The sequence below is a fragment of the Marmota flaviventris genome, chromosome 7 (genome assembly GCF_047511675.1).
Source record: "Marmota flaviventris isolate mMarFla1 chromosome 7, mMarFla1.hap1, whole genome shotgun sequence".
Taxonomy (NCBI): Eukaryota; Metazoa; Chordata; class Mammalia; order Rodentia; family Sciuridae; genus Marmota; species Marmota flaviventris.
Window position 1 is genome coordinate 129,716,519 of NC_092504.1, and position 144,179 is coordinate 129,860,697.

The following is a 144,179-nucleotide window of genomic DNA, read 5'->3' on the forward strand; positions in this document are numbered from 1 at the left end:
TCAGATACCATGCTTTAGGGAGGAATGGCAATTTGTAAGACTTGGGCCACTCTTATATAGATAGGGTCTCCTTCTTTCTTTAAGATTGAGGTTGAATTTAAAAAAAATCAATTCCAGAGTCAGTGTTTGAGAATTATTCTCTAGACATTCTTCTTTAACAAGAACTCCCTAGAGACTGCAAAGGAATCAGCATTCTCAACATACTGTGTCAAAGCTGCTGTGGTAAGATTCCCACTTGAACTTCTAGCCAAGCACTTTATGTCTAAGTAGAAGCTTTGAAGAAGCAGCTGGAGAATCCTCACTTCTAGCATTTTCTCAGACTCTGGCATTTCCCCAACCTGCACTGATCTTCGATAACCTAAGTAAAAACTTTCACATCCGTCCTCAAAAATGCCATGGTTATTATTACAAAACACACATTGCATCTATTTGTAGGTGCAATTAATGACAGATTAGAATTAATGACAGTCTATAGTTGAATTTGGTTATCAATCTTTGAACTTTTCACTGACTTATTGAGAAAACCTGAAACTGGTGAAAAACAAAATCTTGCAATTTTTTTTTTTAAATTTTCTTCCCTGTTACCTTTTAATGAGATTTTAACAGATCTAGAATTTCCTGTCACTTTTTTTATGGGGAAAAAAAAAATTCAGTCTGTTCTAGACCAGTTTAGAATTTCGGTTTTCTTTCTGATTTAAATTCTTTTCTTCTCCCCTCACTAAGCCTTAAGTAGGGAAAACTCTAATCCTGAGATAGTATCTCCTTTCTCTCAGAAAGTAAAAAGACAAAAAAAAAAAAAAAAAAAAATTCAAAACAGCAAAAGTTGCCCAACAAAATTTGAATTTCAGATAAACAGCAAATATTTTAAATGTAAGTGAATTCCAAATATTGCACATGACATGTTTAGACTAAATTTTCTTTTTGTTTATTTGGAATTCAAATGTAAGTGGGCATCTTGTATTTTATCTGACACCCTGTTCTTAACAGCCTCCGGATCCCCCTGGGTGTTGGAGCTAGGAAAAAGGAAAAAAAGAAGAAATAAATGTCTTGCATAACTGAGCAAATGAGTACAAACAATTTCCTCTTGCTTGCTTCTCTGAGTTCTGCTTTGTTGCCCTAAGTTACAGAAGCTCAAATGGGGGCTTTCTCCTGGGGGTGCATATAAAGTCTTGGGAGGCTCTGCAGAGGCTTTCCAGTGCCCAGTTTCTTTCCCAGGGAATGTGTGACTTCTGTTGAGTCCTCTCAGCTTCTTCTCTAGAAGGAACATAGAGGGCAGTTCAGCAAGTCTACTGCATAAGAATAAGCAGAAGTTCAAGTGCATTTGTGAACCTTGTCTCCACTTTTGGTTGACAGCCACCACTATCTCTTTGAATAGTTTCGTTGATGACTTCCCTTAACACCCACTTGGTTTGGGTGGATATCAGTTTGGGTGAAAATAAAAGACAGATATTACATTTAAAAATGAGTCAATATGAGGAAAGGTTTAAAAACTTTTAAAAGAAAATTATCTAAAAAGGTGTGGGAAGGATATAGAAATAATGTAATTCCCCAGATCTCTTAACAGCAGAGTGCAGTGATTATCACTAAGACTGAAATGGTAGGGGGCAGTGGTTACTAGAGATGGAGATGGAGAGAGCTGTGTGGAAAGGTCCACCCAGCAGAAGCTGTGTCCTCAACCTGATAGGTACTGCTCTCTCTTAGTGACGCTGGAACTCTCTCCTGCCTCCATCTACTGCCAGTTTACCCAACAAGTGGCACCCAAAAGGAGCCAGAAGGCAAGAGAACCCACCGATGCAGTCGAGATGGGCCAACTTCTGGGGAGAAGAGCACATAACATTCCCTCCTATATCACGACTCTGCGTTCTTATGCATTCTCCCTGAATTTTTTTTTTAGTCTGTTTACATGAGGCTGAGAAGTTGGGGTAAGGAGTACAATGTTTAGGGTCTTGTGTGGATGTGTTTGCTGGCATTCGCTGGAATGTGAGTGATGTTTAGCATCTATCACAGACAACTTTGGAAGCCTTGTAGCAATATCAAAAGTATTGGAACACTCCCATTCAGCATCTTGATTTAGGTATCAGTGACAGAAAATTATTAGTGATATATCAAGAGGCGATAGAGGTTTTGTGGAGCCTGAAGCTTATACAGTTTTGTAAAACCTCTTTGAGGAAAATGATGCAGAAGTATGAACACAAATTTACATATGAAAGAGTCCATGATAAGGAAATAGAAAACCACAACCAATTGTAAAGCATTGCTAATTTAAAAAAAAAAAATCACAAAATCTCCCTAACACGAAGATACCTCTTTTGTCTGCATATTCTCTGAACACCTCTTTCTATGAGCAAGATTATATAATGTTTTCTATAAAATAACATTGGTGTTCTCCTCCATCCCATCTAAATATCTGTTAGAATAGTATGGCCTGAACTTGATCCTCCTGCCTCTGGAATGGCTCATTGAAATTTGCTTTGATCTATATATAGTTTCACTACTTATTAATCCTATCAACTTTTAGCATTGCTATAAAATTTACAAAAATCTCTACACTACGATTACTGTATACATACTTATTTGTCAAGTATACTCAGTTCCTTTTGACTAGGTATCCATTTGAATCGATTCTCTGACGATTTTTGGCTCTGGGCAGTTCACATTTTGTTTCCTTGCTACCCATCAATGCTTTTACAGAATTTGCTCACACTGTGATCTGACCCTTGGGCCCATCTGATGGTGTCATGATGCTGGTGCATCCACGTGGTCGTATATCCTCAGAGGCCTGGTCCAGGTGGCCATAATGTAGTTGCACAGAAAAATGTTGAAAAACCATAGAAATATATTTTACTAAGCCCAATATAAACATATCTCCTATTCAGTTTCCACTTTGCTAGATCCTTAACTGCCCACTTACTACTTCAACACCAAAGCAGAGATTGGGTTGGAGAGAGTTGATGGTCTCTAGTGGTTGGAGTTAAAATATCATCTTTGCTAAATTTTCAAAAATTCCCGGAAACGCTTCTTTAGACCCTCTTAGCACGCTGAGTGTCCCTGAAGCTCAAGCTTCATTTGCTTCATGAGAAACACATCTCTGCTTCCCAACACCGTTTATCTTGACACACACTAAATGCTTGCCCTGAGAATAGATACGGGCAGTGTCTTGGAGGCTCAGGTCTTCTGGTGATCTCCCAGGGTCTCCACCTCTGTAACTGTTGAGTCCTTTGGCTCCTTCTCCCCCAGCTTGAGGAAATATTTAGAAACCCAAAATTGTAAGTTTCCCTTTCCCTCCAGGAAACTTTATCCCCCAGGGAAATCAACATGTGCAACCAGATATTGGGATATACTACAAATATGGGAGCTGCAGCCTTCGGCTGATCAGAAAGCCAGATACATAACAAACCAGAGAAACTTCAGAATGACTGGGATTGAGATGCCTGGGACAGTCTCTCTGCTCACTTGAAAACCTTCAGGAATGTCAGAAATACATTGGCAGAAATTGTTCAGAAAACTCTGCATGCACGTGTTAATATTCATTTCATTTTTAATCATCTAGATGAAGAATTAAGTCTTGAAATTACTTTTGAACAACTGACAATTTTATTGTGAAGGCACTTGAATGAGCTGATCATGCTCGTAATTTTAAATGAAGCCGGAATTGGATGAACTTCAGATTAATACTCCTGTTTTTTCAATCTGGTAAATTATGGGTAGAATACCAAACTCAAAAAGACCTCTTTTTGGAATAAGAAAATAAAATATTCCTCATAACATTGAATTCTGCTGCTGCTTATTTTGTACTTTTGGTTGGCATTTTAAATAAAGATCACATATATACCTATGAGCTGTGTGCTGCATATGTGAAATGCATGTGAAGTCTTCTATTTTTTAGATGTTTTAACAAAAAACAATATCACATCTCTGCCAGAAGTGAGTGGTCTTTCCCTGGAACCAGACATATTAGTGTGTTCAAATATTTATGACAGGGATTGAAGTTAGATTGCTAGTACTTTAACTATGATTTGGGACAGATGCATATAAAATGAACTCTTTATGACCTGCCTACCAGGTTAAGCTCAGGTGATTTTTTGCTGTTATAGGAAAAGTACAAAACACAGTGCTCAGTTGAATGCTAGGAGAGAAACCGGGAGGCAGGAAGTGCTTAGGGTTTATAAGAGCTAAGTTACCTACGATATAGGTAAGTCCAAAGGAAGTGGAGTTCATTCAAACACCTTGGAGAATGGAAACTATGGCGTCCATGCATAGTTTTGTTGTGTTTTACAATTTTGTTTCTCCGTATTTAAATTTAGTGACTCAATGATCTCCGCAGGCTAGGAAGAGTTCCTATTTTACACATTCACAGAGATATGAGGGAATTTTCTAAAAAAATTTGGGAGCCTTATCATTCTAATTATGCTCATTGAGTAGAATACAGTTTTCTAAAAGTAGTTTTCTTTAGCGCAATGCAGACTTCAGCAAATAATATCTTTGAAGACTTTTTATTGAGAAAAAACAAAGGCAAACAAAGATATATACATTGGCAGTCTTGAATAAATCCATAGCAATAAAATGCAAGATGAAGATCTGCCCAAATGCAGGGCTCCTGTGTTTCCTGTCTTCTCCCTATTCTTTTCTACCTGAGTGTTATAATACTGACAAAGCTCACAGATGTTAGTAGTTACTGGCTCCCTTTTTTCTCCAAAGTTCACTTTGATTTTCTGAGTGAATTCCACACAGTTAATATCAGAGAAAAAAAGGAATAAGAGATCTCCCTTTCTGGTCATTGTATTTACTTGCTTGTGATTTGTAACCCTATGAAATGTCCAAATTTGTGTTCAGTTTATAGACGTGAATAAAAATTTAAAATCGCATACAACATTAATTTTAGCTGTGTGACTTTAATTATCCACTCCAATATAGCATATATATAAACATATAATTAAGTATAACCATTATGTATATAAACTGACATTATTTTACCATATAACCATAAAATATTGGATTTCCATCTTACTGCTTTATGATGTGATATCCAAGTGGTAATAATAAGATTATGGACTAAATATTTACTTTATTGGATTATTTGAATTTTAAAGAAAAAAATCCTTTTGCTTAAAAGGACTGTGGTCTTAACCTGTAAATACTTTTAAACCATAAAAAAAGCAACACCCAAAGTTTCTCTGACAGCCGAAGATCAAGAGTGCATATCAAACTAAAAAAACAGACATAACATCTGAGTTTTCATTCTAACGAGTCATAGCCCATACTTCAGTTTATGTCTTTTCTAATCGATTCAGCACACCTGACTTTGAACAGCACATAATATAACCAGTTTGATGAAGTGTGACCTGTCCTAAGGTCACAGGATAAGTTTAAAAAGCTTGTACATGTGTCCCTAAGTCTAGGGTTTCAAACTTGGACACTGTTACTAGCAAACATATTTAAGAATAAAGTATCCAATTGCTGTGCAGTTTTAAGGTTTACTTGGCTGAAAATTTTGTTTGGGGAATAAATGGTAATACTAGAGGCAGAATCAAGGCATATTCGTGATAGGAAAGAGTGTATTTTTGTAGGGCAGCAATGATTTTTGCATTTTGTTAATGAAACCCAAACCCTTTACTTTGAGATCTGGAGGTAAGTGGGAGAGTTGTGTTATTTCCTTTCTAGCTCTGAAAGTGTGTAAGTAAATAGTAAAGATCAATATCCTGAGAAGAAAAGCAACACAGTAGCACGGAGGTTTTCTCCTTATACTCCATTACTTGGATCTTTGGCTTCTCCTTTTAAGTGATGTTTTCCTTTAATATATCCTAACAGGAATTATCAAACTTATGTCAAACCAAGCACTGAGTGATGAGATAAAGCAGGACAGTTCCAGAAAGCACTGATGAGTTTACAAGCATACCATCCTTGATCGTTTGACTTAGGAAATGAATTATTTGCATATTGCTAGCAAATTCCTGAGCAAGACGACCTCTGCATCTGTTCTGAAGTGCTCAGGAGGGAGGAGCAAAACATAATTTGATTTACACTCTCCCTGACACTTTCCTTTCCATTACAAAAATCCATCTGAAAGAAAAAAAAAATATATATATATATATTTAAAAGTTCTTGTTTGTGGCAGCGACTGCAGACACAGTGCCCATCTCCTCGCTGCATCCCACACAGTCGTCAGGCACCAGACCCAGGGGCATCCACTTGAATCAATCTTTAGTATTATTTGAAATAAATGATTTTAATAAGTACATTATTTGTCCCTGGCACCTTGGTCTTCAGTGCTAAATCTCTCCCCTGTCTGAATTCATTTTCTACAACCACTGATGATCAGAGTTGATGTGGGAGGAGGTCGCGGTAAAGAAACATGCTTCATAAAAAGTGTGCCAGCATCCAGGCTTGGAAAACAAGTGTGATTTACTAAGATGGTATATTTACTTTTGTCTTCTAACATGTCTCCTTATTCACATAGCATTTCAAGTTGGGAGTAGATAGACAAAGATCAGGAAGAAAAGAGGAGAGGGAAAATTTGGCAGAAGTATTTATATCCTAATGATGGGACCAACAACCCAAAGTAACACCATCCTTGATCCTGCCTCGATGAGAAGATGCTTACTTTTTCAAAATGACTTTAAAGAACTAGCTCAATTTTAAGGGCACCTGATTGAAAACTTATATGCAAAATTTTTATATTATCAATTTTTCCTTTCTTAATAGAGATTGTGTTTATATACAGATTAAGGACATATTTATTAAGAAACATTCTAAGTGGGATAAATTCTAACTTCTCTGAGTAGTATAGCTTAAAAGTCTTAAAAGCGATAGAGCACTAATCTCCAGGATATATAAAGAACTCAAAAAACTTAACACCAAAAACAAAACAAAACAATAACCCACTCAATAAGTGGGCTAAGGAGCTGAACAGACACTTCACAGAAGAAGAAATACAATCAATGAACAAACATATGAACAAATGTTCATCATCTCTAGTAATTAGAGAAATGCAAATCAAAACTACTCTAAGATTTCGTCTCACCCTGGTCAGAATGACCATTATCAAGAAAACAAGAAATAATAAGTGTTGGCAGGATGTGGGGAAAAAGGTACACTCATACATTGCTGGTGGAGCTGCAAATTGGTACAATCAGTATGGAGATACCTCAGAAAATTTGGAATGGATCCACCATTTGACCCAGCTATCCCACTCCTTGGTTTATACCCAAAGGACTTAAAATCAGCATACTACAGTGACACAGCCACATCAATGTTTATTACAGCTCAATTCACAACAGGTAAACTGTGGAACCAATCTAGATACCCTTCAGTAGATGAATGGATAGAGAAACTGTGGTAAATATACACAATGGAATATTACTCAGCCTTAAAGAAAAATGAAATTATGGCATTTGCAGGTAAACAGATGGAACTAGAAAACATCATGCTAAGTGAAATAAAATAATCCCCCAAAACCCCAAAGCTGAATGTTTTCTTTGACAAGTGGATGCTGATCCATACTGGGGCAGGGGGATAGGGAAGAATGAAGAAACTTTGGATTGTGTAGCGGAGAGGAAGGGGAGGGGTGGGGCTGTGGGGATGGGAAAGACGGTAGAATAAGACAGACATTATTACCCTATATACATGTAGGATTATACTACTTGATTATACTATTAATTTGGGATTAATAAGTGTTGTGCTCTGAATCAATACCTTTATGAGAACCATGAGATATTTTATTTATGTTACATCAGAGATTTTCAATGTGAAGTTATATAAAATTTTCCTGACACTGGATTTTTTAAAAATGATTTTTACTTTTTTTTACACAAATGGAGTACGACTTTTCATTTCTCTGGTTGTACATGATGTAGAGTCACACCATTTGTGCAAGGTGACTCTTCACCTTGTACAACCAGAATTAGAAGTTGTGCCCCATTTGTGTACAATATGTCAAAATGCATTATTTTGTTAAAAAAAATAGTGCTGTAGATTTGATTTTCAATTACAAAGAATGGATGCCACAGGTTTTTGATATAGAATGTGGTGATGAAATTGAATAATTTTCTTATAAATAATATTTTCCCAATCTTTAAAAAAAACATGGAATATTTAGGAATTTTTGATAAAAATTTCAACCAAGTTAATACATATCAACCCCTGCACTTTGCAGCTGAGAAAATTGTGACCTAGACAAGATTAATCATTTGCCTAATATCCCATTAACAATTCATTACCAAATGAGCACAAGGGCTATTCTTAACCTAACATATTCACTCTCTTGGATAGGAATCCTTCTAGAAAGCAAGACTCATATATTAATATGTATGCAATCAAAATCCAGTGTCAGCTTTGATAAATGGATGCTGATTCATAAAGGGCAGAGGGCACCCTTTATGAAAGGGAGGAACTATGGATTGAGCGGGGGGGGGAGGGGAAGGGTAGTGTGCGAGGGGAAGATGGTAGAATGATATGGACGTTATTACCTTATGTATGAATGCACAAATGGTGTGACTCTACATCATGTACAACCAGAGAAATGAAAAGTCATACTCCATTTGTGTAAAAAAAAATAAAATCATTTTTAAAAAATCCAGTGTCAGGAAAATTTTATATAACTTCACATTGAAAATCTCTGATGTAACATAAATAAAATATCTCATGGTTCTCATAAAGGTATTGATTCAGAGCACAACACTTATTAATCCCAAAGTGGTTTATTATTCAAACAACATGGACTCCTTGTGTAACTATACACTCTATTTTGGTTCTCAGGCACACAGTGTACAATTTATTAAGGGACAGAAGGCATATGTTCACTCTTGAACTTCAGAGTTTTTATATGGAGGAAAAGAAATATGTTTCACACTTAGGCAATAATTATTATACTTAGGAATTTGCATCTGTAGTCATGTAGTTTTTATAATTTTGTCTGGTAAAGATTAATTATTCTTTATACACTGGGGTAAGTTCCAATGGCAAAGATGTGGTCTGCTTGATGCAGGCAATCTTAAAAGCATACAATTTACCATAAATTGAGGCACTGTTTACCAAGAATCCAATAGAGAGAATAACAGATGTTCTGAAGCATACTTCCCAATACAAGGGGGAAAAAAATATCAAGAGGTCAGGGATTTTATAGATAGGTCAGAGATTGAAAAGAGATGGAATAAACCCAAGGAAGCTTCAGAAAATAGGTAGACCTTGAAATAAACAATTAGACATCAGATTCAATATGCTTTCAGGAAATTGTTTCAGAAGACATATTTTCACTGAGACTCATGGTCACTAGGAAGCAAAGAAGCATCCTGGCTAAGGGCATGAGATGGAGATTGGTGAGAAATGAGACCAGGGAATAGCACTTTATGGGAAGAGGATAGAACATTAAATATGTATACTCTATCTCTTCTGCATGGTTCCTCACTTCATAAGTTCTAAACAAAATACAAAACTGTGGACAGGAACATGATTATGGAATCTCCATAATTTAAAGAGTCTAACTGTAAAGTACAGATTATTTTAGTCATCCAAAGTTTTGTCATTATTAAATTCTTACTATATGCCAGAAACCAAGCACTGTACACATACAAACTCATTAAACACGATGATAATTCACTGGGGTAAGTTCCAATGCTCTTGTTGGGAGGACTAAAAGGACCAAGGAATGCTGAGCACTTACGTGGACATAGCAGGGCCTCCCAAATGTCAGCAATAGTCGTCATTGTAATGAGATGCTCTGCAAATTAAAATGAGAATAAATTCATTCAAGATCTAATTACATCATTGTTGGAAGTGATATCACCACACTGAAAGAGTACATGAGTAGTCACAGCTGGAGTTATTTCTGAATCAAGCCTTATGTTAGCATCTGAAGATCAGAATAAGTCATTCTATAAATGTTGTAATGTTTTGTATTTGTGGGTTGTCTGTTCTCATTTGTTCATTGTCTTTGATGAGGTGCCTGTTATTACTGAACCTACATATATGCTATGAGTTTGGGTCTGGAGTGTTCCCTAAAGGTCGATTGAGGTCAAGTGTAAGACATTAAGTCATGGAGGGTATGCTCTCAAAGAAGATGACAGGATGCAATTCCTTTTCTCTTTTTCATCCTGGCCGTGAGGCGAATGGGCATCCTACTCTGTTACATGTTCACACCATGATGTAGAGTGCAGTCACAGGTTCTGAGCAACAGGTTGTAGACTAAAATCTCTAAATTATAAACCAAAATAAACCTTTTGTTTTTTCAGTTTGTTTATTTCAGGCATTCGTTAACAGTAGTGGAAAGCTGACTAACACAATATGTCTTGAGAATTGATTTGTAATGAACATGTTTTTTTTTTTTGCCACCTGATTTTGTTTAAAATAAATGTAATATAAAATGTAGTATAAAAATCCATTGAATATAGTAAATTTTCAGATTCTGGTTGAATTTAGTTGATTCTTTTAAGAATTTTCACCCCTTGTCCACAGTAATGTTGAATGTTTTTCACTTTGCCAAGGGCTGAAACACTTCACCAAGCACTTCATTCTTCTAAACAGATTTTCAGAAATAGCTAGACCCAAGGTTCTCCAATATGTTGCAACAGGTGATGATTCTAAGAGGCTGACAGTTAATGACTTTAGTTAAAACTGAAACTTGCTTCCACATTCCCCTGGTCTGTGATAAAAAGCAATTAGTGTAAAGTAAAATTGTTGTACTGACACTGATATCATATATGTAACTTGGTGCCTGTATCAGACGTAACTACTGAAGAAAAGGGCAAAAAATTAAGTCCTTGTGAATATTCACCCTAAGCAATCAGGAATAGAATTATAATTTGTATTAAATTCTGTGGGTTTTGATTAAAGTATAATTGTTACCTTAAAATTTTTAATTTTTTCTGGGCTTTAAAATACTGTATTTACATATTGCAATTTAGTCCATTAAAAGAATTATTAATCAATAAGAGTAGCATGAAGCGATTTGCCAAATAAGCATAGAATTACTATTCTCCAGAAACCTGTAATTGGACAAATATAGGGATGTATTTTATGTGTATTTTTTTTAAATAGGAGAATGACACTAGTTTCTAACAAAAAAAATATTCTGAGAGACCACTGAAAGTTATTTTTGCAATGCATTCGACTCAACATGGTGCTGTATTTTTCTGTGAGGATTAGGCTGCAACTTTTACAGATAATTGTTGAAGATATATGTTAAACTGAAAAGTGTCATAAAAGTGGAGGAGTCTAGCTCTGATATTTTTCATATTACCCCTCCCCCCAAAAAAAGAAGAAAAAAAAGGGAAGAAAGAAAGAAAAGAGTTTGAAATAGATTTTGAAAAATATTTATGAGGCTAAAATAATGATCTCAATAAAAATGCAGGAATAACATATAGCTGTGCTGCTATAAACTGATAAACCTCCTTGGCCAGGCTCCAAGTGATACTCTTTCTGTGTAAGTTTTTTTTTTTTTTTTTTTTTTGCTTAGGAAGATGCAATGTGCAATGTGCACATTGATATGTCAGGAAAATGAGCCCCTCCAGGATACTCTAACTTGGAGAGCATTATATGTGATCTACAAGATTGCATTTATTTATTTATTTGCTTATTTATTTATTTTGGCTTACTTAGGCCAAAATCACTGTTTTTTAGAACATACAGTCCAAAAACACTCCCCAAGTAACATTACTTATTTCTCCATTTTTATTTTAATTTCTTTCTTAGCAGAGAACTTGACTCAGATACTGTTGTTGTCACCCCTTCTTTTGACTTCCAGGGCTTAAGTTCTTTGGAAAGTGGCTCTTTGTTCTAGTGGCTCTTAGTTCTTGGGTCTGACTTAAACCCTGCATGGATAACCTGGGGATTCTTCAGCCCTCCCCTTAACAACAGAGGTGAAAATATACTTTTACAGTACACAGAGGACGTTTTGCTGCAATGATGTATGTAAAGTTTACATATAAGACACATAAAAATAAAGCATTTGCTTTTATTGGAGTTTGTACAGGAGAAGCATTGTTATATATAATTTAACTTCTAATTTTTCTGTAGGGATCTAAGAAAGAAGGTGGTTTTTAGATATCAGAGCCCTTTGAAATCAATGTCAGATTCTCTACAGTTGAAGAGGCAATAATACAGCAGAGTACTGGGGGCCTGGAATTTGGAGAGAAGTATCTCTAAGTTTAAATCATTTTTCGTGGGACTTAAACTCTTTGAGACTCTGTTCCTTCATCTGTAAAATAGGGATCATATTATATACCCGATAGGGTTATCATGAGCATTAAATGGTATAACGTGTGATCAGGAGAGTAAAACATCAATAGCAGAGATGACTATCATAATGGGGAAGAAAATTTTGTGGAATTGTAATGAGGATTTCAGAGCTGTTTCCATGATAGGATATTTTCGAGTCATATTTGGTCTTCCCCTTTGAAAATTGAGAAGTCAAGTATGAGTCTGGGGTGTGTAAAAATAATTAGAAGGAAAGCCCCATTAACTACTTATTTCTGACAACAAAGAATAATAGCGAGAAACATACTATCCAAACGACGGTAGGAAGGTGGGCAATGGATGATGGACCACGGTCTGGATCCCCCGCATTAGAAATAAAATGAAAGCATCAATTTCAAAAGGGGACTTGTTGAATATCTTGTATTTCAGTGACACTGTTCCAGGCAGAGGGGAGAGGGTAATAAAAGAGGCAAAATGTCCTGATTTCTTAGAGTTTGCCTATGGGTAGGAAAGACAGATAATTGATACAATAAATGGATAATTTATAACATATAATGGAAAGGAAATAAGTATTTTAAAGAAAACTCAAGCAGAAAGAGATTGAGAATGCTCTAAGGGGTAAAGGACTAATTTTTCTAAGGGGATCAGGTTTTGTTGCTCATGACTTGAAAGTGGTTAGTGAGCAGCAGATATCTGAGGCTAAAGTACTCCAGGCAGAGAAAAGAGCAGGGCAAATACCCTGAGCCAGAAGGAAGGTGACATTTCCCAAGGACAACATGAAAGGGAATATATGCAGTGGAGAGGGTTAGCAGGAGCAATGCTGTCATAGACGTACCAGGGGACCTTTTAGCCACTGTAAGGGCTTCTGCTTGGTATGACAGAGAAGAGACCTGGTAGCATTTCATATCTTAGAACAAAAATCCCTCTGGCTTACACGGTGTGAGTTCTCTGTGATCTATGAAGAAATAGGGAAGGTGAATTTTTCTAATTGTTAAAACATGAAATTGAAGAGTAAATGATAAGAATAGTTTCTTAGTCCATTTTGTGCTGCTGTAATAGAATGCCTGAGACTAGGTAATTTATAAAGAGAAGAGAGTTATTTCTCACAGTTTGGGAGACTGGGAAGTCCCAACGTCCAGGGCTCAAATCTGTCAAAGGCCTTCTTGCTCATTCATCCCATGGCAGAAGTCAGAAGGGCAAGAGAACAAAATTCACAGACTCCAGCCTCTTAAAATAGGCAGGCAAGGATCCATTCATGAGGATTAACGTCGCGTTAAGCCCCCATCTCCCATCACTTGGGTTGGGGATTAAGTTTCCGACACATGCTTTTTGGGAGACACATTCTAACCCTAGCTTTCCGTCCCTGTTCCCCCACCCCCAAATTAAAGTCCTTCTCACATAAAAAAAAATACACTGACTGCATTCCAAGAATCCCAAATCATAGCTCATTCCACCACAAACTTGAATGTCCACTGTCCAAAATGTCTTTCAACTAAGATGTGGGGGAGACTAAGGGCACGATGGATGCTGAGCCTGATTTTTTCCAGCCGTGAGCCTATAACTAAAACAAGCATCTACTTCTAAAATACAATGGAAGTTCAGACATGGGATAGACGTTCCCATTCCAAAAGGAAGGAAGAGGTCAGAAGAGAAGAGTCGCTGGGTGTGCTAGGAAGCTTTCTGAGGCTGTGAACAAAACACCTGACAAAGAACAACTTAGGAGGAGGAAAGTTTATTTGGGGTTCATGGTTTTAGAGATTCAGTTCGTGGCTGGCTGACTCCTTTGCTCTGCTCCAGACAGGAGGCAGGACTTCATGGCGGAAGGTCATGGAGAAGGAAAGTTGCTCAGCTCAAGCAGCCAAAAAAGCAGAAATAAAGAGTGAGGAGCCTGGGACGAGGGCACGTCCCTAGTGACCTACTTCCGCCAGGCACACCCCACTGCCTACAGTTACTGAGAAGTCCATTCAAATTATTAGTCCATCAAATAGATTAATCCTCTGATGAGGTCACCTTTCTCATGAAAGTCCCACCCTCAAATATCCCTAACTGGGGATTATGCTTTCAAAGCAGGAGAGTTTTGAGGTCTAGATCCAAACTATAACACTGACTCAGTAAGTTTAAAGCCCAGCAGGAAAGACAAAATTAAATCCTAAAGTTCTAGAATAATCTTTATGGACTCCGTGTTCTATCTTCTGGTTACACAGGGGTGGAGGCTGGGTCTCCAAGGCCTCAGACAGCTCTGCCTCCATGACTTTGCTGAGCACTGACACTTCAGAGCTCTCACACTTCGGAGCATTGTCTTCAGTTGAGGTGAAGGGAACCAGGCCTTGTAGCTCTTGTATTTTGCAGCCTGTTGAATTAGTACCGATGGAGGCCATGGGTGTTTATGGCTTGTACCTCCCAGGGCAGTGGCCTGAGCTGCACCTGGGACAGATCCTCAAGCCACAGTGTGGCCCAGGGGAACTGTGTGAGGAGGCAGGGAATGGAGGCAGGGCAGAGAAGTTAACGATGGAGTCCAGTGGGCTCCTCTCTGTAAATGCCCTGAAGTTCCTCGGTTGCCTCCATGATCTCTGAAAAGCCTTTAGGATGGTTCCTTCATTGCCTGGACGGTAGGGCCTGGCTTCCTTTCTTCATATTAATCTCCTCAGTGAATGGTCCCTTGGTCCCACCTTTAGTATTCTCTCCTGAACATGTTTTCTCATTTTATACCTAACTAGGCAGAGGTTTGACCAAATATTTCCATTCTGATTTCCCTTTAATTAAAAACCCCAGAAAGTCAAGTGTTGAATATTTTCTCACATATGCAGGAGACAGATCAAAATAAGGGGGGGGGGGAGTGGTGGAAGCCTAGGAAAACAGAAGAAAGGCCAGTGTAGTAGAGGAAGGGGATTGAGGGGAGGAGGAGGAGGGACAGGAAAGGGGAGAACTATGGAGTGAAATCAACCAAACCACCCTAGGTGCAAATATGAATATACCACAGTGAATTTCACCTTCATGTGTATCTATAAAGCACTAATTTAAAACACTATAAATAAATCAAAGAAGGACCGGTAAAGGAAAAAGAATTGGGGGTGGGGTGAAGTACTGCGTACTGAAGTGGAGCAAATTAAATTCCATTATTGTGTAATTATGTCAAAATGAACCCTAATATTATGTTTTTATATATATATATATATATATATATATATATATATATATATATATATATATATATAAAATATGATACTATAATGAACCAATAAAAAGTGTTTTTAGATTTCTGTCTTTAAGTCATTTCTCTTCCCTAAGTTAACTATAAATGGCCAAAAGGTGGCCTGGGTACTTCGAGGCTTAGTGTTTCCTTTGCCGGATACCTGGTTCATAACACACAAGTTCTACTTCCACGAAGTCCTAGAACATGGACACAGTTCCACCTAGTTCCTTTGCAACTGTACAAATTGCAGGGCGCGTTGGCACACGCCTATAATCCCAGTGGCTTGGGAGGCTGAAACAGGGGGATTGCGAGTTCAAAGCCAGCCTCAGCAATGGCGAGGCACTAAGTAACTCAGTGAGACCCTGTCTCTAAATAAAATACAAAATAGGGCTGGGGATGTGGCTCAGTGGTTGAGTTCCCCTGAGTTCAATCCCTGGTACTCCCGCCCCCCCCCCCAAAAAAAAATAAATAAAGCAAATGCAACTGTACAAGTTGCAAATGTTTTCTCCAGTTTCTACCACCTGTTCTTCTTTTCTATGTGTTCCATATTTCTACTACCATTCTAATCATGGCCACTTTAGCAATCTCTAAGAAAATTTAAGCTCCACTTGCAGCTCCTGTTTTCTGAGCCCTCACCAAAATTGCCCTTAATTTTCCATTTAAAGCAAATGAGGTTTTTATAGGCTCCTTATCCAAATTCTTTTAGCCTCTGTTCATTACACAGTTCCAAAATGGCTTCCACATTTTTTAGATATTTGTTATAGCAATAACCCCACTCCCAGTACCAATTTTATGTCAGCCTATTTTGTGCTTCTATAGAAGAATAGCTAAGCCTGAGTAATTTATAAAGAATAGAGATTTATTTCTTATAGTATTGGATGCTAGAAAACCTAAGGTCTAATGAGCTGCAACTGGGTAGGGTCTTATTACTGCATTATCCCATGGTATGGGTGGAATTAAAAGAAAACACATACACAAGATAGAGTCAGAGATACACATTGCAGCCTTCAGACCTTTTATAATTGTCATGAATGGACTAATTCATGAGGGTGGAGACTTCATGACCTTAATGCTTCTGATTAGAACCCATCTTCCAACATGTTGCATCATGGATTAAATTTCTAACCATGCTTTTGGTGGGACACATCCAAAGTTGCAAGTAATGACATGTATTAATTGAAAATTTTAATATTTGCTAAGCCTACATACCTTTAACATTCCATAATATTATTTCATCTTCACAGCTTATATAAGTGGTAGTACCTATATTACCCCAATTTTATCAAAGGGAGAAAATAAGTTTACAGAATTTATGTAACTTTTCTAAGATCACAGGGCTAGTGAGTCACATAGAATAAATCTGATTCTAGAGTCCAGACTCCAGTATGTTTTCTCCCTTGAGACATTAGATTAGATTTTAAAATTTCATACATTTTTGTATAGAGAGTTTCATTTCAGTTATTTCCTGAGATAGGCTAAATAATATCTCTCTAAAGATGTTCACATCCCTAATCCCTGAAATCTGCAAATATGTCAATTTATGCAGATGTGTCTTGATTTACAATGGGGTTATATTCCAACAAATTCATAGTAAATTGAAATTGTCAGGGGTCGAATGTATTTAGCATGCACATGTTCCCTACCAAAGGTTATAGCTTAGGAACAGTATGCTCAGAGTGTCAGTTGTTTTCCCTTGCGATCTTGTAGCCAACTGGGAACTGCCGCTCAGACTACTGCCCAGCATTGAGAGCATCGTAGGCATGTTGCTAGCCTGGGAATGGATCAAAATTCAAAGTACAACTTCACCTGACAGCATGTGGCTTTCACGCTATCAGAAAGTCAGAACATCGGAAGTGTACCTATTATACGTTGGGAACCATCTGTATTTGCAGATGTAGTTAAATTAAGGATCTTAAGATGTGGAGATTATCTTTGGACATCTGGATGGGCCCAATATCATCACAAGGATTTCTCACAGAGAGAGACAAGAGATCAGATAGAGAGAGATAGGAGGTCCATGCTTCTGCTGCCCCTTCCTGCAACAATTTTCCAAGCAGAAGAGAATCTGTGAAGAAACTGAAGCAGAGATGTAATCACATGGACGGGGCCAGTGTGTTGTGAGTTTGAAACAGTGGTAACAACGTGGGTGAGCAGAGGTACCTAAAACTATGACCTTGGAGGAAATGAAGACAGGTCCTTCTGAGCTAATCTCCTGGTCTAGTGAGGCTGATCATTCACTCAAAGTCCCCTGCCTGAGGACTTGAGAGAAATGAATCCTTGGATGATGGGAAACATAAAAATAGAAGCAGGAATTCCATGGGGAAATCAGAAATGGGGAAGAGAGCCTTGGCTACAAGACGATGCCACTGTTCTCCAAACGGAATCATAAATGGTCAGTGTCTAGCAAGGGTGGGCAACTTACTGGTCTATTAGGTGGTAGTATAATTACTCTAAAAACACATGGAATAAAAGACGGCTCTATCAGAATAAGCAATGTGTATTTTCAATGTTTCCATGCCTAAACAATTCAAAACAAACAAACAAAAACCTTCCGACTTAAGCCCCTAATTGATTTTCAGTAGAAAACCAGTCTTTGGGGTTAAGGTTGAATCCACCATTAACACTCACCATGAACTTCTCCAATAAATTTGCTTTCTTATTGTTGTAGGTAAAGTTAAAAATGTTTTCATTGAAGAAAGAATTAATTTGTGTGATACAGCATTTAGTGAGACATGGATTCAGTTGGGAAACTTGAATAATCCAGAACATAACAAAAATATTCAGCTGAAAAGGAGAGAAAAGGATGATCTAAGGATGTTAACAATAAATTATTCCTAATTTGAACTTTCCTAAATATGCCACTGAAAATTTTCTCCTTGGAAGACTTTGCATGCCATGGATAGCCCATACTTCATGTTTTAAAACAGCAAAAAAAATCTTTTAGTCATGTCAAAACCATAAAAATTGTTGGCTGTAATTTCTTCCTCTTGTATTTAAAAAATGTGTCATACAAATATGAGTTATTGTAATCAGATGCTTTTCTAATGGTTCTCTGCTTTAGTCCGTTTGGGCTGAAGTAACAAAGTACCATAGACCCAGTGTCTTATACACAGCCAAAATTTAAATCAGATTGATCTGGTGACAGGAAAGTCCAAGATCAAGGAATAAGCTGAATCTGGTGACAGCTATTTCCTGCTACGTAGATGGCACCTTCTCTCTGTGTCCTCACATTAATCCCATTCATGAGGCTCTGCCTCCTCAAAACCCCACCTCCTAACACTCTAACATTGATGATTAGAGTTCTTTTAGTCAGCTTTCTTGCCCTTGTGACCATGGATACAATGAGAACGATTTGGGAGAAGTAAAACTTTATTTGGGGGATCACAGTTTCAGAGGCTCAGTCCATAGATGGCCAACTCCATCCTTTGGGATTCAAGGTGAGACCCAACATCAAGGTGGAAGAGTGTGGTGTGGAGGAATGTAGCTGGGTATATGGCACCAGGAAGTAGAGAGAGTTCTGCTCAACAAAAACAAACTATTGACTCCTGAAGGCATGGTCCCAGGAACCTACCTCCTCCAGTTATGCCCCACCTGCCTGCAGTTACGACCGTTAATCACTATCAGAGGACTAATGCACTGGTTAGATTCAGGTTCTCATAACCCAATCATCTCACCTCTAAGCTTTCTTGCCTTGTTTCACACATGAGCTTTTGGGAGACCCCTCAAAATTAACCATAGCTGTTTTCAACATAACGAATCTTAGGGGAACTCAAACATCGACTATAGTACACTCTTAAAAGACCACAAAATAACCAACCATCTACATATTTTTGAAGAATGACTCCCTTTTCTTTTCCCCTTCCTTTCTTCCTCATTTCCTTTCCTTAAAATGCAAACCAATGTCCACTCTGTTTGCTGGGAAAAGACTTGAGGCGATGATAGCTGATGACTACACGCCTTGACATTAGGGGAAGGAGAAGGTCTCTCCCAAAGAAGGAACTTCCTTCTAAGTTAGAGGTTTGCAAATTTTAAGCTACTGTCAATTAGGCTGGACTTGAGTATGCTCCTGCCAACCAGAGCCTAACTGCCTGCTGCGCTTCAGAAGTTTGCTGAGTCAGCTTTACTTGTCATCTTCCCTTCCTCCTCAGCCTTCCCAAGGACAACTGTCAGATGTGTTTCCTTTAATGTCTTCTTTCCAAAAAGTGTTGGCTCCATATTCATTGACACTTTCCCTGCACAGGATATATGCTGTGGGTTAGCTCCAGCCTGGCTTTCCTTTTTTTAGTTCTTTCCCAGGCTGTTGTGCATCTGGTTGTTGTGGGGTTGCACAGGGCAGACGCTGGTTTCCAGTTTGCTCATTTCCTTTGCAGATTGATCAGAGTTTTGGTTGAAGGCTGAACAAATGGACCACACTGATGGGTTTTGCTGTTTGCAGGGCTCCTTCAGACGCTCTCCTCTTTGCCCCCACATTCACGGGTCCTGCCTTTTCACCTCAATCAGCCTCCAAGCCCTGAGACGTGAACAACATACTTGGCTTTGAGGGGACATCACTGTCCTGAATTTCTGAGGTTTCTGTTCTCATTTGCCCGTTAGCCAAAGTCTTAACATTCTTTTTCTTTGTTCCTATGTACTATTAGAATTTTTTTAAGGTGCACACATTAAAAAAAAACTGAACAAAAACTATTTATTGGATAGAATCCTATTATAATAACTTCAATAAAGCATGATTACTACAAGGCACTAGTCAGGACTTTTAAACCCTTTATTTTAGCATATTTTACCTTTCAACATTATTGAATTTTTTGTGTTTGCTTTTGCTTTATTTTTATTTTACAATTATGCTCTTGAAATTGTAATAAAGAGGGGAAAAGACAGTGTGAGTTTGAGACCTGGGTGAAACAAACCTGTTTCTTGAGTCAAGGGACAAGGACAGTCTGCTTGATTTCAGGAGGACACCTCAGTGTCGGGCTGGGCTGGCTAGGAGAGAGGCGAAAACAGCAAATTGCTCTGTGTGGTAAATTAGAAGAATTCTGGGCTTCTAGGGGCAGTCTGAGAACGAGGGAGAAGATGAAAGTAGGAGAGGAAAGTCAGACTAGAAATTTAGGCAACGGTTGACATTCTGTATGGACTGCACACGACACACTAAGGGCTTCAGAGAGGCTGAGACCTTTCACAAACAGATGCTGAGGTTTAGATATGGTCCTCTCCCAAAGGTGGGAGATGATTGGGTCCTGGGGGCGCCACCCTCACAAGGGATTAATGCAGATCTGGCAGGAATGGGCCAGGTCCCAAGAGGGCAGGCTTGTGAAAGAGTCAGTCCAGCCCTTCTTACTCTCTTTTTGTCTTTCTGGACCTTGTGTCTCTTCATGCAGCGGGTTCTGTTCTGCTTCTCTGCTGTGTTCTGATGCAGTCAGGGTCCCCTCCAGGATGCGGGTACCATGCTCTTTGGAACTCTAGCTGTCACAGAGCTGGGGCCTTCTGAGAAACTGAAGCACCACGAAGACTCCCTCTTCAAACCTCGAATCTTGCGACCAAGTCAGAAAAACTTCAGACGTGTCGCTTAGAGTAATGGGAATGATTTTATTGAAGGAGTAAGAAAAGGGGAAGGGGACACGCAAGGGAAAGAGCAGCAGGTCCTCTCAGAGAGGTGAGGGACCATGTGCCTCTCCTGCACTCCACTTTTATGGGGGAATTCCAGAAAAGTTTCCAGAGAGTTCCACCCAGGTTCACCTTTTGACTTTTGACTGACAGAAAGGTGACATCAGACTTTCAAGTCCCCATTGTGGTGTCAAGTCAAGGTCCCTTGGCCCATGCTGACTGGTTCTAATTGGATTCTTAATGTACATCCTTACAGATTTTATGGTTAGAAGGAATTATCCTTATCTCCCAGAGTTTCAGGATCTGGTCACAAAAATCTCCTCCTTGAGGGTTACTTCAGGGTAATTATCCTCTTAACAACATTATTTTGGGCCTGCACTTCTCTTGCAGTTAACAGGTAGTTTGTAGAGGAATGTGACATATCCTGTCCACTGTGGCCAGACAGGGTTGCAGATAAATTGCTTCTTGGAATAGAAACCATGAGGGGGTCAGCACAGTGAGCCCACTTAATAGAATTATTCTCTTAACTTCTTGTGCCTACCATTCACATCTCTCGGTCCCCTAACACAGCCATCAGAATCCTGAGCCAAATAAATCTCTTTACTTTCTAAGGTACCTGGCCCTGGGTGTTTTATAGAGTAAGTCAACACGTATACCTAATTTTTGAAGTTGTTTGCTATGTGACTCTGATATGTGAACTACCCTCTCTAACTCCTATGGCACAAATACACCACCGAGGTCTTCCAGACACATGTAAATAAACAGCTTCAATTGGTTGCTGTTTGAATATGTGTGATAAGGTCAGTGTCCAGGTGGGTATGCAGAGGTGAGGAATATTAGAGTGTGGGCAACAGCAAAGGCAGGGTAGGATTTAAAATTTAGTCAAAGTAAAAAAACTCAGTGTCACTGGTGGCTGGCAGAATTGTAAGTGCTGTCCTCTCTTCTCCAAATTTGTACTATAAACAAGTGAGTTTGTCAGATTTACTTAACATGACCTGAGTACTGGTAGCATCCAGTGGGTCTCTGCACATTCAGGGAGTTTATTTACCTGAATATGGAGGACAAGTGTGGGTTCCTAAGTTAAGATCAGGCCAGGACGTGGACGAGAAGGGAAGACAGGAAGGAAAAGGTACCTTATTCTTAAGGTACTTCAGGATACAGCATTGGTTTTCAGAGAAAAGAAGTGTTGGGCAACTGGGGCAACGTAGGGAGATTGGTGGAAAGTGGCCACACTCTTGAGCTCTCTCAGGGACAATAGCCCTGTCTTTTAGATCAACTCCCTACTATTTGGACTCCCATTGGTTTCCTTTTTGGAATTTATTGCAATTACAATCGGCTTATTAATGCTTCTTGCTTACTAGATTGTAAATCATGAAGGCAGGGTCTGTAAGTTCTAACCTAACGCTGGGCACATAACACGCACTCTATTGTCATACACCAGTATGTGTTCCCACCTGATATAATGCCTGGTACGTGGTGAATACTCATTGAATGGTTGCCAGAGAAGAATAAATGGACTGATGCAAAGAGCAGAATCATAGGCTGAAGAGGCCAATGGACTTTATAGACTGTTCCAAAGTGAATGCCCATCCATGGTGAGCTGTCAGTCAAGTGGATAGTACTTGCCTAATTCACAGGGTGTTGGAGTGGAAGCGGAACTGGCTTAGTAAAAGTTGGTCAAATACTTATTACCATAAACAGATTCTTAAAATAATTCAATCTTAGCAAAATAATTTTGTATGTTTTTGATTTTAGAATTTATTTCCAGTTCCTAGAGAAACCTGCCATAGTGCCTTAGTTATTTTAATAGATATTATTTTAGTGATTCTGATGCTGAATTTCTCATTGTGATTTTTATAATTATTTTTATAGCTTATAGTTTATTATTTTTTGTTTAATATATAAAATGTATTTATTTATGTCAGAAACTATACATCTTCATCTCTTTCCCTTTCAGTAATACTTTTATTTTATTTGTAACTATTTCCTCTGGTAAATATCTTCAATAAGTGCTCTACCAGTGCGAAGCATCAAGTACAAGGCCTCTAAGAAATTATTCCAGTGAATGTTGGCATTAGTCATATTGCACATATGCTGTTAGTATTAATGAAGGGAGTGTCCCTTTCAGAGATTATAAGATTTCCTGCTTCTCAAAAGAGCAAGGAATGCAAATCCAAGTTGAGACTTGTTTGTGATTATATGTGATGAGTCAATATTGTGATTGAAATAGAGCCCCACAATTCTTTAATCATTTGCATTTTTGAAATGGAAACACCAAGGGAACTATGGTACTTCAGATATCTGTAGGACCCATATTTATACTTGCATTCAAAAATTGTTTATGTTGCTTCTACATATTTTCAATGGAGTTCACACATCTATTAAAAGAATCAGAGTAGAAAAAAGTCAAGATCTTAATTACCGTATTTACTCCAGATGTTTTGAAAATGTCCATTTAAGAGTGATTGGAGTCTGTTTAATACAACCTCAACAATCTGTTTCAAAAGAACACTTGCTGGATTCCCTGATGAGTTATAAAAATTTATATTACAGGAGACTAAGTACTCACCCCCAAATCTTCTTCCTCTTTCACATAGAAATTAGGCTTAGTTGAGTGAAATGATTACAGGCAAGATCAGACACATCTAATGATTCTACAAATTCTGAAGATTCCCTGCTGGTGTGTGCTGGTGTGTGCTTACCACCCCTCCCAGTAAGGGAGGGGACAAGGCCTTACTGGAAGGAATGGTGCTCAGTAGGACTAGCAGAGTTTGAGATATCAGACTAATTGGTCAAATAATTAAATTTCATTCCATTTACTGATAAAATAATTCCACCCCACAGGAAAAAAAAATTACAAAATAATATAACAAATCCAGGATGCCAATTTGGATTTAGCAGATGTTATTTTGCCACATTTTCTTGAGCTTACCAATTATTTTTATCTTAAAGAAATAAAACTAAGGATCTCAGCAAAACTTTGTACAGGTAACTCTCTTCTCTCTTGTCTCCTGTTCAGGATTTGGTAATTTCCCATGAGTGTTTCCCCCCACCCACCCCCTTTACTACTTGTAGAAAGAATTCCATAAACAAGATGGTGTACTTTTAAACTTTAGGTAAATGGCATCAAACTGTGCACATCCTACCGCAACTGGCTTCTTTCACTTAACCTAATGTTTTTGAGACGTTAATACATGCAAATTTAGTTCAGACACTACCTTAGGAATAAACCACAGCTTATCTACCCCCCATGATGTTTTCAAGTTTTTTTTTTCCTGTTAGAAACAGAACTGCAGTGAAAGATCCTTTTGTTTGTCTTCTGAGCACTTATTTGGGAATTTCCTTAAAGGAAATTCCTAATTCCTAATATTAATTCTAGATGTTTCTTGGTTAACCTCTAAAGTCCTTTAATGAGTTTACACTCCAGGTTCAACATTTAGGTTATCCTTTTCTACTTTACAGGTAGCCATCTTTAATATGTTTCATGTTGAAAGAGTAAAATGTTTACTTTTCCTTCTTCTCTCCGATAAAATAGCTGCTTAAGATTTGTTACTAGGAAACCCGAAGGTACTTTTCACTTCCTGTAGGACCTCTGGCACAAGGAAGTTAATTTATATTTAGGGTCATGACACAGAATCATGGTTAGCTTATGGGTGGCCATATTTTTTTACACTTGGGTTTGTTTATAAATCATGTCATGGTGCTGATGAACTCTCAAATCCTCTCCCTTTGCATCTCGCCACCCTCAATTCAAAGTGTTTATTATATCCGTACCTTTGGGGAATTGTGTGTGTGTGTGTGTGTGTGTGATTGTGATTGTGAGTGTGTGTGGATTGCTTTTGCTTGTTTCATGAAGAGTTTTGTGTAGAATGGTTTTGGGACTTTATTCTACTGATATTGTGTTAAGAGTCACCCATGGTTTTTCATGCAACTGGAGTTTATTATCACACTTCATTGTGTGAATAAAACTCAGTTCACTTAACCTCCAATTGAAGAGAATGTGGACTGCTTCTAATTTTTTTCTTTTTGATTGTTTCTGTCAACATTTCCTGGTGCATATGAATAAGGATTTCTCTTACTTAAATCACTACTTGTAGAATTGGTAGGTTTAAGGCATGCAAATTTCCACTGTACTGATCTTTGAAAATTTTTGTAAGATCCGTGGATGAAAGCCCTTTGGATCTTCTGTCAATTTTGTGTGAAGATTTTAACAACTCTTCAGGTTCTTTAACAGTTACCGTGCCGTATGGGTGTTCAGTGTCCTCACAGTTTTGTTTGGTTAAGTTCAACAGTTTGTCCATTCATCATTCTCCTAGGTTTTTGATCTAATTTGAACCAGTTTTTGATATGGACTTGTTATCTTTCAATTGACTCATTATTATTTTACCCCTTTCATTATTCATAATCTGATACATCTCTTTTTGGTTAACATTACTAGAGATTTGCTTTTATTTTGTCACTCTGACGAACTCTAGTTCTTTGTAAACTTCCAATTTCATTTTCATTTTTATTTCACTATCTTAATTACCGTCTTTTTACTTCCAGCTTATTATCTGTTTTTGATTCTTCCATTGGATGTTCTTTCATTTTTAGTCTTTCTTGTTGTCTAATGGAGCCGTTAAGGCTGTAAATCCTTCTCAGTGTGGCCTTAATTATTATTCACAAATTTAGATATAATATTATATTTTATTCATCACTAAGAATTTTAAATTTTTTTATCATTTACTTTTAGATTCATGGAGTTTTTATTGGGTATTCCAATTCTATTATTTCCAGCTTCTAAATTGTACTGTGGTTGGAAATCATGATGTCCCTCTCCAAGTCCTTGAGATGGTTCCTGTGGTCCTCTGTGCTGTTACATGTGTGTCTGAGAAGAATGTGGTTTTCCTTCTAGTTCCATCTTGGATAAGGGTTACCTTGGCCTGAAGAAGCTGGGGAGAATGGATGGGAATCTTTGTTCACATCTGGGTGTGATGTAGTGTCATTTGTAATCAAACTGTGATTGTGTACTTCTGAGATAGATGAGATAAGCCTGACCCAGATGAGGCGGTTCTGGCCTGTGCCCAGATCAGTTTGCCTGCAGATTGTTTCACATCATGATGACAGGCTGGGTCTGGAGAGGAGATGCAGAAAGCCCAGAAGAGCTCACTGTTCTCACTCACAGGTTGTATTCCACCACGGGTGAACTTGAACTGCCCTCCGTACTGGGGACAAGCTGAGATCTGCGGTATCCTAACTGCACTGGCCTCCTCCTCTATGCTTTGGGTAGGTAAACCCATTGGATTTTCATACGCAATACTGTTTGCTTCAGCCAAGATTTATTATTGACAAAATCCAATATAGTGATCATGTATCTATTAGGGTCATTTTATCTACTAAGGTCATTATTTTCTCTCTGGTGAATAATCTGATTAAATCCTCCTGCCTTTTCTTTCTTAAATTGTTTGTTTCTTTTTTTTTTTTTACATTTGCATATATATCTTTATAAATACTGTTTTATTGTTTTCCCTAATATACAAAGCTACAAAGCTGAGATGATCTTTCAGAAATGGCTTATTCTTATCTTTGTAGTGATTTTCAGTGTATAGAAAAAAATTTAATTTTATAAATGATTTTTTTTTTAAGAGTTTAACTACTGGGGGGTGGGGGGGCAGGAGTGAATTCTTTTCAAATGCAGTTCAGGAATTATCATGCCAGGTAGTAGGTCCTGGGGTTGCTTCAGCAAACACAATAGACAAAGACTACTCCCATCTTGGCAGTGATAATTATTGCTATAAAGAACAGTAAGACAGTGTGATGATGGAAATTGTAATAAGCAGTAAGTGGGGAGGCTGGTATTTCATATCTGGGTGGCCGAAAGAAAGCTTTTGTGACGAGGGGGCATTAGAGCAAGGGAGCAGCCGTGTAGATGTCTGTCTTAGATATTTTTTCACTATTCTAATGATATAAATGTACTCCTACACAAATATTTTTTAAAATTACCTTTTCATACTTAGGCCTTTAATATTCCTAAATTCTTTGTGTGTGTAGTAGAAGCTAAAGATCTACTCTCGACATTTTCTCCATGGACAGCCAGTTATTCTAATGTCATATATTAAATAAGCCACCCTGTCTCTACTCTCTGAAATGTGGTCAGTCATACTCCATTGATTCCATATTTAATTGAACGGGTTTTGTTGTTGTTAACTTTTTATTCTGTTCCATTGGTCTGTTTGGTTCTGTTCCAATACCACACTGGTTTAACTACTGTGTTTTTGCAATAAGTCCTGATTTCCAGTTGGTGGAGGGAGTCTTCCTCTTACTAAGTTTGTTTGTTTCCTAATTTGTCCTGGCTGTTCTTGAATTTTTACCTTCACATGTAGATCTGAAGATGACCTTGTCTAGTTTTATCAAATGTTAAATTATTATTTTAGTTTGAAGAATCAATTTATTTAATGAGAACTGCCATCTTAAAGTAAGATACTGAGACTTGTCATCCAAGAAAAGGGTGTATAGCTATCTCTACTAACTTAAGCCTTCTTATAAGTCTTTCAGTTAAGATGATAATTTTCATTAAACTTTTTTAGGTACTCCATATTTCCTTCAATTACCATAGATACTTTTATAAAAATTATACTTTATGATTTTTATGTTTTTAGAAATTTATTTTTTATAAGGATCTGATATTCAGCAACCTATTGAATATCCTCATTATTTTTGGTAACTTGGAGTTTCCACTAAGACAATAATCTTTTCTGTGAATAACAAAAATTGTTTACCTTTTTTTGTGATTCTTATCTTTTTTTTTCCCTTGTCCTTTTGTCTAATAAAATGTTGACTGGCATATGAGTATATATTTTATTATATATGCATATGTAAAATAGTATAAAATGGTTATAAAATTACATGAAAATATTTATAATTTTAACATCTTTTCATTATGTAATTATACATTTTAAGAATTTTTAAAAATGTAAATCTCATATCTTGTAAAATCCAGTGTATAAATTTCAAATAATGTAGTTACAAACAATACATAATTAAAAGGTTATGTTGAATGGCTATTGTTTAATTGTCTTTTTATTCTGAGATATGCCTGATTAGATTATTATGGGTCATTAAATACTTTGAATAATTTGTTAATACTTTTAGGACTTTTCTTAACACTTTAGCATGCATTTATCTAAGTTTTATGTAAAATTGGATTCTCATTGTCCTTGTTTTTACTTCTTTTCTACTGATCTTCTCCTTCCTGATCTCTCCTCCCTAATCTCATTTTCTCTAAATCATCTCTAAAAAAGCCCCTGGTCCTGCTGATGGGCAGAATCACAGCCTCTGGGACAGGAGTCTCCGGTGTTTCTCCTTGGCTAGGAAAGCAGTAAACTGTCTTTTTCCTTTTTCTCAAAACCCTGTCATTGCAATTGGATTGGCATCCAGGACAAGGCTTTCGGCAACAATACTACTAGATAGAGGCTGCAGAGCTACACAGGAGTCCAGAATACTTTTTACACTTTTAAAAGGTCTAACACACACACACACACACACACACACACACCCCACACAGAACACTGAATAGAAACCGTGTGGCCATAAAGCCTAAAATATTTGCTGCCTGGCTTTTTACAGAAAATGTTTGCTAACTTCGGCACTAGATTCACAAAAACAAATTGATCAATTTTTTTCTCTATTCTTTGAAATAAATTCTCTAGGAAAGGGATATATCAAGGATCCCCTTGACTCAAACAAAACAAAACTTGATCCCATTTGTTTTGTTGATAACACCTACCAACTTTTTATAAAAATAATCCCTTTCTTAAAGAAGTTATTTCATAGAGTTTCACATTCTAACCACATTTTAAGTGCCAGTAACCACATGCAGCTAATGGCTATCATATGGAACTTACCTACTTCTAAAAGCGCTAATAATGTGCCATTCACATTCCACTCTGCCATCATGTGTAATTGATTTCCGTGTAGTAGGAGACAGCATATGTAAACAAGGAAACTAAGTACTTTATAAAATCCGAGGGAGATTTTTCAGACCACAGAGCCAATCGGGCTTTCTTAGGAACGAAAACAGCTTGATCAGACTAAGACTTTATAAATGTCTCTCATTTCTGTATATTCCCTTTTATTGCATGAGGATTTGGGGACATGTCTGCCAGTTGTTCTAGGGTCACATCTTTCCTACTTCCAACAGATGAGAGTAGGTAGTTGTACTTCTCTTCAGAAATATTCCAGCTCAGGTCATATTCCAATATATTGCAGTCAGAGAGATGGATATTTTTGGCCAAGCCTGGATTCTATGCCCATATTTATAACCATGGAACAGAAATTGTTCTCACAAAATGGTAGCTACCACGGTATTGCTTGTCCACTTCATCCATGAGTTGCTTTTAGGGAACTGGAACTACTCCTTAACCACTAAATAAGTATAGGTGAATAGTCTCTTAATTTGACAGGAATGTTTAAAATAAAGCCAAAAGCAGGAGTAAGAACATACATTTACTTGCTTTGAATTCATTTTTATGGTAGATATTTGAAAACCATCCAAATTCTTAGTTTACAAGCTTAGAATTGATGATTACAAGAGCTTGCTAACATTAACAATAATTCAACATTTTCTTTGTAACTTGCATTTTTTTTTTCCAAATTTCTGGGTGGTTAGAAGAGACAGGATGGCAGGATGGTGTCTTTGATAGCTATGAACAGGTTTGAAGAAATTTTGAGTGTGACTCTCTGGAATGATTACACAGTCTTTTCTGCCCTGAGTTTACCTTAAACAATTTTCTTCACAAATATTTTTAAAATAATGCAAAAAAATGGTATTTAATACTGAAGGAACATTTTTCCTCCATTCAAATTTATCTAACTTCATGTCTGAGGGAGCCTTAGTCTCAATTTATTAGGCTCATCATTTATAACAAAATTTCAAATTGAAGTGTGGCTCTGTGTTAGAGACAGAAGGGTTCCCCCAGGGTCTTGGTGTTCCAATTTTAATTCCTATTTCTTCAGGGCTAATATGTTCCCTTTTTGGGGGGAAATGAAAGCCTTTTTTATTCCCCCCCCCAGGATCATTAATCAAGAGAATTGTGTAAGTGGAAAGAAGAATAAGGAGTTGGAGGAGAAGTGGAAGGAGGAGTATCTTTCTTTAGTTTCTGTGTTTAGGAGTTGACATGATTCAATAAGAGAAACTTCCCACTTTTATTTTTTGGAGGACATACAGCTGAGAAAAAGTATTAATTTTGACTTTTATTACCCTGACTTGGCATATCCAAAGCAAATTATGTAGACTTCAGATAGATTAAAAAAAGGATTATGTAGCCCCAATTATTTGCATGGTGAAACACTGATGTGGGGTGATTTTCTCAGGTGCTTACCTAACAGAGCAGGGCTCTGGGATTCCGCAGTACTTTTCCAGTAGCTATGTCTTTCTGGTATTATCCTGGCACCCCTCTGCCCACTCCTACCCCACCCAACCTTCCTCTCACACACAGGTTTTTTGTTTATTGTTTTGGTTCAGAAGTTCAGAAACATTTAATGGCGCGTGTAAATGTAACTCCAAGATAATGACGTCTAATGCTTCTTGTTAAATTCAAAACCACATACAACCCCAGCCAAAAATAAGAACTAGGACTTCTTTTCTTTTTGTATTTGTTTTTTTGTAGACACTTGGTTGGGAAAGTCAGAAGTTTAAAAGTGTTTGCCTTTTGGACTTTTTAAATAGAAACATTTTAATCTTAGCTTACAAGTCTAATATACTTTATTTTTATTACTATAATCTTTTAATAATTCATTTTGATACATAAAAATTATACATATTAATTGGGTACGACATAATATTTCAATCCACCTGTACATTGTGAAATGTTTAAGTTAGTTTAAACATATTTATCCTTTCAAACACGTTATCATTTCTATATGGTAAAAACTTACAAAATTATAACTTTTTAAAATGTACAGTCTCTTATTGCTATTTATAGTTATCCTGCTGTGCAGTAGCACACCAGACTTTGCTTCTATTTGACTGTAGGTAACTTTGCACTCATTAATTTTAATACATTTTAAAATTATAATCATAACAAGGCTGGGGTTGTAGCTCAGCAGTAGCGCACTTGCCTGGCATGTGTAAGGCATTGAGTTTGATCTTAGCACCACATACAAATAAATAAAGATATTGTGTCTCCATCTCTAACTAAAAAAATGAAAAATAAAAAATAATCATAACAATCCACACATCCAAAAAAATTAGATACCATATCATTACCTTCATCATCTATTGATATCATTACCTTCATCGACTATTATTTGTATATCGCTTTTCAGGGTTTTGCTCTATGCAATGCTTTTAGGTAATCATAACTATTGGTTAATTTTGAAAGTAGAAATTTTTTGTTAACTTGAAATGTTGCTGAAACTTCAGTCCTTATTCCCAATACTAATCCAATTGTGAGACATGGTTTTGAGAAAAAGGAAAAAGAAGTTTTATTGCTTTGCTAGCAAAGGAGAAACACAGGGGACTTCTGTCCCCAAGGCTGTGATTCAGCCCATCAGCTTCTTGGGGGCTATAAAAGAGGTGATTCAAAGATTTCATTCCATGCATTGTCTGTTGGAGTTTTAATTCACTTGTTAATTTGGGATAATAATTTCTGAGATCTTCTGATACCATCCCCAAAGTCTGGATTACTTTGTTCCTATGGTGGGCGTGTGCTCAAGGACATAACTCTGCCTAGGATGGGAACAATGAGGTTATATTCAAAGCATGGACACTGTCACAGAAGGAACAACATGCAAATGAAAATCTGTATCTTCTACTTTAGGATATCACCTAGTGCTGATGAGAATCAGAAAATGACTATTTTCTGAAGTCGCTGTGATTTTTAAATTTGTGACACTCAGATGATAATTTTAAATACTGTTTTAGTATGAAGAGTAAGAAATAAAATGATTTTGTCTTTTAATGTTGGTTAAGACTTACACTTGTTATGCGTGTACAGGCAGAATTTACAGAGTATAGACTCTTTCTAACTCTGTAAATACATAGAATTAATTGTGTTGCTAGGATACACAAAATAAAAAAAAAATCAGTAAGATATATATTACGAAATCTAAATTTTGTTTCTATAAACAATGCAGCTTCTAGGTGCTTTCGATTAACAAGTTGTGTGTGAAACATGTTTTATATGTGAGTTAGAGAAAAAAAAACTCTTTAAAAAACTAAGTCATCATTTCCTGTTTCATTTTTCATTTTCTTTTGGCTCGCAGGGCTTTCCTCTCTCAACAGGAGTTACTTTAAGTTTGTGAGAAGATCTGTTCTGAGTTGACTTCTTCTGGATTGGTTAAGATCTCTTTTAAGGGTGTGCTTTGTTCTCGGAAAAGCTTAGGTCGGTGAAGCAACACGCTGCTACCGTTTGAAAAAAAAAAAAAAAAAGCTGAGTAATGCTGGAGGCTTCTCCGGTGGCTGATGCAAACCTGGAGAATTTGCATCATCATGTAGCTGGAGTAAATTGATGTGACAGGCGGGAGCTTAAATACAAGCCCATGAGGAAGCTGGGCTGGTTCATAAGGCTAGGGCGGCGGAGCCCGGGCGGCAGCCACGGTGCTGGGACCAGGAGCAGGGACCGAGAGCCCCGGGAACACACAGGTGCCCGAGAGTCATTCGAGCGCTTTGAAGGATAAAATAACACCTTTGAGTTTTTCACCTGTGAACACAATAGCGCTGAGACACTCTGAAAGCAAAGAGGAGGAGACCGATCAGTCACCCCAAGAGACACTAAAAGTTGAAAGTTTTGCTTTTTCTTCCCCTATTTGATTTTTGCCCCGTGTGTCACTACTATGGTCAGAAAGCCCGTGGTGGCCACCATCTCCAAAGGAGGCTACCTGCAGGGAAATGGGAAGGGGGCGCTGCCCTCCGCGGGGGGCAGCGAGCCCCCGGAGCCGGAGAAAGTGGTGCTGAAGAAGAAGATCACCTTGCTGAGGGGCATCTCCATCATCACGGGCACCATCATCGGAGCCGGGATCTTCATCTCCCCCAAGGGCGTGCTGCAGAACACAGGCAGCGTGGGACTGTCGCTCGTCATCTGGACCGCCTGTGGGGTCCTGTCCCTTTTTGGTGAGTGCACCTCCTTCTCTGGGATGTGTGTGGGCGTGGGGCTGGAAAGTTCTGGTCTCCGGGAAAGCCAAGAGTAAATGAATGGCAAGAGCTACAAGGATTTTTTCCTTCGTGTTGGGGTATGTGCACTAGGCACACACCGTGCTCCTGGTTGGCGTGATCCTGAATGCTCTCGAACGGCTTCCTGCAGGCTATCCTCTTCTCTTTCTGACCCAAACAGACTCTTTCCTGACTTTCCCTGTGCTGAGGAAAGCAAAAAGTTAACTTTGACGACCCAGAAAATACACGCGGACTTTCTGTGCCGGGCAGTGGTGCTCGGCTGTGTCGGTTTGGGGGCGTTCTGGCAGCTGGATGGCTACAAGAAACACCTGTGAGGTGAAACCTGGCGTGGCCTTCAGAGGCAGGACTCAGTGTTCACAGAAGTCTTCCTGACTTTTTATTAGCGGAACAAATGCGTGGCAGTCTTTTCCTTCCGAATTTTTTTTAGGTTCGTGTGCTTGTCAATTCCAAACTTTCAAATAGCTGGACATGGAAAGATGTGTGATGGACAGAACTCGATTCAATCACAAATCGAGAATGTTGCAATGGCCTCAACATATTTCAAGGCATTTAAAAAAAAATCATAACATCTGTAAACACTTGCAATATAAGTTTAAAAACTGCAGTTGGATGTTAGTTTTCTGTACTTGCCAAGATCTGTTTTTCTCATCTAATTTATTTCACTTGGTCTCCAGGGACATAGATAATTTGTCCACCTGTTCACTGAATTGATCTGAAGAGAACTGGTACAAGAAGTATACTTATTATTTTTTTTTCCAAAATATATTTCTCTTATATTGATTTGAGAATTAAAATTAAAGAGAAAATAAATGCCTTCTCATCAGGTGAGCGAATTACTACAAAGCTACCTGAATTAATTATAAAGGTGACAAAAGCTGGCGAATTGTTAAAAAAAAATTGATTTATGACATGGGGTAGATGTCTAAGATATATTTGCTCTCTTTGGAACATACTGTGCTTAGATTTCAAAAGATACTACAGTTTATAGTTACTAACTCTTTGTTCTAACACTAAGACCAAGTGCTAACTCTTGGTTGGTCCTCTGTGTACCAATCCATTCATTCCTTCTGCTCAGGTCCTGTGATGGCTGGGGCAGTCATCTAGAAGACTCAGGTTTCCATTTTTAGGAAGAAGGTGTTTTAAGTAAAGTCTGTTAAAGCAAAGTCTTAGTATAGAAATATCCTTAGAGGAATTATTTTTGTTGGTCTTAAGAGTTTGTGGTATTATTTATGTGAATGAATTGTACTTCTTACACTATTTATTTCATATCACAGTTGTATATCATTATTTTCCCATTGTTACTTTTCATCCTTGCCAAATACTTTGGAGTCATATGATGATGAAAAACCCTGATAGACCCCTTAGCTACTATTAATATTAAATGGTTCTGGCAAATGCGGTGTATAGGTAAACTAAGAGAAACCCAACTGCGGATCATCTTTAACATGACTTTGTGCACCCCCAGCCTTTGCTCTTTCTATAGCACCTGAGGTATTTAGAATAAATCAATATGTAATCAGAATGACAACCCTCTCCTGGTCTTTGCAAACTCATGCACTTGCAGTCCCCACTACATGACTCAGTTTTTGCACACAATAAAAGTTTATTCATATGTAATAAAAAAAACCACTGAGTACTAAACTGGTAAAAGGGATGTTGACTTTTATGGTGAAAATATGCTGATTCATAATATCTTGTGCAGAAGCTTAAACAAAAAAAAACTCTAAGGGGAGTGTAGCATAGCTAAGGTTACACTGGACCTGATACCTGATATTTTTGATTAGTAATTGCAGGAAGTGTGCTCTTGTGTTAATCAACTTGTTCATATTTGCATTGCATTTTCCACTTAAACTCTTAGTATCTCTCAGGAATGCCTCCCTAATAGGAAGCAAAGCAAAACTAGGACTAAGAGTCAAGAATTGGTAGGTATAAGGCTGGGGCTGGGGCTCAGCAGTAGTGCACTTGCCTGTCACGTGTGAGGCACTGGATTTGATGCTCAACGCCACATATAAATAAAATAAAGATATATCAACAACTAAAAAAAGAAAAAAAAAGAATTCGTAGGTATATAGATGGTCTCCTACTTATAATGGTTCAACTTATTATTTTTAACCTTACAATAGTGTAAAATAATAATAAATTTTTTGTTAGATGATTTTGCCCAACTGTAGGCAAATGTAAGTATCCTGATTACCTTTAAGGTAAGCTAGTCAAAGCTATGGTGTTCAGTATTTTCAACTTAAGATGGGTTTGGGGATATAACCCCTCTGCAAGTGAAGAAGCATCTATATTTGATTTACAACTTTTTTTTTTTAATGCCAGGGTCAATACATGGATTTTTTTTTTAATCCTGTTTTGAACCTTTTTCATCTGGGCAAAATGGTTATGGAACTTGAGACCTTTAAATGAAAATCTCATTTCCCCAGAATTCAATTTAAACCTAGGGCAACCATGCTAGAGTTTCAGCAAAGCATAGCAAGGTCCAGGTATTGATTCTCTAACAATAAATTCCGAGGTACTTAAGGCTGTTTCCAATAACATTTTATATTGGATGCTTTTCTAGACCGCTGACAAACATGGTAGCTTTTCCCAATAGAAGGTGAATTGCAGCTGGTATAATTAGTTACAAATAGACAACACCTATCAGTGATCCCTGAATATTTATCTGCAGACTAGTTATGTAAGAATGATCCATGGGAATTTTTGAATCCCTCTTTTGGTGAGTCTGGACTCTCTTGCTTAGAGGCTACATCTAGAGTATCATCCTATAGTCTGCTTTTCATTTGATTGTTTTTGCATTAAAAAAAGAATTTCCACAAGAGTTTTTGGACTGATGAGCATTAGAAATCGTTTGGAATGGAAATACTGTATTAAAGAGAAGGATCAGATCAGGGGTGATTGGCACATGTTTCATAACTACCTCTGAACAAAGAAAAATTTATTATGAATTTCACTGGTTTAAGGATGTGTAGCGCACAATCTACAGACTACAATAAAATTTATAATACTCTTTACTGTAAATTCCATAAAGCAAATTAATTCTCAAAAAAAAAAAAAAAAAAAAAACACCAGAATTTCCTAGGTGATTCTGGTAAATGAGGTTCAGGAATCAGATAAGTGATACTAAGATTTCACTGAATATCCAAATTATATTTATGTTGGACGGTTCTGTATGAAGTACTCCTGATAAGTGGTAACTTTCTGCATGAATAGCTTCTGAAGACACTCAGGCAAACTTAGCAGTATAGATAGAACTTTTCACATGACATTAAGATCTATTTTTCATTTTCTTGATAATTAGTTGTTCAAATTGATAAGTACAGCTGTATTTCACGTGTGGTTTGCTGTGTTTCAGGCCCAGTGCTCTGTCTGGCAACCATTGTCACATACACACAGCATTCTTGGGAGGTAAAAATGGAGATTTCCATTCCATAGGGAATGAAACTGAGCCTTGGGGAGGTAACATAACTTGCCCAATTCCATGGGAATTGTATTACTAAATGTTACTATTTAGTTTATACTTACTTTCACCTATATTAATGTACATGACAGCATCTCTTTTTTTAAAAAGTATATATACTTTCAACCATCCAGAGTGTACACTTCAAAAATGTCCAGGATGACCTTTCCCACAAACAGAATACCGCAGAATTTGTTGTGTTGACAAACTATATCATGCAAATTAAATTAAGTCTTGCAAGGGTTATAGTCCACATTTTGCTGAAGAACAGATAACTCTTACTTACATTAATTTGCCACAGAAACATCATTTGTTAAAAGAGCTCTCCACATAATGAGGTCAGTTTGGGATAATTACTTGTCTTGTATACGGTTATGCTTTTCAAAAAAACAGGTCAGTACTACTGGCATCTATCTTCTCTTTTTCCTTTTGCTCCCAGGTTTTTCCAACTCCAAATTCTGAATCATATGATATTGTTTAGAAGTTCATGTTTACCATTTTAAGTAAAATGACATTGTTTAAATAGAATGAAGTAGGTCTCCAATGTGAGGAAGTTAGAAGAGGAACTTGCTAAGTCTCAGCAATTAGATGATGTCATTTCAGACTCAAGTAGTTACTTTGCACGCAACATTAGCGTCAGTAAGAATTCTACCACTAGGTGGCCTGATTATGTATTAAATTTGTACCTTTTTATTATAACCGTTTCACAGGAGCCTTGTCCTATGCTGAATTGGGAACAAGCATAAAGAAATCTGGAGGTCATTATACATATATTCTGGAAGTGTTTGGCCCATTACTAGCTTTTGTGCGAGTCTGGGTGGAACTGCTCATAATACGGTAAGAATATAAGAAAAAAATAAGGAAAAATAAACCTTAGTCATCCTATTCTTCTGAGTGACTTGATTATTTTTAACTCATCAGAAATATGTATTTCATGTGCCTATGTTGTAAATGTGTATACTCAGCAGAGAACCTGTGATACATTACCTTTCTGGATTAACATTGTTAGTGTAGTTCTATCATTGGCAGTGGTTCAACAACAACACCAGACTTTTAAAGTACTGCTTACCTTTAATCTTTGATTATTCTCTTTTACTTTTCTAGGATAGATGCTTATTTGAAAAGATATGAAGCATCAAAATCCATCTTGATAAGTCTTACCTTTTGATTGACCAGGCACAATCAAATAGGACAGGAATTGGAATTGTAGATTATGTCATGAAGTTATTTAACTTTACCCTATTTTTATGACTAAGAAACATCTGTGCCTGAAAACAGTATTATCAAATCTTATTCTTTAAAAAATTAAGTTTACATACCATAAATGACTCACTTCCTCACATAAATAGACCAGTGAACTGTAGTTGCGAAAATCTTTTGATTTTATTGTTGTAGGAATGTGTTCCCTTTCCTGATCTTCTTGGCACCAAATAATGCTAAGTCACTCTGAATAGCAGGTTTCCTTCAGCTTTGTGGGAGACTTATGATGTCATAAGAGTGTCACAGTCCCTTAAAGCTACTGCCTCATAGGATGTGACTTGCACTTTCTGATTACAAAGCTTAATAGAAATAAGGAGGGAAACTTGATCTTACTGTATACTTATCAGACATACATAGCTGAGAGCTAATAGGAACTTTTATTCTGTCATTTACAGTAAGTGGCAAATGCAAAGCTAATGAATATCCATTAACACTAATCATGATCTTTATGGTGTTAGGAGTCTCTTTTCAAACATAGGGCTTCAGAGTAGTAGAAACTTCAATGGCAAGTCAGTCTATTCTCATTGTAGACATTTCTGCATTACTTAAAACTTCTTATAACAAAATAATGATAAAGCAGTATTTTATTCCTTTTCTCAGGTCCCCTTACCTGGGATGTACCTTCTGTTCCTTTCTGATTATCTGAGGCATACAGGCATACACTCTTCCAGGGCCAACTTATATCTTATCTTTTTCATAGACAATTGCATGTTTATTCTAGTGGATAGTGTTTCTTTCATCTCTTAAATCTTCTGAAAAGATGTGGTCTCTGCTTCTCATCTAACAATGAACTCAGCACCTTGTATTTTTTGACGCAGTATTTCAGGTGACTGTGTTCTGTTTCCCTGTATAAATTGCAAACATTTCAAGAATATAAACCCAGGTTTTAACACCTTTTGTAGCTCTTTTTTTTCCCCCTTCTTGTAACTCTTATACTACTTATATGAGTGCCCTGTATATACTGGGTATAAATTGATACCTTAGATTCCTGTCCCTCTTCAGCATGCATTTGCTGTGTAACTTTGGCTAATTGCTTGGTATTCTTATGAGCATGATCATTCCATTTGCAGTGGCACAGATATGGTGCTCATTCATTAATTTATTCATTTCACAAACTGCTACTGAATGGTGAATGGCAAGATAAAGAGATCTAAATTGGAATGAGTCACAATTCCTACTCTCAAATAACTGATAAACAGATGCTGTTTTAATTTTGAAAAAACTGTTTAATGGTGTGTAGTGTGTGTGTGTACAGAGAAAATGACTTAGATAAATTCTAGAAGCTTTTCAATGTGTGTGTGTGTGTGTGTGTGTGTGTGTGTGTGTACCAAGATATATATAGGTTAGTCATACAGGACTCCTATCAATGGAGTGATCTGTCAAATAGGCAGAAAACAAATGACTTGAGGAGACACAAGGTACCTAAATAATTAGTCATTCTTTTCTTTTACTAATACCCATGATACCAATATATTTCTTATTAAAATTATACCTTAAGTTACCATTGCCAGAAATAATCTGTAAAACACATTCAAGGAAAGAAAAATCACCCACAGTACATAGCATGGTTCATTAAACTGAACTCAATCCTTCACAATATATTCAATACGTATTGTTCCTACACCATGGTACACATTGCATTAAACAATGGGGGAAGAGGGGTTATTCAGGTAGAATAACCTTGTGCCCATGGAATTCAGGGTCAAGTGGGGGAATGGTTATCTATCAGGTAATCAAATAAGTGAATGATAAGAGATATGAAAGAGAAATCAGGATTCAGTAAGAGTGTACTCTGGGGAGACCTGACTCAGACAGAGGGTTGGAGAAGCTTCTCCGAACCAAGAACAAGTAAACCAAGATCTGGGCTGGGGACGTCCCTCAGTGATGGAGTACTTGTCGAGCATGTATAAGGTCTTGGGTTTGATTCCCAGTACTGCAGATAAAAAGAAACCAAAATCTGAAGTATAAAATATGGCCAGTGAGTTGAAGAGGCTCCAGGCAGAAGAAAAGAGATTTGGATCTCTCTAGTGGGAGGGAGCTGAATGAAGCCTTGAATACAATACAAAGCATTTCCATGTATCCACAGCACATTTTGAAAGTGCTAAAATGACATGATCAGATTTTAATTTGCACATTAAAATTTTTAATAAATGATGAAGAACAGGAAAAATTGTGTCATTTGGAGGAAAGAGGAGAGGGTCTCTAGGAAAAGAAGGAAATCATGAAATTTATGGTGCTATCTGGCACCCAACTCGAGGTTGGAAACACAGAATGGTGGTGGGTTTTCTGATAATCTGGATCCGGTCTGGGCATTAGGTGACCAGGAGAAGAAAGAGAAGCTGAAGGGGAAATTAGATGATGCATGTGTATGGAAAGAATATGCGTTCATGTATAAATATGAGTACAATGGAAAAGTGTGTGTGATTTTTCTCTTACAAATATTTGAAGAATTAAACTAGAATAGTTTATTACCTGTGTTGCTATATACCATTCTGTGTTTCCAACCTTGACTTGGAAACCGGATAGCACCATAAATTTCATGATTTCCTTCTTTTCTTTGAGACCTTTCTCTCTTTGTATGAAATTAAGAACAATCACTTTGTTTTGAGGTTTTGTACTTGAAAGACAAGAAAAAAACAATGCTAAGTATTTAGGCATGAATTTGCATTAATTTGCAAGGAACACTTATGAATGCTGATTTTTTTTTTTTAGGTTGAATTTTGTGTTCCTTCTTCTCACTATACTCCACTCCATTAGATCTATACCATTAACAAATTCATACCATAGCTTGAGTTTTATTACAGACTTAAAAGAGAATGAAGACCGGTTCTTATAAGGAAGGCCCAGTCAGGGTCTCATATAATAACCTAAATTTTTATTTTTATTTGTTTTTTTTAAACTTTTTGTTTTTTTTTTGGTAGTTGTAGATGGACAGAATGCCTTTATTTTATTTGTTTATTTTTGTGTGCTGTGAAGGATCAAACCCAGTGCCTCACACATGCTAGGCAAGCACTCTGCCACTGAGCTACAACCCCAGCCCTAATGTAAATTTTTAAAGAAAAGTATCAAATGTTGGGAGAGCAGGAACAAAGTTGATAGTTCCCAGCCTTGCTCTCAAGGTTGTTTCAGAACAGCCACCAATGTTACAGGCACTGTGACATTTGGAATGCCTAAGTAAACCTAATGAAATATGGAATTCTTAAATTATAGACTTTCATTTTAAACACATTCTCTAAGTAGTAACACCTTCAGATAGAAAACTTGAACTGAAAATGCTGTTCGTTTTTTTTCCCTATAGTTAACCTAAATATATAAAAATCTGTTTAGCCCTGCAGCTACAGCTGTGATATCCCTGGCATTTGGACGCTACATCCTGGAACCGTTTTTTATTCAGTGTGAAATTCCTGAACTGGCAATCAAGCTCATTACGGCTGTGGGTATAAGTGAGTATCACAGGTATAAACATGGGAGAGAAGAAAAGGCTTGTGCACAAAGTCTCTTTAGATGTTTTGCCTAGTAGTACTGTTCCCCAAATTATCTTCTTTTTTTTGCTTACCGTTCCAAATGTGTGCCGGAAAACAGAAAAAAGAAGGCACATTTGGAGTGGTCTCTGCTATTACCTTCTATGTCAGTTTGGCATTGGGTTGATATATACGATGGCCAATCTTTCAAAATAGACAAACAAAAATCACTTTGACAGTAAAATATTAAGTAGGTTGTACCTAAAAAGAGATTAAAGGAAGAAAACCCAATTATTTTGTAGATCTTTGTGAGTTGGAAATCATTCTATCTCCATGAAATGTTGAATCCTAACTCATCCATGATCATGGAGTTATGTTTCTATGTTGGGTGTGTATGCTGCAGACTGTTTACAGTGTTAGAGGCTGCCATCTCAGTGTCATAGTTTTTGATGCCTATTATTGGCCATGGTAAGACTTTTCTTTAAAGATTTTATAATTACTAGCACAATAGGAGATTTCTTTACAAATTTCAAATTAGGAAGTTACTCATTTTTTTTTAATCAGTGTGAATAGATTTTAGAAACTGAAAAAAAAAAAATCAAGAGTCCCATGAACAAAATTACCTAGGTGATAATGAAATCAAATCTGACTCTAACATCCTATCAGATTCCAAATACCAAATCCTTGAATCTCATGGGAGAGGATAACTTAATTCTTAATCATTTTGTTGTTTTAAGAATCAATTCGATTTAAATTTTAACAACTCAGAAATAGAAAGCTATATATGAATAACCGAATTTCATACTCATGGAAAAATGTTTAGGTGGTTGCTCTAAGGTGCTTCGATAGAACAATAAAAAGAACAGTGCATTTTTGACGATAGGTAAGTGGTTAGTTTGCAGGAGAGCATTAGGAATTTCATATAGAAATGTCTCAGATGCTAGGTATATATATATCTCTGAATTTAATAGGCTCATAGTGCATTTCCTAATTTGTCTTGCAAACATGTACACAGCTCTATTCTTCTGTGAGAACTCTGAAAAGAAAAGAAAATTGCTCCAAGTTGACATTTTTCTCATTCTGGGGTGGTAATGGTGTACCTACTTAATCATTGTGCCTTTAATAAACTCTACAGACACGAAGGCAAGTCACTGTACCATTCTTAACTCAGTATTCTCAGTAAATCATGCCAGTGTTATAAGGTGTTGTACAGATTAAGCGACAATGAATGAGACAATATATGTGAAGTGTTTGGGTAATGCTTGTAATTTACTAAGAGCACAATACAAATGGTAGGTATTTATGCTTTTTTTTTTTTTTTGAAAAAGTCATTGGAACTTCCATGAGATTAGGGACCTTAACATGGTTGCATTTCCAGCCCCTCACACAGCTCCCAGCATGCTGTTTGTGCTCAATAATTCTTCGCTCCTGATTGATTTTTGTAAGACAAGGTCTAAGAATTGTTTCTCTAGCAGAAAGGTCTATAGTCTGTATACTTGTTAAATCTGGAAGGTTGCATAGCTTCAGTTACCTCAAGCAGTAGGGGAATTGCTAGTAAAATGAAATAGTTTGCTTGATAAGATGTTCAGATCTAACACCATGAGATTCTGTGGGACGAACCATCTAAACATAGTGGCTCACCAGAACAAACAACCTGGAAATGGAACTTAAATGTCACTATTTCTTTGTAATGTGATCTTGGGCTAATTATTAAACTTCTTTAAGCTTCAGTTTTATTTGTTGGTGAAAGGCCTGTGAAAAGATAATTTATCTTGAATGATTGTAGGAAAATGAAATTAAGTTAGATTTTTAAGACTTTGAACAGAGTACTTTGCCCACAGGAGATTCCTGATAAAGCTGGTATTCGACTAAGGGATTGGACTAACAGCCATTTTTATGCCCACAATATTCTTGTTCCCTAAATGACTAAGGCAGAATCATATCACAGTTAACATATGAAAATTGAGAAGAGAAAGAGTAGTATTTTTGAGAGCTATGTAAATTAGTAATCAAAGTTATTAAAAGCTACAAACAGAAGTCTTTAATCATAACCTATGTGTCTGTTTACAAATCTACAAATTTTGGCTGCTTTGGGCATGAAATTAGATGGTTAGTGATGATATATTTCTAGTTTTGTAAACTTAGATGACTTTCTTTTTTCTTTTTGTGGTGCTGGGGATCAAACTCAGGGCCTTGTGCATGCAAGACAAACACTCTACCCATTAAGCTATATCCCCAGCCCCTAGATAACTCTTCTTATTTATCTAAGTTCCATTAAACTTTTTAAAGGGGAAATTTGTATTTTGGGAGATTAAATGGAAACTGTTTTTTTTTTTTTTTTTTTTTTTTTTTTTTTAAAGTAAAGCAATTAGGAGAAAGGATAACCATGTGGATTTTAGAAAACATCTATAGTAGAGTTTGGTGATAGAGTAGTTAGCAAAAAACCTGAGTAACTCTTGGATAAATTTAGACACATCCTTCTATTTTTGTCACTTGTTATAATACTAGCTTTTGAAATATTTTGTAAGATAAGCCTTTGTAAGCCTGAGCTTCTGACAAGGCAATGTGTTCCGACACCAGAGCACAAAAAGGGAAAACAGAAGGAATATTCCTAGACTCAGCAGGAAGTAATTTAAATCAATGGGCTAATTGGGTAAGTCAAACTGTCTTTAAGAAAAATTTGTTAATGGAGCAACAGGGGGTTAGATGGAAATAGAGAAAGAGAAATTTACCTGGGGGCAAATCTCTGCACCTTTATTTTTCAAAGTGAACTATTGGTGGTTTTCTGTCTGTTAGGGGTGGGAGGTTACTGAGATGTAGAAAATAGTTTAATTATATGAATCCCTACTCTATGTTCCTTGAGGGAAAAAAGGTGTTTAAAATCTCTAGTTAAAGATAGAAAAAGGTCAATCCTGAAGGGTCTTGTTATATCATAGTTAGAGTTTCAAATTTTGTGAAATATTAACCAACCTTTGGAGAAATGATAGTGGAATGAGTGTGGGGAGCTAACTGAATGCTAATTTAAGCTCATTTTTAAAAAGTATCCTATTTGACTTCTGTCAGATCAATAAAGATGGAAAGTTTTTGCTTATCTAAAATTCTGTCCTTTCTGGTAAACATGTCAGGTACATGGAAGTTTCACTGGAAAATCCCATTTGTTCACATTTAGTGGCTCTCTGATAACCCATATGACATTACCCCATTTACTTTCCACAGAACACCATTTCTTTTCACTGCCTTTGTTGGTCTAATGAGCACTGAAGTATGTTCAATGTCTAAATCATTGAGTCTCCTAAAACTAGGCCCCATGGAAGTATACACTTGAATGGCAAAGCATTATCATAAAAAAACTTTTTAAGATGTGAGATCTAGTCCCAGATCCATCCCTAACAACCCTCTCTGAGTCTCAATTCCTTTGCTAGTTTATTTTATATAGATGAGTTAAGAACTGCATCCCCTTCTCAGATCTTGTGGGAGAAATTAGGAGGAGAAAACAAAATAACATTTATATTGCATTGTGGAAAACAGCCAGTTCTGCAAATGTATAGCCTTGTTTTCCTTTTCAAAACTGTGTTTTCCTGACATCATTAAATTGCATGACAAAAAAAAAAAAAAAAAAAAATCCAGAACTAGTTGTGTGTCAGCATTTCTAATATAGCATGTGGGATGGCTCTTTGAATCTTCTGGAATCTGGGTAGACCTACTCCTTCCCTACTGTAACTGAATTACCCACACAATCAATTCATAGGTGGAAGATGTGCACAGTACTAAAATAAACAAATGCTATGGACCAACAACCATGTCCTTCAGGAGGATGATAAGTAAAATGTGGCATGGAAGTGTCCTGAAGTCCCAGCTAAGGTAAAAATGCACCTAGGCAGAGAGGAAGAGCCACCATGAGAGTTTGAAAGAACTGTGTGTACTGGTGAGATCACATACAACTTTGAAGTATTATCTCCTTCTCTGAGCCTTGAGTAATGGTAAAAGTGTGGGCTCCAGAGTTAGCCCACCTGGTTTCCAATCTTATCTTTACACTTACCTCCTAAGTGCACATAGGCAAGTTAAACAGTATCTTGAGTCTCAGCTGCTTACCGGAAAAATAAGGCCAATATTAAGTAACCATGTCATAGACAGGAGGATGAAATAACATTATCTATGTATAAAGTTCTTGTACAACATTGGCCATAATAGTATACATTTATTTGATGTCCACCATTTTTATTTCTGATTGTGAGATCTTAAATATAGACTGGTTCTCTGAAATAATGCATCCGGAAAATGGATACTAACAAAGACAAAGAGGAAACCCAAGCAGCCACTACAAAAAAGCAATACTACCCACTTTATCTCACCAGGTAACCTATATACACAACATTCATATATTTTATCAGTTTAGCATGAAGCAGTCAGAAGCCAAAAAGAATCTGAACTGGTGAGAAAACCCAATATATCCAGACTCTCTAATCTCTCTCTTCAAACCCAACTTGAATTATGGAGCATGCAGAAAGAAATACTTTCCCATCCTTAAATCACAGTGTCAATCCTTAACATTCCCCTAAACATCCTCTTCAAATACAGCTCCCTTCAAATATGTATTTCTTATCTCCAGGATTTATAGATGTGGCTTTCGTTGCTGCATTTCACTTCTTAGAAAACTGCAACATAAATAAGCAAATAAAAAGTACATGTCCCTGTATTTTTATTTTGGAAATTTGAGGCAAGCAAAAAAAAAAAAAAAATCCAAACGGATATAATTATTTCCTCATGTGTGAAATTAGCAATCACTCAAAGGAAGTGAAGCCAGGACCAGAGAGCTGGCTCAGATTTCTTTTATTATCACAATATGGTTAGATAGTATGTATTTTTAAAAAAGTAGATATTGTTTATTTCAGAAACTCAGAAAGCTCTTGCATTTTGTGAATCCCAAATTCCTGTTCAATATTGTTTGATAAGCAACATACACTGTCTTAGATTTGCTGTACAGACTCGTGATAAAGCAGCAGTTCTGGTCACTTGAGAAACTTTAGAGCTCTGCACTGGCTGTCTTGCTTGTTAGGTTGTACCTTCAGGGCCAAAGAGGTACACCTCAGCTGGAATTTGGTGTACCAAATAAGGAGTGCAATGCCTGCAAGCTTTCTCAAAATCCTGAGAAAACAGGATTTTGAGACAGCTTTGAGAAAAACCAGACTTAACCAGAATTTTTGTTTCAGTTGTTTAAGAAAAGAACAAGGTGTGATCATCAATTCATGAGAGTGACTTGATTTGGGTCTTCCTTTGTCTATGGAAACTTTACAAAATAGAAAAGAAAATCCCAAAGACTTCTTTTGTTTTTCAATTTCAGTAGGCATTGCTAACTACTTACACTCTTAAAGATTAACAGACCCTTTTTTCTCTTTTCCACTATATAGTGGCTAGATGTTCCTAAAATCAGAATGCCCTTTCGTCCTTCCTTCCCTTTTTTCCTTCTTTCTTTTCTTCCTATCGCCTCTTTTTCACTTTCTCCACCCTTCTCTTTTCTACTGCAGTGTCCTTGCAGAGACAGAGAGTGCCTTTGGTTTGGGGAGCTCTGTTTAAAAGAAAACAGAACTCTTTTGTTGCTAGTGGGAACAGGAGATCATTTTTTTTTTCACTTTCTTGCCAACGTTGAGCCTCCTTAATTAAAAAAAATAATAGTAATTTTCATGTGATGGCTCATTTATCACATGGGCATTTGCATAGAAAAAGATCACTGGATGATGGAGAGGCCCCTAGAGTTGCACTAGATTACTTTCAGTATGGAAGTGATTTTTATTAGGGAGAGAGAGAGCTAATATTATTTATTTTTTGTCATTCCTGATAAAACAACAGCACACTTTGCCATTGACAATGGACCTACCTAATCATTTCTGTCTTGGACTTCAAATGTAGACGAGATATCTTTGGTCATTCCAATCATGCTCACCAGTAACTCCTTTAAAATACTTCCTCATTACTAACTTCCTATTTTACTTTCTATAGAGTCTTTGGATCCTTTATTTTTTTCCAGTGTATGAATTATTTTAAAAATGAAATTTATTTATGGATCTATTTATTAACAAAAATTCCATCTTTACAGAGGTATTTGCAAAATTATTTTGTATAGTTTTTTTTTTTTTTTTCTTTTGGGTGGTGTGCTGGGGATTGTACCTAGGGCCTCATGCATATTAGGCAAAAGCTTACCAGGGAGCTACATTCCCATCTGTATATAGGTTTTGTGCAGTGTTTACCATCAAGTAACACATCAAGTTAGTTAATTCACTTATCACTCTATCACTTTGCCTAGTTGCTTCCCTTTTTTTTTTTTTTATTTGCTTTGTGGTGAGAACCTTTAAGCAAATTTTCACTTTTGTTAGCTATAATCACCAAAATTATACATTTATTATAAAATATACTGAAATATTATTAAAAAATAAATACAGAATGTTGGTATTCTATCATCTATAGATATTTGCTATTAATGTTTTGGTAAATATTCTTTCAGATCTTTTTCTTTACTTCTTTTTTTCTATATTTATCTATATGTCTATCTTCTTAACCTACCTGTCCATGCATCCATTCATCTATCCATCTCTCTGTAACATACTGTCTTGATCAGTAACATGTTGTAAATAACCTTTTTTGTAATAATTATGTAATTTCAATATGATTTCAAGTGGCTGTATAGATTTATTAAAAGGATATACATTTAAAAGTATAGGTTGTTTTAAAATTTGCCTTTAAGGATCTACATTATTTTAAAATTTTACCTTTATAAATTATGTGTTGATAACATTTCACTAATTTATGAACACTGAAATGAGCTAATGATCAAGCAGTAAAACTGAAGAGAACTCTTATTAATGTACATAAGGAAAACTTCCAGTTGCAATTTGAATTATAAAAATTCTGTCAGTGTTTTATTTCATCCCCTGAGAAATAGTTTAGACATTTTTTTATATTTGTTTAGGGAAAATGCATCTTTATAAAAATAATGTTTATAGATAATAACCATAAATGTCAGGAGTAGAGTAACTATTTTGATTTATTTTTGATGTCTTTATTGATGTTGTTGTTTGGGGGTTGGTTTTTGTTAACACTATGCAAAGTAATTTGGAAAGAGCATAAAGTTGAAATTCACTGTCTAGTATAACCTGTCATTCCAGCCAGCTAGAGGAAGAAGGTCTTAGAGCATCTCTATACACCATGTGCCTTAGATTTTCTGAGAATACAGTTCATCCATTCATTCAGCAAACATGTGTTAGTTACTTCTGTGGACCAGGCATGGAACTAGATTTTGGCAAAACAGAGATGAATAGTCCATGTTCTCTCTTTGAAGTTTTCATGGTCCACAAGGTGGGGTGGTGATTGCAGCTTGGGAAACTGTGGGCAACATCATTAAGAATGGGAAATTCTGTTGGCTCGGGACCCAGGGTGCATCCTAATCTGAAAATTCTTATGACATTTTATTCAAGTCCTAAAACGATTGTTGGGTAGGCTAGAAGTCAACCTTTCATGTGAGAATCGTAATTAGAGAAAAACCAGAAGAAGGCTGAGGGTGAAGACTAAGATCTAACTTCTCTACTTTTTACTCCTTCTTGAATGGGAGCCACCTTGGTGCCATCACCTAGAGAGGACACTGTTGCCAGGTGAAGCTAAAAAGTAAAATTCAGCAATTTGTGCACTGTGATGGCTGCAGGATTTGGTAGTACAAGATATTTTGGTTTGATCATCAGAGCCCTACACTATATATCCATTCTTAGAGAGGTATGCAAAGAACAGAGAGAAATTCTGTGTAGAAGTTTTATCCTAGCTTCTAAAGTTTAATGTGCATAAAATCATCTGGAGATTTTGTTGAAATGCAGATTTGCATTCATTAGGTCTGGGGTGGGGCCGAGATTTGGCATTTCAGCATTTCTAAAACTCTTACAGGTAATGTCAACACTGCTGGTTTGTAGATCTCTCTTTGAGTAATGAGGACCTAAGATGTCTTTGTGCCCATGAGGGTTTGCCTTTTGTAACTTTGGCTGTTTGTTTGCAGCTGTGGTGATGGTTCTAAATAGCATGAGTGTCAGCTGGAGTGCCCGGATCCAGATTTTCCTAACCTTTTGCAAGCTCACAGCAATTCTGATAATTATAGTCCCTGGAGTTATACAGCTAATTAAAGGTATGGACTGAAAAGTAAATGCTTTTTAAAATACGTATCTGCTTTTGATCTCTTCTAACACTAACTTTTGCTTGTACTAGCAGAATCCTTAATTAGTCTTTGCTCATGGAACTTAAACTCTAGACTGTCATCTAATTGATTTGAAAGGCTGCTACATTGGGGTAAGTTGGTATTTACTGTTGAATGGCAGCAAGAGGATTTGGGCCAAGCATTCAAACAGGGCATCAGTGAATTCTATTCACAAAAACTGGAGTGAAGATCCAAAGCGGGGGAAAAATCTGCAAGTAGCTTTAACTACAGATAAATGCATTCTTTCACTTTCACTTTAAAGTTGTTCAGTAGCAGTAATAAAGATTAAAGAGAAAGATTTTTGGAGAATAATGAAAAATATTTTATATAATAATGAATATGAAAAATAATTTTATTATTTTTATTTTATTATTTTTATTATTTTCTGGTTATTATTCTTTTCTATCTTCAGAGTGATATCCTCAGAAGAGGAGTCAGATATGTGAATGATATTCCTAAAAACCAAATATTTATGGGATGATCAAAACAGTTGTAAAAATTTAACTTCTATGGTTACATTATTTTTCATGTAAAACTTGCTTTAGTACAGACACATCATATTTTCTGGATATTATTTAATAAGAACAGAAGTTGAGGGGGGATGTCATTTGGAGTTTTAGTGGTTTGGGGAGAGAAGTCACATGCCATTGCTTGAATTCAGTGGAAATGGTTGGCAGGGAAAGAGGTCCACCTGAGTTATTTAATTGGCCGTGGGCAACACAGTAGAAAAGAGAAAAGAAATTGTGAAGAGGTGACATATACCTTGGGCATGTTAAGTATTTAGTGTTTACACTGATATTGTTTGTCCCAAGAAAGCGCATTCATAGAGAAGTTCAATGAAGAACCGCAGTAAGGCAAAGGCAAATGCTAAATTCAGCAAAGTCATTGCTCTCTGTAGAGGCATCAAATAACAACAAATGTCAAAAGACTGGTCACTCTGCAGCTGGGAAAGGGAGCAGCTGCTGTCCATTGAATGAGCTTGGTGGGAGATCTTAGAGTCCTTCTGGCAAAATCCTTCCATCTTCTCCAGCAACCTCAGTCAGCTCAGAACCACATACCACACAGACGAAATGTTCTGAGGAGACCAGTTGAGCTTGCTCTGTTAATTTCACCTCAGCCTCCACAGAGCTGGCTTGCACATATTCTGTCTCGTTCCTTGGGAATAGTAGGCCAAATAGCCTGTTCTGTTCTCACTTTCTTCTTCTGTAATGAGTTCCTTCATGGTTTGGAAAGTACAGAAATCCCTGGTCACCAATCCTGGTTTAGTTCTGGTTTAGATTCCTGGGTCAGATGGTCTACTAGATGGGACTCATTTTTTTCTCTTTGGTGAAATGTCAGGCATTGTAGGTAGCACTATAGTCCTTAGTCAGTCTTGAACACTTAATTATATATGTATATGAGGTGGGGTTTGACTGACCAAATGTATTGCAGGTTCCTTGAGACCACGGATCAAAATATAGCTCTTGGGGTCTGTCTGGCCATTACAATGGAGTGATATTTTCATTAATACTTATGGCATCAATGCTTGATATGACCAGGACTCTTCCTAGTTCTCCAACAGAGAAGTCATCTGTGAATATTACCACAAAGTAAATTTGAATATCTTGGAGAGCATTCTTAGCAAATACATTTTCTCTGTTACTATAAAATTATAAAAAATCATGATTTTCTTTGTTTCTAACCTAATCACATATTTTTTCATTCATCTGAGACTGCAGGGGGACAACGACTTCCCTAACACATATTGCACATTTGTTTTTACTCTAATCAGATCCTGAAAATAATTGAATGTTGTGTATTCACTTATGAGGACTTGTTGATCTTTCTTTTGAATATTATGACTTTCATCTTCTCGAGACCTCTGTTATGCAGCCAAAATATTCCCGAAGTTTAGAAATAAAATGCCTCTCTTTTGTAGCACTCACAAAATGGCACTTTTGAAGGCCTGTGCTTGGGTGTCAGCCTTTGCAGAGGTTTCTTCTTTTCATCTGGTCCTGCGCTCTTGAGTGTTACTATCCCTTCAGGCCAATCATGATAGAAGTATGCTCAGCAGATGCTTTCATCTGAATTCCAGTATTTATATTTTCTTTCTGTAAGGACACAGAGATGTCTTAGTTAAACAGGCATTTCTGATTCACTATATCATTAAAAAAATTAAGTTATATTTGGAAACTGATTACTTTGAGGGGAAAATAGCTTAGAATACAACTCCACATTCTCTGTTTCGAGTCCCCAAACTCACTCACGGTGTGTCATCATAAACATCCTGTCTGGCAGTGCAGGCAACAGCTGACATTTGACTTAAAAGAGAATGTCTTCTACATCAACCATCTCCCAACCTACTTTTGTTTGTTTATATAGGGACTGACTTTGAAACAAAGTCATTTCCCATTTAGGTTATCTCATTTGCTATTTTTTTTTCTGCTAAAGTTTAAATATCAGCTCACTAAAATTAGTTTGAATTTATGATTTTTTTTTTTTTTTTGTGTGTGTGTGGTGCTGGGGATTGAACCCAGGGCCTTGTGCATGAAAAGCAAAGCAGTCTACCCACTGAGCTATATCCCTAGCCCTGAATTTCTGATTTCTGAACTACATAAAAGATTAACAAGAAAAGGATCCTCTGCAATTTTCAAAATAGAAAAAAAAAGTGATGAACAAAAATCTACTTGTTAATGCAAAATTTGTTAAAACATAGTTTAGAATTCAGTGTTTCTAAATGAAAACTGTGATATTGGGACCATGTTAATGAACTTTCTCTTTAAAGAAGCAACTGGTAGGCAGGTATGGTGGTACACACCTATACCAGTTACTCAAGAGGCTGAGGCAGGAGGATCATAAGCTGAGGCCAGCCTCAGTAACTTAGGGACACTTTGTCTCAACATAAAAAGCTTAGTTCAGTGGTAAAATGCCCCTGAGTTCAACTCCCAGTACCTCTAATTAATAATAATTACAATAGTAATAAACAATAAGGACCAGCTAGGAAATGCTTTCAACTTTGTGGGCAGCATGGTCTCTGTTGCAATTACTCAATTCTGCTGGCATAGAGTGAAATAAACCACAGACGATAACACTTAAATGAGCGGGCATGGATGTACACCAATAAAACTTTATTTTAAAAAGAGGCTTGTAGGTTGGTGTGGCAGATTTGGTCTGCAAAGTTTTCAACTCCTGTTCCAGAGGCTGGTGTCTAATGGTCTGCATGGGACAAACAGGAAGTTAAAGACATGGGACAGCAACTCTGGAGTGTTTCCCTGCCTCTTCAGTGGAGGTACACCCTTGGATATTTCTTTGCATTTCTTCCCAAGCGTTGCACTCCTAAAAACCACACTATTCCACTCCTAAAAGCTACAGTTCACAGAAAATCCTTCCGTCTTCTTTCATGGTCGAAGTATGAGCTCACTTAAACAAGGGCTGGTTTTTAAGATGTCATCCTGGCTATGACATGATTAGAAGGGAAACATGAAATTGTATGAGTGGTGATCAACGTACCTATGGGACTTGTTCTTTAGCTTGGGTACAGTATTAACAGGTAAAGTTGGCAACAAGCGGAGAGTGAGTGATTAGGTCTCTTTTCCCAGGGACGATGGTTAGAAGAAATAAAAACCAATTCTTTGTAAAGCTCTAAAGTCTTTCTATTCTAATTGCAGGGCAAACCCAACACTTTAAAGATGCCTTTTCAGGAAGAGATGCCAGTATTATGGGATTGCCCCTGGCTTTTTATTACGGAATGTATGCCTATGCTGGCTGGTAAGTTGATCTCTCTGGATTTGGATGGTTTGTATGGTCCATTTATTCCTTTAGGTTCTTAGATTAAATGTCAAGCAGGGTGCCAGGCCAGTGAGGGTGGTTGTGCTCCAGTGTTATATGGTACTTGAAATGAGAAGTATGGTTGGTCCCTTGCATGAGGCCGGTTACCCTGCACATGACTTAACGCAAAGCTGGTGTTGGAGGAGTGGAAAAGTGTGATGCTTTCCTTCAATGAGCTTGAGGACCATGGTCAACACACCTATAACAAAAGACAGGTTAAGAGAAAAGCATGTCAAGTGACTTAACCAAAGTTTAAGACGACATGGGAGTGCTTAGAAATGAAGACCCCCAAACTCAGGGAAAACTGTCTATTTGCACACGAGGAATGGTAATAGATGGAGAGTGGAACCCAGGAAAGCCTGCCTGTCCACCCAGGTTCTTCGTGGAGTCTCCAAATAGCATCCCCTGCCCCTGCCCTCCCCAGGGGTTCAGAGAAGGAGCCCTTTGGAACAAGAGTCTTGTGACCTACTATCAGACAAAGTTAATCAGGGCATTTCTTTATGTCCAGCTCCTAAACAGAAAGGCAGAAGTTAGAGTAATTTTCTAGATCCTCTGGCTTGTTTGGGGGAAAGAGAGGAGCCTGGGATCCCCCTTGGAGAAAAGAATTCTAAATTTTATGGCTGGCCTTGGAAGGAAAGGAAACCCAAGAAAGAAGGGTGGGAAGAGGTCAGAGAGATCTTACTTTTGTGGCTGTTTGTTTCCTTCAGTTGAGAGTACTCAGCCTGCCAAGGCTCAGAGTTTCGGGTATTGTTTTCTAAGTCCCAACACCATCAAGGTCACTACCAGATTTAGCCCAGTGTCATAAGAAACAAACAAATACTGGGTCTTAAGAGCCAGCATAAATCACTTATAATTATGTATCCGTGGGGACAGAACGGTGCCATTAGGTACTAAAGATTAGTACTTGGCTTGTCAAAAGGTCTTTCAGCTGAAGCTCCAAAGATATTTACAAATAGTGATTAATGAACTTTTTCTACTTTCCCCTGAGAAAGAAAAAAATTCTGAAATAAATGAGGCATTCCCAGGAGGTTATAAAATGGTTTCCTAAAGGCAGGAAGGGAGAAACCAAGACAATAAAATCACCTGTACCAGAACATGGGTAACATTTTAGTGGACCTTAGAAATTCATCAGAATGTCCTCAACATCTGAAAATAAAAGTATGCCACAAAGATGATTAAAGTCATGTTGCCGCAGATATGATTCCTGTGACTGGAGGAGTGGAAAGGTGTGATTGGATAACAATAATTATGAATCAATATGGAACTTTCCCCTAACTAAATTTTATTTATCTAGTAAGCTTTAATTGAAATGACAGTTTTAAGAAAGCCCTGTAGGCCCCAAAATATCATTTAAACATCCAAAGCAGTGTGGTAAGATTAACTTTCATTGTTTTGGAGTAAATGATGGCACCATTTTGTTTATTTATTTATAACACTAACAAATAGCTTTAGCTATAAGAACGTTCTAGGACCTACAAAATAATACCAGGAAACTTCACTAGCTCAAAAATTATGTAAACACGTTTCAAACACAAATATAAGTTCCTTTTGTTTCTTTAAGCTTTTAGGCTCCTAAATTCCATCTAATGCAGGGAAATATAAAGGTATTTCAAAATAAATGTACCTACTAATCTCACTGAATTATGAAAATATGGCATTAGAGGAAAAGGAAGAGCATATAGCAACTTAAAACTTTAGCATGGCTTTGAAGCAAAATATGATTGAAGGTTGTCTGAAGATTGTAGCTCGGAGACCAGTGTGAAAATATTTGTATATTCCCAGAATATTTTTACAGTCATTGTGTGTAAGCATTAATCACTCAGTGTTTTTGAAGTCCTTTTACTTTTGTCCAAAGCACAATGTGGTGCTAGGCAGACAAAAGAACCGAGTGTGATCACAGCTTAGAGGCTGAATCCACTCTTCCCTGGCTATTCAGCCTCAGTGAGAGCTAGTGGCCTGGGGCAGCAGCCAAGCTACTCTGAGGGTCTCTGGAAGCCTCAGCGTGGAGTGGGGAGGTGGCAAAAGCTTTCAGCCACAGCCAGGCGCTGGGAGCCTGGTGGTATTCTGTCAGGAATGTGGAATATGGAGACCATCACAAGAGAGATTTGATTAATTCTGTTGAATGGAGTTCTCTTGCCTGTGAGTCCCCTGCATCTGTTCCCATGGAATCTTAAAAGACTTCTCTCCTCACTCCTCCACCACCCGGCTCAATATTCTGGTCACCTGCTTTATGTGGTGCCAGGTCCCTCCACTTCTGAGGCTTTTGAGGGCCAACAGATTTGTCCATGTATAAAGAGTCTTTTCATTTCTGATTATCTGATTAATATTGAATTTTGTTGATGCTGAACCCAAAATATGACTCTGTTTACAGGATGGAAGGGTTTTCTAAAAAGCTTTATGCTCTCATCACAGAATCCTTATGTCTACTCCCTATTTGAAAGAGGAAGAAGCTCCCAATTTCCTCATATTCTTGAGGGTTCAATCACAGTGTTGGAAAATAAGTCCAGGATTTCAATGTAGGAGACAGAGAGTGACTGTGCTTCTGTAATGGGTGGCTACACTCTCTGAACACTGCTTTCTGGAGAGGGTAGAAATGCTCTGGTGGCTGATGTACAGCTATCAGTCTGAGAAAAAAAGGATGCTGTGTTTAGGAAAATAGTCTATTGGTTTGGAATTCCAGAAGAAAAGTTACTATCAGATGCAAGTGGAGAAGATAGAGCCTAAAAAAATTCCCCAATAGAGAGGCGTTTATTCACTTTCTAAATGTGAGTCCTACCATATGACAGCTCCATCTTTCATGATGTGACTCTACATGGGAGTCTTAAAAGACTCGGACATAGAATCATAAACAGGGGACCATAAATGAGCCACTTCCTATATTGCTGCTGGGACAATATTTAACCTCCCCCCAAAATAAATAAATAAATAAGTAAATAAATAAATAAAATGGAGGCATTGCAGATGAGGCAGACAGAAGCAAAGCAGCTATTGTCACCAAGGTTACTGGCCAGCTTCTTAGCCTGTCCGGAAAAGCAGCAAGACCACTGTTGTCCTGGGGACCTTGCTCGCTCTGAGCAGTTGAATAGGAAAAAGACACCTCTGAACCTTGGAGAACCTGAATAGAATCAACTCTGGGCTCTGAGGAGCACAGAACCTTTCCAGAATGATGAAAACTCCTTCACGGAAGCATGATTAGGGGAAAAGAAATCATTAACCCAGTGAGGTCACAGAGTTGGGTCAGAATAACTTTAATACTGTTGCCAATATCTGCATTCAGAGAAACACATCTGCCAGTCCCCCTGTGGCTCTGGGGAACCAAACCAATTTCAATCCCATATCTTGATCCAAAGTTAAATATTGCTTGGTGGGATTTTTTTTTCCCCTAAACCGTGAGCCAGAAAGTAGTTTTTCAGTTGTCTTTTTTTTCCCCTCCCTTTTAAAGCTTATCCTCAATGGACTTAGTCTTTCTAAAGCACCTGCTGGGATTATTTTGTACCATTGTGTCAAATCTAATCTACAGAATAAGCTTCTTTTAAAAATAATTCACATGGTTGGGTATTGGAATGTGCTGCTGGCATTACAGAGCCTTTTGTGCACAATCATGGAAAAGCTGGGACAAAAGATTCTGTAAGCATCTCTGGGGGCCTTGAGGAGATAGAATACCCAAGAATTCTGTGGACTCAGGGCTGGAGATCACAGAGCATAAAGGTCTATTTCCCACAGGATGTGATGTTTGGACTAAAATAAGAAGCTTTCTCCTTCTTTTCCTCCACTCCCTGCCCCAGATCTTTCCTCCCTTCCCTTCTCCTTCCCTCTCCTCCTCTCTGCTGTTCTCTGGAACCATGGAAAACATTTGAAGTTAAATTCTTTCTTCATAACTGTTTCCCCTTCTTGCTTTAATATTGTTGGAAAAGACTAGTCTCTAAAGCAACCTTTAAGAAGAAACTGGCCATCTTTGACGTAAGAAATCTAGAAACAGTTCTTCATGTGTGATTTTTTCTTTTTCATTTTCTTCCTGTACTTGTATTTTCTTCCTATTGCCTGAGGCTTATAACAAGCACATCAAATCTCTCTCACAGAACATATTCCAGATATATGCACTGACTGTTGCTTGCTTTCCTAGTGTAATGACAACCTCTATTTTTAGAAATTTAACTTTCTAGTCATTAAAAAAATGTCTTGGCTACTGACCTTTTATATCGCCTTTATCACTACTCTTCTCTCAGTGTTTCAAACAGAACTACTTAAAGCATAGTCCTTCCAATTGCTGGCAGCTTCACCTTGAACGTCAACTCCTACTTGAGAATTTAGATAAGGTTTCCATGAAGATGGAGCAAGACAGGTTTCCTCTTCTTTCTTTTAGGCTGTGAGGTAAGCACTTTAGCTGATGGGCTAATATTCCAACCATCGATTTTAGAATGTAGAGAATTTGTACATCAAGACCTGTGCTCCTGTGTACCCATGTAAAAAGTTATTTTTAACCTTCTGCGAAATAAGATATCAGGAGTAGGTTGAAAATATGATTTCCTAGTTAAATGAAGAGATAGCGAGTTCTTTGTTTTTTTAGTTCTTTTTCTTTTCTTAATGGTCCCTCAGTTTTCCCATTTCCATGGTCTAGTCGTCTATCCATGCTTACTTCATGATGGAATCTGCCTCAGCCTTACATTGTGAAAACCGAATAAAGAACTATGAGGGCTTAAAGGCTGGCTAGCAGTCAGTTCAGATTACAAAACAAACTCCAGGATTCGAGTGTTAGACAATCCCATATGGGATGGAGAGAGTCATAAAGTGAAGGAAATTTCTCTAGGGCCCCGATATTTGGGTATTACTTGCAATCCTGTGGAGCTTGAAAGGAACCTATTGTATGCCTAGAATATTTCTTCTCACGTAAAAAGACCCAGAAAGTGTTGTGGACTTAAAAATGTACAAAATTTCCTGCTCTTTAGTTGGTGATTTATGGTGCAAAGACTACAGATGTGCCTGAAATTAACAGGCCTACGTGGGAAAAAAATGAGAACAGTCCTGTGACGTGAGGTTATTTGGAACATATTAACCTGAAAGGAAGATGTGTGAATTGAGGATTTATCACATTTCTATTTTTTAATTACAAATTGACAATTAGAGCTGTATATGTTTATGGGGTATAAAGTGATGTTATTATTTATGAATATTATGTGGAATAATTAAATCGAGCATATTGACATATTCATCACCTCAAATATTATTTTTGTGGTAGAACATTTGAAATTTACACCCCCCCCAGAAGTTTTGAAATGTTTATTATTCTACCATTTGTGGTTCCGACTTGTACACCGTGTTTCTGTCTAGGAAGTCAATAACAGTTCCCTAAATCTAGAAATGCTACTGTCTTATAGCACTGTAAGTTTTGATATATGTCTCCACTTCTGAATTTGGAGGGGGCAAAGGCCATCTTATAAGTTCTCTTCCCATTTCCTCTGCCACACAAGAACTGCAGAATACTAAACTGTTGCTCATATGTCATTGGGCATAACCACCCTGACACATTTCTGTACTCAGCCTGGAAGACCTCACGCCTCCTCACCAGGGCTACCACCCAGGAGTGTTAACCACTGAGCCACACCCCCAACCCTTTTTATTTTTAATTTTGAGACAGAGTCTTGCTAAGATGCTTAGGGCCTTGCTAAATTGATGAGGCTGGTTTTGCACTTGTGATCCTCCTGCCTCACCTCTGGAGTCACTGGTATTACAGGTGTGCACCATTGCACCCAGTCTAAATATTAAGAGTTCTTGACACTCAGGTTGGGGGATGTCTCCTCTAAAAATCTCCCCTTGACCTCCCAGGCTGGGCTTAACTCCACCTCTGGCTCCCATGTGTTGCACTGAAGAGAAACTACGGGATTTTCCACTCTCAGATCCCTACTGTTCAAGTTAGAAGCACTTCACGTGTGTGTGGCTTAATAGAAAAATAATCTATGGGGGTTTTGTTACTAGATATTTTCATTGTACTATAAGTATTTTTAATGAAGTTTTCATAATCTGTGTTCAATTTTAAATATTTAAAATGTGAAACTTTGATTACAGTGGTAAAGTATATTAATAGTTGCTAATTTGTATGCTTTTAGGTTTTACCTCAATTTTGTTACTGAAGAAGTAGACAACCCTGAAAAGTAAGTAGCCATATTTACTCTGAAATTTTTATGAGGAATAGAATGTAAGATTACCTAGTTGAAAAAGCAGAGCCAAAGAGGGAGTTTAGTGGGGGCCAGTTACCACCATCATCTTCACCACCAATGTCATTGACATTATCTTAGGCACATACAATTTATTTGATTTTATCATAAATTATGTGTAAATAACTTAATTATAAATTATATATTCAATACTATTTTCTTATAACCTAAAAAAGAATAGAGTTGTATCTTAGTAACCTGTCTTACATAAACACATACAATGAACTTGATATTAACTCTCAGACGCAAGTGTAGCTTGAGCTCAAAAAGTTCTTATTTCTAGTAATACATGTTCTTTTTTTTTCATAACTATTTGATTAAATAAAATAATGTAATTAATGGAAAAGAGTTATGAAAGCATGGAAATACATGTAGCATATCATAGGAAGTTGTGAATTTGGAGACCTGAATCATTATTTTACCTTTTCTTTCTAAATAACAATGTGATGATTGGATGATTGAATGGTGATTTACATAATGTTTCTAACACAGGCTAAGAAATATGAATTAATATTATGTTTTGCCCATAAACATTTGACTTTGTACAGAAAAACAACGTGCAAATTTGTGGGGAAAAGAGGGAAAATTTAATAAGCAGAATGCAAAATATAAACTCTAAAGTTATTTAATTCATCTTACTTTTATTCAATACCTGCTGTGCTCCAACCATGTTGGAGCATCTTCCATGATAAATGAGGTTTGTCTCTGAAGATTTTATTTTCTAGTCAATGAGTCGAAGCTGTAAACAAGTAAAGGTAGCAGTGTGGTTGATATCATAGTAGGTTACTTCCTCGGTGTGGCAGAGAAGAAAGGAGCAAGTACTTGACCCTATCTGGAGGGATGCTGCTAATGCAGAATCTTGAATGAATTAGTAAGAGTTTCCCATGTAACTAATGAAAAAGAGAAGGGGGTAGAGGTTGCTTGACTTCTAGGAAAAGGAGCAAGTACAAAGGCAGGTCCGCATGAAATAACCTGGACATCAGAGAAGATGCCTAAGGGTCAATGCAGATAAGATGGACCAAGGAATTCCGGCACCTGGTGTATTGGGAGGTAGTAAACTGTTGGGAGATGGCTGTCAGGAGGTAGATCTGGCCAGGTGAAGGATGTCAGACACAGCCAGCAATGAATGGTAACAGGATGCTTCAATATGACTGACTCAACTGTTGTGCAAACCAATATGTAATATCATTGTGGAGAAAGCTACTTTATTCAGACATGTGACCAACTTATTATAGTATTGTCATATTTATAACTGGAATTGAAGGCAGAGAACACACTATTTACCAGGAACCAGTTTTAACATTACCTGGAAATGATAAACTAACTTATGACAGTAAAATCTAATGTTTACAGAAAAAATAGGTGAAGTACTTGAGAATTATTAGTGTATAAGTGGAGACAGAGAAAAGACTGCTCTTAACTAGATTTTACATAAAATATTTATTGGGTTTCCCATATGTGAAAGAAATAACTATATTAGGACTGTAACTTTTGAATCTGAAAACATTTTAAAGAGACACACTTCTAAAATCTAATGTCAGGGAATATTTATTATGGAAAAACATGGCAAATTGTAGGTTTATGGACCTAAAACATAACATTTATTACAATAGTACTTCAGAGATGTAGTTCAAATTCTTTTTTAGTGTTACTTTAATTTTATTTGCCATGTATACATTACTAATGTGTACATCAAGTATATTTTTAAACTCTCTCTGCCATTGTTACTATCTGAATTTTGGATATATTCTACCAGAGTGCCTTGCCAGTCAAGAATTCTCTTTAATTCTTTTCTTCCTTAATTTAATTTCATTTCTTAGTTTCTCACACTGATAATGTCCATGATTCAATGTATACAAATACTAAGGAATAGTGATAGTGATGTGATTCAGTGTTTTGTTTTGTTTTTCTGTTGCAAAGAAATTTTCTTATCTCAAAAAGCAGAACAACAGCACGTACCTCTCTGGTTGTGTTGGTAAGTCAATATGTATCAAGTACTTAGATTAGCGATTGTCACTTTTTCTCTACATTATTCTTTTTACTAATGTTACTGATATATTCTTATTTTAGAGAAAGGTAAACTGTTATTCAGATAATAGTATTATCCAAGTTTCAGTATTCTAAGAAAAACATTTTTCTTTAGTGATTTTGAAAGAAATATGAAAAATTATTGCATATCACATTGAAACCTATGCACTACATTTTCAGTACTGAAGTTGACTATGAATTTCCTGATCTCTCTGATTCTTGTGTACAGATTTCACTGGCATTTTATATTTAGAGAAAACAAGCCTACCTTTTAAAGGGAAAAACATGAGATATATCAGTTTTATAATAATTTTAAACTAACAGTAAAAGCAAAGTTTATTACTTGTGATTATATTAGATGAGATATTATCAACTTCTGGAAATTTTCATTTTTACAAACTTCATGAAATTTATCTAGAGCCCTTTTAAATTTATATACTTTCTTAAGGTCTTAAGCTAAGGGACTTTTGGGGGAGAGGGAAGAATCTCAGTTTTGAGGTCAATGTAATGAGCAACAGGGAAACAGCTTGAAGAGAGAAGCCTTTGACGACCTTTCATTCTTTCACATTTGAAAACCCAAATAGTTAGTTCCTACATGAAATATTTTGTGTAAAACTTAGCTGACACATTTATTTTCTCAAAATTAAAATATAGGAAATGCACAGAATCTCCTTAGTATACAGTCAAGGTTGATGTTGTGTTATGTATTTATCAACCAAACTAACTCAGGGTTTGAGCATTTGCATTAGTCTTAATTTTGAAAATGACATCTCCTGACAATGTTAATGATCAGTTTAGGTCTTTAAAAACTGAATTTTATTTTTAAAACACAGAAAATACTTGGGGAGACATTTAGGGTAGACTGTTAAGAACAGATGGTACAATCATGTGGAGCTAGTCCAGATGCGTAATTTGTATTATTTTGTAGGTAGATATGGCTCCAAAATACCTTTAGTAATGAGGGAGAATAATTACAATCCCATCTCCTTTGTGACGTGCCAAGATAAATGTGTTTCCCCATCAGTCACGAGCCTGCATTTCCAGGTGTGCTGCGACTTGCAACTTTCTGGCAGCTGGTGTAATGAATCATCAGCCAACGATACAACACCTTTCACTATCCTCCTCCATGGAGGCCATAAAATCTCCCCCAAATCGTGACCTAATGGAAAAGGTGGTAATTAATTTAGGTCGGTGAAAATAGCAATGTGATTTAAAATACATAGAATGCAGAGTCAAGTTTCATAATCTTGATTGACTACCCTGTACATGTAATTTCATTTTGAGAAATCTTTCAAATTACCTAACATTACTCTATAAAACAATTTCCGAGTTGCTATTAAAAACTTGCCCTCAGTGTTGTAACAAGAGAGAGAGAGAGGAACTTGGACAAGAATCTCTGTTCGTGTGATTACATTTATAACATTGAGATGTTTTCCCAGGCCTTGCTTAAAATATTTTTTTTTCTCCAAAAGTAGCTTTGGATTTATGGAAATAGCAATCTTTCAAGTATAATAATTGCCATTGAACTTTTATAATAACATAAGGATATTGCCTTTAATAATTATCTATAGCATGGTGACTGGCTCCACATTTGAATGTATTAGAATAAGATTAGTATTTTGAAGGATATGAATGTCTAAAGTTTATAAAGTGAAGGTCATAGAATCCCAAGGAATATCTAAATTTTAAAAATGCCATTGTTTCTCCAAATGGCATGTATAGTAATAATGACTGAATATATACTTTAAAAAATTAACAGTGTTTTTGCAAATATATTGAGTTTTGCCTTATGACATTTTTTTTGAATATACAACCCATTATTTGAAAAGTTATACAGTGCAAAGAACATATAATTGAGATGTATGTTTATAGTCCCGTTATTAGATTGATAAATTGTGTCTTGTGTTGATGAAAGCTAAGAAATGAATTGCTTTGCTTTGACCTTGGGGATCTGAGATTAGTCAGTTTGTCTATTAGACTTGTTCCCCGTGTTCTTCTCACTTCATTTATTCCTTCTGTTCTGAAGACTTGGAAATAGTAGACTTAGAGGAAGTCAGTAAAGCTTGATATCATCAGTCATTTTTGAAGAGCAGGCTATCAACATGCTCTGAATAATCAACTTTAGTAGAAGGTTTAAATAATCAGAGTATCATGTTTAATTAATACTTTGCCTGCTTCCAATTTATATTAATTGATGCCTCAAAGTCATCACACCTTGTACCAGTGATAACTTCTTAGAAAAAGAGAAACTTGGTTGGGGAAAACACTTAGGAGACCTTTAAGGCAGTGTGAGAGGTCAGATTGAACCCAGTGGTCCCACAACAATCTTCTAGTTTGCATTCAGTTCAGACGTCCCAGTCTTAAGAGTTTTAGTGTATTTGTTTTCATTCCTTATTGACTCTTTAATTCCTTATTACACTGCTTTATATGGCTTATAAATAACAGGCAATATAAAACTGTTACTTGTAGGCCATATAAAACTGTTAACCTGATTAAAAACACAGCAAAACAAAACAAAACAAAAATCTGCCTAAATGTGTTGTAGCCAAGATGCATGACAGAAGGCTAATGATTGATTTGAAGTCCTTCTGTCTTGTATTTTGCTATTTTAAAAGCTGCAGTTTTCTATAAGAGACAAATCTTAATAGGTTTAAACTTGCTAGAAAATAATCTATAATGTTTTGACAACTTGTGTGTGGATTATAGTAAAATTGTGTGATTTTTGTTGTTGTTGTTGTTAATGTTGTTACAAGGTAATGTGGTGTGCATTCTTAGAATATTTCCAAAGTTTCTACTACAAATCCTCAGCTGATACATGTTCTAAAGTTATGTAAACTAATTTTCAAAAAAGTTACATCACTATGAATAAATGCATATAGAAAGATCTGGATTATTAAATAGATTTAATTTGTAGATGTATTTGCCAAATGAAATTCTTTAAAACTGAGGTCTCCTAGTAGAAGAGCTTAAGGATTCCAAGCCCATTATGAGGCAAATTTTCTTCTGAACCTTGGCTTACCAATTTTAAATAGACAGTGATATTCCTATATTATAGTTCTCTTGAGCTTGTGAGGATAAAATATGTGAAATTCAAAAATGTTAATGAGCTCAACAAGTAATATAAATTGTAAAACTGAATTTGCAGCCAAGTTTACAAAGATTTTCCCTTTGGCAAAATGAGCCCTCCTTTTATTAAGGAAGACAGGCATCACCAGGATCATCTTAAAACATGACACTGTTTCTCACCAAGTGTTGAAAAATTTGACACCTAAATTAAAACTCTTCTATTTTGTACTTTTCTCCTGAAAACAGGCATAAAGTTTGTTCAATCCTCTTTTAAATGTGTTCCATAATAGGAGTATAATTATACAAGGGTGGGCACTGTTGCAGACAAAAGGCCAGTGTTTGGCCAGATGTTACAGAGGTGAAATGATTCTAGTTCAGAGAGAAGGTCATCAAGTGGCTTTTCTTGCTTTTGTTCAGTCTAAAAATTTCTCCCTAATGAAACGCGTGGTTGATGTACATTGGGATCAAAATTCTTGCATTTCTCAGCTTCACAAATGCATAAAAAATACATTTGGCTCCAAGACAGTTTGTTCATGTAAGGCTGAAGTGTCAAATAAGTGGTGCAGAAATTATAGGATTATATTAGAATATTTTATCATGGGGTAATCGGAGAAGACAGATATTAATCCTTCAAGTGCTTTGTGGAAGCCATTTAGCTTTTTTTCCCCCCCAGGATTCCAAAACCATTGTGAGGCAAAATTTGAAGGGCACTGTTTTTGAATGTTTTACTTCCTTTCATATTTCTAAGTTCTAATTTTAGGATTACTGAAGTTTATATTTTGAGTCCAAAATAATAAACTTGTTTTAGGAGCAAAAACAATGGCGAATTTAATTTTACCCTGTATTTCTATTCCCTTTAGCCAAAAATAACAAACCCCAATAGGTGAGATGAGTAGAAAGAATCAGAATTTCAGAATTAGAGGGAGTCTTGGAGATCATCTAATCTAGTTTCAACCAGATGTACAATTTCCTTTCTAATGTCTTTAAACAGTTAATTCTCATAAAAGATGAAAAACTGGCTACAGCTTCCTTGAACTGGGCTGCCCATATTCTTCTCTTGGCTAGATTGACCAGTAACCTTCCAGCTTCTATCACCAGTTTCACCTCAATTAAATTTTTGGTTACAGGGCATAAGCAATGTGCATCAAATGTCTTTGACTGCAATAGGCGTAACCCATGTGAGGTATTAATAAGCACATCAGAGATTCCAGAGTTAGAATCTCTGGAGTCTAACCTATTGTGTGTATTCAAACATTGACTCTGCTTTTTGATCTGCTCTTATCTGAAAGGAAGTAGGATTGTCAGTCATTAGATTGACTCCTGTTTTTCCATTCACACATTTGTAGCTCCCTTCATCCATATTCTTATTTATGCAAATGAGCTACCTTCACTCTTCTTTAGGTGTGTATTTATTTCAAAGTCAGGTGATTGTGCCCAAAATGTGGCTCAGAAGTAAATTTTTACATTCTGGCTCATACTTGGTGAAAAGTACTTAGACCACCAAAATCTGTAGATCACTGGCTGCTTGGACATTCATTCAATTTCAGTGTTGTTTAAGATTCTCACTGAGACAGAATAATATTATAAGTTGTTCTTTAGAACGGAGACAAGATGCAGTCGGGTCTTATATTCACACATGCCATTCCTAGAAATAATTTTGATAATTTTGTTCTAGTTATTCCAATGTTGACTCAGTTTAACAGTATACTTAGGAAAATCAGCAATTCTTGAATTTGTATGGGCACAAGTCAAAACTGTATTACCAATATAACCACCTAAAGTGAACCAAAAGATGGCCTTCATTTTTATGAACCTCAAACATATTTGCTTACTGAGTCTTTGAAAACAGCACTGGTTCAGGAAAATTCAAAATTCTAATCCTGGCTCTTCCTAACAAGCTGTTTGACCTTGGACAGACCTCTAAATTACTTCTGAATCCTTTGTTTGCCACTTTTAAATGGAAGATAATAATCCCTATATTATGGTTCTCTTGGGGTTGTGAGGATAAAATATGTGAAATTCAAAATTGTTAATGAGCTCAACAAATAATATACAAGCACCATCTGTAACCAAAATGTATATTCTTCAAAGATTAGAACATTTTGCAATCTTTGAAAAAACAGAGGATTAACAGAATTGTTTTATGAACGAGGGGTGCCTTTTCTACACACGTGACCTATTAATCAGCTTGAAAAGTTCTTCTGTACCATCAGCAGAGTGCCTAATTATTAGTAGTTAAAAGCTTCATGAAATGGTGAGAATTGCTTTTTTATTTTTTTTATTTTATAGTGTGCAGCCTCCCTCAGGTGACAGTATGCTCACACATCATGATCGGAATGAATGTCTTGGCAGATTATTTGTTTTTCTTCTGAACCAAATATTTGTATGCCCACACCCATATTGTCATTGTGACACAGTTGGCTGACAGTGCTGATATAATAGATGGACTGTTTGTATTTCCACTGCAGTCATCTATTTCTAAGTTCACTATCTTACAAGAAACGCTTTTATGAAATCTGACAAACAAGGTCCTGATCTGAGTGGCTGGCATCACATATTTTAACATTTTGTTTTTTACTTTTTCCAGAAATGAAGCTATTGAGTTGATACAAAATAGGAGTATGCAGGTCTACTCCCAGATGGCTTTTGGAATTTTTGCCTAATATAAAGGCTTTCTTTAAAAAATAAAAACAGCTTTTTGAAAAAAAAAATCTAACTCATGGATAGAGTTCGGGGTCAAGGTAGTCTTTCAGATTATTTTTAATAACATGATGTGTGTTATCTCTGTCCTGCGGTGGAAAAGCTTGAAGCTCAGAGAAATTAAGTCCTTCTATGGCTGCGTAGGTAGCCAGTGAGAAGATCAGGATTGTACTTCATGTTTGTCTGGCCCAGGGCTCGTACTCTCTTCAGGACACTGGCTGGTCTGGTTGGGAGGTAAAGCAGAAGTGATCTGTGAGTGTACACCGTGGTTTCCTGGCTAAGGAAGTGACTTTGCTATAGAAAAGGAAGTTACAGGAAGAATAGGACCTAGAAAAGCAGAACAGAGAAATGGCCATGTCTGAGGCAGGGTGTGGATTTACACAAAGCCTTAGGGGAATTGTTGGTTTCAGGGAATATCGTGGTAAAGCCAGGGTCTGTGAACAAGGGGTGGAAATGGTGGCAGTAGAATGTGGATGTTGGTATATGGTGAGCCTTAGTCTTCGTCATGAGAACTTTGGATCTTTTCCTGGAGCCAATGGGAAGGGTGCTGTTGTGAGTGTTTGGTGCATGGGAATCAGTGTTTGCAGAGGATTATGATGGCAGGTTCAGGGTTGTTTTGGTTGGGACACATAGGCAGTTTAAAGACAACTGTAGTTCATTATGACATATTTAATCTTCTTTCGAGTGCTTATTTTTAATAAAAGAAAATATCTTTGAGAAGTTAATTGCCTCCTACACTTGAACCATTGCTAAAGTCAAACAAAACGACACAGGATGTGACAGACATCCTGTCAAAGAGAACCAGAAACTCCCATCCCAGAGATGGAGGTTAAACTACTCAGAGAAAAAAGGATGAGTCAATATATGTTTACATATCCTCTGCAAAAGTATAGGGTTGTCTTTTCTTCGTTTTAAATTTAGAAGACACTATCATATATTTTCCATGCTAATGGGAAGAGCGAATGGGATAAACTAATGTGAAGATAGTCTACTTTAAAATAAGTTTGTATTTAAAACCATGTTGAAATGAGAATTTGATTAAGCATTGGAATTCTCAAAAGAGAAATAAAAAGGATTATTGTTTAGTGACAATTTTTGAGATATTCAGGTTGAAAAGTTGAGACATACTATTGCATAGGTTTGCCTCTAGCTCTGATATAGTGAATATATAGGAACAAATATTGAGGAAAGTACTGTAGTTCAGGCTTGTGTCATTGGGCATGGGGAAATGCCGCATACTAGTGAGATAAAAGAAACCCTAGGCTAGATTTGAAGATCAAATAGAATACCACGTCAGAGTTTGGAAAGATTTCAGACAAAATATGTTTAAGATTTGGCTTGGAATGACTCAGTATTCTACATGAAGTGTAGGTCTAAGGAGAAGAGGGCAATAACACTACCAGTTCAGGCCAGGAGCCAGCCTGGGACAACTGGCAAGATAAGCACAGAGAAGAGGTTCACACCGGTGTGGTGTCGCAATCACTCCAGGCTTGGAGTCAACAGGCTACGATTCTGGTTCTGGTTCTGGAGATATTTATTCTTGTGAACCTGTGGCATAGCACTTGGTATGCCATAATGTGTGAAAAGCCGAGCTCTGGCTTATTGGCTACAGGGAAGGTGTAGTACAATAAATAGCAAATTTCGTTTCTTTTCAACTCTTGCGTGTTCCATGATTCTTGCAGAGAAACACAAATTTCTAGTTCAAGAAGTAGAGGACATCATCATGGGAGCACAGCCAAGGGGTGGAAACATAAGCAAAGCTGTCTCAGAGAAGTTTAAGTGTCAAGGAAACAGAAAAAGAGAAAGGGATTCTGTGTCCTGTTTAGATCTTCTGATGTTTAGGAGATTAAGCAGGACCAAAGTTCCTGAGTTAATCTCAGGAAGTGGTAGGAAGTTTGGATGAAGGAAATGAGTTCAGATTGGTATCCGTCAAGGAAGGAACTTAGTTATTCGATCTGAAGACCTAGGGTTAGATCCTGGTTATGGGATCCAATCCAGGGAACTCACCTTAAATATGGGTTCTTGTGATCCCAGAGTGCACCAGGAGGAGCATCGGTGTTAATAATGCTTGTTAAGGGATTGTTACCCTTGTTGGTTGGTGAGTCCCTAATTCTGTTTGCTCTTTTTATTATATATGCCCATAGGAGGTATACAGCGGTTTGTAAACCACTGTGGTCCAGAAGGTTTATATCAGTTGTTTACTCTGTGATATATTAAATTTCTCGAGAGCATAGACATAGGCAGAAATGGATTTTCTCTGTCAGATCTGCTACATTTAATTATTAGACATCGCCAGTAATCCAGCTAGGATTACACTTATTTATTGATAATTTTATGCTGGCTACAGAGAGGAGGGAGGGAGATATCTTTGTGAATATTTTTCAAAAGTATGCATTCATTCCTCTTGCCAACTACTAACTGGGTAGGGTTGTGAGAATGAGCAATACTGTACTCATATGTCTGACAATGCCTTACTTCGAGTGGACACTCAGTTAATGGTAGACCATTTGCTTTTTACTTTTGTTATTAAGCAGCATGAGGTTAGCTCATTTGCAACCCCTCCAGGATAATCAGAGCAGCATTTGTGAAATTGAGGAAGCTCTTTCTTTTCTTTTCCATCAATTGAATGTTAGGTTTGATATTCATGATCACAAGGTCTGAAATACCTTGCCATGGGAAACAGAATTTATCTCATTCCCAGAGTCCAACATTTCTCATCTTTGACATTGGAGATTGTTTTACAAAAACATATAATATTTCTGTAATTAGTTTTCTAAGGAGACAGCTGCATGTTTTTTTTTTTTTTAATCACATGTTTTTCCTGGCTAAATATTTACAACTGTGCTATTTTCTGTTTCTTTCCTTTCATTAAATTCTTTCTTTCTTTCTCTTGCTTAAAATTATGGAAGTGGAACAGATACTTCTGGTCTATGACAAAAAACTTAGCAGCAATCAGTACTGCTGCATATTAGTTGTGATCTCTGAATCAAATACAAGGAGCACTGTTTTATATATTAAGCTATGCAATACTATATGGAAAATTGCTTATGAAATGAAGTTTATGGCATAGCACTAAAACAGGCCATGATACGGGAAATATGTAGTCATATAACACAAAATGAGAGACCAAAGATTAGAATGTATGATTTTTATGGGCAAAGTTGCCTCTAGAATTCAGAGACAGCCAATCACATAGTGTTTTTTTCTGGGCATCTCAAGTCCCTTCTCCTTCAAAGGGACAATTCTGCTGGTTTCTCATAAGCCATTATTCCTCCTCTCTCATAGTCCACAATCATGGTCTCTCTTTCAGGGATAGAGAGCAGGGGAGGTGGGAATGTTCCTACATTTCAAAATCATTTCAGTTTACATCATACCTGCACATACCTATTTACCTTCTTTCATTACACATCGACATAGCTGAGTTTATTAAAGGAACTCATTGTCATGGTTAAAACCACAGTAAGCTTGACCTTGAAAGAATAAATCACAAAGACCTTCAATGTTAGAGATAGACGGGGAAGTAGCCATCCAATTCCCCATCCCTTTTCTTGTAAAGACAAAGAAGAAATTAAAGCCATAGAGGTGGATTAATTTGTCTATATTTACAAGCTAAAATCCTGATCCTTTCTGGTCTCTTTTGAAAACACTTTGTGTTGGTGAATACAAATCCAAGAGAGATGGTTGTGGCAAGATTTTAGCCTTGAAATTAGCTAGGGGGAAAAAAGCAATCATTAGAAGTGACCTGTATGTCATTTGAGAATAGAATAAAACTGCTTTTAAAAATGTGTAAAAGCATTAACATTTGTCTGCATTCAGCTTCCTAAAGCTGTTATTCAAACAGCTAATGAAAGAGGGTCTTAAGGCTAGTAGAAGTAAGTAATCTATTCCAGGTCATTTAATGAAGGTCATTTGGTTCCAAGATTAAAACAGAAACTTTATGATTAGGAAATACTGAAATGTTAGGATATTAGAAGGAAATAGCTACTTTTTATTGTCTCTAATATCTGGACAGATATGCTGGCTCTTAAAATAGCTTTGATATCTCTTTAGGGGGCAATATTTAATTTTTCTGTTATTGGTATTGTCAAACAGTCAAACTTCCACTCCTTATATTCTGGCCTGAGGCAGGAAAGAGAGAAATTGATATAGAAAACATGATTGACTTTGTTTTTAGCTAGCAAATTACAGAAGAAACAAGGGAGATAGATAGCAAGTGGAGGTAATGGATTCTAAGATCCTGTTTTGTAGTCAGCTCGGGGTCTTGGGTAAGAAAGGTTAAATGTGTTTTAAATGTATGCAAGTGTTTAGCTATTTGATCTTTGAGATGCAGTGTGCTCCTGCCAAGGAGAGGTGACCAAGTGGCAAATGTTGAGAGAAAGTAACTACAAATTGAACTCCGTGATGGTGACGTTGCTCTCAGAGCCATGGAACTGTTTGTCTTCAGGGCAGCCCACACTCTGAATTGCAAATCGTGGCAAGGGAGAGAGCATCCATTTGGATGAGTAGGTGCTTTTTAAACCTTGCAAGCCTGTGACTAGCAGAGGGGTTGTTTCCTGTTCTCCAAAGACAGTGTTCCTAGTGTGCCTGTTGTTGCAATAGCTGAGTGGAATTCCCTCCCCTCTTAACCTGGCCTGCCTACTCCACACACGCCTCTGCTCCAAGGACACTTAGAGGCACAGGAGCTCCTCATTATCTTGTTCCTGTATTCTCCTAGCGGACACTATTATGTGTTCCGCTTTTAAATGGCTGGGACTCAAAGCTCCTCACAGTAGTTGTGGTGCAGTTGTCCATTTAGTCAAGAGCCAGAAAGAAAAATGTCTATGTATCCTGTATCCTACTAGAAGTTAGAGTAACATTTTCAATAGGATTGAAAATTATTTTCATAGGATGTTCAACATAACACTACAACAGCTTTCCCCCTTTCTTTTAGTAATAATAGATGGGCAAATTTTAAAATGCCAAAATGAATTATGTCAAAGTTTTAAATCACCCGTAGCCACTTAATCATATCAAATAAAGTACTCACTTGTAATTATGCATTTTGTTCTCTCCAGTGGTGTGTATGTGTGCACGTGTGTGTATGTATTGTGTTATATTGCTCAAGACAAATGCGCGTATATATTCTCTTCATGACTTTGACATTATATTCTGTATTTACTTGTTTATTTATTGTCTGTTTACCCATGGAAGGAGCCACAGTTGTGTATGTGCTCTTAATTTCATATTCACAGTATGGAAAGTACCTCAGAGTGTGCCCTCAGGTCTAGATTTGCTGCATCCCAAACTCAACTGATTGATTATTCATGTGACTGTAGGTCTGTCCTGCCTTTTGTCATTTCCTAGCATTTCATTAAATTTTCCTGTAACACTAAAATTTCACTAAACACCATTTTAATAGTATACCAGTGTATACTTATTTGCCTCTCAGGCATTGAAAACATTTCCAATTTTTCTTAATAATGCTGGTTATACATTTTGTATTTATTTATTTGTTTTGGATTGAACTCAGGGGTGCTCAACCACTGAACCACATCCTCAGCCCTGTTTTGTATTTTATTTAGAGACAGGGGCTCACTGAATTGTTTAACACCTCATTTTTGCTGAGGCTGGCTTTGAATTCGTGATCCTCCTGCCTCAGCCTCCCAAACTTCTGGGATTACAGGCGTGTGCCACCACACATAGCTTGTGTTTAAATCTTTATCATGCTAGGAAAATGCATAACAATTATTTTCTTAGGATAGATTACTAGCAGAGAACTCGTGGGTCAAAGGCAATAAATTTTTAAAAAGTCTCTTTTTTTGTTGCCAAATTGCTTTCCAAAGTGAGTATTTTCATTTCTTTTCCCAATAGCAATAGCGGAGAATTCTTAGCAGCATTGAATGTCTACTTTTTAACCAAAAGTCTTTGCTAGTTGAAAACAAAAATTTCACTTGTTTTATTTGCATTTATTTGATCACCAGTGAGGTGCTATTGTTTCATGTTTAGTAGCTACATGTGGCGATAAATATAGAATAGAATATAGAATCCTTTGGGTATTGTTGATATTAAGTTGTTATCTCTGTCTCTCTCTTTTTTTTTTTTAAATTTACATTTTAGTTGTAGTTGGACACAAAATCCTTATTTTATTTATTTATTTTTATGTGGTGCCAAGGATTGAATCCAGGGCCTCGCCGGTGCTAAGCGAGCGTTCCACCACTGAGCCACAATCTCAGCCCTAAGTCATTATCTCTCATTGTTTGCAAATAGTTTGTTCTAATTTTTCATGTCACTCTATTTTCTTTATGATTTTGGCTTATCAACTTTTGAACTTATAGTTAATTGTAGTAAATACTTTTATTTCTGTGTATTGATTTTTATGGTCACAAATTTTCCTGCCCCCATCTCTAGTTCATTTAAACCTCACCCATATTTTCTGTTGGTCTATTTTTCTTGGTTTCTTTTTTACATTCAATTATTTATCTGTAATGCATTTTCCTACATGATATGATGTAGACTTCTGATTTTACACCAAATTTTCCAATATCCCAGCATTATTCTATGATCATATTATGTCTTAGTTTATGATACTTATATCATACTTAGGATACTCGTCATGATATTATGTTAAATTTTATGTTATATACTAAGATGTATTCCAAGGTAATCTTTTCTGTTTATTGTTCTATTGATACATCTTCCACTTACTATGCAATTTTATTAAAATTATGAGTTTAAAACATTGTTTTTCTTAGCTGAAGGGAAGGGTGGCCTTACTTATTTGTCTTTTCTCTGAATAAATCAGCATTGAGTGGAAACTCTGCATGAGGAAGCATTTCTATTCTTAGCTTTACATGCATATGGAGATAATCTGGTAGCTCTTCCAAAGTCAAATCTCATGGTTTTTAAAATTATTTTTAAATTACCTCTCATAATAAAACCTACACTCTATAAAGATACATTCTATGTATGTGACTATATCTTTACAGTTCATAAGTATCTTTTTTTGTGCATATTATGGTTAATTATTAATTTAGCTTCTCTTTCTTCTTTCACATTAAAAAAAGTTAACTAGTTAAAGTAACCTCCAAAATACCTGTCAATCACATCACTTTTTCTCTTTTTTTCCCATTTGGCCATTACCCTCCTAAACCTCTTAACAGAGTACCTTTTAAAATAATTTTGTATTTTTCAGACTATTTTTGACAAAATAACAAATACCAAGGTATTGACCTAAGTATCAATGGAAACATCAAACCATTTCTTTATGATCCTGGCAGTCATTGACGTTGCCCCACAAGGGATTAACCATGAACAAATTCAACTCTTAAATATTTACCCAACTACTTGGATTTATAATCATGAGAAATAATCCTTTGCCACCTTATAAAATGATAATAAACTCAGCTCCTAAACAATGAATAACACGGATTCCAATATACACGAGAAAGAAAGAAGATCCATTTTCCTCTTTGATGTCTTTCTTCTCTTTGCATTGAATATCTATAATATGTAATCATATTCTTGACTCTTAGGTATTTGCTACTTTTCTTAAAAACTGGGAGTGGCAGTGTGAGCTGATCTCCTCACCAGCCTTGTTTTCCCACTTGGTACATTCTAAATTATGCATAAAAACTCAAAATGCCAGCAGCCCAGGGTGTTGCTCCTGCAGTTCTCACCCAGGAAGAGCAGGACGGTGCTGTCTGTTGCTGGACAGTCTGGACAGGAGTCTTTTAGGCGCCCCTTCTGTGCCTAGCGGTGGCCAGTGGCCGGGGGGCAGAGTGTGTTCTTCTCAGCGGGGTCCTCTGGGGTTCCCAGGCCAGATTCCTTCCAGGGCTCTGACGTCCTGTGTTTTCCTTCTCCCGACTCCCCACTGGTGGCTCCAGCCGTTCGCACCATGCTGTTTTTGTGTTTTATGAAGAAATGTTCATGTGTGGCTGCTGTGTTTGATATTAAATCTGAGATGAACTTCAGGAGGTTTCCTGCTTTTTATTAAAAATGATTTTGGCTAGGGGCAGTGTTATCCTGTTCATAAATCAGGTGCTCTTAGAGATTTAATAATTTAAAATGCACATGAGGATTTGATGGAATAAACATTTCCTTTCTCTGTTAAATCTTAACTCCCTCCCGCCCCTTTCTCTTTCCATTCATTTTTTTTTTCCCCCAAGTCTTCTTTCGGGAGATTTGTGCAGATGTATCTGACGGCTGTGAAAGTAACCTGAAAGGGACATTTAGAGAGATACATTGGTTGAAGTCATTTCTACTTGACCAGTTTTGTGTCTTCCCATCACTACTAGAAGCACCCTTTTATTTAATTGACTGATTTCTTTAATCACAAATTATGTCTTCCAATGGAGTTTCCTTCCCTTCCTGTTCTGATGAGCCATTTCTTTTAAGGAAATGTCCTGGAGAGAAAGAGTTGATAAAAAGCAAAAGGTTAACAGAGGCAGAGAGGCCTTGGGAGCCTTTCGTGTATGGTTAAAAGCTTCTGGGTCCCTTCAGGAGGATAGACCATCCGGACAATGCTCAGCAATGCTTGTGTTAGAGATTTGGAAGAAATATTTTGGGAGCACTCTAGAATGTTCAGTGAACAGTGTTAATTCCTTCGGAGAATTTGGTGAGTGTGAATACACGAATACAAATATTTGGAAAGACTGAAGTTAGAAGATATTGTGTCTTTCCACATAGTTAAAATGGCAGGGAAGGAGAGCAATGGGGTGGGAGGTCTCCTTAGAAAAGGAGGGAGGTTTCTGGGAGGCAGAATGTTGGATCAGAGACCTGCAAGAATGGGGAAGGTCTGTGGGGAAAGTACTGTTCCAGGGTAGGGCCCTCCACTTCTTGTCCTGTCCCAATTTTAGACTCTAGAGAGGATGAATTTTATGCATGCTTAGCATCTTTATCCCTTTACTTATAATATAGAAGACATTTGACAAACATTGGTTAAATGAATGAACTCTATGTCATGTTGACAGATAAAATTGACAGTAACCTTCATAACATTAGTAGAGATGCCCTCCTGAAATTCAGATGATAAAAAAAAAAATTCAAATACCGTTTTGATAAAAGCCAAAGGTACGAATATGATGACCCATGAAGTCGCTTCATGAGTACCTATGATAGTGTGGTCAATGTACGTGGACTTCCGGAGGTCTGACCTGATTGCATACAGCCTTTTTAGAATGCAGAAGAGTGGACAGATCACTTATCCTTTAAATTATCCTCTGTAATGATCTTTTTCTTTAAGCCAGGCTGACACTTTGAAATTGTAATGATGGAAGGTGCTTTGATGTGCTGTAATCCTGACTGAGGACAGAATCACATCTTTAGAGGACAGAAGCGAGTGTAAAGTTGACACCCTTCTCTCCCCTGAAAGACAGAACAAAGCAAAGGCAGAAATATCCTTAGGATGCTCTGGTGTATGAGCAAGAGCTTAACCAAGTTTTCAAAGAATTCTTTTACTAAATCTATATGGATGAGCTTTATTTGCAAGATTATGGGAAGATGAACTTTCCCTTAATTCAACAGCCTCTTCAGCTGCTGAGAAAGTATAATCCCAGAAGGAACCAGTGATCTCCTATGTTTTCTGCTCGTGACAGGGACTTGACTAGGTTCAGCCTTCAGATTGGAGTCCAGAGACTTTTTGAAAGTTCTATGAAATCAATTTAGCACAAATATCAAAGGCAAAACCCAGAGAAAAGATGCCACTCAAAGACAGTTTGTATTTCGGATGGAATATGTGAAACTTTCTGTTTATAGGAGTTTGGAGAATGGAGCTGGGGGAAATATACGGGAGGAGGGATATGAGGGAAGGTTGAATGTGTGCAGCCTTCTGTGTCCCTTGAGCACATGTTTCCTGAGCCTCTGGACAGTGCATTGACTTAAGAAGCATGTTCCTGGAGAGGAGTTTGCCTAGGAATCTTTGTAGTCTAAGAAAAATACATTAGTAAATATAAAATGAATGTACAAAGGCTTATTTTTTTTTTAAAGGTTTCACTTTTTAGCTGAAAGATAAAAGATCATAACATTTCCATTTCTGCTGGGAATATGAATCCTTATGAACGGACAATCTGCAGAGGACTTGCAGGGCTCTGCTGCTCTGTGGACTTTTGTGACCTTTTCAGGGAGCTGAGTCCTCCTCATCACTCTCTTGACAAGGACATATCATCTCTCTAAACTGGCAGGGTGCTTAGCCCATCAACTCTATTTTTTCTCTTCCCCACCTTTCCCTTTGCTCCAGTAAGCTTCTGTGTCATGTCCTCTGTGGCCCTGACATTGGGGTTGACCACTCTGACTGAAGCCAGGCCTTCGTTATTGGCTTCTCTATCAACTTTATATTTTTCCTCTTAAGATTAGCCTTATTTGCTAGAATTATTTTTCCTGTGTTAGCTTAGAAGTATGAATAGGGACTAGAGCAGTGACTTTAAAATTATCTTAAAGCTATGGAGGTATGATTTTAAATAGATTAATGTATCTAAAACAAATAAAAGAGAAATTATCTGGTTGAAGTAAATGAGATCAAGGTAGTCTATAATCTTACCCATTTTCCACCTACTATTCTGATTTCCAGAGAACACAATTTGAAAACCAGTTGTCCACTCAACTACCAGACATGAAAGTAAAATGATCACTATTAATTGGACCAGAAATGTTGGAGGCAATTTTCGATAGTAAAAGCAATAGTTCGTGATTGAAGGTGTCCATGTTCATCTGTTCCGTTTCTTATTGTGCAACTGTCAGAAATGTGACTAGACCTAGTGTATAGCATGTCATCAGTTCTTTCTAAGATGTGTATTTACTGCTCGAGGAAATTTTGACTGTAATTCCCATATACCATGCCAAAGTGGGTATATTTAGTTCATGTTGCATGTTCTCAGCAGAAGAGTATTTATTTAACATTCCATGCTTTAGTATGTGTCCTCATGGGGAGAAAAGGGTCAACTATGCTTTGTTATTTGTTACTAATTTTCAGAAGTGTAAAGAGATTTTGCATTTCAAAACAGTAAATCATGGGATCTATCTTTGCTCTGTATCTGGGAAGTCTGAATAATAATTTTCTTCTATGTAAGATTTTTCAGATGAAAATCTATTTTTATTTGATGATTATAATTTGGGACATCATTTTAAGAATTTCATGTTTTTTTGTCTCATAAAACAAATAATATAGAACAAAACAATGAGCATTATTTTATTTAGACTAATTCAGTAAAAGCGAACTTAAAAAAAAAGAACTCTTGATATAATGGGGGCCCTTCTTTCATTCTTTTTATTATTTAGGGCAATGCTAACTGCTACAACAAGCAAACTACAAAAGTTGAATGGCTTTAAACAACCAAAAGTTTCTTTCTTATTTCATGTAAGAAAGTTGGTGTCCTTGGGTCCCATTTTGGTGTCCCTAGTGACTGATGGGCCAGGGACCAGTCACATTTCCACATGTGGATCCTGTGACCCAGATTCCTTCACAGTGTGGTTTCATCATGCACCCAAAGTCCATGTGTTAAAAGGTTGCCCCCCCCCCCCCCTGCCCCAAGCATGGTACTATTGGGAAGTGGTGGGACATTCAGAAGGTGAGGACCAGTGGGAAGTCTTAACTGCCCTTGAGGGGATTATGGGACTTAGACTCCTTCCTTGCTTCCTGGCCATGAGGGGAGTGGTTTGCTTTGCTACACACTCTGGTCAGGATGTGCTCCCTTGTCACAGGCCCAAAGTTGTAAGGTCAATTGATCATGGATGAGAACCTCCCAAACTGGGAGCCAAAATGAACTTTCTAAATTTATTATAAGTTGACTCTTTCAGGTATTGTGTTAAAGTGATGGAAAGCTTTCTAACACAGGTGCTTTGCAACTGACTTCAGTCAGAGGAGGGCTAACAAGGCAATCCCCTGGCCTTCAATTGATATGTCTACTTATATTCTGTGGGTAAGAATAAGCAACATTTCCCCATCTAGATACAAGGGAGTCTGGGAAGTAATCTTTCTATTTGGGTAACTTCTTCTCAGGAATTTGTACTTTGGAAAAAGGAACACAAATTTGGTAGGTCTGAGCCATAATTTGGAATCTCAGGAACACTATTGTTTTTTTTAAAAAAAGTTCCCTGAGATGTTGCATTGTCTTAATGTACTTTAGACCAAATCCTGAGGAAAAATAATAAAATCTTAAGAGACGCATTTTAAGAATAAAATAAAAACTAAACATTTGGGTGAAATTTAACTTATTTAACTATTAAAATATTTAATCTTGTATAATTGCTAGCATTTTATTTGAAACCAATTTTGTCTTTGTACACTAGAACTAGCCTACAAATATGTTTCTGTTTATCCATGCTAACTATGCATAACTATAATATATCTGGAAGACACACACTAAATCTTCAGAAAATGAGAAAAAATGAGATGCAGACAATGCAAATTTTTTGAGATTGTATGAAATGCAAGCAAATGAAAATTTACGCTCAAGCTACATTTTGCAGAATAATTTTATTTAGTGATTAATTTATTCTAGTGGTTATAGGGTGAAAAAAGTATTTAAGGGATTAAAAACGCTTATATTTATGTTTCTGATTGCTTATCACCCTATATTTCTCAGTCATGAGTTTCCATTTTAGTTCATTTCTCTGTGTGGCTTGAGCTTCAAATGATCCTTGTAGCCATTTTTCCCCCTGTGTATTTTCTTCACTTTCCCCCTCCTTTTATGCGTCTCTGTAACCTCCTTCAGCCCTGCAGTCTTTTAATCTGTGTCTGTTCATTTCTTGCATCTTCTTACAGGTCTCTCTGTCTTCTCTTTTCTGTTTATGGAATTCTTCATCTGTGGACAATGGAGAATGGTGAGATTGAGATGAGACCCCAGAGCTATTGAGACTTAAAATGACTCAGTAAAAACACCCATTGCCTTGCCAAGGTTCAGTGAAGAGTAGAGGGCAGGTGTTGAATGCTAGAAGTCAGTGGGCTCTCTGTGTGCCCATAGGTGACAATGTGCCTGTCATATCACTGTGTTCCACCTTGGCCCACCACAAATTATTGTTAACTAACAACATGAACCATGGACCTTTAAAAAAATGTGCATAAACAGGGTTATTGTATGTTTCTTTCCCCTCAATTACTTGTTATGTCTCCGTGAATGCATTTCTTTTATAATTGTTTGATGACCCAGTTCCCTCTCAGGGTGGATAAACTAGAAAGTAAGAGCCATAGAACTGAATGACTATGAGTCAAAAAATCATTGAAAACATGCAAAGAAATTCCCATGAGTCCAGGCATCTGTAGTCTAATATTTTCAAGTTTGGAAAACTATCAATAATACTTATAACTCAGTCCCTGCTGGATACATCAGAAATCACATAGGCAGGTAGGATAGTCTGTGTCCAGGAGTGTCTGGAGAGTTTGGTATGAACCTGAGTAAGCAGAAGGGTGTGAACAACTTGAGGAAGAAAACCACACAAATGAAAAATAGGGGTAGCTTTTCTCTTTGGAATATGTGTGTGTATGTAGATATACACATATTTATTATATATCATTTATGTGTATATATCCATATATATCAGACAGTCATGTTGTACATATTTGTCTACAATATATGACTACATTTGAAGGGTAGGATAAAATTAATAGTAGTGGTAATGAAATAAAGAGAGTAATTCTCCAAAAAGTAAATCGGTGGATCAAAAAGAAGTAAAAGATGTTTGAGTCATTTCTGGGTCAGAGTGCTAGAAAATGTGAAAAGTGCTAGTCACTATGAAGAAAATGTGAAACAAGTGTGATTCTAAAATACCTAGAATCAAGACATACTTAACATAATTATAAATACTTGATGTAGAGATAAATCATGGTTCCATTTCAATTATATAGAAGTTTACCAACAAAATTTTTAAATCCCTAAAAACTCCCTGGTTCTTCTTTTTATTTTTGACATCTCGGATGTTAAGGGGTTTGCCATTTTTCTACCTTCTTGATCCTCTCTTTTATCCTCTTTTTTTCTCTGAATATGAAATACATGTTTTAAATTATTAATGGCTTTTAAATAGAATCATCCTCCACCAATTTAGAGGTTTCAGAGCATCACAAGAGTAAGTTTTAACAGAACTGACTGCCATCATGCCCAGGCTCACAGCACAAAGATGAGTACAGATGCCCCAGCACCAGTGAGTTCTGTGGTCCCTGTTGTGTGTGTCCCAAACAGGGGATTGTACAAGAACCATTTTGGTTTACGCCAATCTCAGAAAATTTTGTTGCAGTTATACAGCAAATCTGGAAAACCCTAAATTCATGTGATTAGAAAATTACTCTTGTGGTCTATCAGAAATCTAACATTCAGGCTTTCTTGACCATGTAGAGAATCAAAGCTTACTCATTCCATTTTCACAGCAGTTATCACTTTGAGCCAAAATGAAGCTCTGAAAACAAGAGTCATTTCTGATATTCTGTCCTAGAGCTGCACAGCATATTGACGAGGTGCATGATAGTCTTCATTATTTGAAAATTTATTTATGGTGTGGTGACTATTAGGTGCATAGAAAAATATAGTTGGCTTAAAATGTGTCACACTGTAAAAACTGGCCTTCTGATATGTGATCATTTATATAAAATGAAATATGTATTTGTCAACCAGTAAGGATCTTAGGGATCTTGTACCTATGATTAACGTAGGCATAAAATAGAGACCAACCATTCTATGACAGGATGTATCAGGTGTGTGGAGCCAAGCACTGGAAGATCTGGGCTCACAGTCCAGCCCTTTCCTCCACTACTTCTGTGACCTTGTTTGTATCCTTCACCACCTTAGTTTCCTTGTTTGAAAAATGGGGATGTTGCCTCCTATTCTGGTGGCTTGTTGTGAATTTTGTTTGTTATTTGTTTCTACTATACACACACACACACACACATGCATGATGATAAAATAAAATGCAATTGCCAGTAGATTTGTAGATTGTATAAATATAAGCCACCAACCATCACTATTGGGAAGGTCTATCTGTTAAAGTGCTTCTAAGCAGATGTTCCAGACACTTTTGTTTACCAAATAAAACATTTATCCATGTGTGACATAGACCAGTTATAGGTGCCAATTTAAAATATGCCTGTATGACAAGACCATTCAGGACCCTTTTTGAGGCACTGGGGATCAAACCCAGGTCCTCACCCATGCTAGGCAAGGGGGAGTGCCAGGGAGTCACCCCCCACCCCAGTATTCCAGAACTTTTTGATTGAGGACCTGTTTGCAACCAAACAGAAATATCAGACCCCCACACTTACTGTGTTAATTGGAAAGAACATTATAATGACAATAGCTCTTAAGGATTAAGTAACTTCTCAGGGAATTTGCTTTTTGTTAATCATAACAAACACTTGAGAAATAGTGGAATTCACACGTGTGTCATTTTTATTCAGCACAAGGCAGGGCCTTTGTTGCATTTAGGGTTGGTGGATGCTCAATAACACAGAAGCTTTGAAATATCAGTGGCCTGCCGCTTCCTTCCTCTAATTCCTCTTATTATCCTGTGCCATTTGCCTTAATCTTGGGTTACTAACCAAGCTTATCTGCCCTCTCATCTAAAGCCTTCAGAAAGATTCTCTGGCATGGCCTAATAGCTTTTATCAGCTCACCCAGTGGCTCTTACGCTTTGATGCTCCAAACCCAGGAGTTAACCACGTGGCACGGAGCCCTTCTGAGCGCTCCAGTCGCTCTCCTCCATAAATGACTGCTGTTTTGTGCCAAGGCAGCCACAAGAATGTGCCACCCCTTCCCTCTCCAATTGAGATAGAACCCAAGGACAGAGGCTGTGGCTGTTTAGCCACCCCCTTTCCAATGTCTATGGTTTCATATTTTCTAATTAGAGAGAATCACTAGTTATGTCGTACACTGCCACAAGATTAGACCGCTGCTCTCCCTGGTCTCATATTTTAAGCTCTTGTGATTTCTCCCTTCACCCCCCCACACCTATCTCGTATATGTGGCTGATAGTAAAATTGTTAATAATGTATTTTGGCTTATTTGACAAGCATGCTTACTTTTCTTCCTTTCATATAAAAACTTGTCTAGGGAAATTTATTAAGTGAACTTGTTTCCTTTTAAATAATAAATAATGACTTATTTGCTAAGCAGTGAAACTATTTGAAATATTTCACTTTTACATTACAGTTCATGTGATACAGAAAAATGGTAAAAATCATACAACATGTTTTTTTTTCCTCCTTTAGAGTACATCAAACTGTACAGTCAGTGAATTCATGAAAAGTACAGTCTTGATAAAATCTTTTAATAAACTTCATATTAAATAGCTATGATTTCCCTGAAAATTAAGAAACTTTAGGGACAATCACATGAGAAACAACAAATGCACGGTAGTGGTTAAAATGCTCTGATTTCAAGGTAAGGTAAACACACAGATGAATTCTGTGTTTCCACTTACCTGTTATGTATTCTTGAATAGTTATTTAAACTCTCAAAGACTCCATTTCCTCATATATAAGGTGGTGCTGATGCTCTTGACTCACAGGATTTTCCCAGGATGCAATGGGGCCAATATGTAAAATGTTGGGCACAGGCCTGTCTAATGGCTGCAACTGCTGCCACTATTTTTGTTAAAAACAAACTGAGAAAAAAGGAAAGCCTACCTAGAAGGAATTTCTAGGATGCCTTCTGCTATGATCAATTTAGAAAATCACCTTCACAGAGATCATAGCATCTAGGCAGAGAGGCAGGAAGACTGACTTGGATGAGCTGGGATGGGAGGCTCCATTCTATGCTGGGCATGGTGGGGTGGGGGGATACAGTACAAAACTTCAGACTTATTTCTTTCTGTCATTTTGCAGCATCATATGATGCAAGAGTACTACCTGTCCTGGACAGGTTAGGCTACTTGTCTGTTCTTAACAACATCAACTCCTTTTTTTAAAAAAAAAAATAATAATGGAAACTTTACATACCTTGATGGAATGCTTGCAAGGAATAGAGAATTAGTTTCTCTACTGCTCTCATTCCTGTCTCTCTCCTACATAGAAAGCATTTACTCCCCATTTGGGACTATGATAAAAGCTAAATGGATTCAAGTTTAAAATAATACAGTGAGGGATTAAAAGGCTGTGTACATACCTTCCTATTCTCCCTCCTGCCCTTTTGCATTTTCATACAGCCTTTCTTTCAAAGAAACAGAATTCATCTTTAATTTGCTTTTATGTCATTCACCTCCTTGTATTTCATTGGCTTGGTGATTTTCTTGCTTAAATGTAGCATTTATCAATCACAACTAACAAAGCATGTTGTGGTGTTAACAGAAAATTCCACAGGACCCTCGGTGCACTGGGGAATGGAAACATCTGCTACTCGAAAGTTAGGATGCCAGGATTTGGAGGTCAATGTGTTTCCCCATCAAGGCTTAAGGCTTTGGGGATCAGGGGAAGTGTCAGACTCCAAACAGCATAATGAATGGTAGCTGCTGACTGGCTAGGTTTGCCTGTTCTCAACAGGGGATATTGCTATTCGACATAATGAGCTGAGACTTAGTGTGCTAAACACACCCAGCTTGGATAGTGAGGCCGGCTGTGCTATTCTTCCTCCTGGTTCTGAACTGCATTTTCATCTTGGAAGAAATTATATTGAGGTCTTCATTAGTGGCACCCAGCAGGGTGAAGACTCTATGAGGGCTGATAAGCACTACGGCTAAAAAAATGATCAGCTTTGTGTGAGGAGTTGAAGGTTCAAGTTGCCTGAACTGGAAAGAGTCTGAAGAGGCGATTACGTTAAGCAAGTAATGTGTATCGGTAACATGGAATGAAATTATTAGGGTCAGTAACTTCCTGGCTTTCCCAGTGCATTAAATGAAGACATAATATTGCATTTGTGCTGGGTATTTCTTGATGCCATACAGTGTCAGCACTGTCCACTCGTCCGTACTTCACAGCATGTCACCTCTAATTTCATGGGATTATCTGCACTGTGGCTTTATTAGATACTCATGATCTCGAGCTTCCTTTGAACTCACAGCAGGGCAGTGCAAAGTCATTATCATGAACACTTCTATGCTTCTTGTGTTACATACAAAATTATTATTGCCATCATTTAGAAAGGTAGATACATCCCACTCTCCTGTTTCCAAAAGTCTGCACTTACTTGTTAACAGGAGAAGCCACTGAAAGGGAAACTGCTCCATGTGAAATGTGTTTTTGAGGATGTTTTAGAAAGGCTATCAGTGCATCCGTATTAGAAAGGTATATGGCACAGTGGTCCTCAAGGTGTGTTCCCCAGGTTAGTGGCATTGGACTCTTCCAGCAACTTGCAAAAATGCTAATCCTATCCAATTAGAAACGCTGGGGTGGGGGCCTCAGGTTTAACAAGCCTTCCAGGTGATTCTGGTGCATGCTCAAGTTCAAGAAACACGGCTGTCACCTTTATGAAGTGAAAGAACAAAACAGATCCACAGGTTCCAGGGGCATAGCAGTAGATGAGACAGAAATCTGCCCCCATGGACCTTATTAAATTACAAAGGAATATGTGGTACTTGATCCTGATGAAATGTTTATAATACCCCAACAGAGCTTGTAATTATCACAGCTACCATTATATTCTTTATCTGAACTAGTCTGTTGCCTTCTTTGGTGGTAGAGATGACTAACAATAGATAACTGATGAGTGATTCCTTTGTGCATTTCAGAACCATCCCCCTTGCTATATGTATATCCATGGTCATCGTCACTGTTGGCTACGTGCTAACCAATGTGGCCTACTTTACCACCATTAGCGCTGATGAACTGTTGCTTTCCAATGCAGTGGCAGTGGTAAGTCCAAGTTGAAAAAAATGCCAATTCGAATTTAGGTTAATGAGTTGATGCAATTTTATAGTAGTTCCCTGCAGGAGGAAGTGTTTTGAAATTCGGTAATCTTTTCTCGACCTGAATGATAATGAATATTTTAAAAATTTAGAGCATATCTTAGCATATTCCATTTAACTGATACGGCTACAATCCTATATGATTTCTTTTTTATATTTAATTTCTTATAAAACATTTTCACGTATGCCTGCTTGAAAACCTGTCAGGGCTTTTTGAGTGGAAGGTATGATTCTTCCAATGATCCTTTAAGAATAAGTGGAGAGTTACTGAATCTAAATGAATGCTTTTTATTTTTGGTATGCAAATTGCATTCATTCTGTACTCTTTCCTGTTTGTGAACTTCCCAAATGCTGATTTAAAATCCTTTCCCCAAAGTATCACTTAAGAATGTTCAGGTGGACCATGCATATGCATATTTGTTTGTTGTGGTCTATCCTTTGAATACTAGTCTTGGGATATTAATAAATTTGGGAAATATGAGGTGATTAAAAGTTAAACAGATGTTGTTGCTATAGTACTCTTCCGAATATTAAAGATGCTAATGTGCATTCTAACTCCCTAAGAAGTGGATACACATAATTTTACGTTTTCTGAAATTTATTTGACACCAGGACCAGATTTTGGCCCCGAAGATCATGTTATAGCACTTTTATTCTGTGACACATACTTTAATTTTGCATAACAATTTAGCTTGTAAGAGAGCATCCACTCATGACCTCCTAACAATGAAGGTTGAAAAATTAACTTTCCATCCCTGAATGTCAGTTCCTTTAAAAATAGTCAGTATTACCTCATATCAGCAACATCCACAGGGAATAAATTATCTCATTTTGTGTGAACCTATGTGTGAGTTCACTGTGTGCAAAAGACTTTTTCCACTGCTGCACCTATCAGACAAACAAATATACAAAGCTTATTGATCTTGGGTCAGTCATCTCCTCCTTCCAGACCAAGGGCAGCACTTATTTGGGGGACATAATGTGGCCCCTTAATTACATAGCGCTGGCCGCATCAAGGACAACTAAAGAAAACAACATCTTTTTTTTGGGGGGTGGGGGTGGGGTGGGGGGGATGCATCTTTCATGAAAATTTGCAGTGCTTCATACAAAGAAACTTGAGAATTTTATCTTGTATACTTTCTGTGGCTTGTCAGACTTGTATTTTTGTTCTCAACTTTTTAGAGGAAACCACAGAAGGAAGTGGCAGATACCTACCTGAAGGGGAGGAAGTGGCTCCATAAACAGGTTCAGCTACTATGAATTTTCTAGGAAAAAGATTGTTCAGACTGGCTCATATACTTAAAGTAAATGGCCAAGCCATTGATTGTTTTACTTATCTCCTAGCCATGGGATTTGTATGTAAAACAGACATCCATAAAATTTCTCAATGTGTATCTGCCCTTCACTGTAAAAAAGTGGCTTTCCAGTCTAGAGAGAAGGAACTGTGCAAAAGGATTTCTGTCCCTCAAAGTAGAGAGCTTCTGAATTGAGCTTTTTCCACTTATCAGCGTCAGAGCTGATATACATCATGGTTGATAAAGAGTCAGTCAATGGATCACTGCTCTTGGAAGGTAGAGAGAAGGTACTTGTTTGGACCTTTGCTCATGGTTTTGCAACATGCGACACCAGGGGACCTGCTTCTGATTATTGTCTACGGGCTGAGTCTGACCCTCACCAAAAAAGAAGGATTATAAAATACACACGTATCGCTAGGCTAATAGAAAGTCATAGAGCAAGTTTGGCCTAAATTGTTTCATTTTATTCCACTTTCTGAAAAAGCATTAATTTGCCTCCGTTCTCTCTTTTCACCAGACCTTTTCTGAGCGGCTCCTGGGAAATTTCTCATTAGCAGTTCCCATCTTCGTTGCCCTCTCCTGCTTCGGCTCTATGAATGGGGGTGTGTTTGCTGTCTCCAGGTGAGCGAGTTCACATATTTCCAGAAACACATTTCTGCTTTTGAGATTGGATGTGATAAGGATAACTTTGAAAAGAAAAGCAACCCTGCCTCCAAACCAGTTGTTTTTAAAGGGACAGGCGAGTTTGCAGTTGGTGCCATCTGCACAGCACGTTTTATTCTGCCCATTAGAGGGCGCTGGTTGACCACGCAAGCCTGCTCTGAAGACGGACATGTGGCATTTTTTATAGTCTGTCTGCAGAGCCTAACAACTGCATTTTATTTCTGGTGATAAAATCTTGTGCCAGGAATAAAAGTAAAGTAAGAGACACCAGAAATATCACCAGCCCACCATTGTATCCCTTTCGTTTTGTTTGACGTGAAATCCCCTTTTGTTTCCTTGTGATAAGATTAAAACCCGATCAGGTAAATATTGGATGGTATATGTGCACGTGTGCACGCGCTGGAGAGTGTGTGTTGGGTTGGAATCTGGAACTACATTCACCTTCCATTGTTTACCTGTAGGGAGAGCTGTGCCAAGTCAGGCACTGCTAGGTTTCTCCTCTAAAAACAATATGCCATGTTGGCAGATTTGGTCAAAATTGAATGCAGATTTCCTAGGATGTTCTCATTCTTATCTGTAAAGTGAAACTTAAGTAACTGGTCAAGGAGTGTCAACCCCTTGTGTAGGAGAAAGATAGACGTTTTCTCTGGGATTTCTGGATTTTCCATTTGAACTGATCAATTGTACAGTCAAACTCACCTGCATTTTTCTCCCATCAGGTTATTCTATGTTGCATCTCGAGAGGGTCACCTTCCAGAAATCCTCTCCATGATTCATGTCCGCAAGCACACTCCTCTGCCAGCTGTTATTGTTTTGGTAATGCATATTAACACATATATCTAGCTAGAACGTCGAAAAACAGGTTAGCGGAGAGGAATTCAAACAGACTTTAGCTAGTGCTAAATTGGCTCTATTGTGTATCAGGCAGAGTCTGGAAGGCAAGAGATTTTCCAAACCTTCTCTTTACTCAGTGTTTCCTATGTGTATTTGATGCATTAGCATTAGCCACATGGCTTGTATTTCACCTCTGTAGAAATTTGTATGGTCTAAGGAAAACAATTAGTCTGTCTCCTCTCATTGACAGAGAACCTCAAAGAAAGGGATATAAAGTTCCAAACACTTACTAAAAGGACAGCTAAAAACCACTGTCCAAAAATAAACAGATGTCTCATCATGGTATGAAATGTACACAAAATTATTCAAAGCATTGATGAAACCCTGTTGTGCAATGATTCTCTGATTAAAAGTGAGAAATTTGAGAGCAATCCTGCAAAAAAGAAGAGCCCCCAAACTTAAATTTAAGATGTAGAATTCTCTATGCAGAGAAAAGTGTTTGTGAAATGTGTGATACAAAAGACTGTAAAAGGTGTAAAAGTCCTCAAACACCCATTGGCAATGTTATAGTCGTTTTTACCTATGATTTTGTAACATTTTTCTCAACTGGAATCTGCTGTCAGGAGTACCATAGAATGCATTGAACATTTTTTCCCCCATGCATTTAATTTGTTTCAGAATGTTTCCTTGAAATTTCTCTTTAAAGTATGCACACTCTCTGTGCGCAGTCTGGAAGTTAATGTCACTTGTGGGAACGGAATGTATTATTCTGTGAAGAGGGCTTTGGGTTTAAGCCTCTGCTATCAGTCATGTTGTCCTTGGCGGGTGCAGCCACAGAGACTTGCTATGCTGTTCTGTGCGCTCCATTCTTTCCCGCGGTCTTGAGGGTCACACATGGCAAGCACACGGGGACAGTAAACGTGGAGGAAGAAAAGGTCAACATTTTGCATTCAGGAGACAGCAGATCCACCTAGCAGCGGCTGTGTTTCAGAGAGGATTCGCAGAAAGCTTTTCTTTGAATTTTCCAATGGGGCGCAAATTTCATATTTATTATTGGCTATTTGCTAATCATCTCAATTTCTTAGTTTTTAAATTTTGAATGACATCATAGCCTGTCTCCTACTCTTTGAAAACACATCCATTTCTCTCAAATGTAAAGGGAACAAAGATCAAAACAAAGCTCTGTATAAAATTCCACTTGAATTAGGGGCAGTGATAATGGCACTCTCTTCTTAATGTTCCTGGTATAAAGGGGATGATAAGAGTAGAATATAGAAAAGAGGTTCTTTTGATCATGATGATAGTTTATCAGTATAGATAATGATTTGCCAAAGATGATGATGATGATGATAATAATAATAATAATAATAATAATAATAATATGCAGTTTGTTATCATTGATGTTCTCATTTAATTCACCAAGCTTGGCTTTTCTCCTTTGTCCCCCCAGCACCCTTTGACAATGATAATGCTCTTCTCTGGAGACCTCTACAGTCTTTTGAATTTCCTCAGTTTTGCCAGGTGGCTTTTTATCGGGCTGGCAGTTGCGGGACTGATTTATCTTCGATACAAACGCCCAGATATGCACCGTCCTTTCAAGGTAACCTCAGCAATCTTGATGGGTTTACATAAATCTTTCTCCTAATACCTAGTCCTCCCTTTGCCATCACTAGATGATGGGGAGGTTGGGCGGGGGCAGTGTCCTGTGGAATAAAATGTTTAACTCTTGCAGGGAGCACCTTCAGAATGGATTTATTTTATATGGGAAAAAAAAAAGTAAGTTGTCAATTTTTTCTATGTGACGTTCTGAACTTTGTACGTCTTGGTTTTGAAAAGAGAGAACATTCCTGGATTTTTGTTAAGTTGATTTTTCATGAATGGGTCCGGTGACCTGATGTGTTCAAAACTTCTGTCTTCATGCTAGTTAGTTGTAGATAGCTTTGCTGCAAAGGCGTGGGGCTTATAACCTTATCAACGAAAACTCTCAGGAGGCAGCTTCATACACTAGGCATTTTTAGCATTTATATGTCATAACGTGTTACGTTGCCCAGAATAAAAAGGAAAAGAAACATAAAATACACAGAGAAAGAGAAGATCTGTGCATTTATCATCACCCAGTAGAACGACTGATTGCTTTTTAGGAAGGCAGAAGAATAGGCTTGTCATTTCCATCCTTGAGCCTTCATGAGTTGATCCAACCTCACTATTTGCTTTTAAGAAGTAGCACAGATAATGTTGTCAGTCATGGTGTCAGAGTTTGCTTCTAATTATATTCACGGCCTAACGCTGGCAGCATCTTTATTAGTGGTTGAATAGGAGTTGGCCTGTTTTATTCCCATTCGTTCTTGTTGTGCATCTCAACAGAAAATCAATATGCACTGAAAGGCTTTAACATGGAACTAGCTGCCAGCCCTCTCGATGCCACATTAGAGTGGATTCTGATTATACTCATCAAAGAACCAATCTTTTAAAATCAAAACATAAGTCATAATGGTGCTTAATTCATGAAATAATTCAAATAGGTCATCTCTAGTGAAACACCCTTTTTTGTTCTTAGATTTTTGTCTCATCTAAGGGTTTAAGAACCCTTTCATTTGGGTTTCAGGGGGTCTGTGTAGCACATTCGCTGCACTGCATGAAAGATTTTGCTACCCAGTAGGCTGGTGCCGGACCCCTGGTCACATGATGGAAGCGGATCACGTGACAGACCTGTGCATTCTGACCCTGCCTCCTGACTCTTGCTCCACGTCTGAAGTGACCTTTTCTGTGCTGTGTTCCAGGTGCCGCTCTTCATCCCGGCCCTCTTCTCCTTCACGTGCCTCTTCATGGTTGCGCTTTCCCTCTATTCGGACCCATTCAGTACTGGAATCGGCTTCCTCATCACTCTGACCGGGGTGCCTGCGTATTACCTCTTTATCATATGGGATAAGAAACCCAGGTGGTTTAGAAGAATGTCAGGTAAGAGACCCTGTTGTAGGAAACCCACGTAGGTTATGCAGACAACCATGCACATCTTAAAAATATATAAAAAAATAAGTGACAGGATTGCTAGTTGGACTGAGTTAATGTACTTTAATTGGGACCGAGAGAAAAGAAAGCAGGAAGGACATTTAGGGCACAGCCATTGCATCCTTTCAGGGTATTTAGTTTGGGCCGCTCTTATAATTTCTTAGAAGACTGGCTTTTTCAGATAAAATTTTATCATCGGTTCTGTAAATGACCTAATTGCTCTTTTGAATCCCTTAATAACCTCTTTATTTTTCTTCTGGGTTGAATGCAACTTAGTATTTCTATATCATAACATATAACTCGACCAGTGACATGAGGGTTGCTGGGGAGTTAGTCAGAAGCCTGGGAGTGCATTCAGTATCATGATCATGGCACTACCTTGGTGGGAATGTGAGTCACGGAGGATCATAATGACAGCAAAAACAAAGGGCAGAATAACAGTTACATTTATTCTGTGGTTGCCATGAGTCTGCACATGTATGACATTTAATCCAATACCCGTCTTATGAGGTGGGAAAAATGATCATCCCCATTTTATAGATGTGATTTACAGACAGCATGGGAGAATTCACACCACTCATTCCAAGTCAGACAGATATGAAGGAGGAGAGCTGGGATTCAAACCCAGGGAGTTCTGGACTTTAGAAAAATCATCCGGGGTGCTGCGAGGATGCATTAGAAAGAGCTGAAGCTAAAGATAGAGAAATCACGGTTGGTGGTTTCTGCAGTAATAATGATGAGAATCAAGGAGAGTTTGAATCACAGGCTGTATCAGCTGGGGAGACAGGGAAGGATATTATGGAGGAAAACCCAGGAGAACCTGGTGACCTGCTACGGTTGGGGTGAAGAAAATATAGTAGAGCAGAGGGGAGATAGGTGCCTAAGAGCTCAGTGCTCTGTGGCAAGCTCCTGTGGCAGGAGCTCTGAACAGCTTTTCTCCTACTTGAACATCTCCATCAGTCCCCAACAAAGTCCTCATAACCTGGATGGTGTTATTCTCTCCCTGACCAGGAAACCAGGGCTCAGGGAGATGGAAAGTTTATTTTAAGGGTACAGATTTTAAGCACAGAGCTAGGATTTGAATCCATATCTGCTAGACTTCCAGGTTCCATACTCTTGTTCTTTATAAATTAGATACCTGGTAGAAGAGAAAGATGGCATCTGGGAGGTATAAAATACAGACAGAGGGGCACTTATATCCTTGGTGGTGAATTTAGTGAATTTAGAGTACATCATCCCCTGTATTTTGTAGTTCTTTGTTTTAACTTACTAAGTTTATCATAATCAATTTTTTAAAATCCCACTTAAAAGTACAGGGAGATTTCCATTAAAATTGTTAATTGATAATGTGTCCACTAGAAAACAAAACAGAAAGAAAAAAAAAACCCTTAATGTCTATGTTGAATTTCCATTGTGTTCAACAAACTCATTTAGAAGCCAGTCATTAGGAGCAGAGTTTTACTACAACTTTTGATTAGTTTCAAATTGGTATCTTTAGACCCTATACCACTATTTCTACTTGTATTTTAGCTTCTAGATGGCAACACTGTTCCTAAAGAGGTGTTACAATGCAAGTTCATTTTTTAAAGTCTAACTCATGTACATTGTTTTTGGGGGCAGGGGTGGGGGCAGGGGTACCAGGGTTTGAACTCAGGGGCCTTTGGCCGCTGAGTCACATCCCCAGCCCCATTTTGTATTTTATTTAGAGACAGGGTCTCACTGAGTTGCTTAGCGTCTTGCTTTTGCTGAGGCTGGCTTTGAACTCAAAATCCTCTTGTCTCAGCTTCCTGAGCTGCTGGGATTATAGGCATTCACCACTGCACCGGGCAGGTACACCACTTTCTTTACCCCATATTTAATCTTTGTTTTTTATTAAGTCATTCTCCTTCTCTGTAGAAGAATTTTAGTTAGGCTTTTCTCTGTTGTAGACACTAACTATAGAACCTATTTGGAAGGGGAAAACATCTTGTTAAACACTATTCACCATTGGGATCATTTGACTAGTTAGTAACATGTAGGACAGATTGGTGCCCATCACTGTGAGCTCTGTGTCTACAAGACAGTTAAAATGCCTGATCTCCACAGAGAGCCAGGAACCTTTAGGAAGAATGACCCCTGGCCCTGGAGTGGAGCTACAATGAGAAAGAGCTCATGAAAGCAAATTCCTTGTCTTGTCCCACTTAGTGGGGCGTTGAATCCCTCCTTTTTTTTTTTTTTTTGATTAGTTTCAAATTGGTATTTGGTATCTAATTCTAACAGCTCTTTCCTCTTGCTAACTAACATGTGTGTCCTGTACTATTTCTTTATCAGTTCACACCAAAAAACAATTTTTATGTTTCATTCTTTGCTGTCTTTCCCTGTTCATGCAGTTTGGAGGGTTTTCCCCCCTCCTATTTTTCTGTCTCTAATGATGTTTTGAACATCTCCAAGGCCGCTGAATTCAGTGTTAGCCATTTGTGAAACTAGCAGCAATGGAGTAGTCCCAGAATGGGTATTTGGTTTTCAAAAATGCCATTAAGTCTTACCAGGGAGCGTGGCCATTCTGCCTTTAAATCGTGATCATGGTAACTCTTTATCTTTATAGCTGTCTCGAAAGAGAGTAGCAAAAAGCAACAATCCTCTGTAATTTTGTTTGATTTTTCTCATAGGCAGAATTATTATAGTAAAAATAAAGAAAATTCATAATATTTATTGCTGAAATCGCAAGTATTTTCTTAGCCTTTGGCCAAAACAAAATACATAGAGACACACTAGAGTCCTAAACTGCCCGCCGATCCTTGCCCCCAAAGTGGACTTTTTCTTAGAAACGCCACTTGAACTTGGAGGCCAATAGAGCCTTTATTTAGACCAGTTTGTTTAGTGCTTTTGTTTTGGCAAAATTCTTCAGCTTTTATGCTATCGTTTTTTAGTCCTAATATACATGGGACCATTAGCCTTCGAGAATGAAAGTCTATCAAAGCACATCTTTCCTGGACTCTTCCCCTGAAAATGAGAGGTAACTAAACAACCTTCAGAAAACAGTGAAAAGCTGCTTGGTACTGACAGCTGGGGAATATTCAGAACCCCAGAATCTGAGATTTTCAGAGATCTCATGAATTTCTCTGGCCACAGGATGCCAGTATTGAACCACTTTTTGTATGATAACATTTCCAGGGTGAGAAGAAAACACGCTCTTAAGGGGATAGAGACAGAAAGCTTTTCTCCTGCCATCTGTAACAGAGTGCTTAATTCTCCTGGTTGGTTGTTTACATTATTTACTTATTTATAGATATCTGAGCCTCTCACGCAAGGAAAAAGGGGGCAGATACCCCACTAACATGCAAAAGCACAGAGGTAGCAAGACCCAGAGAATGAGGCCAGGGCCTGCAGGAGCTGTTTTACTTGGCTACCTCTATCTATCAGCCAAACCCTGTCACAGGAGAGAGCAAATGGGGTGAATGGAAGCTGGTCCCTCTTGCTCAGGGAGAGATATGGAGGGTAGCATTACATAATCAAAATCTTTGATTATAAAAAATCATTCTGGGCAACACTAGATTACAGAAGGACTGTAATCCATCTTTGTGGACTGTGATTTTGTGACTCTGGAATCCTAAAAGCATATGCTGCCCATGGTGTGTTAAGACAGCTTCTTTTATAACACCCCTGAAGCTGGTTAATGCATGTGCAGACTTTTCAGGTGGACTGCAGCCTAACATTTTCAATTGATGAAGCTTGCCTACATTTCTTAGATCTTCATCATAGAGACAAAATGAGATCATGAATGTGAAAAAGGTTTGGAAGCCCCCTTTTTTTAAATGCTATTATTGTTAACATAACTTTCAGGGCAGGTTGGCTTTGCATTACTTTACAAACTTACCCACCTTTGGCGATAGCTCCCATGCTGGTGCCAGGTAGGGTTGATTTTGCAAGGTCAGTTGTTACAGTTTATTTATAACAGCTGAACCGGAAAGGTAAAGCTAGAAATACTATAGTTGCTATTAGACCTTGTCCATTGCAGTTACTGAAAACTCAGGATGCAAGTAGTAACGTGGGTTGATTCACCTAAAGCCACCAACCTCATTTGAGCGTGGATGTAGACATGGCTGTAGGAAGCCATGTGTTCCCACCTTCCTGGGGAAGTTTCTCAAGAGGCTTACTTGGCTCCCTTGAACACCCTTGTCTGGCCCCACTGCTGTAAGTCACCTAGAAGAGCAAAGTTGGTGGCCATCTTCAGTCAAGGCCAAGATCAATCATCTGCTGAATGATGAAAATTATTCTAATCTTGAGATCCAAGAAGAGATCATAGAGACTCTTATATTTGTTGTTTTTGTTTTTGATTAGATAGCTCTAGTCCCCTGTCTGCCTACAAAAGTCAAATCTCCCTCACTATTGCTGCATATTTACTTTCCCCACAAAAGTCTATTTTGATAGGATAATTGTACCATTTCTCTTTTCTGTAAATATGGGGTTTAATTGTTCTGGAGTGTTCCCTTATGCTCTCAACTGAAGAGTGGGCTGTGACAAAATATATTCTGAGAAACTTTGGCATAGAGTTTAACATTTGCCAGCACTGTGCCAAACTCTTTGTAGTTAATGTAGACTACATTTCAGTGTGCTGAGGAACACAACATTGGGGAACAAGCTTACTAAACAAAGGATGACAAAAATGCCATTTGTAGTGTTAATTATTGCTTGCATGGGTTCTTATAGCTGACAAGTCATAAATGAAGAGAAAGACTGTGTTTCTGAGTGTGTCTGGATGAGAGATGATCTGGGTCTGAAACCATCAAGAGGATAAACTCTAGCCTGGTCCAGGATTAGTAGAAACTTGAAGAGGTTCCATAGGGATCAATGATAAAGAGGCAAACAAGAATGTCCCTGAAGCCGGAGTCACAGAGTTCTAGGACTGTCGAGATGAAATGACCTTAGAAATCTTCTATCCCAGAGGCTCTTACATTGTAGTGTCTACAGAATTACTAATGAGCCCCTCCTTCAGTTTCCAATTCAATCGGTGTACAATTGAGCTCCAAAAAGTGTATTTCTTTTTCCTTGGTGCTGGTCCAGGGACCACACCTTGAGAATCATTGACTTAGTCCAAGTCTCTCCCTAGGCTTATGAGATAAATGAGGCCCTGGGAGATAAGGTGATTTGTTCAGTAATACATACAAGTTAGAGAATGGAAATTGTATTCTGATTCTTCTGGCTGTGATCTCATAGGTACAGAAAAAACAAACCAATTTTAAACTGAATAATGCAGTATATTCTTGAACATTCATTTGTATCTTGGTCCTGTTGTCTGAAAATATTTGCAGTTGCCTGGTTCATGAATAAAAGTCCTTATTTGAATACAAAATATTAATGTATTCTTGCTGAGAAGCCATCATGGGGAGTTACAGAAGTGACAAGTAAATTAATTGAGCATGATAGGATTCTAATGAAGTAAGTAATTCTTGAAAGTACTGTATGAAATAGGTGGTTGTGTGTTTTCAGTATTCATCCCCAAATAATTCATGTTTTGCTCTTTTTATGCATTTCTGATTTCTATGCATTTTTAATTTTTCTTTTTCATTTATTTGCAGATAGAATAACCAGAACATTACAGATAATACTGGAAGTTGTACCAGAAGAAGATTGTCGCAAATTATGAACTAATGCAGTGAAATCCTGACACTCTTCCCAAGGGAGAGATGCAATATGGATCTCTAATTCATTTCCTGAAAATCTGGAGTATTGCAACTTTGGTGATGGACTAAAGGAATCATTTGTTTTTATTCATAGCTCATGTATTAAAACTGATTTCTGAGAAATTTAGTTAAAACTCTATGTAGTTGTAGAAAACTAATATGCAAATTGCATCATGAGTTCACATAATTCTTGAGTCTCTGAAAGCTAGCTACTAGTAGGGATTAGGGAAAAAGACTAAAGGAATAGACAATTAATATAGTGGTCATTCTCTATAACGTATGTATCATGACTGAGAACTTTTACATTGATGACTGAGATGTTTTCTGTACATAGGGGTTTTGTAAACATGGTTTTACATACTGTAGATGACTATACTGTGAAGACGTTTTCTATTGTTCTGAGTAAAAAGAATATATGTTATTGTTGTGGCAAAGAGGACAGAAATTGTATATTGGCATTGCATTGCTTCCCTTAGATATCAACTTGGATATCACTCATCCTTTCTTGGATTATATACCCAGAGCACTTGAACAAAAGATGAGGGGGAATGTACAAATTTTCTTGAACATATTAAAGAACAGCTTCTAAGAGCTGTTGTTTCTGAGGCAAATCCAAGAATTGTGTTTGAATAAAAATCCTTCAGAATTTATTATGTTAGATATCTTTTCACTCATTGTGAGGAAGGTCCACAGTTAATGTGCCATTCGGTTTTCATGTCAGTTCATTTGATCAAGATGTTGTGTCCATTTTGGTAACAAATTAAGAGTAGACTCCTGTTTTTCTAATAATTTACCCATTGATGAACATATCTAAATATATACATTCTTAAGTCTTCAAATTAGAATATCAGCATGAGAGAAATCACCAATAAAGAAAATATTCAAAACATTAGGTCTATCTCTGTAATTGCATCTCGATGCAATGTTAGTAATTTTGAAAATTTTTTTTAGTTCATGGTTATTTTAACATGGTGATGAATTTTAATAGTTTGTGCATTTCCTGTATGTATTTTATCCTTTATTAAACTATTTCTGTGGGTAGAACTGTCCAGATCAATTAGGAAAAGGATTGTATTTACGTAAAAATATAGGAAGAAATGTCACTGCTAAATAAGATTCACAACTGATGTTTCTAAAAAAATTTCACTTCTGGATCTAGGATTTGTCAGTAGTTTCCTTACCTTAATTATTCTATCTGCAAATGAGATAACTGATAATAAGTTTATTGAAAGAAGGAGAAACTGCATGAGTGTGTGTCTTCATACAGGTGGTGTTATGTCAGAATTAGAAAATATTGTGGAATTTTCAAATGAGAGCAATGTAATTATGAAAAATTTAAGCTATTATTTATACATATCTAAGATTAAATGGTCAGTCATGGCCAGAGTATGTTTCATCCCTTAATTTTTGTCTGTTTGAAAATAAGAAATGTTCAAAGAATTATACTGATTAAAATCATTAAGACCAGACAGATTTCATAGATAATTATTCAAAGTAGAAATGATGATTTAAAATGTGGAGTAATTCCAATTCATTAATTTTAATTTTTACTCTTATCACATTTAATATATACCCAAGATTGATGTTTATTTTAGCTAAACCTAGTATTTAGGTTACTAAGAAAATTCCTATCAGTTTCTTTCATTTATTCTTTGCATAGGGTTTTCAAATTTTGATTTGTAGTCCCTTTTTCCAATATAAATTGTTCATTTGCCCACATCTCTGCCAACTATATATTATTACAGTAAAAAATTCTTTTATATACTAATTTTTACACTGTCTAGACCCATAAGATCTAAATAGCAGATTCTTCCTGAGATTTTTCTAGCCCAGTAAAAAATATAGCTACATCTCTTGGAGAGTTTTAGGTAGGATTTGGTTGTTCCTGAAGTTAATGTGCTTATCTCACCAGTAGCCGATTTGTCTCATGTTTTTATTTATTCGTTCATTTTGGTTCTAATATCTCTTTAAATATATCATTGTAGAGTCTAGTTAGTATATATATTCATAATTCTTTCCCTTACTTTCCACAATGTTTTGTCTATTGCCTAGTTTCTAAAGCCATTAGAGTACCAATTTTAACTAGACAAAAAGTCAGCCATTAATTTTTAAAAAAAGCGATGGCGATTAGGCCATATTTTACTTTATTTTTAGGAAATATCAGGAAAAACAGGGTTTCTTTAATCAAGGAATGAGCATTTATAATTTATATTCAACACAGCATCATGTAAAACAGATTCTAGTTCAAAAACTCTGCACACTTGTATGTGCATATTTTTATGCAAAGTAAAAGTGTTTCTCATATCTTTAGATTGATGTATATGTATATGCACATACGTGTGTATGGGCTATGCATGTGTTATACTTGTGCATAGTCAAACATTTCTATAACACCATGAGTTTATTATTACAGAAAAGTGGCCAATACCCAATACAGTTTAAAATAACCAATGTGCTATTTTCAAATATTCTTTTTTTAGCACATAAATTCTCAAATATTTAATTATGATTTAAGAAGATATAGTTAAGACTTCCAAAGCTAAAACATAACTAAAATTAGGAATGATTTTCTTTTCATGATTAAGAATATTAGCAGTAAATATTTTTCTCATAGAGCTATTTTGACCCTATTATTTTAAAATGTTAGATTGATTTTTACTTTGATCAAATGAAGAAAACTAGACTATTACAGATCATGATGTGGTTGACCGGAAGTAGACTGTGTTCTTGTCTTTCTTTAGGAGATTACTGATCTATCCTAGAAAAGATGGCTGGCTCCATTTCAAAACATAAAACTAAGGAGTGTGCATCCACTCCGTGCACTTACACTGATGCTCCTTCAGCCCTGCTGAAGTCAGATATTAGGTTACATTAGCAATGGAGGGCACTTTCTCTTAACACTAAAATATGTACATTGAAACGCTTCCAGATTGTCTTATTTATCTGGTGGAATTGTTTCCCCAATTGCTGTTTGATACATCAACAGATGGTTAACAGGAGTATAATTATAATAACAGAATACTTCATGAACTGTGATGAGTCTTCAAGAAATTCATTATTTTATCTCAATTGGCAGATGAATGTAAGGTGATGAAAGATATCAGTTCTGACCTTTGTTAATGTTGGTCTCTTACAATTCAGGTATAAGTTAAGAAAAGATAGAGAATTGAAGGTCAGCGTATCAGGAAATGAAGAGTAGTTTCTGATTAGAGGTAACTATTTTGATGTTATGCAACATATTATGTAACATAATTGGAGAATATTAAAAATGAATTGCTATGCATAAACCAATATCCTGAGAAGCTAATGAAACATAAGTTGCAGCACCTTTCACATAGACAGGCCACTTCCAAGATCCTGGACCTAAGTTTGTATTAGGAATTTTGTATAAACTTTCTTAAAGAAGACCAGCAAAAGTACATTTGCTTCTAGCCCCACACAAAATCTGCATCTATTTCTGTGAGTAATGTAAAAGAATGTCCTTTATTTTCCCCATAGAAATAAGCATGGGACATTAATAGGATATATTTTTAAATATTCAACTTATACATTAATTGAAGTGTGTAGCTTTCTCATAAGATATGCACTATTTAAGGAAATAGCTTCACCTTTATCATATTTTATGTGTCAGTGGTAAATGACAGAAAAACAGCAAATGTGGGTTTAATCATAGGTCTTTTTCTTCATTTGGAAAGGAATAGAGAAATTTGAGATTTGAATACAAATGACTCAAGAAACTTGAGTTTACTTGAATATAATCTTGCTTCATTTTTACTCTACATGATATGCAGTATTTTGGTGCTGATAATGTTTACAGAGATGCATTTTATTTTTCTAACCATTCCAAGTCAGGAATTAAATCATGGCATTGTGTAGCTGGCAAGAAGCTCATTGTGCATATTAATTAGAGTAGATAATGAATTATTTCCATAGCTTCCGTTTACATTATTTATATGTAAAGGAATTATTGCCTATATATGTATTTTAGCTTAATTTCCCCATAAACAGTATTTTAAAAATCTATTTTAATATCTGGAGTGTCTAAAAGTGTGACCTCTAAGTAGGCTGTAGTTTATTATTACTGTATTTAAAAAATGTAATCCAGCAGTCAGTTTTTGAAGATAATCCTTTCTCCCTTTTATTGCATTTTCAAATTAATTGGTATCTGAAAATAAGTGTTTTATCTATTTTTAGATCAAATACAGATTCACAAAAGGATACATCTTGGTCTCAGAAAGTTCACCCATTTTCTTCATGTTGTGAGATATTGTCCTTCCTTACAAGCTCATAGCAACATTAACTTGACCTTTGAGAACCATTTCTCCGTCTTATTTGAATAAATTAATGATTCCTTTGTTGGTTTTTTTTTAACATTAAGCCCTCAAACTAGGAAGTGAGTCTTAATTTGCATTTACACAATTATCTAGATTTTCTTAGTGAATCTAGATAATTAGTGAATTTGCCACTTACATTGACTTTCCTGGGAGTATTTTCCCTTCTTCTTAGTTAACCACTGACTTAAAACAGTGAGGATGGTTCCAGTCTCCAAATAGCTCTCTGTTCCATGTGCGTATTTCAGCCTGTGTGGATCAAGGGTACATTTATAGCATCAATAACTGCCTATACAGTTTTATAGATAACGATTCTCTCCAGAAACTGGAGCATTAGGCATCTGAGAGCCATACAGATGGCTGCAGTGATTTGAAAGTGAGCATACTGTTTTTCCCCTCAACCTATACACTACTGAGTTTTTTTAAAGTATGATTTTCAAGTGAAATAATTTATTGGTTAGAAGACCTACTTGCTAAGTCCTGGTTACCTCTTGTTGAGGCCTCTAAAGGCCACACTGAAAGCCAGAGGGGAAATGAAAACAAAGACTAATGCGCAGTTATCTCCTTTGCAGTAATGACTCTATTTTGAGCACCTTTTGCAACAGGGAATTTTGCACAGCATCTTGTGGAAAAGTGTGTGAGGTCTTTGGATGTTGCAGCTGTATAATTGGGTAGTGAGTGGCTTTACTTTAACACGCATTGTGAAGTTAGACCACACATTCCTACTAATGAACCTGATTAGGGCATGTTCAAGTAGAGCCAGTCAGAGGACGATGCACTGTGGTTCTCTGTTCCTAGAATCCAGATGTCTTATTTCAAAGATTTCTGAATTAATTTTTTTTCCATGGAACTTCTCCATTCTAAATTTCTACTTGCTGACTAATATAATATGAAAATATGATATTAAAGTAGAAAAATACTTTGGAGAAATAACTACATGGTTTCAAATGAATGTATGTTTATAATTTACTAGAAATGGTCTACATAAACAACTATGTATATTAATTATTGCAAACACTACCCCATAGCACTTTTTATTACTCTGAAAGCAAAAAAGCATTTTATATGTATATATATGTGTGTGTGTGTGTGTATATATATATATATATATATATATATATATACACACACACACACACACACACACACACACACATATATAGTTATGGTTATTGCACAAGCTTACCAGAAACCTCCAACAATTTTAAACAATCTGATCTTCTCCTTAGAGAAATTTGTTATCTAGTAGTTTTTCCTTGTGATGTTATTACTGCTGCTATCAATCTGGAACTAAACTTTTTTTTAGTGGATGGGTACCAGGGATCGTACTCAGGGGCACTCAACCACTGAGCCACATCCCCAGCCCTATTTTATATTTTATTTTGAGACTGGTCTCACTGAGTTGCTTAGCATCTCACCTTGCTGAGGCTGGCTCTGAACTCCAGATCTTCTTGCCTCAGTCTCCCAAGCCACTGGGATTAGCAGGCATGCGTTGCCACTCCTAGCTTGGAATTAAGCTTTTAATACTTATGTTTTAAAAACTGGGTTCTTCTTTTAAAAAAAGGTAACAATATCAGGTAACAATATCAGTATCAAAATATCAATATCAAAATCGGTAACAATATCAGGATGTACTTTGTTTTAGCAACGTGTTCATTTTGAACACAGACATTGGCGGCAAATCTGTCTCTGTGGGTGGATTGCAGCACAATAGTGAGGAGTCTTCAGTAGTACTTCTCAATATTTGGGAACTTTGCAAATGACAGGATCAGATGTGTGTTCGCCCTGTGCAAAGCAGATGGATGGACACCTTGTTGTGTTTTACTGATGCTGACTGTTGGCTACCTGTGGTTTCATAAGCACATGCCAGAAAAGCCAAGACAAATGACCTCTTGCACTGAATGCTTGGTGAGCTTAATTGTCTTACTTTTCTGTCAAGGATTTGACTACATGTCATAGAACTTGATTCTTACTTGTCATATTGTGGATTACAAGGTAGGGATGCACTGGTAGAGATGGTTTTTAGTTACTAATTCTAAATTTATTTCACGATGAGTCTTTCATGTCTTATTGTACATATATCTGTATTTACTTAAATTGGGTTCTTTTGTAGAGCTATGTCTAAAAATTTGACCTAGTACACAGTAACTTTTTTCATTTATTACAGGGTAGAAAAATTCATATGTGTGCTGGTATGTCCATGCTAATGTATTATTATGTCTTTAATGATTAGAATTATTATTAGGTATTGTATGTAAATGCATTTAAACACCATTTATATTTTATGGCAAGCATCAATGATTTGCATCAATTGAATCTACTCTTGAGGATTATGTTGGAAACCATCTCTTTTTTGCTGTGCTTAAGTTATAATTTACAGACCAGTAAATCCCTAAATCCCTAAATTGGATCTGGATTGCTTAGAATGCTTTTTTTTTTTTTTTCATACTAGGCATTGTATCCAGGGTGACTTAACCACTGAGCCACATCCCCAGCCCATTTTTAAAATTTTTAAAACTTTTGAGATGGGGTTTCATATCAAGTTGCTGAGGTTGGCTTTGAACTTGTGATCCTCCTGCCTAGCTGGAATGCTTTTGTGTGACTTTGTATCAGTCCCAAATTGGGGGAGCATGATGGCCTAGTGATCTGAAGTATAGGATCAGAAAGATCCAAAATATTGAAGAATGATCTTCAATATTTTTAGTGGTCCTCATCTCTGGCTGAGTTACTTCACTCTGGCTTCTGATAATGGAAACTGGTAAAGGTGATGGTATATATTTTGTACAAATTTTTCACAATATCTTGTGTTCATTAATAAATTCTTAAAGAGCAAAATTGCTTTTCTGCATCTATAGTCCAACCATATTTGGAGGACTAAAATATTAAACTATGAAAATATAAATGGTGCAAAGGGAGTTTGATTTATGGATTGCATTGTTTCTTTCTTAGGATTCCTTGGCACTGATGCCTGTTCCAACATGTGATATGTGAAATAAAATAGATTTTTCTACTGCTAAATGACTTCCCTCTGGGGAAGGTTCTGGTGCAGCAATCACGCTGCCAGATGGTGTTTATGGGCCATTTGTGTAAGTGGTAAGACGCTATGAAGTAAGTGTGCTTTCATCTGATGGAAACTCTTGATGCATGTACTTTCATATGGAATAAATTTTAGTGCAATATGATGTCACTCAATTTGCATCGAATTTAATTTGTGTTTATGTGTATGTATAGCTGTTACACTTCTAGCTGCTCCAAACTTTTATATCTGTTTTTGTACATATTTTTACTTGAAAATATTTTAAGTGAACATTTAATAAAATTTGATAGTTTAATAATAATTGTTGTGCTTCACTTTCTTTCTTTTTCTTCAATATTAGGGATTGAACCCAGGGCCTTGTGCATGATAGGCAAGTTCTGTTCCACTGAGCCACATCCCCAGCCAAGCTTGCTTTCTTTCTTATTTAATGGTGCATATTCCTTTTAATTGAAGGCCTTGGCCTTTAATGATTAGGATTATTTATCACTGATTCTGTGAATTTGTTGAAGCGTTTTTTATGGTAGTTGAGATTGAACCCAGGGCCTTGTGCATGCAAGGCAAGCACTCTATCCACTGATCTATATCCCCAGCCCTGGTGAAGCATCTTTCTTAACACCATATTTCTGTACTGAAAACTGAACGTGGTGGCAGATGCAGTCTCCTGTAAGCACTCTTCTTCCTCATGGCCACATGAGTCTGTCCTTGGGCTGTACCTGGGCTGGTTCAGAATCTTTTCATTTCTTGTCTATAGCAAGGATTTGCTCTCTCCTCTTTCTCTAGCCTTCACATGTTTCCCTGCAATGATCTTCCTGAAACACAAATGAGGTAAAAGTTCTCAATGGTTTCACGTTTATGTATTTATTTATTTTTAGAGGAAACTCTTAGTCCAACAACCTATTGCAAAGACTTTCTGTGAAAAGACAGTTAGGCTCCTGCATTCCTCCCAAGAAATATTTTTAATAATAATATCTTGGAAAAAAAAGTGATGATCTGAAATGTAGAGCAGAAGAAAAGCTAAATTTTTCATGACCCAACTTCACTTTGAAATAGACATGGGAGATTAAGCAGCACTTTTTCCTGTGCATGTCTTGGGAGAATAATGAAAAAAGGAACCTAATAACTTAGGCACTAGTAAAATTTATACAATTTGAAAGGAAATAGAAAACATGTGATATGCAGCTATGCTTATTTTAAAATTAATGAACATGGCTGACATGCATTTTATAAAATGTATAAGGTCTAGTCATTTGTTTTGGAACTGTCATTAAGTTTTTAAACATGCTGGTTGGGGTTCACAAAACTTTTCTGACTGGGATATACCTAATGATTTTCTATTTGAATTTTTGGGCCATGTCTAATTCATATTGAGATGATTAGACATCTGGAAGGGGGTGGGCAAGACATAGGGGTACTTTCTCTTTTGCCTCTACATGCCCTAAAAATTATGTTTGCAGACTTCCTAGAGGTCTGTGTTTGAAGGTCAGGGCTTCATAGCCCTCTTATTGTTTTTATGATCTTAAAAGCTCAAGAACACCTGGTCACCAGTGAGCAGTGGCTGAAACCATGATCTAAGAAATGTTTGATGTTTGAAAGAATTCAGAAATAAAAAATAATTAGGATTCAATGTCCTTTAAGATTTTTAGCTTCTAAGATTTATTAATCTCTGAAAGACATGAAACAGGATTCATTAATGCAGCCTAAACACTACAAAAATAGAAATACCCTACAGCTACAATAAAATCACTTAAGCATAATTGGCTGTAACCCAAAGAAATGTCTAGAAAGCCAGTTGTTTTTCTTCTTAAATTTTTCTTAAAAATAAAAGATGCTAATCTTACTTTTCTCATAGTAATTAACGTTTTAATTATATAACATGCCATTGTTATTAAGTATTTCATGTCCTAAAATCTTAAGGCAATATAAAGATTTCTTTCATGTTCTGAATTCTGCCTAAACTTATTTATCTCCACTTTATATTTCCATATTTCATAGTGTGTTATTCAATGAGCTAAAGTCAAAGTTTAGAGTTATTCATTTATTGATTCAACAAAAATCACTAAGCACCTCCCTATTGCCAATCAATACAATAGTGGGTGCTGGAAATACATGGTTAATAGCTTGGGTGTTGCCTCTGCTTTGAGAACTTAGGAACTAGTTGGGGATATTTTTTTTTTTCTTAATCATTCAAATGTATGGTTGCAAATTAGGGTCAATCTCAGGTGCTAAGCTACAGTACAACCAGGTGAACGTGATTGGGTCTGGGAATTTGGGATGGCTTTCCTGAGGATGTAGTATGGGTGGATGTTGAAGGATGGGTACATGGTACCCAGATGAAGAGGAGGAGGGATGAGGAACATTAGAAGCAAAGTAAATAGTGACAAAGGCCCCAAACCAGAAGCAAAGCTTGTCTAAATAAATAAGAGCCCAGTGCAGTGGCAGCACCAGGACAAAGTGTCGTTTACACCTCTAGAGAGCAGAATCCCAGAGGACTCACCAGGCAGTATTCTAGATTTTGTCTAAACTCAGTACAACAGTGTGGATGAACACAATGCACACATACTATAAACACTGAACTTCAACAAAATTCCAAATCTTTCCTTTTCCTCATACCTCTAGATAGCATTCTTTCAAATGATAGGGAAAAAAAATGACTTGAGTTACACTTCTTTTTTTACTATTCCTATATTTATTTATTTATTTTTTATTTTTATTTTTTTTAAATTTTTTATTGTTGGCTGTTCAAAACATTACATAGTTCTTGATATATCATATTTCACAATTTGATTCAAGTGGGTTATGAGCTCCCATTTTTACCCCATATACAGATTGCAGAATCACATCAGTTACACATCCATTGATTTACATATTGCCATACTCGTGTCTGTTGTGTTCTGCTGCCTTTCCTATCCTCTACTATCCCCCCTCCCCTCCCCTCCCCTCCCCTCTTCTCTCTCTGCCCCCTCTACTGACATTCATTTGTCCCCCTTGTATTATTTTTCCCCTTCCCCTCACTTCCTCTTGTATGTACTTTTGTATAACTCTGAGGGTCTCCTTCCATTTCCATGCAATTTCCCTTCTCTCTCCCTTTCCCTCCCACCTCTCATCCCTGTTTAATGTTAATCTTCTTCTCCTGCTCTTCGACCCTACTCTGTTCTTAGTTACTCTCCTTATATCAAAGAAGACATTTGGCATTTGTTTTTTAGGGATTGGCTAGCTTCACTTAGCATAATCTGCTCTAATGCCATCCATTTCCCTGTAAATTCTATGATTTTGTCATTTTTTAATGCAGAGTAATACTCCATTGTGTATAAATGCCACATTTTTTTTATCCATTCATCCATTGAAGGGCATCTAGGTTGGTTCCACAGTCTAGCTATTGTGAATTGTGCTGCTATGAACATCGATGTAGCAGTGTCCCTGTAGCATGCTCTTTTTAGGTCTTTAGGGAATAGACCGAGAAGGGGAATAGCTGGGTCAAATGGTGGCTCCATTCCCAGCTTTCCAAGAAATCTCCATACTGCTTTCCAAATTGGCTGCACCAATTTGCAGTCCCACCAGCAATGTACAAGTGTACCCTTTTCCCCACATCCTCGCCAGCACTTGTTGTTGTTTGACTTCATAATGGCTGCCAATCTAACTGGAGTGAGATGGTATCTTAGGGTGGTTTTGATTTGCATTTATTTAACCTATTTAATTCCTATATTTAACCTATTTAATTCACATGGCCCCAAGTGTTTGTAAACTGCGATAGGCTTTACGATGTACATTTTGAAAGAGAAAGCATTGGAAGAATTACACAGCCACAGATTGTGTTACCAGCAAAGTTACAATTGTGTCTCCTTAGCAGCCCCCCCCCTTCTATACTGTTAGATGATATTTGATCTCCGTTGTTGAACACTTCCCAGCTGTTATCTGTGAATAGTTTCTGATTTCTTTTATTTTCTTCCTTTAGAAATATTCTTAGAAACATTTAATATATTTATCAGAAATGTTCTATTGGTATTTTAACTGTTTAACCTAATCTTTTTTTTTTTTTTTTTTGAGAGAGAGAGAGAGAGAGAGAGAGAGAATTTCAATATTTTTCATTTTTTAGCGGACACAACATCTTTGTATGTGGTGCTGAGGATCGAACCCGGGCCGCACACATGCCAGGCGAGTGTGCTACCGCTTGAGCCACATCCCCAGCCCGTTTAACCTAATCTTAACTTCCAAAATTTATTTATTTTTTTGCTCACATGATACCACTAAGCAAAATCTACCTCACAGGACATGTTATTACAATTAAAGATATCACTTATCGGACACTGATGGTTTACTATGAAAAGATAATTGATTTAAGTATTTTCTCTGGTTCCTTAGACATACAGAAGATGATTTTAGTTTTTCCACTCCGTAATTCACAGTGAAAGAAAATTAATGATCTAGTGAGAAAACAATAATTTTTTGTGTAAGGAATTAGAGGAAAAAAGAACATGTTGTCTGAGATTAAAGAGCTATTCCACAGAAAACAGGTGATCCTCTGACTCAGTCTTTCTCACTCACATTTCCCTTACTGAAGTCCTGTTATTGGTTGCTTTTTTCCTATACAGTTATTGGTTTCTTCAAAAGAATAATTTGATATCATCCAGGTGTGCCTATGATAAGAAAAGGTTAATCTAGAAAGTCTATGATTATTAGTAAAATACTTTCTCAAATTAGAGTTCTCAAATTTCAGTGAGAGAATATTGAATCAAAAGACTAAAAGGGCAAAAGAAATTGAGCGACGGTTCAATTCTTTAATGGATGTTATTTATCACTTTTATGAAACTTTGTATTAGCCACGTGCTTTGTGTTGACTAGGATACTCCTCACCACTCTCCATGAATAAGACAGATGACAAGCCCAACTTCCTTTTTTGGATTAAGAAAATGAGTCCAAAATAGCTAAAATGGCTTGCCTAGAGCAACACAGAAAGTCAAAGAGGTCAGAGTAGAAATTCTAATTATCAAATCACTCTTAAATTTCAGACCATGGAATCAAAGCATCTCTTATGTGAAGACAATTACTTGGTTTTATTTATGAGTCAATCCATTGTTAATTTTTTTTATATCTACTCTGTGATTAGCAGTGTATCTTTATAATGTGGGAAATGTGCTACCAGTCTTCAGCTATAGGAATACAAGAGTAATTAAGCATGGGTAAAGATGAATCCATGATAAACCAGTCCAACATACAATTTAATCTTGAAACCATGTGTTTTAGCTGTAAATGCCTTAAGGACAGGAGAGGGTCTAGGCAGGAGGATAGAAGTTGATTTTGAATTATGATGCCGTGTGTGTTTACAATTTGAGTAAAACCATACAGTTAATGTGCACTGTGATTTTGGTTCATAAAAGACTTCCATCTGAATAGAAGAGAGGTGCACACATACAGAGAAGTTGGTTGTGTCACGTCCACTTTATATCAGGAAAAAAGAACTTGATCTGAAGATGGACACTTCTGAAGAGAATAATGTGGTCATAGTGGCACATGAGCAAGGTCATATTGTCATACTGCTGAAGAACTTACAAGGAAATTGTAGGATCAGCAAAACCTAGCTGATGAGCTTTTGCACAAACATAGGCATGAAGAAGTCTAAACTGGGATTGAAAATGAAAGGTCAGATAAATAAAAATTTTTGGAGAGAAAAACAATAGGATTCTGTGGAGGGTGAAGCGCAGGCTGCCATTGGTGAATGGTTTTGAAGAGATGAAATTCTCACAGAATGTAAACAAATAAAAATACAGAAACCAGAGCAGGATGCAGTTCAGTAGTTTATCCAAAAGCACACAAGAAGTGTCTGGAACATTTTAGATGACTTTAAATAAAAGCATCTCAAATTATTTCTGTTTTCTGACTGCCAAATGTTTTATTTTTAGTCTATAAACATTGGAATTTTAGCTTACTAGACAAAAACAGAAAAACTTTCCATCGATTGGAGAATGGTGATGAGACTTTCCTGTTATAGCGGTGTTTACTAAGACAATGCCTCTCCTAGCTATGGGCGATGAGAAAGAGGGAACTGTGATTTGGAAAGTTTTCTTACCACTGAACAATCCAACAGATAGTAAAGCAATTCAAGTCAAATTACAGGCTTAGTTTCTATAATCCTGCCAGGAGAATGAGGAAAATGATTTTACTTTTAATTTAGCTGTCCCATCTCCTGCATGGTTTCTTGGTTTCAGAAGTTTTTGTGTTGGTAGGAATAGGTAAGCAGTGGGCAGAGCAATAGAGAAATTTATATGGATTACCAACTTTCTGTGGCGATTTTAACACTTCAGAAATTGTTTAGATCAAACTGACCAAATATGAAGATTCATAATGGTTTTAGTATGTGTGTGTGTATTTATATACATAAAATTAAATTTATAATACATAGTACATATAATTAATATCTAATAAACAAATATAGTTTATGAGCACCTATGGACCATTCCCCCAAATTTCTAAGGATTCAATGAAAACGAATTAAATTCTAAGGTTTTAATATCACAGAGGTTCTGGCAACAACATAGCAAAATCAGAAATCAAATGCAAAAGGATAGTTTAAAATTCTGTCCATCTGTGATCTTATAAGCAAGTGTGAAGAAACTCATGGTAAAATAATTATAACATACTTAGAAGTAGATGATATTGAAGAAGACAGTCTACTCAGGTAACAGCTAAAGCAGTCCATGGAGGGAAACCTGCTGGGCAGAGGGAATAGAGATGGGGCTACGGGGAAATCCACAAGGGCAAGTAAGCCAGCAGAGACTGGGGCGTGATCAGGATGAAGCTTTATGAAATGAGGAACCACTCAGCAACATTTTAAAAAGAAAATAGCTTTGAATGAATTAAGTGCAATCATAATGTATTCCATTAAAGTCAGTCTTTAGAAATGAAAGGGTGTTATTATTTAAAAGCAAATGAGAATGATACTGAGGGTGTTAGAAATGCTTGTACTAATGAAAAGAATTGTCCATGGATGTTGTAAAATGCCTCAACCTTTTCATTTATTTATGCATCAAAGGTCTAAAAAAAAAAAAAAAAGAGAGAGAGAGAGAGGAAAAAAATAAGGCAAAAGAAGTAGGTTGGTTAGTTGGCTATTTTAGCAAGAAAAGTCCACCTCCCCGGTACCTGCTGCAATCCCCTGCTTCACTGTTTGGGGAATTTACTGCTGTTTTCTGGGTTTCAGAGAAAAAGCAAGAATAGAGCAGACATTCACAGTTTTCAGTTTCTCTGGTAGAATCTATGACCTAATAATCTGCAGTGTCCAGGTAGTATAATTTTCAAGTAAGATATTCTCCACAATTTACCTTTAACTCAACAGTAAATGAAGCAACAAAAGAAGCCTTGAGATGGGCCTATTAACCTTTCAGCCATGGAATAAAACGGAAGATCATTACAGAGGCTTTTGCTGGATTCCAGTACGAATATAGATTTTAAATTGCTGCATTATCCTATAGAATCTCTTCCCTTCATTTACCAAATATGAATTTTATCTGCATCATATGAATGCAATGGTAATTTATACTTTTAAACTGAAAGTCTACCATTGCAACCCCAACTTGCTTTAATCAACATTTCCAATTATAGATAAATTTCCCAGGTTATAAATAACCGAATGAGTTGTGATGTTTTATAACATGTGCTAGCATTTCTTTCACTGGAGACATATGTGTCTGTCAGTTTATCAATATTTTATTTTAATTTACTGTGAAATAATTTCCTTCCCTTTGCTAGAAACTTCATATTTTCATAGATGTACAATATTTTTTAGTTTAATTTCAAAAAATTAAGGCATTCAACCAACTACTATGTGCCAAGTTGAGTGTTGTGCATTCAAAGATAAGTTTTTTTTCTTGAGTAACTAACAGTCTGATGAAAAAGAGACACATAGACAGATATAAGAGATCTTGAATGGGGCATTATGGAAGCAGTTGATAGTACCATCTCATCTCATTTAAGGAAAGAAGAGATGAGATTCTGGAGAGATGATTTATCAACAAGGCATTAACACTCACCTGCAAGGGCTAGGGGAAGAGTTGGGACTGTGGAACGCATTCTAACTAGAGGATAAAATGTCTATACAGTCAAAGAAGTCCCAGACTGCAAGCAGTGTCTGAGGTAGGAAAGAAAAATGTGACTTGATGAATTAGGCAAAGGCCAGATCCTAAGGGACCACATAGGCCTTGGGGAGGAATCTCTAGATGATTGCTTTGGGTGGTAAGCAAGGGAAAGTGCTCAGAAGACCCTGTATGGAGCAGAGAACAAAATACAATAAAGAGATTGAAGCAGTTCTAGGCAAGATGTAATAAGAACCCTTCCTGGGCTGTGGACATAGAGACTCAGATAAAGGATGTATTTATTTCCTGATGCTACTACAATGAGTTATCACATATTTAATGGGCCCAAACAATGCAAGATCATTATTTGGCAGCTCTGGAGTTCAGAAGTCTGAAATGGTCTGTGGATGGAAGATCAAAGTGTCAGCAAGTTATGTTTCTTTTCAGTGCCTCAGGGAAAGTGTTTCCCGTCTCCAGCTCTCCTGTTCCTTGGTTCGTGGCCTCTGCTCTGGATCATTTGGGCCTCTGTTTACATTGTCACACCTCATCTCTGACTGTGATCTTTCTGCCTCTCTCTCACAAAGACCTTTGTTATTGCCTTGGGTTCATCTCACTCAGATGATCCAGGATAATCTCCTTATCTTGAGCGCTTTAACTTGATCACATCTGCAGAGTCCCTTTTGTTACATAAGGTGACATATTCACTGGTTTGGGAGATCAAGATGTGAACATCTTTGGTGGGCCATTATTATTTCTATTACAGAACATAAATTGAAAAAGTATTTAGGAGGATTTGGTAACTTATGAGCATAGTGTGGAATGAGTGAGAGAAAAGTGAGGAAAAAAGAAAAAAAAAAACCTCCCAGGTGTTTAATTTAGTTGATTTTAAGAACAGAGATACCATCAGCTGAAATGCAGCATACAGGACATAGAACCATTCAGGAATGAGGACTGGAACATTGGGCCATGTAGATATGGAGGTACCTGTGGAACTTGAAGCCAAAGGAGATTTTAGTATATCTGAACCTGAAGTCTGCATGAGAATGCTGTTGGAGGTTTGAATTTGGACCAGAGTTTAAACCAACGTAGGGTGAAATCACACAGAGAAGACGAAAGTGAGAACAGCAACAGGAAGTCAGCATTTAGGGGTTTGAAAGGTGAGATGCCCTGAGCATTGACCGAGGCATTGGGCTGGGGCTGGGGCTCAGTGGTAGAGGGCTCGCCTGGCATGTGCCTGGGTTCAACAGGCATCACCACATACAAATAAATAAAAATAAAGGCATGTGTCCATCTACATATTTTCCATCAAATTGGAGATTGGTGATGAGTCTTTCCTGTTTTTATATATATATATACACACACACACATATATGTTATATATAATATATTAAATATTATTTGAATATATTATATATATTTAATAAATTGGGAGAGAAGAACATCCTGGGAGCCAAGGGAACAGCACATTCGTTCTTACACGGGTTGCCCTGGGAGGGAGGCAGCGCTGATTGTGTCAATCAATCTCTGAAGCAAATGGTGAGCGCCTGGGCAGCTGCTCTGGGGTTTCCGCAGCATCTCTAGGTTGCTCTTCTGGGCGCTGCTCAGACTCGGTTCATTTTCATTTTCTGTTTTGGCCTTTCCTTATTCCTCTCCAGACTGGGAGCACACATACACAGTGACTTTCGTTTGTGTTTTGCTACAGCATTTCTCCTCTGAAGGAGAAAATGGCCTGACTTCAGAAGAGAGAGCCAGACCTCAATAGCGGGTTCAAGTACAAGAAGATGTTCACGAAAGTACCACGCAGGGGGAAAGGGGTGAGCCCTTTTGCTCCCCAGAGAGGAAAAGGAAGAATGAACTAGGGAGTCAAGGGTGAAAGAAAGGTGGCAAAAGAGGAGGCAGGACTCAGATGAGGTTCCACAATCCTTGGATTTTCACTAACGTTTCCACACACACAGATTCTTTCCTTTGAAGTAATAACCAGACTGGCTCTACATTTGTCACCTGAGCTAAACAAAACAGAGACAGTATTTACAGAGCAGATATTTGAAGAAAGTGCCATGAAAATGTAATATCTGGGAATCTGAAGAGCTCACAAGAGGTTTTCAACTCTCCTAGACAAAAAATATTTCAAATAGGACATTCTAGACCAGGGCTGCCCAGTAAAAATTTAATGTGAGCCACAAAACACATATGTAATTTCCAATGTTCTTAGTAGTCATGTTACAAAAGTAAAAGTAAATGGTGAAATTTATTTTAATAACCTTCTGAATTTAATACAATATGTCCAAATGTTATTATTTTTGTACACAGTTCAGAAATTGTTAATGAAATGTTTTGCATTCTTTCTTTTTTTGGTATTAAGTTCTTTGACTCTGTGTGCACTTTACACTTGCAGCACATCTTAATTTGGACTAATTACATTACAAGTGTTTAATAGCCACAGATGGCAAGTGGCTACGATTTTGAACACCTGTTTAGTAGGTTCACTCTGGACTGGTATTGACCTGTTCCACACCTAGCCAAGACATGAACCGATATCAGTCTATCTGTAGGAGTCCAGTGAGACAGCACACTGACACAACTAGTTAAGCAAAGCAACTGTGTTACTCACAGATAGACACCAAGGGACATTAGAAGCCCAGGAATCAGAGCCAGTCAGTCTCCCAGGATTCAGGAAAGTGTCCAGGGTGGAGGGAATCTTATCTGTGTATACCGCATGTCACACCACAGTTGAGGGTTGCTGAAAGGCACTCTTAGGCTTTATATCTGGGGGTTACTAAAATCAGTGAGCAAAAGTCTTGCAGGTGTCCTGTTCTAGGCAGGTTGGAACAGAACTGGTCTGTTCCAGTCAGTTCCTCCTTATCTTAGGATATTGTATTTCCAGCACATTCCACCATTCTTCTGAGAACTACAAGCAAGAAGTGGGGAGAGAACAAATTGGGTTTGCCAAAGCCATTTAGGGACCTGTCCTACAACATCAGAAGTTTAGATTTTCATAGTATAGGTAACTTTTGTTCAATTTTAAGATTTCATTTTTAAGTGCTTCTCTGGAATTCATTAACTAGGATCAAATAAGAAGCTTCATCTTGAATGATAATAGGCCAGTAACACATTCTTACCATAGCTACCTCTGGATATGTCAACCTTGCATCAGCAAAGGCAGCTTCTTGACTAAGAGGAACTTAGTTATGAGCTGGGGATGTAGCTTGGTGCCTAGAGTGCACGAGATCCTGGTTTGGTTCCCCAGCAACACATAGACACACACACATACACACACACACACACACACACAGAGAGAGAGAGAGAGAGAGAGAGAGAGAGAGAGAGAAACAAAGAAAGAAAATAGTTAAACATTAGGTATTAACTCCTTTTATCTAGAAAAGTCCCTCCCCCAAAAAACAGCAAGGGTGACCCAGTCAAGTCCTCTTATATAAATATTCAAATTACAGACCTATTGAGAAACACAGTAATAGTATTCAGAAGTGGAGAGAGAGTTTTTAATCTACGGAATACTTGGAACACATACACCAGGTCCATGATTGCTTACGGCAAACTGTGGATTGTTGGAAATGGAATTCATGGATTTATGAAAGCTATTTTGGTATAAGTGGGGGAAATTTCATGATGAAGAGATCCCCCCCTGTGTAAGTAGCATTGCTGCATATGTAATAGAGATCCTTTAGGTTAATTGGGCCAGGAGCTATGTGATGTGGCAAAAAGACTCCAAAGAGATACATTAGGGGTCCTGGATATCTTGCTTTGCCTGTGTTATGGATTATTTTTAAACTCAAAATTATTAGTAAAGCTTGATATGGGGTAAATCTGATTCGTGTGAGTTTGGTTTCATTTTTTTTTCCATTAAGAGATTGGAATATTTAGTATGAGGAAAATGAAGTCTATGAGATATGCTTGGTTACTTGATTGAAATAAGCCATGACTATTAAACAAGTACCTGGTACCTAATTAGGTTACTTCATTGACAGTGGTACTGTCCTAAAAGGGTCAGTAGTCACCACATGCAGCTATTTAGGTTGCTTACAATTTTTTCCTTAAAAAAATTTTTTTTAGTTGTAGATGGACACAATATCTTTATTTTACTCATTTATTTTTACGTGGTGCTAAAGATTGAACCCAGTGCCTCATGCGTGCAAGGCAAGTGCTCTACCATTGAGCCACAATCCCAGCCCAAGGTTGCTTAAATTTTTTAAAGTTAAAAATGCAGTTCCTCAATCACACTGGCCCACATTTCAAAGGTTTCATAAGCACATGTGGTTAGTGGGTACACTTTGGATAAGATAAATATGAACCTTTCCATTATTACAGAAAGTTCTCTGACATAACACTTTGCTAGAGAATGGAGATATTATTGGGTGCCATGAACTAGAAAGAGGACTTTATTTTCAGTTAAAACATTCCAATGAAATATTGCACAGATGTCAGGTATGAAAGTAGAAAACAATTTGTTTTGGTCTTGAGAGATGAGGGAGAGTGGAAAAATGAAGAAAGGTTTAATGGAGAGAGACGCAGGGAAATAGAGGAATGGAAGGCTGTACCTTCTGCAGTGTAACTACATACTTGTGACTGCAACATTTTAAATAGCATTACTGAGCTTGAGAATAGGTAAGTGGGGTGTGTGTGTGTTTGTGTTTACATATGTCTACTGTTAAGGGAGGTAAGTTTTCTTTATGTATGACTCTTATAGATGGCACTAAGACAAAATGAGGTTCTGGAATCACAGCAATTGTGGAAATGGTTTTGTCTTTTCTAATTACTTTAGAATTTGTGGTTTAAGCCATACAGGTAGGTCTTTAAGAAAGACCAGGAAGCTGGGCTCAGTGGCACACTCCTGTACTTCCAATGGCTTGGGAGGCTGAAGCAGGAGGTTTGTGAGTTCAAATCCAGCCTCAGCAAAATAACTCAGTGAGACCCTGTCTCTAAATAAAATACAAAATAGGGCTGGAGATGTGGTTCAATGTGGCCCTGAATTCCCTGGTATCCCTGACCACCAAAAAAAAAAATAAGGGAAGATATATTTGATATTTTGATTATATTAGTATATGATATAGTGTCTGACATAAAATAGATCCTCAATAAAATGGTCAAATGAATTAATTAATCCTATACAAGTTAACTTTCTTGAAGCAATTTCTGTTCATAAACAATCATTTGTGTGTAGGAGTTTAATGTAACACAATCTTTGATGAGTTTGATTTTGTATGACAGTGTGAATTTAGATCAATCACAGTCCAGATAGAGGTACCCCATGGAGTTAAAAGTTAGATTAGCTGGTATGGATCTTTTAACCTTTGGAAGTTCATAGTATTTCTTTATTTTAGATTTATTGCTATACTCAAAAACTCCAAAATGGCTAAGAAGGCATAATTCTACAGCATTTTTTCTCCAACTATAGAATAAACCTTAAAAGTTCAAAAAGATTTTTCAGATATGATTAAATTGAAAAAAAAATGCAAAAAATAGATGAGATGAAGACATTGACCCTTTTAACTCACCTAACCAAGATAATTCTAGAAGTACATCTCAGTTTTGATTCCAGAAAACCAGTCCTGAGGTCTGATTTAAGTACCAAATTGTCTCGTCTAGGAACTGGTTTAGATTCTGTGTGGCTGAACTGTATAAAAGGAGACTTCATTAAGTTGGCTTTCCTTCTATTTATACCTTTGTCATTTCCTTTGATGTTTAAGTGAAAATAACACATAAGAAATCATTGCTGACAGGCCTAGAATTTGTCTTCTATTATTTATTGTGATATTCCTCTCTCCACCCACCATTACACTCTAACAAGTCAAATATCAGTTAAAGCGCTGTTTAAGACCCTGTAATTCACAGCATGGTATCTGTTTTGACTATATTTAATGGCCAGCACTTACTCTAAATGAGTTAAAGCATATTATTGTGTAAGCATTTATTTTCACTACTTTACTGCCTTGGTAAAACATTTTCCCATTTCTCCACTGCCTTCCTATTCTCTTGTAGGTTTAAATCACAGGCTGTAACTAACTAATAAAGAAGATTAGATACTGCAACAACCAGGTTGATAGGTGTAGGAAATTACACTAAACAAATGGAAATATATATAAATATATATTTCAAATACTCTGGTCTGACATTTTATTTTTTTACATGTCCACGTCTGTCAGAGATTCACCTTCTTCCATTCAATCCCTCTGCATGGTTTTCTCTATCTTAGAAAATTGTATTAATGTTTATCTTTTTGCTTGAACAAGAAATTTGGCTATTGTTCTTAAAAATCTCCCCACACTGCCTCATGCAAACATTACATTTGGTGACTTTAGAATCTAATTATAGCATACAGATAATTTGAGGGAAGTTAATCTCTCCCCCTCCACCTTATAAAATTATCTATATTGTGTTAATGTGCATTATCCACAGATAACTAATTATATATGCTTTCGTTTTTCTTTCATTCCCAGTATTTTTGTGTTTCACATTTGGGTCAGTCATAATCTGGACTTGCTAAAATTTTGTTGTGTTTAATAGCTTTGAGTTCTTCAATTAAAAAAAAGGAAAGAGATGTGGATATATTAAAATCATCTCTTGCCATTTTCCTTAAATTTTCTTCTACAGAACTCTGAAAAAAAGCCTGGCAATTTATTTAAAAGGTTGGGTAGAACTCAGTTTAGGTGCTATAATTAGCCTTCCCATAAACACAATGTAAATGTTTATGCAATTAGGTCACCCATAGAACAGCTGTTCAGAAATCATTCCACCATCTTGTCAGCTCTCTCTGTCAGGATCAGAGTATGCAACACACTTTGGTTAGTTGGCAAGTTATAATCACCATTTATTAGCTTTGTGTAATTTGCTAGAATAAATATCAAAGGCTATTACAAGAATATAATAAACATGATATGTACATATAAGAAGCTACAAGCCAATGTCAGGGACAATACAAAGGATATTTATAAAAAGTAGAATTCATAAAAAAAAAGTAAGCTTGTAAAATGTACTCAAACTTTGAATATCAGGATGAAATGATCTTTACAGTTTCATTGACAATGCTAATAGGAGACAAACTTAACGTCAATGGAAAAATAAGTGAATATAAGTGGGACAGAATATAGCCATTAGAATACTTTCCACAATATTTAAACTATGAATATGCTCATAGAATTACATTAAATAAAAATAAATAATGTAAGAATCAACATCATATACATGGTGAAAAAAATTAAAGCAATGTAGCTTCCAGATATTTATTTTCCAGCCTTATGTAAAAAACCAGATCTCTTGCGGCTAAGGTCTCACAGCTCTGTTAGGTCTTAACGCTCCATGTTGGTGTTATCTACTATACCTTCCATCAGTTTATGAAAGCATTGGTACCTGGCTTGTATCTGTCAGAACAGGCTATATCACAATGCAATAATGAATGACTCACACATCATATTCACTTATAATGATAAATGTGTATCTCTTCCTCATGCTAATGTCCTCAGTTGTTAGCTCTGACTCTACCCTTTGTTGTATTCCCTGTAGTGCTCAGGGTGATGTAGCCATCTGTCTTTGGAACTTTGTCACTGCAGGGAGAAAAGAAACATGGCAGAGCACACAGACTCTTAAATCTTCTGCCACTCATCAGCTCACATCATTCCATGCACATTTCATTGGTCAAAGCCAAGTCACACTCAGCTTCCAATGGACATGTGGAAACATCCTTCCAAGAGGGACACTGCAGAAAGGGAAATAGTAATATTTGATTTTACACTAAACCACCATCATCTCTTAATTCATTCACTACCTCACATTTTCTACAACTGCTCCACTTTAACCATGCATACCCATCCATACCTATGACACATCCTATACTATGATTTTAACTTCTTAAAGAGGTTCCAATACAAAAAAATCTGTATTCCTGCAAAACTTTTTGAATCCTTACTTGGGAAGATATAGAATTGTCACTGGAGGAGGTCCAAGGAGCTCCTGGAGAGGGGGACCTCAACTAAGGACAAGTGGGGTTCTTGACAAATGTCACAGAAATGGATGTTTCAGAGGCATAGAGATTTACTTAGGAAAGCAAGAAATACACATTCAAGAGAGAATGTAGGTCCTCTTGAGAGTGATAGATGTTCTTTTCTCAGGCTCTTCTTTTTTATTTGTTCTAGTTAGTTATACATGACAGCAGAATGCGTTTTAGTTTATTGTACACAAATGGAGCACAGCTATTCATTTATCTGGTTGTATATAATGTAGAGTTGCACCATATGTGCAGTCATACATGTACCTAGGGTAATGATATCCATCTCATTCCACCATCCATACTACCTCCATTACTCCTCCCCTCCCCTTCCTCTTCTTTGCCCAATCAAAGTTCCTCCATTCTTCTCATGCCCCCCTACCTTATGGATCAGCTTCCAATTTTCAGGGAGAACATTTGGCCTTTGTTTTTTGGGGATTGGCTTACTTCACTTAGCATGACACTCTCCAACACCATTCATTTACCTGCAAATGCCATAATTTTATTCTCTTTTAAGGATGAGTAATACTCTATTGTGTATATATACCACAGTTTCTTTATCCATTCAAATATTAAAGGGCATCTAGGTTGGTTCCACAGTTTAGCTATTATGAATTGAGCTGATATAAACACTGATGTGTCTGTGTCACTATAGTATACTGATTTTAAGTCCTTTGGAGTATAGCCCTAGGAGTGGGATAGTTGGGTCAAATGGTGGTTCCATTCCAAGTTTTCCAAGGAATCGCCATACTGCTTTCCAAAGTGGTTGCACCAATTTATGGTGCCACCAGCGATGTATGAGTGTACCTTTTCCCCCACATCCTCGCCAACATGTATTGTTGCTTGTATTCTTGATAATTGCCATCCTGACTGGAGTGAGATGGAAGCTTAGAGTAGTTTTGATTTGCATTTCTCTAATTACTAGTGAAGTTGAACATTTTATCATATATTTGTTGATCAAATGTATATCTTCTTCTGTGAAGTGTCTGTTCATTTCCTTAGCCTGTTTATTGATTTGATTATTTATTCTTTTGGTGGTGAGATTTTTGAGTTCTTTATATATCTTGGAAATTACTGCTCTATCTGTGCATGTAGTAAAGATGTTCTCCCATTCTGTGGGCTCTTTCTTCACGTTGTTAATTGTTTCCTTTGCTGCGAAGAAACTTTTTAGTCTGAATGTATCCCATTTATTAATTCTTGATTTTATTTCTTTTTTTCTGTTTTTTAAATGTTGGTAGTTTTTATTAGAGCATTACAATTAAGATATTAAATATAATATATACTCATATGGTATATTTGGAAATTAAATTTTGAAATAATACAAATACTTTAAAGGTGTGATGTGCCAACAAATTTTAAATATTTATCATTAAGATTTAAATTTCAATTTAGATTAGAAAAACAGTTTGGTTGATTTTGTAGTGTCTATAAAGGTTGAAAGGACAAGGGAATGATTTTATTTCTTGCACTATAGGAGTCTAGACCTAATCTGACATGATGAAGATTTGGGCCTACTTTTTCTTCTTTTAGGCATAAGGTCTCTGGTCTAATTCCTAGGTCCTTGATCCACCTTGAGTTGAGTTTTGTGCAAGGTGACAGATAGTGGTTTAATTTCAATTTGCTGCATATGTATTTCCAGTTTTCCTATCAGGCTCTTCTTTTAAAGGACACTTGGTGAGGGATGGGTGTTGGAAGATGTATGGGGATGATATCGGTCTGGTGGTCATAAGGTGGTTTATGATGGTCTAGGCTGATGTGGTCTCCATTATTTAATTAGTAGATAAAGTTGGAAATAAACCTAGATATAGACTTCTTAAAAATCATCTCTCTGTACAATTTTTTTTTATTGTACAGGTTAATATCACACAAGGTAATTTTTAAAATTACATGGTAACTCTGAAATTTACAGATTTTCCAGAAATTTGGGAGTGATAGGCCTGGGAGAAAAAATATTTGGGGAGTAACAGGCCTGAGAGAGAGAACTGGCTTGGGAAGGAGAGGTGTGGGACTCTTTGGTGCAAGTTTTTAAAATTGAAGTTGTAGTTTACTTCTCCTTCCTTTGTCTCCTTTCTACCTATCTTTAAAATTTCTTGTCAGAAGCACTTTACTTGAATGAGACTCCAGGAGAAGTATCGCTCAATGTCAAAGGTGCATTATCTCCCACTTGTAATTGGCTTTCCTGTGTCTGAGCTAGAGTGGTCTGGTACCTTTGGCGGTCTGAAACTTTCTCCTTGTCATAAGTACAAGGCCATAGGTATTTACATCCTCTCTCCCTTTTGGGTCCTTTCCCACAGAACCAGGTCAGATGGGTGAGTGAAGTGAGAATAAGACCAGTTATTGCTTTATAAAAATTGAGGTAACCATCCTTTAAATCTCTGAAACATTCCCCCTTCTGCTTTTTTTCTGCAATGGCTTTTCTTGAATTGAATAGGCCAAACATTTGACCATTATTTGGGCTTTGAGTTACAAGTTAAAAAAGATTTTCTTTTTAATCCTTCAGTTCCCGAACTTCTGGCCTTAAACATAAGTAGTTCCTTTCTGAATCATAAATGGTGGTTTGTGTGGGTTTGTATATGATCAGTGGCCTCGTATGTGAGTTCCAGTTTCTTTTATTTCTATGTTTTCCCAGATTTCTGAAATATTCACTTCACACTGAAAGTGTTATTACTTCTGCAGTCATACAAATTATTTTCAAAAACCAACATAAGAAAACATAAAGCATAATGAATGTGAGTGGGGGAGACTGTCTTTAGGAAATTTGGGTACAATTCCAAGACACTTGAGATCTGTGACTTGTCCACATTTCTACTTGTCCTAACTCTCACATTGAAGGATGTTAATGTGACTTTCTGATGGTGTTAGTTCGAATGATCCACAAATTTCCCAAATCTGTCCTAGGAAAATCATCCCTTTCTGCAAATCTGGGTAAAGATGAACAGAGAAGGTAACACAAGGGAAAGACACTACAGAAGTTTCTAGAACCTTGGGCCCATGCTCCACTTAGAACTCCTGTGAGTTACCTGAGCTAATAGGATAAAGAACATCTTACAACACATATTTCCGGACTAAGTACATCTAAGAAACCAGAATCAAAGGTGTCTGTATGTCCTATCTTGTTATTCCCTTACTGAAACACAACTAGGATTAAGGATTTCTAATTCAGAGCACACTCATCAATAAGCACAAGAGAGTATCGGATTCAGACATATATGCTCCAAGCCTTGGTTGTTTGTTTTGAGTATTCTCTGAGGCACAGAGTTTTCTGACCAGGGGTCACAGAATGCCTTTTAAAGTAGTTAATGGTCACCTTTTCCCTCACTTCCAATAGTGGCCTATTTATGTAAAAAAAATTACATGGTGAGACATAGAATCACTAGAGTCAGAGACATGGGGTGGGGGAGAGAAAGGGGAAGAGAGAGAGAGAGAGAGAGAGAGAGAGAGAGAGAGAGAGAGAGAGAGAGAAGAGAGATAGAGAGAGAGAGAGAGAGAGAGAAAATATGAACTAACATGATCTTAGGAAAGAAAGGTCTTGAATAGTTGTGTATTTACAAGTATTCACAAGCAAAAAGTTGATAATATAACCCAAAACCTTTCATCTCATTCTAACACTCTTTCTCTTCATTGGAGAAGTTAAACTTGTTCAGAACACTCAGTAGCCAACACTTGATTCAATTGCTAAGGCTAGCCATGCCATGTTGAAATGAAGAAATGGACATTGGCATGAATGAGAGTAGAGCAATATTTCAAATCGATTAGAGGCAGATTAGACATTTTGCTTCTTGGAGAGATTCAATTCTTGGTCTTTTGCCATGTCTGTGTGAAGTCTTTACCCCAACCCAGTGTCAGATTTACCAGCAAATTTTCATCCATAAATATTATTAATAATATTAATTTCTAATATCTCACAAAATTTGTAAGAAACATGTGTGTGAATTATTACATTAATATTCATAAAATGGACAAAGTGAACACTTCAAAAGCAATCCTTTCCATATCAACAGCTTTATTATGATTTGCATTATTTTACAAATGGCTTTTAGAGATATGGTTTACTGGAGCAATATATTTTTATCATTGTGGATTCCCTGACTGTCAAAAAAATTTCTTTTTGAAAAACACTTCAGAAGGTATTCTGATTTAAAAAATAGAAGTGAATTCAACTTATACAAATTAAAACAATTCTAAAGTCAAACCTGAACATGTAAAAAGCAAATAAAATTTAGTTTAAGAAGAAAAATGGAAGCAATCTACAAGAGTTTTTTTTAAAGAATTTATGTATATAAAAAGAATTCTTTACTGCCTTAATCCATTATTAAAGGTGACCATTCATCCTTAGTAATCAGATCAATTTGTGCTGAAAATTTAGTTCTATATGTGTGAATTGGAAGTGATCTTATTAGTGTTCTACTACATCAAGTTTGATAAAATCCCCAATCCATTTCAGTTAAGTTTCTATTGATCCACTTAAGAGATCAATTTGGACTTGTTCGATTCTTTTGTCAAGGGATTTCATCTGGCTTGAGTTTAACATTATGAAATAAGTGTGATTTAAAAACGTAAGAGAGAATGAAAACGAATCCAGACGAGTGCTGACAAGTATATGAACTCAAGTGTTTGAATTTCAGCATCTGATAAGACACTTCAAAATGGACTAGAAAAAAGGATGACCAGGGGTCACAGAGTGTCTTTCAAAGTAGTTAATGGTCATCTCTTCCCTTACTTCCAATAGTGATCATATGCCTGTGTTATGTGATGATTTGAAACCTGACAATCAAAATATAGCTTTAGCTTCATTTTTTCAACATATTGCTTGTATACTTACACTGATGTTCATTAGCAGGGTGCTTTGTTCATATCTATTTTTTTCAATTTCCTATTATTTCCTGCATTTCATGCTAATTTTTCCTAGAAGAGAAAAAGAATGGATTTTAAAGTGTACAGTGATCTCAAAGACAATTCCTGGAGTTCCAACTGATAATCATCTTTTCTTCCTTGGGAAGTTTCAGAAGTGGCCTTAGAATGAGAACTCCTTTTCCCTCAATTCCATTTTCTTATTTCATAAAACAAAGAACTATTTTCAGTAGGAAGCAGTATACAAAACCCTAAGTTCTTCCTGGTAAAGAATATATATGTAGGTCTGCAGTAATTCTGCATTTATTTATTGTTTCAGGGAGGTTCAATTAAAGTGAGGACAAAGAGATTGGAGGTAGAGACTATGCATAATGCAGAAAAGTTAGAGTCTGTAGTTGATGGTCAGCATGTTACCTAATGCCATGTATCCACCAGTTTCCAGTTAGGAGAACAGAGTCACTATAAATACCTTGGTAAGATGCCTGGCAGCTGAAGCAGGGCATGTACTCACATGCACCTGTGCCATAGTTGTACACGTGTTCTAACAGCACAAAAAAGGCATAGGGAACAGGGGCTGGGGTTGTGGCTCAGTGGTTGAGTGCTCGCCTAGCACGCATGAGGCACTGGGTTCGATCCTCAGCACCATATAAATATAAAAGATATTAACTATAAAGATAAATATAAAGATATTGTGCTCACCTAAAACTAAAAAAATAGATGTTAAAAAAAGCATAGGGAACATATGATGGCGAGACCATCATGGTCAAGGGGTCAAAGAAGATGCACCATTTTCATCATAATTTTATTTCAATTATTACCATTAATTATTAAAGATTTTTTAAAGGTTTCTCACATTTATGGGTTTACTAGATTAAAGGCAATGGACTAGTCAATAAAATTCAGGCTGACACACACAGAAAGTTTTGGGGTTCAACCCATTTCATTCTATGGATGAGTAAATTGAGACCTAGAAAGTTTGCAAGGTTCATTCAGTGTACACACAATTATGTGACACAATGTGACATAAGAACATTCTATTCCATCTCACTCTCAGTGTTTTTCGGCTCTACTTTATTCCTCCTTGAAGAAACATTTTGACTTAAACCGCTGCATGAGTCTCCCTTTAAAATGCTTTGATCCTGCAACTGGCCTCATTGACATCTACCTTAGCAAATCTACTTTCCAAAGCTTAGTCCCGGGAGACTGGATGGCTTCTTGCTCCCCTAGAGACCATGCTGTAAGAGGAAGGTGACAAATATGATTTACCACATCCTTCCAATATAAGAATGTTCATCTTTACCCAATTTTCCCCAGAAACCCCAAGAATGTATTATATGCCATATATGACATTGGGCATCATATATGAAGAAAGGCACAAAGGAAGAGAGACCACCTCTCTGTTTTAGCATGATGTAAGACTTAGGTAATTTTACTGATCCATTCTGTTTTCTCATGTCACATTCAGCTCTCTTCACATCAGCTTTGTAATGATTGAAAATGCTTACTAAAGGACAGATTAAACATTCAGCTCAAATTTATTCCAGTAGGCAGAAAAATAAAGAGTGTGAAAGGGAAGGAATAAATTTTTTTTCCTCAAAACTACGTACAGATAGGGGAAAAAATTATAGCAATTGCAGACTAAGCTTTCCATATAACAAAACTTTAAACTGCAATACATTACAAACCAAAGTCTATTGTAAAATTTTACAATTTAAAATCAAACTCTGCTGGTGCAGTCATAATAAAAATCCGAATGCTGAGGTTTCTATACCACCCAATACCTGCTTTGCCTTCCATTTCCGAGGGATTTCTAAGATCACCTGAACTCATTATAACTGAATTTTGTCCAGTTGGTTAGTCCTGTTCTTTTTTTACTAGTACTTTGTTATGACATGTAAAATATTAAGTTGTTGATGTCATTGACTCATGGTCATAGCAACACTTGGGAGTGTAATCAATCTTCAGAACAACTTGTTGTTTGTACAGTTACTGCCAGTGCTGCAATAAGGAGTTTTTCCTTTCATACTCTTGAAATCCCAGGAAAATTGCCTTTCTTTCTTCTGAATGGCGGGCTGTGCCTTCCCTGACTTTCTGGAAGAGACTGGTAGAAATGACTTACTTTCCATGAGCTTCTGAAGATGCAGTCCACGCTCCAGGAGGGTAGTAGCCATTCTACCATCTTGTTTATCAGGTCAAGCAAGAGTGAGAGCAAAAGTGCATTTGGGCAAAGGTAAATAGAGTGGGCATAAGTGTAACCGTGTCAATTCCTAGAAGGTGGTTAGTGAAGAATGAGTGAGCTGAGAGGGAGGGGGTAATGAGTGTCTGCTGAACACACAGAGGCATCTCTGCTTTAGATGGCCACATTTGTGCTCTGCTTGATTTCTTCTCTTTCCTGTTGCTGAAAATCTCCACACACCTCTTCTCTTTACTGTGCACCTCCACTTCTACACATCCTTGTTTCCACTTGGCAATTACATCAGTCCCTCTGTTCTATCTGAAAGGAGAAGTTTGACAAGCTCCTGAGTAAAACCTGAATCTAGGTGACTTCCCTTCTTCAAATTGCCTAATATCTTACACAGCATATAATACATTCTCAGAATTTCTGGGAGAAATTGGACCATTTGTACAAGCCACCAGGGACAGAATGTAGGAGAGATCCCTGTCCCAATTCCTTCATTAATGGCAGCATTTTCTCAACAAGATGAAGAAACAGGGTTACTCTTGGTCTTTTCAGGTGGCCTTGTGAGGTCCACTGTGCTTACTTGTCTCATAAATTTTCTTAATGTTCATTTCAGCTAGATGTCATAGAGGAGAAGAGAGAACAACTCTGATTTCCCTCAGGTCTGAGCACCCATTTCACTGAACTTAGAGAACTTAGTAATGGTCATGGAAGAGACTAAAAGGTGATAAAATGATGGGGACATATAAACTTGTGAGAAAAAATGTTCACGGAAATTGAGTCATTTGTCATAAAGAAATGAAAGAAGAACAGGAATGATGAATGTCTGGTGACAGAGATTCTAGCCAACCAGCTCCCAGTGTGTGGAATGAAAACACAAATCAGCTAATAGAGCATGGGATGGAAATATGAACCCCCAATTTTATCATTATCCCCTTAGTTGTGAGGCAAAGACAGCGATTCGTTGATCTCACATGTCAAATTCACATTGTATTTTACAATCATAATTTTAAAAATTCTGTTTATTTTTAAATTGATAAAGAATTATTCTGTATGTTTATGGATTACAACATGCATATATTTTGATCCATGTATATACCACAGAAAGATTAAATAACATAAAGATCAAATACCATACCCATCATCTCACCAACCTATCATTTACTTTTTATAGTGAGAACATTAGAAGTCTATTCTTTCCACAGTTTCAAAATATACTACACATTATTTACTAACTGTGGTCAACATGCAGTCAAAGAGATCACTAAAGTGTATTTTATCATCTAACTTGGTCAAATCTCTCCTTTCCCATTGCTCTCCACACCCCAGTCTCTGGGAGCCTCCTTTCTACCCTCTGTTTCTACAAGACTGATGTCTTTAGACACCATATGGAAAATGAGATCACGTAACATTTATCTTTTTGTGCCTGTCTTATTTCACATTGCATAGCGTTCTCCATGTCCATCTCTATTGTGGCAAATTACTGAATCTCCGATTGACAACTGAGTTGAAAGACTGATCAGAATTCCATTGAGTATATACACCACCTTTTCTTTATCCATCCATCTATTGATGGAAACTTAGGTTGCTTACATATCTTGGCTATTGTGAACAATAAACATGGAAACACAGACGACTCTTTGACATATCCATTTCAGCTCCTTTGGTGATATACTCAGAAGTGGGTCTGATCATAATTTTTAAGATTTCTCTCCAGTGCCACCTCCTTTGTGCAGGCTTCCCTATTTCTTCTGCTACTTAACCCTTCCATCTCACACCTTTCTTGTCTCTTCTGTTGCACTTATAATCTGCTATCAGTTATAGCAGTTTTCATTCAACTGTATTGCTTTCATGGTGAGTTAATTTCATAGCAGATCTAACCTCCTTAAAAACATGAATTAGGTTCTTTTAATAATTTGGTAATAAAAAATCTGTCACAGTGCTTCATGCATAATTAGAGCTCAATAAGTATTTAAAAATTAAAGAAGGTTATTAGAGAAGTACATAGTTTTTTTTTTCTGGTTTTTTTTTTTTTTTGAAACAAAGCCTTTAGCAGAAGAGGTTGAATGTGCATGGACCTCTGTGGGGCATGAGGAAATGGTCAACCCAGGTGATGTAGCTTTATTGCTCCAGTTGGGAATATTACTCCAGCTTCTTGCTTTTTTCTGCCATCTTCCCAGATTTTATAATTCTCAACAATTTTAACCAACAAAAGATACAGTCACGTTGCTTAAGGATGGAGACATGTTCTATGTGATGTGTCATTAGGTGAGTACATGGCTGTGTAAGCATCACAGAGTGTACTTATCCCAAGCTCCATGTTGCAGCTTCCTCCACACCTCTTCTGTACAGAAAGCCCGCTGCATCTAGGCTGCAAACCTGTTTAGCAGGTTGCCATGCTGAATAATGTAAGCAATTGTAACACAGTGCTTAGAATGTGTGCATCTGAACATATCTAAACAGAATGGGTACACCAAAAGTACTACATAAAAGGTAAAAAAAATGGTACTCCTGTTTAGGACACTTACCATGAATGTAAGTTGCAAGATTGGAAGTTGAGTGAGTGGTATGTGAATGTGAAGTCCGATGACATGACTGTACACTACTATGGAACTTATAAACACTTTGGTGACACTAAATTGACCAAAAGCCATTTTTTTTTCAAGGATAAATGAACCTTAGACTATGGTAACTTTTTAGTTTATAAAACCTTTAGACTTTCTTTTTAATTCTCTGACTCTTATAACATTTAACTTGAAACACAAATTGTACAGCGATACAAGATATTTTCTTTATATCTTTATTCTTTAGTTTTTCTATTTTGTGAATTTTTAATTTTCCAAAATGTTTTACTTTTTAGACATTTTTTGTTGTCGTTGTTAAAAACGAAGACACAAACACATGGTAGCCCATGCCTATGCAGGGTCAGGATCATTAGTGTCACCATCTTGTACCTCCATGCATGCCTTGCCTGCTGGAAGGTCTTCAGGGCAGTAGTGTGCATGAGGTTGCCACCTTTTTTGGAATCCCTCCTGAAGGACCTGTCACCATTTTATTGCTTATTATTATTATTTTTATTAATAAGTAGGAGGAGTTCACTCTATAATAACAATAAATAGTATGGTAAACATGCAAACCAGAATCAAGTATTATGTGCTGTACGTAATTGTACATGCTATTGTTTTTATGACTGGTAGCATCCTGGGTTTGTTTATGCCAGCACCTCCGCAAACACGAGTCATGGGTTTCTACATTTTGATGGATATGTCACCAGGTAATGGGAATTTTTCAGCTCCCTTATAATCTTATGGGACCACTGTTATATATTCAGTCCAGCCTTGACTGAAAGGTTGTTATGCAGTAACTATTTAGTTGATATTTAAATTTAATATTTAGCAAGATCCAAATGAACTCAAGTAAGAAAATTGAAAGAGTGAAAAAAAAAAATGAAGGTATCAGAGTGATCCACTGTTACTCACATGGCTCACTGGCTTTTCAGTGGAATCCAGAGCACCAGATGGAACCACTGGATGAGCTGATTTCTTGGGCAAGAAAACTGAAGTACAACACTGTGTTACTATAGAAACAGAGTAATACCCAGAATTTGCTTCCTTTTACAGTTGAAATTAACCTACAGGGACAGGAAAAGTTTATCTGTTCATTCATTTTCTTTTTATGACCAGTCATAATTCCTATGAATTAGTTACCGATGAAAATATTCTGAAATAGTTCTTTACTCCTTACTCTAGGTACATGCAATATTATTACCTTTGCATAAAGAGAATCAGAAATGAAATGTTGACCACTTTGACATGTCCAGTATCTCCTTATCTCCCTGACACTCTCTACCGGTGCCCTCACTTTCTTCTTAAATCTTATTGAGAAGCCAAGTATCATTTTTTGGAAGGAGTTTTGGGGAAAAAATCAGAATTTTAAATGCACACATAAGGAAAGAAACAATTTATTGTGTTGGGATAAGAGGCCTATTTAACAGTGCTCAAATCTGAGTCTGTGGCTGACTCCCTGGTCCGCATACTAGGCCAGTTCATGGCATTCAACAGCAGAGGATGATACACAGGACTTTGAAATATGTGTTCAAGTTTAATGGCTGTCTTGAATACCGGTTTCTTAAATAAGTTTTTATCCTGAGTCATATTGTATCCTGGCCCCATGAAGGGAGACCGACCCCATCGTAGATGAATAGGCCCTGTATGTTCTAAATGAGTAGAATATTGACCCCTGCACTTTGCAGCGGGGTGGCGGAGCAGAATGGTGGGATGACTTATGAGGTGAGTCTCCCACATTAATTTAGGTGACATACTCTTCCCTCCACAAATAGCTTCCATGTACTCTGCCCACACAGCAAGCGTCTTCTTCTGAGTCAGCAGAACATTGGCTCACTTCCACCCTTAAATAACCAGCTCTTAAACAGCCGCATGGACAGGCCTATAGATGCCAGAAAGGCGAGAGACCTTGTGTTTGTCAGATTTCACATTTCACATAAGCCTTTTAAAGCTTCTATTTAATTAAAATATTAATTTTTGGCATGTTCTCATTAGAAATAAAAATATGCAGATTAAAAAAACAAATATATACATCTGTGTGTATATATACAGGGGTGTGAGCATGTACCTCATAACACACCAAGAACATGAAAGATATGGAAATACAAAGGAACATGAGGACAGAGCCAGAAATTAGACCAGGGAACTGAACAACCCAAAATGGCTCTGGTTCTTTATTTAAGGGGGAGTTCATCAAAGGCAAGGATAAGGCTTCAGAGGAAGAGTTTAGGTGCTTGCTTCTCCTTGTGGCAGGGGTCTTGCAGCAAAGAGGTTGATTGGCATCTCAGCAAGCCACATCCATCTGCAAAAGGCTGTGTGACTGTGGTTCCAGCGGGTCCCCCCATCTCAGGTGCAGTGCTGAACTTAGAGGGAACTAAGTAGGAAGTCACATGGATTGGGCATTCTCAAACCTGCAGGGTTGCCCTGGGAGTTCCTGACATCAGACAGTCCTACCTAATGGCTTCCTGGACGATTTTAGTTCACACAGAGTTCATGGTTGATTCCCGGCACTGTTGTGTCCTGTAGTCATACTTTGGGGTGATATGTTTGTTGAGTCCTATCATAACATCCAATTCTTTATTCATTATGGAACTCATCATATTAGGTCACAAATGTTTTGAATTTGCTACTAGATTTTGAGAATCTCAAGAACAGATACTATGGCTTATTCAACTTTTTGTTTCTCAGGAATGTTAACCTAAGTGTTAAGATGCTAAGTATTTAAACATCAGCAACATTATCTTTCACCGCTAATGTTTGCTTATTTCATATATGCATGTTGTAATCCATAAACATACAGAATAATTCTTTATCAATTTAAAAATAAACAGAATTTTTAAAACTATGATTGTAAAACACAATGTGAATTTGACATGTGAGATCAATGAATCGCTGTCTTTGCCTCACAACTAAGGGGATAATGATAACATTGGGGGTTCATATTTCCATCCCATGCTCTTTTAGCTGATTTGTGTTTTCATTCCACACACTGGGAGCTGGTTGGCTAGAATCTCTGTCACCAGACATTCATCATGCCTGTTCTTCTTTCATTTCTTTATGACAAATGACTCAATTTCCGTGAACATTTTTTTCTCACAAGTTTATATGTCCCCATCATTTTATCACCTTTTAGTCTCTTCCATGACCATTACTAAGTTCTCTAAGTTCAGTGAAATGGGTGCTCAGACCTGAGGGAAATCAGAGTTGTTCTCTCTTCTCCTCTATGACATTTAGCTGAAATGAACATTAAATTAAATGAGGACAGATATGCATCCCCTTTATGATGATTTTGGTGTTATTCAGCTTCAAATTCTAAACTTTCATTTTATGTGAGTGAAAAATACTATATATATTTTTAAAGTGCAGTGCTCAAGGAGGTTCTTTGGAGAGATAAATGGTTAACACTGGGTCCCATTTATGGTTTATTTTCTTGATGCATTTCTGCAGCCTTGGAGAGCGACATCCTTAATGAATATGAGCACTCTGCATTTTTAATAATCTTCCAGCTCTGTAAATAATAAAAGATATTTTGAAAGCCAAGCTTTCTTATCTTTATGTTTTATGTGGAATTATAAAAATGAGGCAGATGGGCAGGTGAGAGTTTTATTTATCTTACCTTTCAGAGGAGAAAGTAAGGGCCAAAAGTGAATAAATGTCTTGTCTGATTGATAGATCTTTTCTGAGGCTAGTTTCAAAATCATTTTGCTTTCAAGAAAATGTCTCACAAATGGTCATTTCTTTGTCATTTAATAATATCACACACATATAACATATTTGACTTTAAGATAAAGGAGGATAAGTCAATATAGACCATTTTAATTTTCTGTGTTATTTATACTGTGCATTGTTGAACATATTTAAAGTAAGAAATTGGAGAAAGAGAAAATAAATAGAAAAAATTTTAAAAAAATTAAGGGGTAATGCCGCAGTCCGGCTGCAGCAAAATAACCAGGGGGTGACGAGGAACTTGTGTAGATTGATACAGCAGGAGTGGGAGCCGTTTATTGTAGGACAGGAGGGGTACATATACATTCCACACAGCTTATCTTAATTAACATAAACTAGATACAGCCATCAACCAATAAGGAATCTCCACACTTAATGGCTCGCTGGTGTTACTTCACAAACCACTCCCTCTGGCAAAATGCCAGGCGCCATCCTGACTTGTTTACAGACCCTAACAGGATAATATTTAATCATACAATGTTTTTCATAATGTCCAATAGTCTTGGCTGAAAATTTAACCTCAATTTTCCTAGCAGCTAACATGGAGAACATTCAAGAATTTTATTCCTGATACTGAAGTATTTTCTGTGTATCCAATAGTAATCTTATAAGAAATACATATTTCCAGTATATGCTTACAAAATGATGTACTTAACAAAATGAAAAAATAGCTAAATTAAATATGGAAACAAACTACATTTTAATCATTGTACAAGCTAAATTATTTTTGGAATCAGACTTTTAGGTGGAATGAGATGGTCTCCTGGTTATGCCAAACAACTGAAAAAATTTAGGTCCATGGGAAATTGTAAGTCAATATTCAATATAAGCTGAACAAATCTTCTTATCTCTATAAACCATATTGAAGGAATGCCAACAATATTGGCCAACTGTGAGAGGGTCCATGGATATATTTGGACTTTGATACCATTTTATTGTTCCATAGATCATGTAAATATTTGATTTCCCTGCAGATGTTAGTTTAAATGATGTTAACAATATTTGTTGAGTAACAGTTATGTGACATGGCTCATAGTTGCTACAATGATTCAGAGCAAATCTATAATTTACAGTGCATATAATGTAGCAAAATCATGAGACAAATAAACCAGACTGTAATACACACAGTAAGGAAGGCCTTCCAGAAGTTCCAACAATGATAGTATGCAGAAGATTAGGATGGCCTTTTTTGAAGAGATAGAAAAAGGCTTCATGGAAGAGTTGACATTTGACCTGGAAGAATTGATACAATTTGACAGGGAAGAGGGAGGTATTCAATGCGTGAAGAATGTCATGATTATAAGCACCCAGGTGGCATTCATTTCCTTTCACATCCTTGAGAACTTTTTTTTCAGTCACCAGAGAAGCAGTCCCTCTAGGAAAAGCCATTTATCTTACAACCTCAGACCACACCTCAGACCTTACCTCATGAAACATGTCTCCTGCCCTATCTGTCTTCCTGGTTTTATTACAGAAATTTTATTTCCGTAGCATTCAAATGGTCAGATTCTTCCTATGGGGTGTACCACTTTTCTCATCAGCAATCTGAGAGATGCTCTGATACAGATCACCCGCCTCAGCCCCAACTGCTATCCACTGACTTCAAGGGGCACCTCTCCTCCACTTCCCTGCCTGTCTTCTCCCTGAGCCAAACATCTAACACCCCATACTCCAGACTAGTGGTGTCCAGAGCCCTGATGCTCTGCTATCCAGAGGGCAGGATCAGACAGTAGGAAAGCCCAGGTGACACAGGGACTATATAGTCTGGTTTGCTAGGAATATGAGACACATTTAGGAGACTGGTAAAAACAGACTGGAAAGATAATCTAGGCTTACACTGCATAGGCCTTTTACGGCCGACCAGATCCTGAAAATTTGAGTTGATAAGAAATAGATTTTCAATGGAGAATTTTGAGTAGGATTTACTGTGACATTCAGCTTCCTCTTTAGCTACTGTGTGTGTGTGTGTGTGCGTGCGCACACACACATGCATGTGTTTGTGTTTTCTATCACACATTCTAGGAAAAATGATGAGACCTACTAAGTGTCCTTCATAGCATAACAGTCACAACTTCATGCATCCAAGAAGGGCTTTGTGGAGAAGAGAATGATAACACAAGTTGGGGCAGACTATAGCAGTTTTCAGAATGTCACATTCATAAACGATGTGGACATTCTCAAGAAGGATACACACTGATTACCAAAAAGAAATGGACAATGCCATTAAAATTAAAAATATGTATTCACCCCATGGAAGTCTTTAGTTTTATCTGGCAGAGACTAGATGGAAACTGCAGAAGTCTTGGAGTTTCATGCTCTGTTGACAGCAGAGATGTGGTTCAGTTCGCTTCTAGCCGAGTGTTTAAAGGATGTTGAAACTCTTCCAGTTTACAGTACATTTGGCAGCTCTCTGTTGGATAATCTTTTTTTATGTGTATTCTGTTTGGAAGTGAATTTTACACCACTTATTTTAAGTTGTATTTTTTTAATCTGTTGCTGTGTTAATTATAACAGGGACAACGGCAATACGATCACAGACGGATGCGAATGTTTTATTCAATGAACCAAGGAAATATACACCAGGGCTGTATAGAAATTTCAGTGGACTGAAAATAATCAAATATGAATGGGTTTTGGTAGCCAATGGCACTGACAGCTTATGATGCTGAACACCAGGTTTTTTCCCTGCTGCAGTTTATGTGAGAGTCACTGAAGAAAGAAACCCCTGGCATGATTATATTTTCTTGTGGAATGTAACTAATTTCACAGTGGAATAATTCTGACAAGAGTTCTTAGTTTTCTTCCATATGTTTTATTTCATTTTCTTGAAAAGCGGTCCTTGCCCTGGCACATTTGAGGCTATTTAGCACTGTAGGAAAACTGTTTACTTTTTGTGCAATCATCAGTGACAACAAAAAAGGAGGTGAGTCATGGCAAATTGCTCTTATGCTCCTATGCAATTGCCTGCCCTCAGAGACCTCAAAACCAAAGCAAGAAGCCATCTTGGCTTCTTGTCAAGATTGAACCAAAGAGAAAATTCCAGATGAACACAAAATGGAATTCCATCCCTTCCTAGTGACTCTGCTGGCCAGGTATAGATCAGCCTTTGCTTTAAAGACTAGCTGAGGAGTGACTATGTTTTCCCTCAAAAACAGAAACACTTGAGAAACATCAGCAAGAGAGTAAGTGGCCGATGTTCTAGAAAACTAAAGTCTTACTTTTTTTTTTCCTTATTAAACATTATCCTAAACTTTGTATGCATGAAATGTTAAAAAGAAAACACAGAAGCAATGCTGACCATTGTTGGATTTTTGAAGGGCAGGGATGCTTATTTCCTCCAATTTTCCATTGATTTACTCCAAAGCTATTATTTCTAAATAGCTTTCACATATTAGTGATCTTGACACAAAATCTTCAGTATGTTCTAGGAGGCTTTGCTCTGGCACTTATTTATTTTGTAGATTAAAAAAGAAACTTAGACCCTTAAAGGGTCATGTGAGCTTGCCTCTATGAGTACTCCACGCTTCTGAAGACACACACATGAGGACACACAGTCTTTTCTTGTTGACATTTAAGAAATTGTATTTCAAATAAAAACCAATCTGCTAAATAATTTCTGCTTTGTACATAGGAGGAAAATACATTTTTTTCTCTCTACTTTTTCTGAGTTCTTTGTCAAGATATAACAAAAGATAAGTTAGTCAGAGGAAAGCAAGAAGTTCATTGGCATGTATTGCTCATGTATACATGGGAGATGCCCAGGGACATGCTGAGCCACCTCATTGAAACAAAACAAGAAGGGTTTGAGGGACCAGTAATAGAGAGGTGAACAGAGAAATTACAGTAAACAAGAGTAAGGCTGGTTTTGCAGATTTCAATCAGTGTCTTCACATCATTCACACTCCTCCTTCTGTCCTGGCACAAAGAGAGAGATACTCTTACAATTGGAGATGTCCTCTATAGAGGTAAATCTTCCTTACAAAATGACAGGTTCTCCTCTATTTTCAGAATTTCTCCTTATCTGCAATTTCTCAAAAATAATCTTTATGCCAAAGGGGCCTATTTTGGGGTGACCTACTCTGTTCTCTTACTCTCATATTTTGGTGTGGAAAAATGTGAAAATGATATCAAAAGATAATTCATTTCAAAAATGAAGATATACTTTCTGGTCTCCTATAGGATTTTTCAGTTCCATATCAGCAGCATTGGAAAAGGAGCTGTAGAGAAGTTAAAACTATTCTCTGAAATTTGGATCATTTTCATCTCTGGAACAATCAGTAGACAAATTAATTGGAGAAAAGACATACAAGTTTATTATATGCGTATATGTGGGAGTCAGACAAAATAGAAGATTCAAAGAAAATCCAGATGGTTAAGTTCATCTAGTATCATAAGCTATAGAAAAGAATAGGGTTTGAGGTTTCCGGAAGAAGCAGGTGGTGACTGGTTATGGGAGGGTGAAGAGATGAGTGGTATTTAGTCAGATTAGGAGCATTTAAAGAAAACTCCTTCCTGTACTTTGGGGGAAAAGGGTGAGAGAACTGAGGGTAGGGGCCGGTCAAGAAGACCTTGGTTCTGGTATAGCTCAAAGCTCTTGGAATGCCAAAGCCATAGCCTTTGAAGTATGGTTTTCTGAGCAGTAGGACCATTAACAAAACTTAGATTATAGCCTACATCAGCTTCATTATTACAGTATATTACCACTTTAAGTTCAAAAGAAAAAAAATGAAATGAGCAAACATTAGCGGTGAAAGATAATGTTGCTGATGGTTAAATACTTAGCATCTTAACACTTAGGTTAACATTCCTGAGAAACAAAAAGTTGAATAAGCCATAGTATCTGTTCTTGAGATTCTCAAAATCTAGTAGCAAATTCAAAACATTTGTGACCTAATATGATGAGTTCCATAATGAATAAAGAATTGGATGTTATGATAGGACTCAACAAACATATCACCCCAAAGTATGACTACAGGACACAACAGTGCCGGGAATCAACCATGAACTCTGTGTGAACTAAAATCGTCCAGGAAGCCATTAGGTAGGACTGTCTGATGTCAGGAACTCCCAGGGCAACCCTGCAGGTTTGAGAATGCCCAATCCATGTGACTTCCTACTTAGTTCCCTCTAAGTTCAGCACTGCACCTGAGATGGGGGGACCCGCTGGAACCACAGTCACACAGCCTTTTGCAGATGGATGTGGCTTGCTGAGATGCCAATCAACCTCTTTGCTGCAAGACCCCTGCCACAAGGAGAAGCAAGCACCTAAACTCTTCCTCTGAAGCCTTATCCTTGCCTTTGATGAACTCCCCCTTAAATAAAGAACCAGAGCCATTTTGGGTTGTTCAGTTCCCTGGTCTAATTTCTGGCTCTGACTCTTATTCTTCATTAATAATTTCAGACTTTCAATTTCTCAGGCAGCTCATACCCTCTGAGCAGAAATCTACCTTGGCAGGGTGCTGGCCACCCCGCAACACACCAGAACATGCCACCCTTACTCTGCCTCTGTAGTATATTAATTATTTTGAAGTGGTTTTCCTGAGAGACTGCAGACACAGTAGTACCGAAAATTGCCCATCTGTAAGAGAAACTGACATAAGGAAAGAAAATTTCCATTTGTGAAGGTGTCTCCCTCTCCAAAACCTCTGTGGACAGGGAGAGGGGTGACTAAATGCGGAGGGTATTGATTTAAATCTGCGTAAAACCTTACCTGCTTTTAAGGCGCATTTCCTGGTCATCTCAACTGGCTTTTCCCTGTAGCCTCTTCCTTTGTTTCAGAGAACAAAGGTATTTAAGCCTGAAGTTCAAATGTTTTCTTTGAGATCTAGTGGAGAGAATTACTCATTTCCTGGATGTCTCCTGTGTACATCTGGAAATACACATGTTAATAAGCTTCATTTTTTTTTCCTCCTTTTAAAGTACTATTTGTTACAGAAAGTTCCAGGGGACGTTATTATAAACAAAGTCAAAAATCAAAAAGCAATGGAAAATCTTAGTTCTCAACAAAACCAAAAATTTTAATTTTTCTAATATGTAAAGAGCATGTATAAATTTTACCAAGGGGGAAAAATTGTGAAAATGATATAAAAAGATAATTCATTTTAAAAATGAAGATACACATAAACCTTCTTTAAAATTTTTTCTTTTTCTTTTTTTGATCCTAGGGATTGAAGTTGGGGGCACTTGACCCCAGAGACACATCCCCAGCCCTGTTTTGTATTTTATTTAGAGACAGGGTTTCCCTGAGTTGCTTTGTGCCTCACGGTTGCTGAGGTTGGCTCTGAACATAAGATCCTCCTTTCTCAGCCTTCAGAGCCAGTGATATTACAGGCGTGCACCACTGCACCCAGCTCACATAAACCTTAAAAATATGAAAATGGGTTCAACATTGATCATAAGAGAAAGAACGGAAATAAAATGTACAAAAGCAAAAAACAATTCTTACCTCTCCAGATTAAAAGTATAGTTAAGTTTGATAACATTGTGCTATCAAGAATGGGGGAGCCCACCATGTATTGTTTGCAGAAATATAATTGGTTAAAATGTGAAGGGCATCTGAAAATATTTTAAGTTCCAAATATATCTCTGATAGAAGAATGCCAATTTATTCTTTAGGTGTCCTAGCATGAATATGCAAAATGACATATGCACAGAATTATTAATTCCATTATTGTGTGTAATAGCAAAAATTGGAAACCATTCAAGTTCCATTCATAGGAGAGTGTTACTATAACCCTGCAGTAAAATACTACATAGCTATGGGAGAATGACACTGTTCTCTATGAACCTACATGAAAACTCTTCCCTCCAGAACATATCATTAAGTGAAAACTGGTAATGTGCAGAACATGCTTCATACCTATCATTTGTGTAAAACCAGAGACAAAATATCTTGTCTTTGCTTATTTATGCCTAAGTATCTTTGAAACACAGGCACACACCAAAAATAAAATAGGATAAAAAAAATTAAAAATGGATGGGTAGAGAAACTGGGTAGCATTTTTTTAAAAAAGGAGCAAAAGAGACTTTCACCCCTTGCCTAATTGTACTTTTGAATTTTGGACTGTGTTTAAGCAGCATCTACTTGGATGATTAAATATAAATTTTGGTAAAAGAAATCAGAAGGAAACAAATAATTGCAACCTGGATGATCAGGAGACTTTAGAAAGGACATGGTAGTTGTCCTGATCTTGGAAGATTAGGAGGTTCAGAGAGGAAGAAGGAAATGAGTATCATGAGAAAATATGCAGGTGTATGAAAACACATGAGGGGTCAGCCAAACTGAAAGAGGGCACTGAGAAGGAAGCTTCACAGAGCTACGAAAAGAGCGTGAAACAGCAGGCATCCAGGGTTTCAGGAAGAGGGCAGGATCATGAGCGTCCAAGCTGCAGGAGCCATAGAGGCTGCCTCTGTGTTCTCTCCTGGCCACTGGCCCTGTCATCAAGGGTGTTTGCAGACCAGGGATTTGCAGATTGTTTGCCATAAACATGTCTCTTGGTTAGAAACCTGAGAAATTAAAAAAAGAACAAGAGACATGTTTTCAAAAATTAAAAAATCTATTTTGTGAGCAAAATTGCTTACGGTAAGGCCCTTGAGCACGGTTACGAAGCAGCATAGATGAAAGTGCCAAGCTGTGCAAATCCTGGGTTTTCACACTACTTAGCTTCTTAAGGTCTCACTAGGCCATGCTGACGGGAGGCATCAGAGATTGTGTTGCGAACCCAAGGAATGACGATGGCGGTGATGACAGATGATGACATGATCCCAGTGACGATAATGAGATCCTGAAATAAGCGAATGGTCCACCCTCACCTGGGTTTCTCCTTCATGCTTCCTCTTCGCTTCTCCCTTCAAGCTTTTATCAACTTTATGGTTAAATGGATGAAATTGACCAGATTCCTAAGGGACTCCATGGATTTGTGATGGGAAAATGAGTAGAACATTCAAGAACAAAGAGGGGTTAAATGATGCTGATAGAAGGAACAACAGCATGAGCAGATTTCTTGTCCTCTGAAGGGATTTGACCCATTTTATCAGCAGGGAGAGGGAAGATTCAGCTGCACTTTGACCTGCTCTTTAACCTGGTGGGTGACATTGAACTCACTGTTCACCTTTCTCCACTTCAGTATAATTACCTATAAAATGTCAGGATCCGAGGTTTCTAATTTTTCTTTTAGAAGCACAACTTTATTTTCCATAAGAATCCTTGCCTAAAAGACCAGTAGATTGAATTGTGGCAGGTGCTCTTCTGGCCAAGCTGGAGAGGGCCACCAGCTTCTGTCCCCTCTTGTCACCTTGAGATGGCCTCCAATGGAAACATCATGGTCCTATAAATGACTGAACCAGATCATCTTAGGGTCCCTCCAAGTTCTGGTCTTTTAGTTGTCCATAGCTTTAATATCCTGAGGGCACTAAAAATATGGTTAGCCTAAAGATGGGATGATTGATTCTAAGAGAACTTTTCTCAATGCTTTCTTTGCTATTTTGGTAGTTTTTTATTTTTGGCTTATAAGAAAGTCAGTCACATGGTGTATCAGCCAGCTTCACGTCACTATAATGAAATACTTGTTGCAGGCAACTGATGAAGTAAAGAGTTTTATTTTGCCTCATAGTTCCGGACAGTCTAGTCTAAGACTTTGCAGTCCTATTTGTTTGGGCCTATGGCAAGGGCAGCAAACATGGCAGGAGAGCATGTTAGGGAGCATGCTCACCTCATGAGCCTCTAGAGAGAGGGGGTAGGATGAGTGGGGTCCCATGATCCCTTTCATGAGTACACCAAAGGAGGTCCTACAAGGCCCACCTCTTAAAGGTTCACAACACCTCCCAATACTGCCACCCTTGGGATCAAGATTTTACATATGGTCCCTTTGGGGGATATTTGTCCGAACAATAAAACCTGGGTATCTTGGCAGCCTAAGCCCCCCAGTAAGCTTACCAATATGCATATATATCAACTTCAGATTCTTGTAACTAAAACATCCATGGATTGCCAGTTATGTGTTACATAGTCTCCAAAGGCATTTATAACAACCTCAACATCAAGTTTTCTCTATGGACATTGTGCTATTCCATGATAGCATGGGAAGAAAAAGTATTTTAGAACAGATGTGCAATGTATCAAAAAGTTAATTTTCCTCGTAACATGGATACTTCTCAATGTATAATTGATTATGTCACATGCACATTGAAAGATCATTGCATACATACACTTATGCACCTATGAATAGGATACAGATACATATATGTGTAAATACATGTGTATCTATATCTTACGTGTGCATTTGTGTGCATATATATATACACATACATACACACACACACACATACACAATTGTAAGTTGCATGATTATGGAGACTGAAAATTCTCATGAAGTCTCAAGATCTGCCACCTGCAAATTGGAGACCCAGGAAAGTTATGATTTCAAAGGTATGACAGCCAGAGAGCTGATAGTATAGATTCCAGCCCAAGTCTGCAGAGGTGTCAAGGGCAGGGGAAGACTGCTCAGGTAGTCAGGCAGTGGATGAATCCAAACTTCTTCCATCTTCCTATTGTTTTGAGGGGCCCTCGATAGATTACATGGTGCCTGCCATATTGAAGAGGTCCATCTACTTCACTGAGTTCACCAGTTCAAATGCTAATCTGTTCTGAAAAACACCCTCTCAGACTTAGAAATATTGCTTAACCAAATACCAGGGCATGCCTCAACCCAGTCAAGGTAACACATAAAATTAACCATCATAGTCGTGAAATTCAGAGCTTCAATGGAGTCAGGATTTGAGCTAAACTTTTAGGCTGTATTTATAGCAATCCTAGTTGG

General features: G+C 37.1%; 1 protein-coding gene across 1 annotated transcript; it reads left to right on the forward strand.

Moving 5' to 3' along the window:
- Window positions 1–32,540: 32,540 nt before the first annotated feature.
- Window positions 32,541–98,264, forward strand: Slc7a11 (solute carrier family 7 member 11). The gene is made up of 12 exons (XM_027926742.2): window positions 32,541–33,071; window positions 37,302–37,428; window positions 41,179–41,294; window positions 49,348–49,473; window positions 53,190–53,289; window positions 59,454–59,498; window positions 85,974–86,097; window positions 87,963–88,066; window positions 88,828–88,924; window positions 90,393–90,542; window positions 91,723–91,900; window positions 97,510–98,264. Exons 1-12 carry the CDS (start codon window positions 32,795–32,797, stop codon window positions 97,575–97,577), a joined length of 1,512 nt encoding a protein of 503 aa, XP_027782543.1. The 5' UTR covers window positions 32,541–32,794; the 3' UTR covers window positions 97,578–98,264.
- The last annotated feature ends 45,915 nt before the right edge of the window (window positions 98,265–144,179 follow it).

Coding starts and splice junctions, on each gene's coding strand:
- Slc7a11 (XM_027926742.2), top strand. CDS start 32,795: ATGGTCAGAAAGCCCGTGGTGGCCACCATCTCCAAAGGAGGCTACCTG. Junction 33,072..37,301: donor TGGGGTCCTGTCCCTTTTTG/GTGAGTGCACCT, acceptor ACCGTTTCACAG/GAGCCTTGTCCTATGCTGAA. Junction 53,290..59,453: donor ATGTATGCCTATGCTGGCTG/GTAAGTTGATCT, acceptor GTATGCTTTTAG/GTTTTACCTCAATTTTGTTA.